At 40.5% G+C, this 117114-nt stretch overlaps 6 protein-coding genes across 11 annotated transcripts; 4 read left to right on the forward strand and 2 right to left on the reverse strand.

Annotated features, from left to right (window-relative positions):
• Positions 1 to 6994: 6994 nt before the first annotated feature.
• prdm1c (PR domain containing 1c, with ZNF domain) lies at positions 6995 to 15892 on the forward strand. Of its 2 annotated transcripts, XM_067482125.1 has the most exons (8): positions 6996 to 7180; positions 7454 to 7531; positions 8593 to 8847; positions 10206 to 10325; positions 11356 to 11608; positions 13179 to 14164; positions 14258 to 14386; positions 14604 to 15892. In XM_067482125.1, exons 3-8 carry the CDS (start codon positions 8617 to 8619, stop codon positions 15156 to 15158), a joined length of 2274 nt encoding a protein of 757 aa, XP_067338226.1. In that variant the 5' UTR covers positions 6996 to 7180; positions 7454 to 7531; positions 8593 to 8616; the 3' UTR covers positions 15159 to 15892. The 2 variants fall into 2 exon arrangements, with proteins under 2 accessions (XP_067338225.1, XP_067338226.1); XM_067482124.1 differs by lacking the exon at positions 7454 to 7531 and having other exon boundaries at positions 6995 to 7180; positions 14604 to 15891.
• Positions 15893 to 17083: 1191 nt separating this feature from the next.
• xkr5a (XK related 5a) lies at positions 17084 to 22674 on the forward strand. Its single transcript, XM_067482896.1, has 7 exons — positions 17084 to 17386; positions 18249 to 18432; positions 18670 to 18854; positions 18967 to 19179; positions 19542 to 19711; positions 19921 to 20032; positions 20492 to 22674. The coding sequence occupies exons 1-7, from the start codon at positions 17089 to 17091 to the stop codon at positions 21436 to 21438; spliced, it is 2109 nt and encodes a 702-aa protein (XP_067338997.1). The 5' UTR covers positions 17084 to 17088; the 3' UTR covers positions 21439 to 22674.
• A 200-nt stretch (positions 22675 to 22874) lies between these two features.
• Positions 22875 to 30030, forward strand: tram2 (translocation associated membrane protein 2). 2 transcript variants are annotated; one of them, XM_067482727.1, is made up of 11 exons: positions 22875 to 23085; positions 24957 to 25020; positions 25252 to 25361; positions 26687 to 26803; positions 26958 to 27016; positions 27515 to 27599; positions 27751 to 27821; positions 28002 to 28106; positions 28391 to 28534; positions 28833 to 29056; positions 29263 to 30030. In XM_067482727.1, exons 1-10 carry the CDS (start codon positions 22966 to 22968, stop codon positions 29023 to 29025), a joined length of 1068 nt encoding a protein of 355 aa, XP_067338828.1. In that variant the 5' UTR covers positions 22875 to 22965; the 3' UTR covers positions 29026 to 29056; positions 29263 to 30030. The 2 variants fall into 2 exon arrangements, with proteins under 2 accessions (XP_067338828.1, XP_067338827.1); XM_067482726.1 differs by having other exon boundaries at positions 22878 to 23085; positions 28833 to 28990.
• Positions 30031 to 30571: 541 nt separating this feature from the next.
• On the reverse strand, positions 30572 to 33793 carry efhc1 (EF-hand domain (C-terminal) containing 1). Its single transcript, XM_067482725.1, has 10 exons — positions 33595 to 33793; positions 33203 to 33424; positions 32804 to 33091; positions 32575 to 32724; positions 32259 to 32445; positions 31867 to 32093; positions 31619 to 31759; positions 31222 to 31435; positions 30855 to 30995; positions 30572 to 30727 (listed from the first exon to the last, which is right to left on the reverse strand). Exons 1-10 carry the CDS (start codon positions 33658 to 33660, stop codon positions 30699 to 30701), a joined length of 1665 nt encoding a protein of 554 aa, XP_067338826.1. The 5' UTR covers positions 33661 to 33793; the 3' UTR covers positions 30572 to 30698.
• A 1040-nt stretch (positions 33794 to 34833) lies between these two features.
• Positions 34834 to 96925, reverse strand: LOC137102588 (protein eva-1 homolog A). Of its 4 annotated transcripts, XM_067482242.1 has the most exons (8): positions 96624 to 96925; positions 80463 to 80686; positions 78551 to 78674; positions 76931 to 77083; positions 68039 to 68182; positions 40037 to 40171; positions 37613 to 37786; positions 34834 to 36431 (listed from the first exon to the last, which is right to left on the reverse strand). In XM_067482242.1, the coding sequence occupies exons 1-8, from the start codon at positions 96730 to 96732 to the stop codon at positions 36052 to 36054; spliced, it is 1443 nt and encodes a 480-aa protein (XP_067338343.1). In that variant the 5' UTR covers positions 96733 to 96925; the 3' UTR covers positions 34834 to 36051. The 4 variants fall into 4 exon arrangements, with proteins under 4 accessions (XP_067338343.1, XP_067338347.1, XP_067338346.1 ...); XM_067482246.1 differs by lacking the exons at positions 68039 to 68182; positions 76931 to 77083; positions 78551 to 78674; positions 80463 to 80686; positions 96624 to 96925 and adding an exon at positions 58673 to 58878; XM_067482245.1 differs by lacking the exons at positions 68039 to 68182; positions 76931 to 77083; positions 78551 to 78674; positions 80463 to 80686; positions 96624 to 96925 and adding an exon at positions 58576 to 58713.
• A 984-nt stretch (positions 96926 to 97909) lies between these two features.
• mrpl19 (mitochondrial ribosomal protein L19) lies at positions 97910 to 101636 on the forward strand. Its single transcript, XM_067482879.1, has 6 exons — positions 97910 to 98021; positions 98227 to 98347; positions 98428 to 98546; positions 99608 to 99742; positions 100496 to 100677; positions 101118 to 101636. Exons 1-6 carry the CDS (start codon positions 97943 to 97945, stop codon positions 101337 to 101339), a joined length of 858 nt encoding a protein of 285 aa, XP_067338980.1. The 5' UTR covers positions 97910 to 97942; the 3' UTR covers positions 101340 to 101636.
• Positions 101637 to 117114: the final 15478 nt, after the last annotated feature.

The raw sequence follows: 117114 nt of genomic DNA on the forward strand, positions 1-117114 counted from the left end.
GGTTGTGGATTCAACATTGTATATTTACACTGAAAATAAACCACTGGCACAAGCATTGTCAGTGAAAAGAAAGGCTGATGTCATAGTATGAAAATAGATCTGTATCTTTCTGTGGAAGTGATTTGTGTCTGGCACTGTGTTTTTGTCCTTGTCAAACTTGTCAGTGCACTCTTTCTCACTATGCTCAAACCGCAAGTCTCTTCAGAGAATGATAGTCACATTTCCAGACAGAGACACTCTCATCACACACACTGGCGTTTATCTTCATTAGTTAGGTAAGAGCAACAAAGGAGAGATCTAATGGCACTTTGACTTAAGTTGCACAAGTCGTTTGTAATCATTGAGGTAAAGTCCGCACTGACCAGAGAAACGGGCTGAAAAACACGAGTTTCCCCTTGTCATTACACAAACACACACCACCAATGTGTGTTCATCATCTACACATCTCCACTCTCCTCTCATGTCCTTTTCTCTGTCTTGTCTTTGAACCACACCTGCTTTGTTTGTCAGAACAGACGACGAAGAGGGGGAGGAAGCAAGAGGGAAAATGGACATATTGCTTGTGTGCAGACGGATATCACCCTTTTAAAAGCAAAACAAATATGTGTGTGTGTGTATGCCCTGTAATTTTGCTGTTGACATGTGCACTTACAGTGGGGTTCTGGAACCCTGGTAATGACTGGGGCAGGTAAGACTGGAGACAGGTGGAGGACTGTGCTGTCTGACTTGTCCCGAAAGAGAAAGAGTGTGTGCATGAGTGTATAGATGTCAGACACACAGGCTGAGATGTGCAGACAGACATGGTGGCACCTGATGATGTCAGCAATGTTGTGACCAAGCGGCAGTAAAGTTCCCCTTTTATAATGGACACCATTCCTGAGCAGTCAACTCAAACCACTTAAACGCACTGTATTGTACAACTTTTGGGTGCTTGCTCAATCAGAAACTACATTGCACCATGCAGTTCACAAAGGCAACAAGTTTGGTAAAAATGCTGGTATATTTAAGAGAGTTTAGAGTAAAATGCTACAAAATCAGGCCAACATTGAGCGTTTGAGCAGCATTGCTGTATTCATCTAACAAACTAATTTCAATACATTCCTCTAAAGCAACATTATGTTACATTTTTGTATATTATTTTAGTACAGCCTCCCATGACACAGGCTCACAGAACAGTACTGGCTGCAGTGCAGAAATGTTTGCTTTCAAAGCTTTTGGAGCAAGGCTCGGCCCTCATCATGGGCCAGAGACACTCTAAACCTGTGCATCATATGCCATCATGAAATCATGATACCTTGTTGCATGTATCTGCGAGATGCCACGGGCTTTGGCACAGGGTTACGCAATCCACCCAGAGTTTCATGCTCTGGGTGGATTGATTTAAAGTCTCATGCAACAGCTACAGTAGCTTGATTCCCATAAGTTGGAGATTGTTGCTTTAAATATTCTTACTAGACACTTACTGTTAAATTAATTAAACAAATAGGCTGGAAGCAGGACAGCTATCCTGGCTCTGTCCTAAATATATAAGCACCTGTAAATCCTGCTAATTAAAATGTGTCTTGTTTGTTCTCAAACCACTTTAGTAAAGCTACACTAAATATAACCTATTAATTTTAACTTACAAGCAGCTTTAGGGCTGCTTGTAAGTGGGTTTTTAAAAACCTTTGAACTGAGTCAGGCTAGCTATTTTCCCTGTTATCAGTTTAACTTTTTTCTAAGCCACAGCTTTTCATCTATAGAAGAAATCTTTTCATCTCACACTGGGGAAAGAAACAGAGTTAAACTCACAGGTTAAATATGAGGTTTAGACTCTGTGTAAGAGATGCTGATAGTCTTTTTATCAATGAAAACTCTTGTGTCTTCTTGAACGGTCATGATTGATGGTGTGCCACTGCATTCATGAACAGGTTTCACTTGATTTCTTTGTTTGATAAAGACTTTTCAAAGGAAAAAAAAATATTTTTTGTTCACCTGGCTCTGTGAATAATTAAACATTTACCAGGGTAAGATCCATGTCAGTATCAGGTATTGCAGTGTAAGGGAGTGATGAGGGTCAAACAAGCAACACATGTATATGCATGGATGAACGCATGTATATGTGTATTCATGTACTCACACAAAGGTTTGCGAATGCACAAATATGCATATACATGTGCATATTGCATCAGCTCATACAGGGGTGACAGTTGAGCTTCCTGTATGTCTTTATTTGGGATATCAGGAAGGAAGCTGTATCTATGTGTATTTGTGTGTGTGTGTGTGTGTGTGTGTGTGTGTGTGCTTGTGTGTGTGTTTGTGGGTGTGTGTGTGTGGGGGTGTGTGTGTGTGTGTGTGTGTGTGTATAAGACAGAGAGAGAGAAAGAGAGTGAGAGAGTGAGAGAGAGTCTGAACCCCATGCCAAAGTATGACTGCATGGATCAGGTTCACCTCCACTTGTTGAGCAGCATCCAGATATATGGCAGGTATTTGAACAATAAGACCAACACTGGCTGACTGCTCAGTAGAGACATATAAACATGGAAGGACAGCCAGATACACAGTTTAAAAAACAAACATATTAATTATGTTATCATGGAGCTATTACGTGTCATATCATCATGTTCAAACATACAATGATGTCACTTTTTTTTTTTACCTAGATAAAGCTTTATGCTCTACAGGGCAATTAAAACTGAGCTTGTGTGTTTCCTGAGTGTGCATCCTTCCCGGATGACGTGTCTCACTGTTGGTCATTATTAGCAGTCTGCCTTAGTAATCAAAAGGAAGACAAAACAATGTGAGGAGCCTTTAATACAGTCAGGTGTGGCTCCTGGGGTCTGACACTTCCTGTGCTGCACAGATACACAATACCTTTAGTCAGTCAACCATGTTTTCAGTAGGAAAGTATTCATTTTTTTCTCAAGACATCACCTTTTAATTCTGCATCAAACACTTATTAAAATAAAAGCCTAACAAAGGTAAACAGAGACCATTTCTTCTCTGCAGTAGCTTATTTGTTTGATGAAGGCTGTTTTAAAGGAAAATCAGACCGTTAGAAAACTTCACACCAGTATTAATAACCTGTTGACAATGGCTGTTAAACAGGTCTGATAGAATTGAAAGTAAGTGTCGGAAAAAGGAAATACTTCACTCAAGACCAAATACCCAGATAGGATGTTTTTTTTTTTTTTCCAATATGTTGAAATCAAGGTTCAGCCACAGTGCGTTGAGTTCTCAGGGCAGGATGGTGGTTCACAACCACAATCAGCGACCTTGTGTCCACTGTGCAACAATGTGTGCATGTCTGTAAACTCTATTAGCAAGTTCCATGCAACAAAGCTGTGTGAAGATGCATTTTGAGAGCAACAGTACTGAATTGCAGCAACAGCATAAACATTTTTTTTATATGGTAAAATCAGATGTATTTATTATCGTTCAAAAGGGAATCTGGAATTAGTACAATGGACAACATTGGTTGGTGATCCAGTGTTTAGACTTTATGCATCAAACCTCTTCTTTTAGAATACTGTGCTGTCACATTGATTCAATAATTAGGAGAATACGGCATAAAACATCAAACCGTCAAACCACCCTTCTGTCTGGATTTTATATGAAAAGAAAGAGACACCAGAAGGGGTTCTAATTGACCAGTGGGTAAAAAATAAAAAAATATACAGAATATTCAAAGCAAACAAAACTGATCACATACTACAGAGCACCTGGGTGTCCAGTTAACCTAGATCGAAATCTGAAATGACACATGACAAAGGTTTCAGACTAAAATGTGCTTCAGTTACACGAGTTTCAATTATGCTCACCGTAAGAGTACAGTCAAACTAACTCCAGAACAGAACGTGAGTTCAGCCTTTGCAAACCACTTATCATCTCAAGTCACATCATCATCGTGTGTTATTTAATTTTAGTTTTACCCTGAAGTTGTAGTGTTGATAAATTTTATTATGTAAAGTATAGAACTAATATTTAAGGCCACTATGAATTAATGTGTTGGCACTAATCAAGCATTCTATTGTGTCTGTCTTTTAAATGCAAATCTATTTATGAAACAAATCCCGTCTGTGTAGGCAAAGATCTAACTTGAATATAAAAAACAGGTGTTGTTTTTGTCCACGTGTATAGAAGGACACATGTATCCTTGTGTTGTCATCAGTGTTGGACATTATCTATCAATCGGAGGTTATAGACCTCTACATTATGGGTCAGCTGAGTACAGTGATGTTGTTGTCCACTGTTTTCTCCTTATCTCTGTGGGTGGTTTTGTCAGAATTTGAAAAGACATCTGTTGTGATGTGCAGTAGCATTCCTTTTAGTCCCGAAACCACGATAATAAGCCTTGGCCTGTCAACAGGAGACCGCCTACCCGTCGAGGGAAGATGGTGGGTGGTGGAAGCAGTCATATGGTGACATTTATTCACAGTCACACCTGAAATATGAAAGAAGTGGGGAAAAAAGATACAAAAAGACAAGTTATGTCACTTTTTCTGTTAGTATTTCTCTGCCATGTCATAGCACAGAATTAACCACAAGTGGGGGTAATGCATAGTAAAGGAAATTGCTTGAGGTAACATGAAATGGACGGGGAAGCTGTCAGAGGCAACAGACTAAGAAAAACACAGCATGGTGGGGAAAAAGTGAGTGTGACATGGGTGGGAGTTTGGGGCTGTGAGAGTAAGTTAGTTGTGATAAAATGCTAAATATTTGTCCTTGAATTGGCCATAAAACTTAAGGAAAAAAAAGACAGAGGTGGAGGCTGCATCACACATTTCATTTGTAATGGGTTTATAAAATGGGCCCAGTCTCAGCCATCTATGCCACAGACCATTGTCCTTATCCTCAGAGATGACAAGGAAGGACCTTTATTCCTGTTACAAGAAATGACCCTAGGCAGGTACCTGTGCCATTTACAGAGGCCAAAAGGTCTAGATGGTCTAGCCTACATGTCTAGAAGCAGCGCTGGGTTTCTAGCTATAGTCATTTAGGGTGAAAACTGTGAGCTAACGTTAGCTATTATTAGAAGGACGTTGTGTAATTCCACTTAGTTCACTTCTTGTTCTAGAATGTGTGTTCAAAGAGAATTAAAGAAAGTGCAATTGCAAACAAATTTCATTTGCTAAGAGCACATGACATAATGTGGAAACATGCTGACTTGAAGTTTTTTATGAATCTTCATCGTGATCTCACACAGACAAGAGTGAAAAGGAGACACACTGGAGTCAAATAAGACAAAAAAAAATGAACATCTGAAAAGTTTTGAGTTCAGTCAGGAGTTAAGATGAATACAAAGACATGGGCAAAATTAGTAATACACGATTCACGTATCTGTTGTCAGTTAGAATACAGCTAAGTGTGATACCTGGGCTATCACAAGTGGTCCAGGATCAAATTTGTGCACGAGTCAAAGCAAAATCACATCTCACTATTTAAAGCAATACTCATGTCCATGATTAATAGAAGTAAAAATGTTGTCTTGCTTCAGTGTGCTTAGGCAGATCATGTACATGATTATGCATGACAGCTCTTTTCTCACTTCCCTTACACTCAACAATGCTACTTAAAAAAAAAAAATGAGGTCAAAATGTATCAGCGTGACTGCCATGTCAGTCCCAGTGCTCAAGCTTGGTGTGTGACACCTCCTTACACTGCGTTTTTGCATTCATTCAGATGTCTCCAAAATCCTGCTGTCAAATCGCTCTAAGACGTTATGTCAAATATCACGTACAACTACCCAACACCCAATTAGACCCACAGTTGTTGATCCCCAGCCTCAAAACCCAAAGCTGATTACAATTTCAACCTACGGATATCTACACCACTCATCCAAAAAGTACATGTTGTCATTACTCATTAGATGAATTACTTTCACAGTGCTTGTGAGTAATAGATGTAGTGAAGAGAGGGTTCAAATAGAGAGGATGGGGAGGGGGTGGAAGAGAAGGGAGCTGAAAAGAATGTGATGAATGAGATGACTAAAGGCAAAGAGACACCACAAAACATTGAGAGAGAGAAGTGGATTTTAAATTACATGGTGGCTCATGTTAGCAGTCATAATTACTAGCTTGGTCAGGTGTGGTGAGTGGGACAGGAAGCATGAAAAAGACAAAACAACCGAGAAACAAGGAGAATCTGCGTGTCACATGGTACTGCACCTCCGAAGCTCGCAGACATCGAAGTTCACCACGGCGTGTCGCGTGTCGAGTACATGGATGGGGAGAAAGTTCAAACAATTCTGAAGCTTACCGGCACCCTGCCAAGTGAAAAGTTTCCTCTAGAGGCTAGAACAAGCGGAAAGCAGACCGAGCTCAAATGAGCTGATCTCTCCCCATTGAGCAGTAATACAGAAGGAAAGCAGGGCACGAGTCTGCTGAAAGGGAAAACACAGAATAAAAACCTCCCTGCATGCACCAGAAAACTCACTGTTTACAACAGTATTGTATCATTTGCACATAGTTTATATTGATTGGCAAATATACTGCAGCACTGTGGATATGTTCAATAACACCTTAATGTAAAGACAAATTACATTAGGTGATAACTTTTCTTAGTCAACTTTCTTGATGTCATGTGAAGGTAATCAGGATAATGCTGTATGCAACATTTGATTATGCAATCAAACAAGTTCTTCTGTGACATATTTAAGTTGAATAGAACTGACATCTTTACAAATTTAACTTCACACTGATCTCATCTCCTCTGTCTTGTGTCCTGGACTTCCGAACACTCACGCATGCCTTCTTCTCACCTCAGAAAATGTCAGAAAATGAAGATATATTTGTCTAGTCCGGACATAGCTGCATGACAGCCAGTGCACCCCCTGGAGAAAGCTTCACGCCCCAGGGCAAGCGAGCAATATACACACACAAACAATCTCCAAGGAGGAGTCATGGGGGAAAGGGGGGGGGGGCGGGGGAGGGAGCATGGGAGGAAAAGGGAGTGTATCTGTCGGCCTCTTTCTATCAAACACACACACCTTCCCTCCTCCCCTGTGTGAACTAAGAGAAACAGTCACACACTCGAGAGTTCAGTTGCGCAGTCAGTCACACGCAGGTACACAGGATACTGAGGTTGAGTGAGACGCAGAGAGAAAGGGCAAGACAACAGCCACTGGTTGCAGAACGCACTCGAGCTTTCACTGAGGGCACAGACAGCCTGCCCTATGTGTGGCTCCTCTCAAGACTTCACAGTAAGTGTGCATCATCCTTCTCAAATTGTCTTCATGATACTACTTATTCCAGATCATTTACCAGTTAAATTTGATTTTATTTCTTTTTATTGATTTATTTATGCGTTGCTTTATTGCTACACTACACTGTTGCTATACTACACCGCCCCGGAAAACGCACTGTCAAACGAGTGCTTTCTAGAGTCAACCTGTTACATGTTGTCCTGCGAGATACAGCTGTGTGCCTTGACTCATGTCTTGATTTTCAGAACATATTTTCTGCTGTGTCACTAGGTTTGATGGTTTCGGTGTGAGCTGTCACACTTGTGACAGTCATTCCGCATCAGCTGTGGTGACACACTTCAGAGAAAAGTAGAGTGAAATGTCCATTAATCTCATTTCTTATTTCTTTTATTTGCATTTCTATATTTCTTCCTGAGAAATTCCCATGTTTGTTATTGCAGCATCCGTAAGGGCATGTTAGATTATTGTGCAATTTCTGAAGGATTTCTTATTAATAACAGAACTCTAAAAAACACGGAGGCAATTATAGTTTTTCTGTTAGAATATGTCTATAACATTTATTTGTACATAATTGTGCAGGATTTGGCGATTTCATATGTCACAATCATCCCCTCACTTTACAGCTGAGTTTAACCTCTCTTTAGATGAGGACACATGTCACACGAGAGGTTACCAAATATTACCAGTTACAGAACTTATCTATCACTATCTCAGAGGCAAACCAATAGGCCTTCAAAGGAAGTTCTGAAAAGGCATATCTTGGCATTGTCAAGACTGTAATGTTCTATTCTTTCACTTTGCACTATTACACACTATTACAGTTTCATCCTATCAGTCAGGGTGCTCTGGATTGTGAGTACTGAGTAACCTTACAACAGTCTGAGCAAGAGGAAGGGAAAGACAGTGACGAGCAGACAGAAGGAAAGAGAACGACATTTGGCAGAGGGCCAAGTCCGAGTCAGTGCAAAGGAAATCTGGTTGATTCACTGGTAGCACTGGTTTCCTTGTGAAAGTGGTCCTGCTCTTGGGCTGACGTGCACAGGAACCTCCCTTACAGCCCAGGAGCTGTGATTTGGAGAGTTACAGGATGTATGGGATATTGAGGGAAATGGGGCAGCAAGCACAAAGGTTCCACTTTGAAGTTTGTTTGTCCGGTAGTAAGAGTTGATGGAACAGTTACATTCTCTGCCACTTTTCTTCCTCCTTAACATCCCTAACTTGCTGCTGCCTGCTCTGTGTCACACATCACTGAAAACTAACTTACCTCCATTCAAAACTCGGGCTTCCCTTGATAATTCAGCTGTTGTTTGTATCATCTGTCTTTTTCTTTACACGCACCAAAGTTGCAAAGGAAAATATGAGATATCCAAAGTCATCTACTATGCTTAATGTCTCTGTGTTTTCGGCAGGCCTCCTCTCAGTGCTCCACAGCCATGTTAACTTCAGAAAGGTCACCACAAAGCACGGGGCTCACCACAGCAGCGATGCCAGAGACCCGGGATATAGACATGACATCATGGAGCGAGGCAGACTTTGAGAAGAAGTGCACTTATATTGTAAAAGATCAACCTCTGGATGAAGAGTCCAAAAACCATGTGAGGACACGAGCTGAGAGATCTTTACCTAGAAACCTGGCACTGAAACGCTGTCACAACTCAGGAGAGGTATGCAGCAAATTTGTCACTGTTCTTTATTAATGGCATTATATATATATATATATATATATATATATATACATATATATATATATATATATATACACAAAGCCATATATATATATATATACACACACACACACACACACACACACATATATATATATATATATATATATATATATATATGCACATACACACAAACAATTTAATTGCTTATTTTATTATATGTAATTGTTTTTTTTTTTAAATTATATGTAAGTGCCATCTCTTTGCGTCACTCTAACATCCTTTCGTCCTCTCATCCATTTCTGGGCAGGAAGTACTTAACATATTGTTGTCTAATTTCAGCCTTTTCCTCTTTGCTATGTAGACCTATGAGCTATGGCAAAGACAGACACAATAGCCAAACATCTCAGCACTCAGTAAGAGGTCTCTATGTTTAGTATCCACCTTAGATTCCCAACCCTTTGTCCCAGCACACAATTAAACTGTAATGCAAATAGGAGACACAGGAACTCATTTTTTTGGAAACTTGACTTATTTTGAACTCGATTTAAAAAGAGCTAGTAACCACAGATAGCTGGTTTGTGTATTGGAAAATGAACTTAGTCTAGACTTATAATTAGTAGAAATACAAATAGTTTATCGCTCCTGCGATATTGAGGTGCAGTCCCTGTAAATGAATGATGGTAGTCAGGTGAGATCAGAGGAAATAGCACAGGCGTCTGCGGTAAAATACCTGTGCTACCACTCTGACCTTCTAATAAGGTCTGTCTGGAGTGTGGTTGACAGCAAAGAACACGATACGTTAAAGTAATCTGTGGCACAAGGGCACCTCAAATAGAGCCATCACACAAAGCCAATAAAAGCAGGGGTAAATCTAGTTGGATAAACTCGAGATAAACTATATGGTTATGCATTGTACGTAGTGGTTGATCCAGCTACATACACTGTCAGCGTTGCTTCAAGATGAAAGAGAGAATACATTACAATTGCTTTAGGGGGATTTGAACACAGAGCTCAAGGTGCAGTTGACTGGTTGGGGTGTGTCCTTGACACCTTATCCTCTCTTCCCCACCCTGGAGGCTTGAGAGAGTGGGGTGAGTTTCACACCTGGAGTTAGCAGAACAAGAGTAGTGGTAAAATTTTAATATGACAGAGAAACTAAAGATAACTCTGGTGATTGGATTATGAAACATTTAGCATGAGAAGGAAGGAACATGTTCTGTCACACAATAGCAATATTCAGTTTTTTTATTAGGAGGCTAGACTGCTCTTTTTTTGTGGAGAAAGTTGATACAAATTTTCCAGTTTGTGCCTTGAGAATCTGCCACACAGTTTGTGAATCTGTCCTTGTTGAACAGGTGCTCGGTGTGACCAGTAAGGAGCTGATTCCTAAGGGAACACGTTTTGGACCTCTGGTGGGGGAAAGCTACACTAATGAAACGCTACTGAAGGACGCTAACAGGAAGTACTTCTGGAGGGTAAGTGAGAAGCACTCCTCTAGAATAATGTGCTTGGATGTGGAATTCATGTGTTCGCCTTTCATTACTTTTCACATCCTGTATCTCCACCTAGAGATGCTACTGTGGCTATGGTATGGCACGGGTTAGCAGTTGTGGTGAATCTCATACATCCTGTGAAAGTATGATTCTGTCTGTCAATGCTATGGTATCTTTAAATGCCCCTAAAGTGCCTGCACTGTAAAAAAGGTTTAATGAAAAAATTATTTGCCAGCTCTGTGCATGGCTGTCACACATGCACAGCTGTTTGGTTTCAGTGACGCAGCGCTTCTCCTCTCTCTCCGCTTCTCTCAGCAGTGGTATCGCTGCCAGTAAACACACCATACACATGTCCGCGCTTCTCCAGACTCATTAACTCTCACACTGACTAAGCAAGGAAGTGGGTTTGAGCCTGAGAAATGTTATGTTACAAATCAGAAGCATACGGACACCTTCCACTACACACATTTGCCTGTGTAATTCAACAGTTTGAAGTCAGCAACCTTTAAATCATGCAAGCCCAACCAAACCTTGCAACAGCCACAAGACAGACAATTTGTTAATAAGAAAACCATGACTCAAATGGCAGTGCATCCTCAAAGAGCAGCATGCACTAAGAGCAGCTATGTAGACCACAAAGGAGGGTTAAGTCTTTAACTGAGCTGAATTTCTATTGATTTTTGTAACGTCAGCAACCATTCAGTGACAATACAAAACAATAGGTAACAGTAGTAGTAGGCGAAATACTATACCCAATATAACAATCCAGTCATAAAGTGAAATTCTTTTTCAGTGTTGCTTTCGTATCTCTAGACAAGTTTTGCGCTACAAGGAGTGGCAGCACCTAACTGAGCTAAACCATATTAACCGTATTAGGGTTATTAACCGTGTTTACCATAAGGGCTTCAGGAAACCTGTGACATCACAGTTTCACATTCAAAGCATGTCACAGTGTCACTTTCTCATCACCAATTGACATATTTCTTGTCCTGTTGTCTCGCTTGCGCTGTAGGTCTTCTCGAAGGGACACTTACATCACATCCTGGATGGCCTGAATGAGGAGCGGAGCAACTGGATGCGTTACGTCAACCCAGCCTGGGCTGTGGAGAAGCAGAACCTGGTTGCATGCCAGAGTGGTTTGGACATCTACTTCTACACCCTCAAACCACTTCAGCCAGGCCAGGAGCTTCTGGTGTGGTACTGCCCTGAATTTGCACAGCGCTGTAACTACCCTCCACTGGGCCAATTGGCTATTGACAGTATTGGTAAGTATAGCAGATTCAAGATTCAAGATTCAAACAACTTTATGGATCCCATAGGGAAATTGTGTTACCTTGTTACAGCTGCTTACTTATTGATCAATAAGTAAGAAACAAAACCCAGCTAGAGGAGTAAACATAAATGAAATACAAACAATACTAATTGTCCATTGGGACCATTCAGTCCCCCTCCTTCTTACAGAAGGGAGATGAGTTGAACAGCTTAATTGTCACTGGGTAAAAAGATCACCTGTGGCGTTCTGTGGAGCACTTGACTGTGATCAGTCTCTGGCTAAAAGTGCCCCTGTCAGCTAAGTAACAGTAATATGAGTAATAAGTATATGCTAATAGAAACCAACCCTGAGCCCAAGCTTTGAGACATATCTAGTGGGTGCCGCCATAGTGGAGCAAGGCTCTCGATCAAAACACTGGCAGACTGACACACTCTTTGTCTGGGTGTTTAAAAAGTTACTCAGTCACACCCACAGAGCTTTTGTTAAAGCGGGACACAAAGGAAGACAGCATAGTCCTGAAAGCAGAGAGGGCCTGTCTCCAGGTGTAGCCATAGTACTTCAGTAAGATGAGACCAATTGATGAGACTTTAGGTTGTTCTTTCCCTTTTAAAACTCTACATAGAAACACAGCTGAAAGCTCCTTCACACAAAAAAATATGACTTTCATTCACAATCACAAAGAGGGCACATGCCAGCAGTGCATGCAGAGACCTACATGCTCATTTACATGGACACATTTGGCTGAGGCATTGACAGAATTCTGTCACGACTCCATTTATTTATTTAAGGAGGAAGAGAGGTAGGAAGCACTCCAGTACCCACTTGAACTTCCTGACAAGTCAACCCACTGACAGATTGATATCTTGGCTGTTTGTTTGCTGAGAGCTGGCCTCTCAAGAGAGGGTGGAAGGGTTACACAGGAGAGCACATAGGAGATAAGAGGTGCTCTGTTTTTGTGGGGGTTGATGTTAATTGTGGCAGAAAGTAGGTGAAAAAAAAAAAAGTCTGCATTTTGTCTTCCTCGCCTTGTCAGCTCATGTCCTTTGTCTGTTCTGAAGTACACAGTATCTGCTCGTGACTTCCTGGGAATAGGGTGAAAGAACTTATGAAATGTATGAAATATAAAAGGGGAAATTACATTGTGTGGTGTGACTGGTTTATTTTCCACCTTAGTAAGCATATTTTGAGATTACTTAAACGAGTGGAATCTGAACGTCATCAGTCATTTTTAGATAGAAATTAATTTCCTACCCCGCATATCATGTCCTGCTCATGATAGAAATACATTTACACCTGACCAGCCTCTAATGCAAATGACATACTGCACCCACAGACTCCTGTCCTCCATGCTATCTGTATCCTTATCTGACACCTATTGTTTTACTGCTGGTGTCCACTTTCATAAAGTGCTGGGGCAAGACTGGGAGTCAGGCACATATGCCTGCAGAAAACACAAATGGTTACTTCTAAACCTTAAGGGGTTTGGACAATAGGATGTACCTTTGAAAGTGTAGATGGACCTGTTTTTGATGTCATTTCTCTATTGTTTATTTGTCTAACAGAACAAAGTCAAGCTCAGGTGAAGACAACAGTAAAACGGGGACACAGCGTGTCAGAAATCCTACGAGACGAGCCTTCTAAATCAACCTGTTCCAGACATCCAGAAAGTTCTTTGTCTCAGACCAGTCTCTCAGCGGTTTTACCCTTGTGTCCTCATGTTGTCTATCCAATCCAACCTCAGTCAGAACCTATTTCTAGCCATATATATGCACCTCTGCCATCTCTGCCATCCTGTGGCCCCCCAGCTGCCAAAAGACCAGCTCTAAGTAGGCCTGTCCCCTCTAGTATAGCAAAACATTACCAAGAGCTCTCTGTGGCTGATCGACTTCATCCTGCTCTGAAGCACGCTCCCTATCTTCTTCCTCACTTCTCACTTGGCCTTAATAGCATTCTACCTCATTCACACCCTTTCTACAGTGATCGACTGAAACCTCATCTAACACTCTCATCTCATTTTCTGCCTTTTAATGGCTATGCGCACCTCCTCCGTCCTCTAGCCAATGAACACAAAGAGTTGACACTTGCACTATCCAATTCCAAACGAGACCTCATTCTTTCACCGACCAGCGAGCACAATGACAACACAAACCTCAAATCCAAAAAGACAAACTACCTCAGAAGCCCCTCAGATGACCTCAGAGATTTCACAAGCTCTCCCCCCAGCAATGTCCAGGCAGACCTCACTATACCCAACACATCCAGTGTCTCATCTATAGTCACCCCACACTGTGGAACACCGCCCTCTCTTTTACATAGAGGATGCTCACCGCCAGTGGGCATGGCTGTCTCCTCTAACTGCCTTCCTTCTAAACCTATTTCAGCCACTCAGAACAATTCAGAGAATGCAATGGACCTCAGGAAAACCAAACAAGAAGGCCAGATAATTGGCTACAAGATGCTGTCTTATCCTCTCACTAGGCAGAATGGAAAGATCCGTTACGAGTGCAACATCTGTGGAAAGGTCTTTGGGCAACTGTCGAACCTCAAGGTTAGTTCGTCTTCAATCTAGCAATAAAAAACAAATAACTAGGTACGATAGTTATAGAATAAAGAATTCTAATCTCTGTCGTGCTGTTCTCAGGTTCATCTGAGGATACACAGTGGAGAGCGTCCGTTTCGGTGTCAGACCTGCAACAAGAACTTCACTCAGCTGGCCCACCTGCAGAAACACTACCTGGTTCACACAGGAGAGAAGCCACACGAATGCAAGGCAAGCACAGAAACAGTTTGACATTGTGGGAAATATGCTTTGTTTCTGGGTGATGGATAAGAGGTTTTGTCCCACATGTGCACGGTTAATATGCAGCCAAGAGTTTCGTAAATATAAAGGCTGAAATTCATTGTATCTTTAAGGGCAAGAAAATGTGTTTACAACAACCTCTAAATCTTATTAATAAACTGACTCCAAAGACATTGTTTTGTCACAGGTGTGCCACAAACGATTCAGCAGCACTAGTAATTTGAAAACCCACCAGCGGCTACACTCAGGAGAGAGGCCCTACCAGTGCAAGCTCTGCCCAGCCCGCTTTACTCAGTTTGTTCACCTCAAGCTCCACAAACGTCTCCACACTGGAGAAAGATCTCACCAGTGTCCCCACTGCCCCTGTGCCTATTTCCACTACTGCAGTCTTCAGGTGCACCTCCAGGGCTTCTGCCCTTCCTCACCCTCAGCTTCCCATAGATACTCACCAGAGGAGCTCCACCAAGTCAACTCTGAGATTGAGAGTTTTGACATGAGCGAGGCCGCAGAGCAGCTCGAGGCAATGGCTGCAGAGGCTGACATCGACAAGGGGAATGTTATTGACCTAATACAGAAGCTGGGGACTCATACTTTAGGTCAACACAGTGGCACAAGACGGGAGGCTGAGCTGGACATCTACAAACCAGAAAAGAAATGTTCTGGTGTTAAATTACATCATGACAGCCTGCCTCTGAATTCAACCAGCATCAAACTGGAGTCAGACTGCATATCACAGCCCTAAGACAGCCTCACAAATCCAGCCATGTAATCCTTACAGGTCAACTCAACAGCTGTCGGTTACTGCCCTATTTGAAGAAAAGCGCTATGTTGATCATGGATTGCCCAGCAAATATACTGTAAAGAGACCAGCGTGTGCTGTAGACGTATGAGAATGACCAAGACTCTACCAGCATGGCCTGGGACAAGTAACTTGATTGATTTAATCTATCCATGCTTTGTTAATTTATTTGTTCTACTAATATTAATCTAAAGTGTATTAAAAAACACACACATGACATTTTCCACTTTTTTAATTGTTTTGTATCCCTAAAACACCTTAATGGCACAGCAAAAAACCTGATTATGCATCAAAAAAATTTGCCTTTATGTGTGTTTTTGCTGTGTGAAACAGAATGTTCCTTTTTGCGTATGTGTGTGTATTTAAGTCTCTCCATTAAAGTCACAATTACTGTACAACTGCGTGAGTAAGTAAGTGTTAAAGCGATATCAAAGAAAAAAAAACTTACTTGTGTGTGGCACAGATGTGTGGCTTCGTCTTAGTGTACGGTGTTGATGTGGGGAATCGATAACATAGATAAACATCCTGTTATGAGTTTTGGGATACTCACTACCAGTATATGTCAACCCTTCACCTTGAAAAAAAAAAAAACCCAACACAAATGGAAACATTGCTTTTGCTCTCAATAGGATCACACTAACTTTTCCAACACACTTCCATATTTTGGTTTTAGTTTGAATCAGCTGACTGATAGTATAGTTATATTAGATGGCTGTATAATATACACTGTCTATTCCAAAGACAATATTTCTCTCCGCTGTGAATGAATAAAACTGACATTTATCAACAATATGAATATTAGAATTAAATACTGTACAGGCACAAAAATATTGCAATGCATTGTGACAGAAGGTGTGAGTCGGTGTGAGCCCGTAAATTACATCTTATTGTCAACAATAAGATGTAATTTTATTGTCAATATCAACACTGCTCAGCTGATCAGATTCCGAAGAATCAGGTGAATTAAATCTTTATCTTCAGAAGCAACACATTCATATTTTAACCAGCGTTCTTCCCTGTTATAAACTGTATCTCCACAAAGTTTGTCCACAAACGATATGTCCTTATTTTTACAAGTCACTTTGCGATTATGAGATAAAATAAAATCCAAATGTCCTCAAGGAAGTACCTTATTAGCAGCATCCTTGTTACTAATGGTATAGGTTGTTAAATTTGTTGCCACATCAAACTAAGTTATGTTGGATTGAGCCTGTAGACGACTTAGTCAGAGATCAACACCCTCATGGCATTATATGAGCATTTCTGTCTGTCTGTTTTGGCCTTGAGATAGACTGCCGACCTGTCCAGCATTTATGCGACTCTGGATAGGATAAGAGAAGTTAAGATAATGGATGAGATGTATCGGCACCATTACGTTTTTTTACTCTGTTAAGTGTAGTGTGCTTTTGATACCACTGGGTGGCGCCAAACTATTTTTAACACATGAGGACAACGGGTCTAAGTTAGTCAAAATAAAGTGTAAGGTAAAGCAAACTCAAAACATAATGTCTTCTTATGAGGACGCAGGGACAAAGGAGGTACAAAGTGTATCTGGTAGGCTTTAAAAGGTTTTAAAGTCTATGTATTCAGGAGGAAAGGTATAAAACAGGCTAAAAACACGTATCCTTACAGGGTGTCTGACAGCTGCTCTAGGGAAAAGCAGATCCCACCAGATATAAAAAATTATATTTTTACTGTGTTAACAGAAATTCTAAATAATTCCTAATAAAAGCCAAACGCACGGGCAGACTGATCCTCACCACTAAATGGTAGGAAATTAAAAAGCTGATGTAGAAGAATCAGTCAATAGTTATGACGTATGTTGTTTAATAAAAAGGCATTTATGATTTCGGTGGAAAGGATGAAGTGTCAGATGGAAACATTTACAGTAACAACAGACGCCCCTTTAAAACCGCGCACTGACGTCACATATTTTGTCGGGGTGCAGGCAGCGGGAGAAGAAGGGAGCGGATGTACCAGGGTTAAGGATGCCCAGAATAATGTCAGCGGTTTATTCTCGCTGCTGCCTGTCCCAACCATGATTAACGCTGCTGGGGCAGTCGCCCGCAGGATGCCGTCGGCGGCCCGGCGGAGCGGGTGCTGGATCGCGTGGTGCCAGGCGGTGCTGCTCGGCGCGTCGGCGCTGGTTATTGTGGCCGAACGGAGCGCTCGTAAGTGGGGATAGAATTCCCAGCAGTATCGGGCGGCTGGTTGGCTGGTGTACACAATGTAACTGAAACCACTGATAAAAGCAGTGAAGATGTTGAAGAAATGCATGTGTGGGGGCTATTTTCGTTGGCTACATTAAATGAAAATGTTGTTGCTCAGCCATGACGCCTTGTGCTGGAGCTTTTTCAGCAGCAGCCGTAGGTCAGGTTAGAGAAAATTCATATGGAGATGCTGTAGCGCAGCCAACACTACTGAATGTGCAGTTTCTTTCAATGCTATATAAATACCATTGTATTGTTTTTCCAGCTGGGTTTGCCAAACGGGGCCCGGGGCTTTCCAGGGGTCATTCAGCAGGATCACACAATGCCCAGAGATTCTTCTCGCACAGAGGCCCACAACATATGATTTAATATTGTATTATTATGACTGATATTGGTATTATTACTAATGGTTTCCTAACAAATGTACATCTGGAGTCTGTGCTGAAAACCCCATGGAGTACACAGTAGGATGATTCCCTGACTAAGCAAATCAATGGTGCAAGGGCAGGACAGAGGAGAGACAAGGCAGATGGGTACAAAATATGACTTTGTCTTCAGCTGATATACCATTACCAGCAGATAAAAATACATGCGGCTTCACAGGTTCCACAAAGGAGTCAGACCCTAACAGAGGAAATTGGCAGATTGTTAAACTGTTGTCAATTCAGTAATGCACTTTCTGTCAGTATGTTGTAAAATTGCAAAAGACGTCTTAAGTAACTAGGCAAATAATTGACTGTGTAAAATTGTGTCATTCTGTTCTTTTCTTTAAGGTGTTCATATTATATCATTCTGTGTTTCTGCATGAATCTGTTGTGTGAAGTGATCTACTGTATAGGCTTTTACCTTTGGAATGAGGAGACACAGTGGGCAGGTCTCACTCTAGGCCTCTTTCTACCGGGGACAGCAGTTCAGCTGCTAAGTGCAAAATGGTTCTATGATGATGGTGATGAAAGGCGATGCTACCTCTCTGTCATACACATTCTTCATTTGGGCATCTTCAAAAGGTGAGATCTTTCTAGTGCCTGATAAAATAAATACAACATACAACGTTTGCTTATTTAGAAAATGTCTTGAGGTTCTGAACCAGTAAACTAACCATTAACAACTGTGACATACATGTCCATCAAAGCAAATAGTAAAAAAATCTACCTGCATTATTTCACTGGGACCATAAAGGAGGTCCGAGCGTATCACTGCTTTGGTGTCTCTCTAACTCACTTTCCGGTTCCCTCCTCTGGCAGGTTATGGGACTGCATGAGGACTGCGTTGCACATGCAGGCTTCAGTGGCAGAGCTCGGAGCCGCTGTCATGCAGCAGGCAGATGCTGCTGCACTTTGGCTGCTGGAAGCCCTTGTCCTCACACTGCCTCAGAGTCTGTTGCAGGCATATGTTGTGGTGTCTACTGATGTGGGCATCATGTCCCCAGGTATCCTAAACCTGCATAATGTTTTTGACGTTGTTGTCTTGTTGTAGACAGTCTCTGAATGGAACATAAGTAACTTTTTTTTGGTATTTTCTCTTTCTTTTCCTACCTTAAGTGGCCTATTGCTGTGGTCTGTGTGTGTTGTCTATTTCCTGGGCATTGGTTCTGTACAGTAGAGCCTGCTGTCTGATCCGACCGGGCCACCTGGCCATGCCTCCGGCAGCCCTTCTGTGCCAGCTGGTGTGGAGGGCAGGCATGCTTGGTGCCAGGGTGACTTGCCTCATGTTCTTTGCCAGGGTCTTTAACTGGTGGGTGTGTGGAGTAGCAGGTGAGCAAGCTCAATGGGGGCTATTGTGTGGTGACACTTAAAAAGCAACTTTTGTGGATTTTTAACTTGCTTCCTTTGGTTCTAGGGTGCAGTTATCGGATAGGAACTCATCACAATATACTAATGACAAATGCAAATAGAGATTGTTATGTTGATCACCACTTACATTAATAAGTAATGAAAAACATGTGATATTCATTCATTCACATTTAAGTTAATGAGTGTTGTAATTCTCCTCAGAGTAATGCAGCATTTCCTCTTGATCCACTTTTTCACTTGCTCCTCTGAACCAGAGTGATACACTGTATATAGATCCTCCATTGCGTTTGCCCTTCCTGGTCTATTTTTGCGTTGCCCTCCAGGTTTTCACTGGCTCACGGCCTCCTTCTGGTTGGTGTCACAGCAACCAGACATCTGCACTGGGCCCTGGTGTTGGCGTACTTTTAATGGTATAATGGGGCTCGTCCATGTCTTCCTCTTCCTTAGCGTCAAAGATGGACCCTCACGCTTCCGCATGGCCAGCTTTTATGCAGTAAGATGTGACTTTTTTAATTGTTGCTCCTTGTCATTTTTTGTTTTTAATATCTTCTTTTGTACAGCACTGACTTGTGGCGGAAGGCAAACACACACAAACACGAATAATCATAGAGTTTACATCGTCGTCTTCTATGCGTCTTCAGAATACATTGACGTAATGCTATGTGCAGGTGAATGAGGGTGCCACCTCCTCTCTTCCCTCAGTTCATGCTCGTAGAGAATGCCACTCTGCTGTTGGCTGCCTCTGACTTCCTTAGTGAAGCATCATGGGACAGCATGACCCTTCCCACCACTGTGCTGTGTAGCTTTCTTCTTGGTGAGTCACTCTCTCTTTATCTCAACTCCTTTTCTTTTGAAAAACCCTAATGGTGACTCAAGTGGGTTAAAGGTAATTCTAATTCAACTACCCAGCTAAGTGTATTTTCAGATTACAAATAGAAGTTGCAGTTTAAGTGCCAGTTGTTAAATAATAGCAATAGTACAATTGTAATTAGTGAAGGAGATCAAATATAACATCCAATATATTCACTTCCTTTGTTTGAGGCTCCACTGCTTCAAACCTTTTTCACAGCCAACAGAAAAACTCCACAAAGCTTTATAAGGCTTTGTCCACCCATAATTAGTTTGACCATCATGCACACAACACCACAGTTTAATGGAGGTGAAGCCAGGATGGACGCCCTGCTGCAGCCCTACATGTGATTTGGACCATACACTGTATCTGCCCTTTTGTTTGTGACAGGAATAAACTATCCCCTGTCTTTGTGCTTCCCAGGTGCTACCTCTCTGGTCCTGTACTACAGGTTTCTTCATCCCAAGTCAACTGAGATCTCCTACGGTACAAACCACAGCCACGTGGGCAGCACATGTATAGAACAGGGTGAGTCATCCTTCTCTCTTGGGGACAAAAGCCTGCCAGCTCCCTCCATTCAAAACCATGGCAGCTTCTCCCTCTCAGGAGTGGCTGGTTCTCTGCTGGAGCACCCAGGAATGTGTGGGGGCCAACCTAACAGCTCCTGCCCTTGCTACCACCACCACTGGCTCTTGATCCGACTGGCCCTTAAAACAGGAGACCTGGGAAAGATCAACAGGGCCTATGGAGCTGGTGGAGCTGCAGCCATACTCGATATGGAGGAGTACATCCAGGAGCTTAAGAGTAACGAGGGTATCACTATCACAGCAGGAGGCAGCTGTGAGGGCGTCTCCACCTCTGAGTCTCAGGGGAAAGGCCTGGCACCACTCTCCGACTGCAAAGACGAGTTCCAGAGCGTGAGCGAACCCACATCGACTGAGCAACCCGGAGAAGAGGATGACAGTCTGGACATGGAGAGCCCGCTGGAGTCACCCACATCAGATTTTAAACGGAGCTCACCAGAGGGCAAGTCTGTGTTTGGAGACAGTCCTGAGCCATATTTCTGCCCCACAGAGTCAAGTTCAACCCTGTATTTCAGTGCCGATCCTCATTCTCCCAGCAGCGCCAGTAACCCCCGTTTGGATCGGGACGTTGGGGGACTGGAACAGGGAGTTCGCCTCAGTTCCGTCCCTAGTGATCCAGCACTTCACAGAGATGTTCGTGGACTCATGGGCCGGGTCGGGCCACGTTGCACTTCCACTCCTAAATTGGACTCTGCACTGTTGGACTCTCCCTCCAGTGTTCCTCATCTCACAGGACCAAGAAGGCAACTCATAATGTCCCAAAGAGCTGAAGATGATAACTTCTAGATTTCTCACAGCAAAATCAGGGAAAGCGTAACAGAAACTTATCTAACATTTAAAGAGCACACCGTGTTTGAGGAAAGCTGCTTTTTATCCCCGCGGTGCAGTAAGATGAGACCGCTGCAGGAAAATGTCACCTCTGTATGGCTTTATTTATTACACTGTGGGGAAGAGTATGTGAATCTTTTTTGGGTCAGTGCTAAGTTTGCCTATATTCTTCTCATTTTATAAACTACTTTCTAAAAACAAAGTGTTGCCCAAATGCTGAATACACATTCAGCAGTGTTTTCAACAAACATCAGGGAAACAATTAAAGAGCTAATTGGCCACAAAGGTGGAGCTCAGACACACCTTCTACCTGACAAGAACAAGCTTTGTTTTTTTGTTTTATTTTGGCAGCAATTAACAATCCCTCAATAGTTAAACTGTGCAACAAAGTGAACACTGTTCTACCAGACTGGAATGACCTATTAAGGAATTAGCCATATGTTTTATAAATAAACATAACTACAAACATGCAGCTGCTTTATGAGCTCAGACAGCTGATGATATCTTTATTACACCCTAAAACTGCTATTATTCATGTTAATAATTGCCAGCAGTTATAAGGATAAAAAAAAAACATATTTACATTGTAGAGCTAAAGGGGGCATCAGTGTCTGTCCTTTAATATTTACCATTTCAGCATAGGTCAGAGCTTTGTTGGCTTCTTAAAAGCACAAGTATCTCCTGTATCATAAATATATTGCTGTGATTGTTTTATTCCCATAAAGAAAAAACCTACTCCCCGTCCCCTCTTTGTATAATCATGCCAACTGGCAATGCTTTGAGCATGGTTAACCTGGAAAACTGTGTTTGATGTTTTACCTTTATTTACATGTTGACCATGTATTTGCTGACATATTTTGGGGATTTATCTATATTTGGAGGGAAGAAAATAATCTCAGGCACTTACTTCAAAAAGCTTTCAAATGTCTGTTGTGTAACAAAATGTAAAAAGATGCTTATGAGGTACTTGTAGTGACTTTTTTTTAACGTACTAATTTCTGTTAATAAGGGACAAAAGTGTTTTTGCCCATTACTGTTCTGTAAAAGGGATGGAATCCACAAAACAAAGCAGTGAAATTATGCTGAGTTTTTTGTCACTACGAGGTGACTGACTATAAGACATTTTGAACTGTGAAATTCAAGGCCACTGGTGGCTTTAAATAAGCAATAAATATCATTTGGGTGATATGTTAATGGTTTGTCGTATTTATGGTACCAAAGTAAGTCGTTGTAAGAACTGTGTTGTTTTCTCAGACTATTTTTGGATATTTAAAACATCCACTGCTCTGTGATTACTCGTGCTGAAATGAAAGTTTGACCTGCTAAACTGCACATACAGTGTAAATGGCCTCAAAGGAGGTATTTATGGCACTCGCCCTTTAAGACGACGCGCATGCGCACACCAGCTAGAAAGTTAACTCCTGAACTTCGTAGTCTGGAAAATTCAGATTTATAAAATAACAGGACAAACACCATTGAGGTAACATGGCATTTCGGCGAAGAAACAAGAGTTACCCTTTCTTCAGCCAGGAATTCTTAATTCAAAACCATGCAGACATCGTCTTCAGTTTGGTGATTTTCATTTTGATTGGCTTGATGTTTGAGGTGAGATGAACTCTCTTTTCTTCCCTCGTCTCACTCAGCTGTTTTAAGATGAGAAGCCTCCTGCACGCTCCGAGATGTACATTTAGGAAATTTAATCTTATTGGGTCGAAAGGTGGTTTGCTTTGGGTAAAGCTTTGCTTGTCGGACTGCAGCTGAGCCTTTGGGTTACCACTGGAATCAGTTCCGTGGATGCGGTGGCTGTTTCTGCACTTTTTACAAGTTTTGAGAACAGTAACTATGAACTCGGATTTAAACGGAAATCCAACATTTACAGCGGGTAGAAAATGCAACTTTCACTTTTACGCTCAACTTTTTTCGGCGTCTCGGTCTTTACATTTAAATATTGTTTTTTAACAAGGTTATTAACATTGGAAAACACTTTCAAAACACATTTTGTCATGGATTCTGAAAAACGTATCTAACGTCACAAATGTTTCCCAATATTCACCTGTTTTACCCTTTTGTTTTCCTCCAGTTTCCAGCAAAGGGACTCTGCTGCAACATTTAAATTGCAAGCTCGTCAATTATCCACAGAAAACCCAATAAATGCAGGAAACTAATATTTAAAATAAGAGCACCAATAGTGTATCGAATAATTTCTAGTACACGTCAGTCATTGAATATTTTATTTCGAAAAGGTAAGCGGAAGCGGCATGACGCGTCGTTGCTAGCCTGATGCTAATGGTCAACTGCCACGTCTCAATCTTTGAGCTTCTGTTGCTGGCTGCTGTGGGCTCAGCGACTGTAAAAACCATCTTGATCTGAAGGGATTTCCCCACTGACCTCCAGCGACTGAACTAAATAGGTGTTCGGCCCGTTAAAACTTTAATCATGCGTGAACCCATGCAGGTTCCCAGGCCGCCGCTCGGGCATTTAGTTTCACTCCGGATCCCTTGTTAGTGATCACACAGCTGGTCGTGTAAAAAAAACGAAAAACAAAACAACAAAAAAAAAAAGAGTAGGGGATTTCCTTCATCATTCAGCCTTTGGAAGAAATAACTTTGCTGCAAGCTGGTCTTTAATTTGACAGAAAAGTGCTGACTATTCACCTGCAGCTATTGGTGCACAAGGAATGACTGGTGACTTGTTGAACTGTGATGCACAAACGCGAGCCTATGACTATGCACCAAATTAAACCTTTTCCCCTTAGAATTGACTGGGGCACAATTTTTATGGACACACAAGGTTTTAAAATTATGTTTGTGATGTTGAAATCATTAGTGGATCAGCACTCAATCATTGTTGACTATTCTTAATTTCACAGTAACTATTAGTAATTATTCAAGATTTCCTCTTCTTAATATTAGAAGAAGTTGTTTGTTATAGTGTTGCCTTTAGGTCTTTTGCAAACAAAGCAGTTAATCACCTGAAGCTCTAGATATTCGTAAGTGGCAGTATTGCAATTGTTGAACATCACTGCTAACAAAACAGAAATGTTACACTCTGAGAAGTGAACTTGTCTCATTAGTTTAAATACTCACAGTTCAGAGAGTGTGCAACCTGTGGCCACTACTAGGCGTTACTTTGCTTTAATGTGGTCACAAGGCAAAACATCTGGGAAACGCTAGTCTGGTGCATGTTTTTGTAGGGATGCTTAAGATAAAGGCCAACACAAGGCCAATACAAGCCTTGTCATGCCAGACAGATTTCTCAGCAGCATTCCTTCAGGAATTCAGCTCCGAGCAGCTAATTACAATACCAGACTGGAGGGAATGAATGACAAAACCGTAAACAAATTTATAAATTCTGAAAAGCTTTGTTTCTTACCCTCTATCCTAGTAGAGGTACCTGTCACATAAGCACATAGACATATTTGTTATTTGAACTGTTTACCAAATATGTTGCTTATTACCATCTCTGCTAATTTCCAGGCAACAGCCAAGACGGCCATAGTGTTCATTCAGCCTCAGTACAATGTAACCACTCTAACAGCAGGTATGAGGTGCAGTTTAAGAATATTTGTTGTTCTCATTTCAACTGTACTAATTTTTGACTGACATTTTACATTTTCACTTCTGCTGTTGCTGTTCCTGCATATTGTTTTGCTCCGATTGTATTGTGATAAGAAAAACAGTTCTCCAAGTCCAATAACACACCTCTGACAGCAAACGTGTATGTGTTTGTGCGTGCGTGCGTGTGTGTTTGACCTCTCCTGTGTGTGCTTAGAGGGAGAGGTGACATTCTACCATTATGGATGGAAGGACTGCGCCACCATTCTCTTCTATTTCTTCATCGCCATCATCCTCCATGCAGTAGTGCAGGAGTATCTTTTGGATGTAAGTACTTTATCAGTTGGGCACAATCCATCAGTAGGCCTGGGAGGTGTCACAGAGAGGTGCTAAACCACTGCAGTTACTACATATTGTAGTCACCTGGCAATTTATAGCTGTTTGCCAGGTACATACTTGTATTCCTTTGACAGATACTAATTTCCAATAATTTCTTTAAACATTCCAGAAAAGCATGTAAATATACATTTGATTTCTTTCCTCTTCACCAATTTCTAATTTCTGCCATTCACCTTGGACCTGGTGTGCACTGACTGAAAGACTCTACGTTATACAGAATTTAGTTTAAAATCCATAAATACATGTTTACCATAAGCACTTTGTTGTACTCATGTTCAGTACCAATGGACACGGTTCTTTAAAAGAAATCTAGTGGAAATCATTAGAAGGCTATTTAGAAATCACAGATTCAGAAAGCAAAGTGTTACCAAAACCAGTGGATGCTTATTTCTTGATTTTTTTTCTTTATTTTAGTATTTTTATTTGTATCTTTATGAGTTCAGCGTTGCCAAAACGGATCATTTTGTCCGCATGTTGATTTGGCACAGTTTGGCACACTTCGAGGTGGTCGGGAAGAGCGGGGCCGCAACCTCCTACCGTATGGTCGGTAGGCGGCCACGCTGCCAACTGAGCCACTGCCGCCACTATTCTTTCTTTTTGTATGATAAAATAATAATTATAGGGCAACTGGCTAAAGTGATTATTAGCTTCATCATATTTCGTACAACCTGTGTTGGCAGTGATGAAACTGAAAAACACTGGTCTGTTGCTGTTCTCACAGTGCTATTAATATATTCAAGAATGTGAAGGCAGTGTATCCTGAAACCAGGAAATGAGATGTTTCCTTTCAAGGTGTTTGCATACAAATGCCCCCTGTTACTCTTAAAAAGGACATTTTTAAAAAGAATGCCTCATCAGGAACATAAGTGATATGATTGTGTGTTGCCTAAATCAGACAGAACAGTTGCTTTAGTTTTGTGTGGCTAGAGTTGTGAAGACAGTAGGAGAGTAGCATTTGATATATCTGAAAGTATGATCCCCTGTGTCACTGTTTAGAAATAGGCCAGTGAGGAGGAATGAGGTTTTATTTAGCTTCATCACCATGGTTTCCAGAGGGTTTGAAAAAAAATTACCTTTTCAAAGGAGGGTTTTCGGTAGCAGCTATAAATAGTATCTGGTGTCTTTTCTTGTCCTAGTTATTTGTATAACGATGACACTTCCTTGTGCATGACAATGACAAGAGTCGACATGCCAGACATTATTTCACTGAATCCAGCTGCATTCACATGATCTGTTGTATTATCACATTACAGAAAGTGAACCGGCGTCTCCACCTCTCCAAGAGCAAGAACACCAAGTTTAATGAGTCGGGCCAATTGTGTGTGTTTCACTTGGTTTCTAGTGTGTGGAGTCTTTATATCCTCATTACAGTAAGTCAGACTTTACTGTAATAACCCCCATTGTATTCATGACAACTACACAGATATGTAAATTGGACATAGATGCATGTCGTGTAATAATTTAATCTTGGCCCATGCACAATTTCAAAGCATTTTTAAGTGGACATTTTCTTTTTCCACACAGGAAGGATATCTCCTGCATCCCAGCAGCCTGTGGGAGAACTATCCCCATGTACATCTCAGGTATGTCTTAATGTCGTCACGTGTCAGGAAGCAGTGAAATATCGCTAGTTTTGGATTTTAAAAACACAATAAGTTAATGGATTGATGATCACTGATCATCAGCTTATTATATTTCTTTGCATTTCCTAAAAAGTCTCCTACACATAACTCGCACAGAACCAAAACCTTAACATTCTCACTGACCAGCTGTCTTAACATGCATTGTAGAGTTTTGAGCTATTATGTATTGTTCTCTTTTGAGAGTCGTCTGATTTTAGAAATATTCCTTCAGGTGGGTAAATATAGTATATAGTAATATAAAAATACATATTTTTAATATTTTTGCAGGATTACTTGGTTGCATCTACATTTACCCAGGTTTTGTAAATATATACTTTTGTGTAGTCATGGGAAACTATGAGTAACTAGGAGTATATCACTGTGGCAGTGCTGTACAGTAAATTGCACTTCTTTCCCTTTCTCTTACTTTGCTTCTGTCTGTGTGTATCTCTGATCCAGGTTTCAGGTGAAGTTTTTCTACCTCACTCAGCTGGCCTACTGGCTGCATGCCTTGCCAGAACTCTACTTCCAGAAAGTACGCAAGGTCAGTAAGGAGGAGTTTAAGACTGTGACTAGATAAGCTTGTGTATGTTCTGCATGTACAGTATGTGTTTTAGGCAGGCTGAGAAAGGACTAAAGGCTCCAGTATTTTGAAACTACAGTACCTTTGCAAATAAAAGCTGTTTGTTTTTCAGGAGGAGATTTCTCGGCAGCTGCAGTACATCTGCCTGTATCTACTGCACATCTCTGCAGCCTATTTGTTGAAGTAAGTATCCAGTGAAAAGAAGAAATTGCAGTATTTATTAAAACCTGATGACCTTAAAATGTATTTCTTGTGTCCCTCTGGCTATTGTGTTTTTTTACTGCAGTTTTATTTAAAAAGTGAAATGTAATTAGAAGTCTATGGTATCATCACCTGATCGCCTCTTGTCTCTTTCATCACCAGTTTAAGTCGTGTGGGTTTGGTACTACTCTTCCTTCAGTATGTGTCAGAGCTGGGCTTCCACATTGCCAGACTATTCTACTTCACTGATGAGAACCATCAGAAAATGTGTGTAACCTCACAGGGTCCAGTGTTTTTATTTATGTTTTTTTTTTTTTTTACTGGTGTGACTTTTGACAACAACCTTATAATATTTTATGTGACCTTACAGGCTGAACTATCAAATTTTAATTACAAACACTGAAGTCCTAGTTGTTCTGGCACTCACATTGTTTGATTTGAGTATTTGTTTTTTGTTTGTTTGTTTTCCCTCATTTCCATGTCATTTTACTATTTTACTTATTTGGTTTGATCAGCCGTTTCATTGACCATACTTGTGTCTCGTGCATCAGGTTTGACCTGTGGGCTGTCAGCTTTGTGTTTACACGGATGGCTACTCTAACTCTAATGTTCCTGGCTGTTGGGTTCGGTTTGGCTCGTGCGGAGAACCAGGGGCTGGACTTAGAGATGGGCAACTTCAACACTATACTGATAAGGTAAGGCCTTAAGTGGACAGAATGCAGTGACCATAAAAAAATGACCTATGTCCAACATTTATGGATAGCGATTCATTTAGTGGCTTTCATTTAGTTTACAACTTCTGTAACAAAAATCTAACTGCTAAAACGGTGATCTAAATTTGAACCTTGTTGCCTAAAACAAATTAAAAAAAACCTAAAGAAATAATCTTTTGACCTTTTTACATTTTTATTTATTATATATTTAACAGACAGCTTCAAGTCCATTTTCCACAACATCTGCTTGCAATAATCTTCTTGCCTTGTTCCACTTCAGGATGACTGTTTTACTTTTGGTGTGTTTGACCCAATCCTGGCTACTTTGGAAGTTTATCCATTTCCAGCTGAGACGCTGGAGGGAGTTCAGACATGAACAGGCTGTTCGGAAGAAGTCTGCCACAAAACAACCCCTACGGCCACTTAAGAGAGACTCGCGTGAGTATAAACACCTAGAGAAACGTGATTCGTAATGGATTGACGTCATCTCATAACAAATCACAAGTGAGGAGTCACACATTAACAGTTTTACAATAACACTTTTACAATACAACAGTTTGCAGAAATGTGGTTGGTCATGATTCCTGGCTTGAAGCTTTTCTCTTTCCCATCATTCTCTGTAGATGTTTATTTTATTTTTCACATTGAATGTCTAATATGTGCTCCATTAGTAGACATGCTGACATCTCCTTTCTGCCTCCGCACACTAGTTGGTCACTATGAAAATGGCATCCTTAAACCTGAGAATGGAGCCTCTCCTCGGACCAAAAAGCTCAAATCCCCATAAAAGAAACACTCTTGACTGACCTGAACAGTGGCCTCAACCAAGGCTGAGGTTTCTTATCAGCATAATGGTGAAGGTGGCAGCCACTGGCCACCAAGCTTCTGGTTGAGCATGTCCTGAGATGTTACAGGAATTCAATCGCTACAGACTTTTAGGCTTGAATGCTGGAAAATGAAATCCAAGGAAATCCCTCGAGCCCAACAGACATTTACTCTTCTCATCATATCAGTATTTTTTTATACATCCACACAGCCTGCTATCCCACCCTAAGGAGCACCATTGTATGCAAAATGATTGAAATTTAAAATGAACACAATACGCGGCATGCTGTGTGTCGCTTTCGGATGTGTTCATGCATATCCTCATACATACGTACTGTATTGGTTTTATTGTTGTGTGATGTTGCAGCTGTTCACAGCTCTTCCTATTGAGCCGGCTTTGCTTGTTTGTTACAGATGATAAGAGCTTACTGTATGCTGGCCTTAACAATATCCCTTTACCACAGGGATTTCGGTCAAGCAATAGCGTGGTCCCAATGATTTACATCTGTCTGAACTCCTACGTTGCTGACTTGTCACTCAACAGGTGTGCATCAAGTGTGTATGTTTGGATATTACCGCATGCCATTCCATGTTTTTTTTTTCCTTTTAATTGTTTTGTTAATTACTTTAATAAATAATGCAATTTTCTGAAATAGGGTGGACTTTTCTATTATAAAAAAATATTGATATTAATTGTGTTTTTTTTTTTTATAAGACCTCAAAAGTTGCAACATGTTCCAGTTAAAGAGCAAAAAGTGTTTGTGGTTTTTTTTTGTTTTTTTTTTGCAGGGGTGTGATTTCACACATTGATAAACTGTAAATAGACATACATGCATGAAGAATAACATAAAATTTAGCTTTATAAAATGCTAAAGATTGCATTTAAGGATGGTTTAGCATTTCTGAACGGTTTAGTGCCAAGTTGACTCAACCAAGTAAGGCACAGTTTCATGGAGCTCCCATTTGCATTTAGCTTTATATTAATAAGTGTGATGTCTTTGGTTTGGACTTCTGTGTGCTTAATGTGTTTGAGGTAAGAAAATGTACTTGCTTTCTTTTCTGTCTATAAATTTATTATATATATTATATTTATTAAGTAGCCAATCGAATGTTTAGGATACCCCTTAATTCGTTATATACTTACCATAAAAGGGATATTTTAAGGTTACCCAGGAAAAAAGATTCCACCAAAAATATTGTCATTTTTTTATTTATTTTTTTTATTGTTTCAAAAACATTCTGCAAAGTGTTTGATTATAACTCTTGCGGTCAGATTTATCAAGAAAAGACTAACACTTGAAGCCATCCGGCTGCAGTGACATCATGAAGATGGCTCTGCTGCTGCAACACCTGAAAGAAATATGGGCATGAATTGTTGTATGTGTATTTACTTTGAAGTGACACCTACTGGAAGAAAGCTATTACTGACAATGTGAGAGATGAGGTTGTTCTGGTTGTATTTAATTCTTTTGGTCACCTGGTTGGTTATTTTCCGTGGCCGCACCCAGCTTCTGACGCATCAAATCCAGCATCTGAGAAGGAATCTTGCTTGAGATGGACTCCAGGTATGTAAGCACATACTGATCAGCATCGGTCAAAACAAAACGGTGACTGAAAACTAAAAACAATTCAAAGATGAGGGAAAGTTACAATAAAGTGAGCTGAAAATTAAAGTAGGTCCCATAAATGTTGTAAGTATCCAGAAAGATGCACATCTTTCTGTATAATGTAGCTTTAATTTCTGTTTTTGCATAGACAAAAGATGCCAGTCTCTGTTTAAACGCTGTAAATCAAACCATACCAAAACATTAATCAGTGTTAAAGACTGTTAGAAAGTATATTACCTTCCACAGTGCCTCCAATAACAAAGTCTGCAGGTGAATAGAACTCAGGATTTTCCGCTGTGGAGTTTGGTTTTGGGATTTGCGTCTTTTCCAAAAACTTGCCACCAATGATGCCAGAGTTCCGAGTGGGCTTTTCATAAATACTGATCATGTCATTAGACAGGAAGTAGGACAGTATGAAACGACGGGCTTTGTCTTCGGGATTTGGCGATTCCTGTCAGTAAGCATGGACGTAAGTCATCTGTTTTGTTGTCAGTGGTTTTAAATGTAAAATGGACAGTAGGTTTTGACAATTTTTTTTTGACCCTTGCACATTAGTGACTTGTAACTGCATTAATCTCTAAACTAATCTTTAGTTCAAGAAGCACCACAAGTACATTATCAAATATTTTCTCACCAGTATGGCACTGTAGCGTAGCACTTTGTGGTCATTCTCCAACATCTTTAGCACATTCTTTTTGGGAGGCTGAGGAATCAGAGACAAACAGTTCTGGAGAGTGTCTTCAAGGGAACCAAAACCATTGTAGGGAGGAATCTCCTGTAACCATATATCAGTATGAGAGCAATGGATGAGAAATCATTTTCATGCAATGTTAGTTTTGTAAAAGAAGAGAAACACTCAGATGAAATACAATTGTTTCTCACTTTCTTCCTGTCCCGACGTGTTTCCACCTTCTTTGATACCTCAATTGGTTTAATCTCAATGTCTGGGTGGTTCCTCTTGTAATACTCTTTAGTGAAGCCATCGCAGTCATACAGCAGAAAGTGACGACCCAGCAGTGTTACTGTATGACCCACCTGGAAATCTTTGGGAGAATAGTATTCATCCACTTCATTTTCGGAGACCTCCAGCACACAGCTGGGGAAGGTCACTGTAAAGAAAAAAAGGATATGCTATCATTGTCTAAAAGTATTTATCATTAGTATCTCGACATCTTTAGTTTTAAACTATTGTCTCGTTTATAAAATCCTCTGCCGTATAGGACCATGAGGAAATTAAATTATAAAAATAAAAGTGATGTTAGATTACGTCTCACCTGGTTTGAATTTCTTGGGGATCTTCTGTCTACGCATCAGGACAGGGAAGGGATCGCGGCCGCTGTTGGGTTTGTTGACCTCTCTGACCTCTACTGTGTCATTCACCAGGTAATATTGGATGGTAACAGGATAGGTGTCCCCGTACAGAGCGTCACTGTCATCCCACAGGGCAAAGAAACGAAGCACCTGACCAAGAAGAGGTTAAAAGCTTGCGACTAGTGTCAGGGCAGGTTATGGACGCCTGTGTGACATTGTTAGTTTTACTGGATTGTAATAGTTAAACTGCAAGTTTGGAATGGAGGGAATTTCCTTCACCTTGTTGTCCATGGTGAGAAACTGGTGTATGTAATCAAATTCAGAGGGTGTTGTACAGGAAGGCCCATGGGTTTCACGATGTTTGCTGTAAGGATCTTCGGGCATTGGCTCAGGGTGCTTCACAACTATGCCCTCACTTTCCAAGAATTCCTGCATTCAGTCAACGGGAACATCTGACGGTTACGATTTATTTTTGTCAGATATATATTCATACAGGTAAGTGTCGTACCTTTGTAAAAGCATCACACTGAGTGATGTGGTACTTGACCCCATACACTTCTAGGTCCATGCCAAGGTTTAGGTCTTTCCACTGGTAATGTTCTCCAAATTCATTCTTTGGTAGGCGCTGCCGCTGGATCCGTTTCCCCTGTGGCATCCCAGAGTTATTTACCACTGGCTCAATGACGCACATACTGTCATCCTCAAGGTAGTAGTAAATGAGTACAGGGCGAATACGATGCACCTCCTCAGGAGAATATAGGATGTCCTCCTCAAAGTATGCATAGAAGCGCAGCACCTGAAAGACAAGAGGTGGCAAAGAACAAAAAAAGTATTTATTGACACACACAGAAAAAAAATCATCAAATATCACCAAATACTAGTTCTACACTTCAAGGCGGTTCTGCACCTTCTTGTCAAGGGCCACGTGTGCTGGGATGAATTCTTCAGCTAGGCTCTGGTCATAGGGGTCATAATTGATGTATGGTGTCTGAAAGTCCACCTCACTGAGCTCCTGCTGGATCAGCTGCTCGGACAGAAGAGGATCATGTCCAATGCCAACAGTGGGGCGAATGGGCACAGCATACCCATTCTTGTATTCCAATGTCTGGGGGAGATTGAAGGCTGCCTTCTGAAGACATCAGTGAAGAGGTTATTATTAATAAAAGGTAAATCACAATAAATATATACATTCAAGTCATGTACATCCTAATTGCAGTTAGGACTAAAAGTATATCGTATAGTATTATAATGTGAATCTATGGTCTATGGTCTATGATAACTCTGATGTTAAGTACTTACTTTTACATCCCGAAAAGTATATCCTGGTAGGAATGGTAATCCGTGGTTGCTCCAGTTCAGAGACATTTCTAGTTTTTAATAAGGATTTATGTCGATTACTTCAACCCTACAAAATGGTCAAAACCGTTACTTTCGTAATTTGTGGACTTAACCGGGTCCTGTTTGTGTAGAAGCTACGGGACAGCTCCACCGTGTTAAGTTTATGGTATCCATGGAAACGGCAAGCCGGCAGCTACAAAAAATTAACTAAACAAACCAACCAACAATACTGAAAATGTTTATAAAACAAATTTAATTTAAAATAACAATAATCAAACTATTGCCGGAGATAAGTAATACATTACAACGTAAACAAATTAATAACCTGTAGTCTCTGATGTTCTTATTCTTCTCGGCTTATGTTTTGTATGGAGTTGCTTATACGGGCCACAGACATTTTACGTAATTACACATAAAAAAATCTTTACCGTAACTTTACCGTAACAGAGTATTTTATGCCCTTAAACCGAACAATCTACAGAGTACAAAGTTTGCCACAAGGGGGCGAGCAACGCCAATAAATCTCAATGAGAATTGTCCTGTGGCCCACAGAGTTTCATAACAAAGTTAATCATTTCCAAATATAAACATTGTGTATTTGTGTATTTGTATTTTATTTTTTATATTTGTAGTACATAAACTGTTATTACATTATACAGTGCTGCAACACATTGCAACTGTTGTGCATGACTGAATGGCATACTATAGGCTACAAGCACTATGTGCATCTGTATTAAGAATTAAAATGCAAACTGGTACTCTGGACATAAATGTGGAAACTTTTCAACAAAACAACGGCAAATGGTATTTTTAAACAAGGTTTATTCCAAGCACATGATTCATATTTTGGTCCCATTTCACCAGCTATTGGCACATTTATGAAAAACTATATAGAGTGACAGTTTTTATATAGATGACCTAAATAAGTCCCATGTACTTTTCAATTAAACTCCTAATCAGCAACTCCTAATAACAAGCCCTTTATAAAAAGCATAATTATTTCTATGCTGGAATCCAGGGCAGTGCAGAAGTGAACTGAACTGACAATAGCTTATATTACCAAACAAGCAACATGATAAGAAAAGATGTTCACTGCGAGTATCTTTTGCAGTGCTGGTTCCTTCTTCAGGTGGCCATGAGCAGTGATCACCACAATCATTCTTTTAGGAATGGTATCTTTGAAATAAGGCCCAAGATCTGAAATTTGTACAATTTTCTATAAGAGACAACCAAAAAAAAAAAAAAAAAACAGATAAAACAAAATAAAATCACATTTGTAGCTAATTCATTGGTACAAAATTGTTGTAATTTTATTACATCAATTTACATCTGGTGAGATAGCAAGTGCAATGTTTGACAGAGACATTCTGGATTTACTTGAGTAAAACAAAAGGGAATACACATGTGATGAGATCAATTTAGGATTTCCAATTAATACATCATTTGGCGAGTTATCGAATGATAAACCAGCTGCACTCTTGCCAACAGTGACCTAATAGCTAGAAAGGCACTGCACTGTGAATGAAACATACTGTATCAAAAATAAGGTTAAATCAATAAAACCTCTTTGAGGCTTTTAATACGATATTTTTAACTCTTTACTTTAAATGCCGACAAAGCTGTTGAAATGGGCTGATCCCCTTTTTAGGAAGCAAATACATCAACCAAACATAGAAACACTAGGATTGCATCCCTGAGGTGCCAGACAACCTTCGCCAAGTATAAAAATATCTCATAATAAACCATACTTGAGAAAAAAAATACACAACATCAATAAACTATTAAATATTATAAAATATATTTCATAAGGGTTGAGATGAATTCCCCAAATATCTTTTGGTTTTATAAAAGGCAGCATGGTCATTCACTGTGGAAAGATTGTCTTAATTACTCTCATCGATATTTTTTTTCTTTCTTGCTGCCCCTCTATAAAGTCCACATTTGAATACTGGAGGGTACTGAGCGTAAAGCTCCAAGTGTCAGTCTTCTGCAGCTGCCCCTTGTTCTATATAAAACAGACCCATCTGAGGCCTTGGTCCTTCAGTCACCGTTTAGACTCAGCAGGGCTACGTGTGTCTAAGGCAGCAAACCCATAAATCTCCACTTCAAAAAGGCCTGCTGAGGTCACGGGCAAGGCGGCACAGCCTTTCACCTTTCCCCTCCAAAAGAAAGAGGCGAGTTTACCAAGCAGCGGGGGAGCTTATTCTCATATTGAAGGGGGTATAGCTTATGATACCCAGAGGAATATGCAAACCAACAAGAAGGGAATCTGCAAAACCTTCCACTGTCAGTCCACAGTTGTCGTTGCATGCTCACTTATAAAGCCCAAGGGCCTTGTTTCTTGCCCCTTCCACACCACGTGCATCCAAATTCTGTTTAAGACAACTCAGCTTACAATAAGAAGCCCCTCAGGAGTGCTCAATAATATCGATTGAGGCTCCTTGTCCCGGGTATGTCGGGTTGGCCATTCATCCAGATCTCTCGGATGATTCGCTCCCTTTCCTCGAGCCTCTGTGCTCTTTCAAGCTCTTCTGCTGACGTGAACACGTTCATGTTAAGTGTGCGTTCAAAGCGTCGGTGTCTCCGTGCCGACAGGTCTGACGTGGTGTCCCAGTCCGAGTCTGAGTCACTGGAATCAGAGGACGAGTCAGCAGGACGTGCTCGTTTCTTGGCAGGAGGCCGCTGGCGAGGCTGGCAGTCAGTGCGACAGGAGATCTGAACCACCAGGGCTAAGAGTGTGAGGAAGAGGCCCAAGCACACGCCACAAACGAAGAAGAGCGCTGCCCTCTCTGGGTGGTCTGTTATGGGGGAAAATGTTCAGTTGATTTCTTACAGACACCATGTCAAACATTTAATCTTTCTGACTTATGTTGGGTCTCTTTTTTATTGTCCCGCTGACCTGTTAACCTGCTCTTTTATAAAATATTTCACTTGACAGCTCACTGGCTTTAATGAACATTGGCTGTGGACTTGCTGCTCATATGACTTACTTCCCTGCTTCCCATCTGGTCACAATGTGTCACAGATTCTGGCAACAATGTTACGTGCATCTCTACATGAGCACCTCTCCCAACTCATGACCTCCCTCGTGAATTCATCTACACAGATTCAGGCTCAAGCTTGCTACTATGTCATCTTCGGGATGGTAATATTCAAAGTAGATCAAGCACCCTTGTAATTAGTACAGCACATTTCTGTTTATTTGCACTGAGGTTTCACATTAAAAGGCGCAAATAAAAAAGGGTAAAAAATGCTGTTAGCAGATTCAATATAGGTATTTCAGTTTAGGTCCAAGTCCGACTTAAAGGTCATAATGTACCTTAAGTAATGTTCTTTAAAATGACCTATACTACAAATATAAATAGGACATAAAATGTTACAGCAGCTAATAAATGTTAGAAATCTTGTTAAAAAGTCCAAAGTTGGGCAAGCTGTGTAATTCACTTAGCTGCTGTACAGTGTGTGGCATGTGTTTATTTGACTTATTTGACTTATTTGCTGTGAATTTCCTGTGCATAATCTGAGTATCTAAGTCGCGGAGTGGGAGGTAAAGAAGCAGGAAATCCAAACATCCAAAGTCTCCCAGCCTCTGTTTTAGCAGCTGGCTGGAGCAGGTGACTGACAATATGTGTGTGTATGTGTGTGTATGTTATCTCAGTATAACATCTGCATTCCTGTGGCCCACAGCTAACCACCTTTCAGTTTCAAGCAACAGGAAAAGGGGAATTTTACCCAATTGATAGCGTAACACCGAAGTACACACCAGATAAATCTACTGTATGCACCCTACACTGGCCACAAGGTAATTCTGCTGCTCTTTAATATTAAGACGTAGCCCTTATTGATGAAGTAGCCTATCTGCATTCCTAATGTAAAATGTCATCTTCTTCCAAACAAAATCGAAGGCCAAGTTTAGGTCTAACTTATTTGCCAGGCTACTGATATGATGTAGCATCAGGTTTTATGAACGCTGCCCTACCTGATATGTAGGTGTAGGCTGCCAGTGCATTGCTGATGAAGGCCATGTTGGAGCCAGAGGTGGAGTTGATGATGGGATTCATGCCTCTGGGTGGCAGTGGACTTTCTTCCTCTTCTCTCCCAGTTTCTAAAGACTTCTCCTCGTCAGGGTTTGTCTCCCTAACCTTCTTCTTATCTGTGAAAGACAACAAAGACAACAAAGTTCAGCAACAACACAAACCAGACTACACACTGTGAGTGGGTACAGTCAATCATTGGGGATTTGAATTCCTTTATTAAGTCACAAGCAGGCAATGTGTTTTAAATAATGTGTACAGTACTGGTTGGGTCACTAACAGTAAAGCAGTGTTCAATTGTCTTGGAGACATTGTGACTACAGACCACTGATTCATCGACAGTGGTCTGAATCACACATCCAGATCTGCTTCTGTAAAAAAAAAAAAATGTATCACGCATAACAACACACACATGTTCACAGCGAATTGCCTGATTCAGAAGATAACATAACATCCGCTTCTGTCAAACTCATTCTGACTCAGGACATTAAGTAACACAAAACCACATGGGAATTTACACATTGGCATCTCCAAAGCTCCCACCGAATCTCAGAAAACAATCTATTTATAGATGGGAATGACTGTTCCCTTCGCAGGATTTTCATCACAGCGTGACTTCAGCTTACATGCTGCCTTGTGTTGTGTATGAACGACAAGCAGTTCAAATGGGAGAAAACCGGAGCAAGTATTGGTTTCATAAATTAGATTCATACGAAATGTTCATTTTCTGAATACATATACTGTGGTATACTGTAACTGCTCCTGCTTTAGCTCAATGACTAAATAATACCTCCAAACAACCCTTAAGAAAAGACAAGAGTACCCAAATAATCTTTTCGTCAGCATAGGTAAGCCTGCATTGGTAAACTGTCACACATGCCAGCAACCTCTAATTGCAGAGTTCATAAGATGTGTCAGGCCCTCATCATCTGTTAAATGCAGTTTAGACTGGAATTACTCACTGAGGATGTAAATGTTTCAACCTGAACCCGCTGCTTGTGGCGGACACATCAGCTAAATTCCAACCCATAAACCACAAAGCCTCAGTTCTAACACATAAAAATAGACAGTCAATACACTTTTTATAAACACTGTGCCACAGAGCAAAAGCATGCAGATGCTGTTTTAATAACATACTAACACAATTCATTCCATAAAATCAATATAATCCAATTATTTTATTTTTAATAATAAAATATCCTGTTACAATTTAACAGTGATACTCACAGTATATGTTGTGTTTCAGCAACAATGGTGTGTTAAGAATGGACACATAAGGTAACTGGGTGTTGACAAAAACAGAATTTAAAGATAATTAAAAGTAATAGACAACTTAAACCAAATTTAATCTCTGAACTTCTACAAAACAGCCTTGTCCTGCCAAGTTTCATTTTGAACTGTATACCCAAAGTGAAAAGATATTTTCAATGATATGGACAACTAGAAATTTCCATTTGATACAACAACCATCCTTAAAAGCCAGAACATATTGGGCTTGAAACATAGCTCAGTTTAGTTGTTGTAAAAAAATAAAAATAAAATAAAAATAAATCAATAGAGTTAGAGTTTGATTTATCCTCTTAACTGAATTATTCCTTTTTCCAATATACATCCCTCTGGTCTTTATATTGATTTATCTTTGTTAACAACAAATAAAACCAAGAGTAATCATTTAGAAGAATTTGCTGCATATGTAAATGAACCTTTCTCCATGCGTTAAAAGCCCCATCACAACATCAGTGAGGGGAACCGGTTTATCAAGATGAGCTGTAGGTAAAAATGCTCGAAGTCAAGGTGCAAGGAAGTGAAGCCACTGATGCGTTCAGGAACTGTCAGCACTACAGTGCACTTCTCCTGTCCGCTCCCTCTCTTAACTCTTCTTTCATTCCACTATCCCCTTAATCAGTACAGTGCCGGTAGCTGAGCAGAGTAATTAGTGTGCTGGACACAGGCCACCATCCCTCATGAATAAAGCTTTGTTGAGGTTCCCTTCCTTGTTGGCATTGCCTTTTTTTATTCTTTCATTTTATTGTTTTTGCTCTGTCTGTCAGCTTCTTGCTATGTGAGTTCGACATTATAACATACTGATTTAAAGTGTGGTCACATGTACCAAAAGTAAAATCACTGGTTCTTGGAAAGCACTATATTTTTAAGGCCAGTAATCATAAATGGTCCAAACCAGTGGTTCTGCTAGAATATATAGTGGAAACAAATGAGTTAGTGTGACTTCATACATACACATATATGTCCTCACTTGAGACTTGAATTGCTGTTCCTATTAATGCCTGGACATGGGACTGTTTAGTGCTAAGTGGTCCCTGTGTGAAGCTGAGTGTGTGAGAGTGCATATGTTCATGAGTTCTGCTCACCTGGAACGGTGTCAGGTCTTCTGACTGAGCTCCCTTCCGGAGGGCTGTCTCCCACTATGTTGGGGTCATGAGTGCTGGGTGGTGAGGAGTACACTGGTGGTCTGGGGTCCTGATCCTGAATCAACTTCTTTGGAACTTCAAAGACATGAATGGGTGGGCGGGTGGGTTGCAAAGGAGGAAAGTGGTTGGATGATGAAATCATGGAAAATACAAAAGGGAAATTTATAAAGTTTATTCAGTTTTTGTTTAGTACTTGCAACATTTTTTTTTTGCCAAAGACACAAGCTATAAAACACAAAAACTGCCATTCCCATTATTATCAGCTTTTAAGTTATGACCACATTAGGAAACAGTTTAAGTCATTCAAGTGCATGAAATAATCAGCTTAGAAATATTCAAACAATAGTGAGTAAACTTGGCTAAAATGTTTGAGTGAGACTTCACTCAAAAATGACTTTAATGTTTAATGTGTTTTGAACTTTTTGCTGATGGTGTTGCTGTTAATCAGCTAATCAAATTATCAATGAATCATTTGAGCTCTACCATGAAATACACTTTAGTCATTATGAGAGTGCACACGATAAGGTGACAGCCAACATTTAACCCACTGAATTACGTCAGTTTTATCTGACTCCAATGTTTTTTCCGAATAGTTTTTCTTTTTATTTAATTCCCACTGAGCATCTCACTGCTTAAATTTTTAAAGGATTGGTTTCTACTCTGCTTTCAACTGCAGGGAATTTTTTTTTAAGTAGCTTTGCTGATTAAGATTATATGTTCTAATTTACCAACACTTTATTTAAGCAAAAGTGAAAATGAAAATACTCAAAAAAACCAAAAAAAAAAATAGTGAGTAGTACACAGCATTATGGTGGTGATTCACATACTCCTCATGACCTTGCACTTTGATTCCCGAAAGTTAAACTGCCCCCACCTCATCCTCCATTTTCACAGTGTCCTGTGAGTCAGTGAGTCTGCAATCTTTCCCCCAGACACAAACCCACAATGCAGTGGGCTATACATTCCTGCCCGCTCACATGTGGTTTTGGAAGCCAGGGCCATGCTCCGGTCACTTTGTTTGTCTGCCCTCTCAGATCAGCGCTGATTTATAGCTCAACAGATGACTGTCTGTCGAGCTCTCTGTCCGCCATTCTTGCTTTTCCTTACTCTTGAGAAACAAATAAGCAAAGAAGAATAATCTGCTGCCTGGTTTTGCTGACATCAGTAGCACTAATAGTGAAACGGTCACAAGTGACTTAGGGTAAAAATGGACCATTTGTTTAAATGCTGGTAAATAAACATGCTGGTCAAATTTCCAGAGACAGACTTTGGCTGTTTTCCAAGAGCCAATCAAAGTGCAGGAAGGAGCGAAACAAACCTCACATAGCACCCTCTCCAATGGATGCTGCTTAGACCCTGGAAATATTGCAAGATTTTTCCAATTGCAGGCAATAATAAAAAGATTGAGGAGGAACATTTAACTACTGACATTTACAAGTTTGTGGTAGAGATTGACACAAAGCACTGGTGGAGGGATTTGGCCAAGCCGTCTATGTTGCAGTTTCATGGTGAGCTTAATACTACGCCACCATGTTACTACAAACAGGATACTTACACACACAAGAAATGTAGCTAGAAGCATATCTGGTTTCTACAGTAATGTGAACCAGTAAATTATGAACTGGAATTTAGTTAACACAGGTTTATCTTTAAAATGTTAATGTTAATGTTAAAATGAGCAATAATTAATTTTCAATTATTCCGTGAATTCTTGGTGCAAAATTGGTATCAGCACTGTCATGGAGCTGGAAAAAACTGACATTGAGGTTGTTGGTATTTGATGTTCTCTCACAATTTTGTACAATACCAGCCATAGTCATTTATTCATACCCCTGCGTAGCTACAGCAGTACAGCTGCATCTATACTATCCAAATACTACGCATTACTAACTTGTTGACAGTTGAATTGTGTAATTTATATCTTACTATATTTGTTACAATTTTCTTTAACTGCTGAATTGACTGTTTAAATAACTTGAGGACAAAGCCTTAAACCATGCTCCATACTGTATATTATCTTATGCTCCCTGAAATCCGAAAGTTATATGAACCAATAATGTTCTGATGACATTTCTGGATGCTAATGTACAGCCAGTCAACATTGTCTTCAAAGGGTTCTGCTGAATCAAGCACACACAAACACACGACTGATGCCAGACTACTGCTATAGAGTAGTAAATGATTTCTGATCATTAGTCTTGCATTTAAATACCTTACTTTAATTACATAATCTCGTGTGGCAAAACCACTCAAATATGTCATATAAACAGGTAAAAAAAATCCAAATCTGAAGGGCACAAAACTCAATAAACACAGCCCACATATGTAGGAGTAAAAAAGGCAGTGAAATGAAGAGATGGGATTTGATCTGGCAGCTCCCCCTGTCCTTCCTCATCAGTCAGACACACTAATCACGGGTCTTAAAACTCCCCCACTGCCATGCTGCCACCACCCCTATGCCACGCCCTGATTATAGCCTTCTGATTGGTCCTAATGGGCAGCACATGTGGCCCAGGGTCAAAGCTGAGAGACGGAATGATGTGAAACACACACACACACAATATTTACATAGCTATGGAACATACAGTTTATCTGATATATGTTTAAAAATGTAAATGTGAATGCACCCTCACTGAATGCATTCACCAGATGCATTTGTATACATTAAACACACATGGACACATTACCTCGCATATGTGCATAAACACACGTTAACACCAGAACATCCTTCCATCCAAACAGCCATTTCTCAAGTTTTTCTATGGGCTTTTTGGGGGAATAGCCTGTACAGTATAGTAAACTGCCTGCTGCTTGTCTAAAAATAATTGTCAAAAAGTTAAAACTTCTTGAAGCTAACGGCCACAAACCACATTTAAGGAGCCAAGCAGTAAAAATTGAACCATTAAAAGAGGAGAAAGAGGAGTGCAAGGGAGAGAAACCGAGCACATAAATCACACTCTACAGCCTGCATTATAATGACATGCTCACATAAACGCATAAACGTAGAGCAAATGAGTCCTCGCATTGCTTAATATAACTCCACTAGTGGGACCCTTGCCAGCGCCGTACCTCTCAGAGCCCTGGTTCGCCACAGGGAGTGAAGATATGAGGCGGGAAAGAGAGCTCATAACAATAGCCTGTGTTTACACTGGCAGAACCCAGCTTTGTTTTCACTGGGCTCTAAAAGCCAGAATGTGTGTGCATGTCTGTATGTGCCTGTGTTTGTCGGCCATGTGCTGACCCATGCAGAACGCAGTCAGGACAAAGCTCGGTAAGCCAGAGGGGATAAAATGAAATATTAAACCAGGCTAAATCTGAGGTGAGATCAGGCCTGGGCCAATAATTTTAGCATACATTAGCTTTTATGAGTACAGGGGGGTGGGCTCTTAGGGACTAAATATTTGGTGTATTGTTTTTATGGCACTTTTTAATGCCTAGCCTCAAGATTTTGGCCCCCAAACAGGACAGTTTTAGCTACAGTATGACTTCCCCCCCTTAATTTGGAAACCCTGTCTATATTATACTTTATTCTGGGTGAAGCAGAAGTAAAGAATTTGGTGCCAATTGACCCAGGTCTGGTTGATGTGTACTGTATAATCATAAAATTGCAAAGTAAGGCACAGAGTGTGCGTAGGAAAGTGTGTGTACAACATACAGAATAGACAGGAAATAGGACATATTTGCAGCTAGATAACTTGATTCGAATCAGATTATATTTGCAAACACTGTAAATCATAAACAAGCCATGTGTTTTATAACATACATGCTTAGATCACAAAATGCATAAAACTTTGATTTTTTTTTTACATTATTTTTGAAAGCAATAGTGATTTGGAAAAGTGCCTTGACATAATGTTGGGCTCTTTCTCCGGCTGCCCACGCCCACGCCCACACACACACACACACACACACACACACACACACACACACACACACAGAGACAGGCATGCAGACATTTGCAAACTTGCTCTCAAGAGCCCATTTCCCTCCCACATGAAGACACACAACCATTTTTCACTTAGGTAATCGCATTCCTACAGAACAACACGCAAGGTGAATAGGGCAGACGCTGAAGGTGTTGAGCTCACATTCCTCTTCTCACCCCCATCATAACAGTATCCAGCTGACAGCACCTTAATAAACCTGAGTGCGTAGCTTTGTGCGTGTGTTTGTGCACTTTTCCAAGCCTTGGATGCATAACATAATCTATATTCAATGTATAAGACAAAATTGTGCATTGTTTACATACGCATGGCAACGTATAAGGGTCTGACTATGTGTATGAGAGTGGTGAGTAGAGGGATGCAAGCGGAGGCATCAGCATCATGTTTATATTCCCTCAGATGAATATGTCCCCTCTACCTTACACTGTGGAAAATGATGGTTTTGTGTTTCTACATGTGAGAACTAAATACACATGCATGTCGGAGTGCATGATTCACATACTAATTCAAGTCTTGTGTAGATAAAGTAGATTAGGTTTGGGTCTGGTAATGTGAACTCTACCAAGGGACTGGTGGTTTGAGTTGAGGTCTTTCCCTGGTCCTACTCCATTTTTAAGTTCATGTGTGTCGTGTATTAGCTTTAGTTCTCAATGTGTGTCTACAATAAGAAAGACACACATGCTAGTGGTTATGAAAGTGCAAATACATATTAACAGTAGCTATATTTTTGACAATTTCCCAGTTTTTAATCCCCCAAAAGCCACTGACTCATACGCACTCACTCAATTATGCACATGGAACATAGGACCTAAAAAACCCAAAAAGCAATTTGGGTTTGCTTATTTCTCTAAATCGGATCACATACAAAACAAATTGATGTTACTGTCACAGAGAAACTTAGGGGGGAATTTAAGAGCATAAAGACATCAAAATGAGAAACTCCCAAATTAGCAAGTTGTCTTTTTAAATCTACAGATAAACAAGGACATTGAGTTGGGCAGGCTACCAGTTGGTGATATGCACCACTCCAGAACAACTGCCATGAAATTGTCCTTCAGCAAGGTTATTAATCCAAAAGCTCTTCTGGAGCTAATCTGAGGCCACTGGTGGAAAACTGGCACTGCTAGGATGTTCTGCAGTGAATATCTGTACCTTAGTGGAATTATGGGAAGGCAGAAAACCTTTACTAAATGTTATGAGAATCAAGCCTCAAATGCTGGAGATCCAGGAAAGATTCAGTTTTGTCTCTTGGCTCACATGCCTGTACAGTTAATCAAATCTGTGGTCTCAATTTATCCAGTCAGCGTGGATTGTGTAGACTAGTAAAGCCCTTACTTTGCAGAAGTGTATATTAAGAATGTCTGTGTGCTGGAGAAGCTTGTATTCGTGCAGTATTTTGGTTAAAACACAGGTATACAGTGTGACACCCTTGCAAACCAAGATGTAACTGGATGGTGACACATTGTAAAAGCATCCCAAGCTGTGGTAGTGAGGGTTTGGAGTACATTCCTGGATGGGGAGAGTGGAACAGTTCAAGCCCACATCTTGGCTCACTGAGCCCACTGAGCCCCCTGCCCTACATTCTGCTGCAAAGCATAGCTTTCTTTCCCCATTTACTCTAATAGATAACACACATTCCCCCTGCTGTGAGAAGGCCACAAATGCAAATGTATGCTCACACATAAATACGCACACATGCCACGGCATGGGCTCCGAACTAATCACTCTCACTTCACCACAACCATCAGTTAAGTTCTAAAATCCCAGCTGTTTTGGTTATTTAAACATTCCTCGTATGCCACTCATGTGCACGCACATGCAGTTGCTGTCGTTAACATAAATGCAGAGACAGAAATAGATGCTCTGTTGACAGCGTGGGGTCATAACGTTTAGTGGGAAAATCACTCTGCTGTGGAGCTCTCCCTCAGGCCCCACACAGGCATATCTACAGGGTACTATCTTCCATACTGAATATCCACATCTTTCAAACACAGGAGCTACTGGTAGTAACATTGCACAAGTAGACTGTCTCTCTAAATGGATCTAAGGACCAAGGAATTTGCTTGCAGGAAAGTTCTATTGTTGGTTGAAGTTGTTCCTATGATTCTTTTAAATTTAGTGTAACCTGGGAACATGCAGACTACAAATTCCTAACTGAAAGCACTAATGGATGTGGGAGAGGGTGTTCACTGTCGAAGTCAGCAAAGTCTCATCATTATCAGATGTACCAGTGGGTCAACAAGGATGTGACCCTCGCTGATTCATCAAACCAAGCCGCCCACCTAAACTCACTAATTCATATCAGGTTTATGAGGTAATGAGATGAGAAGTTTTGATTGGGTCAGAGACCTGCTGAGCTTTTCAAATGACGGAGACTGTCATTTGTTTAAGAGCACACACATTCAGTAGGTATTTTCCAACAGACGTCAAGGCTGACCTGAACAATGGTGCTATCTTTAACTGAAGGCAACAACTGTGCGCACAGTTAATAAAATCAGCACTTGGCAATGCTCAAGTCTTTTGGGACCTACGCTATGAATAGCGGTCTGCTAAAAGATAAAGTACAATTAACTAAAATTAACCCAGTATGTTCTCAACAATGCCTCTCAATATACAAATGGGTAAGTCTGCTTTTGTGCAGCACAAAATTCATCTCTATTATAGTGGGACAGTCCTACTGAGCTTGAGATGAATGTGAAATGAATAGGTGTCCAAATTTTCCCATTCTTTCCCAATCTTTAACGTGGTTGGATACATCAAAAGGCTTGTGATTCATTTTCAGTCAGTAGTCACGGGAAGACAGAGCATAATTCCATTATGTGTGAGTTATAAAGTTTTTATGCTATTTCTACACATCGTCAGAGGTCGATATCCAGTCGTGTTTGAGTAGAGATGTTTGTACCAAAGATTAAAGGTTTAGTTTGACTTTACTACTCATTGAGCGATTTAAATACACAGAATGCAAATCAGGATTCAGAGCAATAAAGTCTCTGGTTCGCTCCATCTGACAACGAGAAAGTTTTTTGCAGTTCAGCAAGGTGAGAATGAGCCTTTTTGAAACAACAACAGAAGAGCTAATTGAGAGGAGTGAGGTCAAGGATTGAATTATTGAGGCATCATTCAGCCTTTACTGCACTTCCTTGGTGGATTCATTGTCTAATTCAGTAGCTTCAGATTCACTGAACCGTTTAGTTTCAATATACTCTAAATTAAAAGTTTGACTTAAGATCTAATAAACAGTGTGAGTTTAGAAAGTGTGAACAAAGTGTGTAAGGACAGACACTAGTGTATGACCTTAGAGTCACATAAAGCGTTTAAGACCCTCCCCATAACACACATCGGCGTTTTAGTAAACACCAGAAATGACTACATTAAATTACAAGTCAGTGCCTTTTTTAGCCCATAACAAAATCACACAGCCGAGCTAATTACAGCATCTGTGTGTCATTATGCTCTCTATGATTTGATCCGGGGCATCACACAACACTGCTTTCTGCTTTACCATTTTGGCAAAACACTACCACCTGTCTCATATGGAACTTGTCTGTCATAGGTGCTTCTGTGTCCTGTCATTGAGCCGCATTGCAAAAACCTTTTTTATATTCTTGGCTTGAACTTGTTCATACAAGTGTTTAATGTCAGGTTTGCCAAAGCTTCTTATCTGCACAAAAAATTTGTTCCGACTGATTATTACCTCTTCAGGAGGAGTTGCATGGAATCCAACGGATATGACCAGCACAGTCCAGAATAAGTAATACTTTATTTATGTCACAGGAAGAAACTCCATAATGCCTTGAGCATCGTTAAACTGCAGTGTGGGAGTCGATGTGTTCACAAGCGTATAAGGAAGGGAGGCATGTTATTTCTTTATGTGTTGACATACGGCCTTATTAGAGGTCAGACTTGGACAGAGATAATGACGGTGAGGTGTGGGTCAGCCTGAGTCTGTCATCATTCTTATCACCACAAATACACACAGCACTCACATGCATATTACCATCCACCTTTTGTTTAGTCTTCTACTTCAACACTGAACTTGGTCTGTGTATTATTTGATTTGTATTTATTTTTTTTACGATTGCTGACTCTTGTACTCAACCTTGTTGAGACTCTCACTAACACAAATGCTTTTTGAAGAAACCTGTTTAATTTAACACAAGAAGCTGAACTTTAAATCAGGCTTGTCAGATGCTGTCTACAGAAGTTACAGAAACTCGTTTAACACAAAATTATACTTTAACTGGTTTTGACGATGCTCAGTACTAAGGACATACACACATTAGTGTGTAGCCAAAAAAGTAATAAAATTTGATACTCAGCTGGACTGAACCTGTCCCATTGTAACAGATGTTTTACAATACTCCACTATGGACTATTATTAGAACCAACTCTGAAAATAGACTTTGGTAGGTCCCATGCTACACTGAGAGCTGTTTTTGATCAAGAAAGAAGAGGAAGGGAGGACAGATGAAGGAGGAAAAGAGAGAGGAACCACTATAAACATTTCCTTTCATTTCTCCCCTTTCAGCTTGGGTATCTATGCATATAGCATCACTGAATGCATATATTGTTCTTTAGGGGGTGTTTTTTTTTTTTTTTGCACACACGCACACACACACAGAGCTACACTTACCGCACACACTCCACATAAATAGCCTTAGTTTTATGGGGCCATAGCTGATTATATCATTGTAGTTTGGGAAACTTTCCATATGAACTCAAAGCTTTAGCATTTCCAACCTCCTGCCGAGGCTTTCAGTGCACGGCTGGTTATCAGTCTGTCTTGCCATGTGTCTTTCCTGTTACATCCAGTCTGTGTCCTGTCGTTTTCTTCTGCCCCTGTCAACTCAGTCATGGTCTTAAAACAGCGTGAACCACCACCGATGCAGATGCATGTCCTCGGGGTTAAGAGTCGGCAGAGAAAGAGCACGAGAGAAACCGACAGAGAGAGGAGTGGCAGACACTGAGGCTGCCAGAGACACTTTTACAACAGTCTTTAAAATAAACACCTGCTGCCGTGGCTGAAGTGCCTGGTGTACATCAGCGATCCTGCAGTCTGTAACTGTATGACTGCGATTAGATAATGAAACTGAGCTAACAGGGTTACAAACTACCTCTCAAGCCCACGTGTCTTAATGAGATATACTGTATGGTATGAGCCCTTGGCAATACACAACTCAAAACTGCAGCAAGGGACCATTGCACATAATGTTGATTTACAGCGACACAATCTTTGAATGCAAAACTACCGTACAGTTTTATATACTTATTTTTATTTATTCATTTGTCCTTTTGGCTTATCCCATAAGTTCAGGATCCCCACAGCGGATCGTTAATCCGCATGTGGATTTGGCTGTTGAGGGTTCAGTGTCTTGCCCAGGGACAGTTCGACATGTGGTCAGGAAGAGCGGGCGCCTCCGACCCTATGGTCAGTGGGTGGCCACTCCATCAACACTTTATAATACTTGTACAAAAGTATAATTCATCTTAAATATTAAATGTAATTATTCACATTAAATGTTTCTCTCAGTATTCTGAAAAAGAAAATGCGCTTTGACGTTGATAGGTCAAACATAAATATAGCACAATACAGCAAATACAAATCACACATGGAAAAGTGAAAGAATCAGAACTAGCAGACAGAAATCTATATATGTTTATAAGTGCTAATTAATCAATTGAAAAGTGTTGATATTGGATTTTTATTATCTCTTTACTTCTGGCCAAATCTACAGTCACAATTTCCCCATTTTCCACCTTTATACTGAGCTGAAGTAACATGCCTTGGCTTAGACTACACAATTTTCCTATAAACACGCTTGTGTTTACCAAAATATACCAGCTGATTCATTTATTGGAATTAACCCATATAAAGAATAATAATTTCTTTATAGACATGATACTTTTACCTTAACATTTTCAGCATTTTTAAATGAAATGTATAGTAACCAACTATGATATGGTTCAAACAGGGTCGAGAACAGGAAAAAGAGATTAAGAATAAGGTCTGGCCTTTGGACAATTGCCAGACAAACATTTCATTAATTCAAACAAAGAGAAAAGTAGCTTTGGGTCTTTTAAAACTCTTTAAAAACAGTTTATGCTTTTATCTTTCAATAAATCACACGTGGTTATTGCAACCTTTGCTCTGTTGTTTCACTGTCTGTAGCTAATTTTGTTTTATTATTTTAAAATTAGTGTTACATGTAATAATTTATGATCAAGTCATCTTACGGGGAGTTCCATGCTAACAAAGCTGCATGGTTCAATAGCTTTTGTTGCAAGAGCTAAATTTCAATGTATCCTCCTCTAAAAAACACAGAACCCGGCAGTGACAACAACAGAACCATGATGGGTGTTTGCTTCTGTAAGCAAGTCACAAATATCTTGGTAAGCATATAACAAGCATCCCAAAATCTGACTGGTTTGGCTATGACTATAGCCAGACCTACAGAGGGCTGAACCCACAGTGGTCTCACTAAACAAACACAACTTGGAGGTCTGGCTTCACTATAGCTGACGGACGTCATTATGCACGTCGATTAAAAAACAAACACACTGCCAGAGAGGGACATCCAGCTTTTCAGTGTGGGCCTAGTGGTGGAAAATCCCCATCGGAGCGGATTAGACAGGGACAGGAAAGTGAAGAATAAAGGGAAGTGGAGTGCTGTCATTTCTTCAAATTTGGTGCAGCATGTTTTAGTATCGTGTGTCAAACATGCCATCTGACATGTGGCCTGCTACTGTGTGTTAAAAATTAATGGTTTACTTTGAATTCAACAGATTTTACTTGTGTTTTTGATTTGTTACAAAAAGCAGGTTAAATATAGTAATAGAATGTGGATTATTCTGACTCATCCAGCCAACTGTGTTACTGTTATTACTGGAGAAAAGTCGAGGATCCAAACTGAGACTGTCCCCTTATACAAGAACTAACTTTAGTTAGTCTGAGAGAAGAGTCGCTATTCCTGTGCTAAATCTAAAAACTATTAAATTGAGGTGATTTCAAATTTGCACTTTCTTCTGTGCATTGACTGGACAGATATGCTGTAACTTTCGTTTGAAACCAAACAAATAAAGCATTAGTTGTCACTTTTCCACATAATATCAGTATTTTAAAACAATATATGAACAGTGAGGTCACTTCAGGTGAAGTGTGTTGATTAGACACGCACCAGTATAAATATGTGTTGAAGGATGTAGCAAGCTCACCACTCAATTTGGGTTAAATAGTTCAACAGCTTCACAATAACATTTCCCAAAGTAAAATTGGAGCACTCAAGGAACAAGGCCAACAACCAACACAGAATGGCTTTGGTCCCTCGGGCAGCACTGCATTAAATACAGACATAATTCTGATGTGGAAATCATTGCATTGGCCTAAGAAGGCCTCTAAAAACCTTTGTCAGCAAGCAGAGTTTGTCACTGCATCAATAACCTAACATGCAAAGAAACAACCATATATAAACAAGGTCCAGACATGTACTACCTTCTCTGAGCCTAAGTTCATTTTAAATAGACTGAAGCAAATTGGAAAAATATCCTGTGGTTTGATGAGTCAATATTTGAAATTCTTTTTGGAAATCATGGAAGCTGTGTTAACCAGATTGTAGTATCATAAACCTCTAATAGTACACACATACACCTCAAAAGCAGTAAAAACCAAGTGGACGCTGGTGTCATGTTGCAGACAGGAAACAGATGGCCTGCTGGGGGAAAGAAAAGCAGAAAAAAGAATGCCAAAAAAGGCCAGAGAGAATGCTTTCCTCCTTCTTTTTTCTCTCTCCATTGCTGCTTTCATCATCCCTTCCTCCTCAGTTGGAAAGAAAAGGAAGAGCAAGGCTGTGGTGGTGTTTGGAGGGTAGATCAGTGGGCTCTGGCTCCAGATCAGAGTGATGGAGTTCTCTGGGAGATTTTTAAATAACAGCCCGCGTGGCTCTGCTGTACTGGGTTAGGCTGGGACTCAGAGCCTGTAGGCTATTTAAGACAGACCGTAGAACACATGCCAATGGGTGAGAATATATTTACGCCTTCTGAGAAAAATATAGCTATCAAGTGCAATGGTTAATATTAGCTCATGTTATGCAGGTGGTAAAGAGGGTTCGAGATTTTAATAAACCAGAAATCTCTATTAATTCAGACATCCTGATATGATCCTCATTAAAGAAAATGTAGAGGAAAGTGTTATGCATCACTTATTATAATAAACTGATACATGGAGGTGATGAGGCATTTTCAACAGATGACCTGTGAAGTTTGCTTCCTTGAAAACAACCTCCTGACCTTTTCCTGGTACACAGATTGACCCTTCAACTGTGGATAAGTGATAACCTTTGACCCTGAAAACAGGACTTAGAGATCAATATTGTCTTAAGCAGCACTGGCTGTTTGAGGCTGTGATCCATCACGTTCATTTGAAGTCTGTTCTCAGCTTCTGTGTTTCCAAATCTTCAGTCCTAGATCGTTATCATGGAGAGGCTCTCATGCCAAGACAAAGTCAGATCTTCTGGTGTGGAGACAGTATCTCAAGGATCTAAAAGATTTTAGGTTTAACCGATTTCTGGTGTCAAACTTCTGGAAGCAAAATCTGAGACCTGCTGATCAACTTTTAATACATACTAATACAATTTGAATACACTTTCTTACTGTAGGCCATATGTTTTATTAGTTACAAATAATTTTTAGGGGATGAGTGTTTTCACATTTTTTAACAACATTTTAACATCTTTTAACGTTTAAGTTTAGGCAGAACAGATAGGATCTTTTTTTTTTTTTTATCAGACACTTACACAGAAGAATATAAAATATTATTATAGCAAGTTTTACAGAGTTTTCTTCCAGTTTTTCTAAGAGATTCTTTTAAAAAAAATCGATCAACGCCATCTCTACGTGCTCTACTCTACTGAAGCTGCTCGGTCATTCCTCAGGCTTTGATGCAGTATCCATCTTGTGTTTATTTTGAGCATGTTTCTCTCCTACTTTATCTCTCATTTTGTTTGCCATGTTTTTTTTTCTCCTAATACAAAATGGAAATATTTAATCATATTTGGTAATAGTAGCAGTCCGTCTCAGGTGTAGGCAATCCAAATCTCAAGCAATTTAGTGATTAAGATCACTGCTATGATATCTAGTTATCATAGAAAAACCACACTTCTGTAGTGCACCACTGAGCTCCTTTTCACATGTGCAGTGTGTCTTGGAGGTTCAATACCAAGCGCAGGAGCTGCCCGTGTAAGAAGCTGCTGCCTTAGTAAATCAGATGGTGAATATATACAGTCGAGAACTCAATGAAAACCACAGTTTTCATGTGACTTTCTTAGTCCATCTGGTTCTCTGTTCTTGTTTCCAACATCAATAGCTAGTTCTTGTATGTAAATATTGCCTCCCCACTTTAAAGTTGAGACAGCAAAAGGGCTAAATTCAAAGCTCTGTGTCTTATTAGATATTACTTGCACAAATTTACATCAGAGCAGATGTTCTTTAACTGGCACACATCTGAAAACCTGCTGAACATCTGCAGCTAGACATTTAATGCTTCATTCTAAAACCCAATGCTGTAAAACCCGCAGACATCAATAAGCATGTCTGCTAATTTCTTAAACCTGAACTACAGCTGTGATAAAACAACTAAGGGAACCCAACCCAAAACACATGTTTATTGTACATTAAAAACGTACTAAATTCTAAACGTAAAGCATATGTTTATAGGGAGAATCCTTCTTTCCTTATCTCTACTTTGAGTCTTTGCAAAATATTCAACCTTTATTGGAAGACTCAATGGATTGTTGAGGACTGTGCGGGCTCTTTGATCGTCTGCAGACTTCTAATAAAAAAAAAAAAACATCCCAGTCAAAACATAAAAGTGTTTATTTAAAAGCAATGCACTGTATCTCCTCCTCCCATGGATCTTTGTTTCTCTTTTTATTTATCTCATTTTAAGCACTTTGTAAAAGCTACTGTGAGTTGATGACATGTTAGCCAAAGCTTACCAACAGCAGTTCAAACATTAAAATTAAATTTTAATGAATAACTTCTTAAAAATACATGTTATAAATGTCTCCCCCAAACATCCCTTTTATCACATCATTCAACAAAATCTTCCTCCAAATTAAGTTTGGAGGCAAAAGGGTAGAATTCAAAGCTTGGTGTACAGCACATGTTACTGGGCCTAGAGCAATTCTTGGCTCTCACAACAAATTGACTTTAATGAGGGTGAGAGAAGGGGGAGTAGAGAGGAAGAAGTAGGGAGGGCTGTAAAAACACACCACATACTACTCTATGCCAGTCGCCATGAAAAGAACAGCGGCATTGCTGCTTTCACTTCACAACATTTCTAACAGTAACATACACAGGCATGCTACACACTAACACACTCACTGAATGAAAACAATATACACTACATCTTTATAGGGGTAAAATAATTTTAAGCACATTATTATGTACAAAATGTGCTTGGGTAGTTGCTGAATTGGGAGAGTTGTAAATTGCAATATCAAACATCATCCAACTTTTGCTCCAAGGAGGTAAAAACGATTACTGGCAGATAAGAGATGACCTACATCTGGTATACACAAAGCTAGACGGACAGGAAAGTAAGTAAACATACACACCTTTGGCAAAAGAGATGCATGAACACACATAGTTGGTTTGCACCTTAACACTGAACTTTTTCTGTTTTCCTCTTGGTGCACTGCTATGGTTTAATTAACTGGAAAACTCAGAAGGGTCTTCTGAGGCCAGCACACCCCAAGGACACATACACAGACACACTCACTTTCTCTTAGAGGAGCAGTGTCCCTCACCCTAACCAGGGTGGAGAGGCTTTGGAGAGTAAATTAATTTTCCTGGGTGAGCAGGGTTTGCTAAGGAGCTACTAAAAAGCCTGACATTCTGTTGAATAAAGAAACTCAATAAGTTGTCTGGCAGGCTGTCTTCAGGCCCACGTCCTTCAAATGTGAAAATGAACAGAACATATAGTACATGTACACATCAGCCCACTGCATGGTATCACTGCTCACTACTTCTTTCTCTGCAACACCAAGTGAGACAAACAAAAAACATATGGTGAACTCAAAGCTACATATACTGTGTCTTATACATGTTTGTTCTCTGAAACAGATGAGTGTTTCTAATTTTAAAGGTTTTATTGCTTGATAAATGTCTTCTACTTTGTTCAAAAGTTACTTCTCTTCTATTAGAAAGTATTTTCATGGCAGCACAAAATTGATCAATCCAGTGTCTGTGTGTTGACTCCCCAGATGTTTTTTTTTTGGTTCCTGCCATGGATGTAACCCAATTATTTTTTTCGCTCATCCCAACTTGCTGACTTAATGGTGAAAATCTGCCAGGATCTGGGGGACTTACACCCACATTCTCACTGGGAGATAACTGACTTCCCACAACTATAAGATTCCTCTAATCCCTCAATAAAAGAGAAACAAAAAGGGGGGAAATATTAAAACATTAATCCATTTCAAAGAAATGGACCAAGAGGAATGGAAGTTAAATAATTGAAGATGAACTATAAAGAAGAGGGATCTGGCTTTCGGAAGGTGAGCTGGCTTACGGAGAACTGTAGTGTATAATTAGTTATGGTTCCTGATGGATATGATAGAGTTGGTTTAAAGATATAGGATAAGATAATAAAAGGACTAGATAATCTCTAGTTTCTCTTTAAATTGTCAGGTGTGCAAGCCATCGTGGTAGCAACAAATTAAAGTAGTGTAAAGGTAAACATGGTTAGCACTTCTGAATCTGGTCATTTGAGCTCCAAACTTTATCTCAGTGAGGGACGCCAAATGATGCCCTTCCAAAATCTCAGGGGAGGGAACCCCAAATTAAGGGTGAGCCACTGGTTCCTGGTACCACAACAACACTCTTGCACATCGAGGCATCAAGACACAAGCCTCTTCACTAGTGCTCTGGGATCAACCTTTTGGATCCCCCACTCTACTCGTCTGACCCAGCCTCTTGTGAATCATGATGCTTCCCCAAAAACTAAGGCCAACATGCCTAATTAATGCTACAAGATGACATATTCAAAGCAGTAAATGAAGGCCTTGCCAATGTAAAAAGAAAGATTAACAGGAATAAAGAAGGGGGATTAGAGTGGGATATATGGGCGACAGAGGAACCCTAGCATCGCTTGCAAACAGCTGCATGTTACTGTTGAAAATTGCCAGGAAGTATTGTTGGGGGGACACATCTGCTTTGGCTATTAGGGGACCCCCTCATCCTCCCAGTACCTTTCAAAATGACTTTTATTTAAAGTATTTCTTTAAAGAACAACTCATCCTTGAGGGAAAGAGGGAAGGATAGGCAGAATAGTTCGGAAGGAAAAAAGAACACCCCTCTAAGAGAGCTGAAGCCATTAGGAATGCATGCTGAGCCGAGGACGGGGAGGAAAGGGATACAAATCAAATCCAGGGTAGAGGAAAAAAAAGAAGGCATTGGAAAGGAAAGAGGGCTTTGCTTTTCTGTGAGAGAACCAGGCCAAAGCTTACTGGAGTGCCAGGTTCCATTCTGACTAGACAAAGTAAATAAAACCACTTGATGAAACGGAAGTGAACGGATGGTGGAAAGAGCGCCCTGAGCACAGGTTATGAAGCCATACGAAGCCAACATGATGAAGAAAGGGAGAACAAGAAGGTCTGGATTTCTGCTTGATCTGTTTTCACAACTGAGCAGTCAACCTTATCTGATGGTCTGACAGATTTATGCAGATTATCACAGCATTGTCAAACATAGAGGGGGAAAGGTGTGCAAAAGAGACAAAAGACAGGCGCCCAATCATTTTGTTGCATGTTAACCATTTCTACTGTGATATACAATAAATCTCTCTCTACATCTTCAGAGGGGATCCAGAATGCTAATCTGAAGGAATTTTTAAAAAAGCCAGCAGATCAAAATGCGCGCCAAAGCAGGCCGGGCTCATTCCTGTTCCTGTGCTGTCAGACTCTGGCCTGCCCTCTCTTCTCGTAACCCAAACCACACACTAATTCATAAATTACAAACAAAGAGTCCCTTGTGGTTTGGGAGAGACAGGGCTGCCACTGCAAACTGGTGCTACAGGGGAACGGCTAGGCGTCAATTAGTGGGAAACCTGGCTGAGATAGGTGTGGATGCATGCACACAAAAAACAGACTCGCACATTTAAAGTTTTACAAACAGGGAGGCAGGAGCACAGGCCTATTGTATACACATATTCACAACAGACACACACACACACACACACACCCCATTTGGAGACCATCTAAACAATTTTGTCATTTAAAAAAAAAAAACAGGGCATGACTGCACTATTGTTTGGAGCAGCTCTCTGTGCTTCTCTCTCCTCTTTTACGAGGGGTGACGTGGGTATGGCTGTTGTGTATACACTGTTCGGAGTAAAGCCTTGTCAGTGTAGACCTCAAACCAGGCTTCTTTACAAAACACATGCGATTGATTGCAGGAGAGGCTGCTTCAATAGGATGTGTCAATGAGACACTAAAACTGTTTGGAGTTCAACATCGGATCAAACGAAGACACAGAATTATGAGGTTGGCTTCCCTTGTTCCCAAATGTCAGACTCATATACAGCTAAATAAAATAAAAAAATTGGACACTTCTTTTATTACCTGTATTTTTATCATTATGTTTCATGCTATAACACAGTGAATATACTGAGTCCCACATAACATAATTGAGAATAGATAAAAGCGGCAACAGACATCTAACCAGACCAACCAATCAGCCAAACTTCTAGTCCAGAAGTCTGGAAGATTAAACTGGCCACACAGAAAATAATGGAGAAAAACTGTTTCACTAACACACACTTTTTTCTGTTTAAGCAAAAAAAGGTCAACATACTGCTTTCAGGTGCCCTGTTGGTTTAACTGAATTGTGCACCCTGTGGTTAACAACAGTGGAGTCAATCAGCTGCCAACAGAGGCTGTTCGGATCAATATGACCTGATCATTAGGAAAAAACACTGACCACCCGTAAGAAAACATACCCAAGGAAAGTGTACAACATGAGTTTTACAGTTCAGTGAACTACTGATACTGACAGGGGTGTTGTCAGGTATCGGCTTAGTCTGTGCAGAACAGTATGTGCATACTTTTGTCTGTATCTAAGTGATCTCATACAGTGGCTCCTACGTTTACCTCTTCTGTCCACACGTGAGACCTACAGTTCAGAGCCTAATCCAGTCAGCCAACCTGGAAAATCTCCCTTTGTGCTTCCGAACACTTGTTTCCTCATGTTTCAGACACACACACACACACACACACAAACACACACACACACACTAACTTTCAAATAATTAACAAAGACACCAATCTATTCACTCTGTCACACTGTTAACAGCGGTTACATTCCTACAGGCGATACAAGGTGAGGCATTTAAATTTTACAGCAGGTACAATCTCCTCCTAAACATCCAAAGGTTAAAGCTTTTATGCAGGAAAGCAAATAGGATGGTCCTATTTCACAAACGACATAAAAAAGTCTGACAACTTCATTTCAAGGGGTGTTCAGTGTTCAGGTGGCACTTACACACTTTGCTCAATGGAAAATTCTCCTGGGTCCAGGCAGTAACTTTCTCTTTGAGAGTTGTGTTTGTGTGCGGTTGTCTCTCTTGTCAAACACTCACCCTCCTCCTCTTCCTCCTCCTCCTGTCCGTCCCGCTGGGAGAGTTGGGACCAGCTTTGCCGTAAAAACAAGCGCTCACGTGAATAGTCCACCGTGGGTCCGACCAGAATGAGGGAGCACAGCCCAAAAAAGGAGAAGAAAGAAGGAGGGAGGGAGGGAAAAAGGGATAGCCCCTTTAAGAAGGTATGGTTCTTTATGGTGACTCCCCCTTTTTAAGCCAAATGAAGTATGAAGAGAGCTTCCTTTTCTTTTCTTCTTCTCATCCAGAGAGAATACCTAGTGGAGGCTCTTCTATTGATTCACCTTTTTCTAGTTTTCGCTTCCTTCCTACTCACACAGAAAGAGAAAGTTAAACCAGACTTTAGACAACTGGAATGTAACAGCAGGAGAGAGAGCAAGAGACAGAGTGAGGTGGTGAGGGAGGTAGTGAGAGAGAGAGAGAGAGGGACATGTAATGTCCCTCCACACAGCCCACTGCCATGTGAGTGAGCAGTCAAAGAGAAGTGGAGACTGGAGGAAAGGAGCAGGCAGGGGAGGGGGAGGAGGAGGAGGAGGAAGAGGGGGCTTTGAGCGTACGTACAAGTGTGTGAGACTAAGGGAATGAGAGAGAGACATAGACAGAGAGACATGAAAAAAGTTCATGTGGAACTCCAGGAATGAATCTGAGAATTTCATTCAACTCAGACTGGAAATCTGGGAAAGTTGTGTCAGAAGTTATTGAGTGTTTTGCTCTAAACTGCATGTAAGTTAAAGTATATCATACATTATACTTATGCAGTAGGACTTCATACTGTTATATACACTGCATTTTACTAGAAATTAATTAGTTGGAGTAGTTCATTGCAATACTGGATTTCCTTGATTTATTATTACTTTATTATTACTGAAATAGGGGGCCTCTTACACATTCCTGTCTGATAATGTATGTTTATTGGTCATCAGCTTTCCTGTTTCTTTTACACAAGTAAAGAATAAAGTATAACATGACTGAATCAAAATTTTATATTTATAATGAAATATTGAGTTTTCTTGTAAACAAAGTTAAGTTTACCCCTGGGTAGCAAATGGGCAGGAAGCAGCAGGAGGGGTGTCCTCAAATGCACAGGAAGTTTTTTTTATTGTGCCAAACATACTAAAATACTTGGGATGAGGCAGAAACATTTTGATTGCTATGCAGTGCAGACTTTGTCTTTTTAAAAACCTAAAGAATTAAACAAGTCACATCAATAAACTATTTAACCTGGAGGTAAAATAACAAAAATTCAGATTTCAGTACATAACAAAGCCCCACACTTTTACATTAGTAAACAATATAATGCAGAATATATTTCCTACTGTAAAAACAGGAGGAATAAAGAAGTGATAATGCACGCTTACTTCCACATGGCCTGGAAGCTTTACAGATAACTTTATATATGGTTACTCCTCCCAACCTTAGCATTCATTGCTCCACAATAGTCTGCTCCGCTTTGCCACATAGTTTTGCCCAAAAAGTTCAGAATCATGATAAGTTCAACTTCACAACATCTCCACAAGTGACCTATTTTTTGGGGTAAAAATATATCAGCAATCTTTAACATGGTGGCTCAGTGGTAGAGCACTGGGTGTGGATGCAGCAGGCCGCGGATTCGCCCAGCCACCGAGGGCAACCTTGGTGGCGGTCCCGAGCCTGGAAAGAACGGGAGGGTTGCAGCAGGAAGAGCGTCAACATGAGGATCCAAGAACAAGCTGAAAGCAGTTGATCTTTTGATCAGCAATGTTTAACAATTTCTCGAAACATAACAGTCAGTATGTTGTGTCTGTCTGACACAATGAACCAGCTCATCCAGGTTGCAGACGAATGGATATTGCCCGTGGATAGGTTTAATTCATTTTTGGTTATAGAATCAGAATGTGGATAGTTGAAAAGATCATTTAGAAAAGGCCTGAAACTAGGCCTTAACTGTGAATCTCTCCCCCTTAATCCAAACTCAGACTCCAGATACACATGCACACACCCACACACAAAATAAATTCTCCCCTTTCTCCCAGTACCCCTTCCCCGTCCACCACGGAAGGAAAACTGAAACCAGCCACAGACTGGAAAGCATTATTGCCCCTCACTCACCCCCCAACACACTCTACAAACCGATGAAAATAAGAACGATAAGGTTGGATCACAAAAAGAGAGTAGTTTTCTGCTGTTTTCTGCTGGTAGTGTGAACAGTTTACGAGTTTGTGAAGCCGACAAAGTTGGCAGCGAGTTCTCATACAGAGATCTGCTTATTTTGCAGTTTCCAGCCCAACAAAGAAGCAGTTGCTCATTTGGGAAAACAGGCCAAGCAAAAACCACAGAGGACGGGGGAGATGTTTGTGTGTACAGTGTTTAGGCATTCAGTTTGTCCATCTACTGTATAATCCATCTGGGCTTGTTTTAATGTTAGTATGCCTATTTGTGACTGTATACATGTGTTTGTGTGCAAACATATCACAGTAGGAATGAACTACAATACAGTACATGCTTTTATTATCTGACATTTCTGAAGCAAACAAACAGCCTAAAGCCAAAAACAGAACATTGCTCTACTCTGGAAAGTGCTTTCTATGTTGGGTTACTAAAGTGGTCCGGGGGACATAATTGGCTCTGAGCAACGACAGCAGAGCCCTCAAACCGAATATGATAGAGGCCTCTCTTTCTGCAGAGAGGAAGAACAGACATCGATTCTACAGTGTCATGCGACTGTCCACATAATGATGGAGAACTGAGGATTTCTGCATGTTAGATTATACTGCAGAATTCATACCAAAAATTAACTAAAGAAAACAATATCAATATTATCTGTGAATCGCATTGGTGACAATGTGTAAAGTATTTCAAAATGGAAACATCAAAGCAAAGTACATGTACATACAATCTGTATGTAAGTCGAGTACATGTTGATGGTGTCTATGGATGTAACCACTTAAAACCACCACACAGAAACAATGTCGGTATTCAGGTGAGGATGCATTCAAAGGTTATAATTGAATTAATCATTCCCAGTGAGCACTAAGCTGGCCCGGATCCTATCAAGCTTATCCAGTCACCTGTGTTATCTGTCTGTATCTGCACAGGCCCCTGTTGTTGCTTCCGCACCATGTTTACTAAGCACTCTGTATTGTAGACAGAGGAATCAAAGCATCTGGCTGAGACACACTAGTTTCTGCTTTGCCATTTGTTTTATTTGTTTTCATTTTTTAAAGGTTTGAAACCATGTTCTGAGAACACACTTTGACTTGTATTAGTCATGATATACAAAGGGTAAAAAAAATAAACCAATGGGAAACAGCTTCTAAATGTTTTACTTAGAAGACAGACATTTAAAGACACATTTTGCTTTGAACAATGCAACGTCAGTAGCAGAAATTAAACATTTTGGCAAGAACATTTTTGCTATAGAATTAATGAAAGATGAAATTGTATAATGGGGATGGTTTCCTGAGAATTAAGGAAGCAGCTACCAGTTTGGTTTTCAATTGCTTAAAAGCACTTTGACAAATTCAGTCTACATAACCAATTACTCCCAATGTCTAAATACATATTTTCTGTCAGTCACCGAAGTGCATCGTTCAAATAACAGGTTCAACCTTTAGGATGATCATTGTGTGCTTGGTGGGAAAAAATGGACGGAGTGGAGCCAGAAGGACAATGGCAGGGAAAGGTTTACAGGTTGATGGGACTACAGAGATGAATCAGGATGAAGAAGACAGACTAAGAGGAGGAAGCAACTCTGCAAATTCGTCAAAAGTGTGTGGTTGGGGGAAAAAGGGGAAAGGGCCGCGGGGGAAGTCAGAGAATCTGCAAAAGCTCAAAAGTGCAAGGGAACATAACACCTCATTTGTTTCAAATCAAATTTCTCTAAGATTTGTTCTAATCTGATTAAGGTTGTAACAGGATTTCCATAAGGACCAGAGATCACATCCTGGGTATACTAGTCTTGTAATGTAAGACCAAACCACAAGCTCTACACTGTAGCTCAGTGCGTATGTGTTTGTAGGCGAGAAAATATACAATTAAAATGTGTTTATGTGCAGTTTATGATGCTTGCGTGCACAAAACAGCCAGCAGACAGCTGATGATGTAAGTCGATCATCAGCTGACTGCATGCTGGCAATGCACAACCCCATAACTCCTGGCATCAGCAAGTCACCAGGCCAACAGTGGGCTGCCGCCAAAATCTTGCTTCATGTTCCTTGTCCTGTTTCAGTTAAAGCCTAAAGTGGCTTTACTAACAGACACTACAGTTTAGAGGAGACTCTTTAATCTAAAGCAAAATACTCGGGGTTGGACAAGACACCACAGACATGGCATCGTCCCAGTCACACTGAATGCCTTTTATGGGTACTGAACCAACCAGCAGCAGTGCTCCTGACAGTGTGAGATGAGGCTGCTTATTCATATATTCTGTAGAGCTGGGGTTTTTTACAAGGCCAGGGAGCATTGAAGGTGGGGGTTTAGGAGGGCACTTCATTCCTTTCTACTTATCTCTCCGCTTCGAGTCACTTTGGTTCATGTCTGGTTCAAATAGTTTTTTAAAAACACCTCTTCTAGAGAAGGAGAAATGAGAGTCAGTATCCTCTGATGTTTCCACTAAAGTATTTGAAAGTTAAACTAGTCCTATGATTGTTCCTCTATTTCATATAACTGCATTTAGCCTGTTGTAGTCAACCACACCCACTTCTGCAGTGCATCCATTTGTAAACTTTTAAAGTTCAACTTATTTAAAGTTTAAGGCTTCATCACACAAAATGATATTTAAATCATAGTTGAATAGTTGGTTATCTGTCAATCAATAGTTTTGCCTCCTTTATTCCATCCTTTATTTTTATCTCCGCTCCAGTAAAAGTATTTTCTAAAAGTAAGTAAGTATTAGTGATTGTAAATGCTCATAAACATTTATTTAGCTATGAAATTGTTCTGTGCTAAATTATATGTATTATGGAATAAACATTTATTTTATAAACTTAATATGTAAAAACTTATGTATTTACATATTACAGTATCTGTCACATCTTTTTGTCTTTGTATTTTTTTAACACTAAAAATAAAAACACAAGAAACACTGAAACATTCATAATTTAAATGACAAACTGAAGAGCAGATGTTTATGAATATGACAGGTAATTGCAGCAAACCTTTAAATCTATTAACCAGACCTAACATGTGGCAGAGATTAAAGTTTTCAGCTCCTCAACTGAAAAATACAGTGGGGAACTAGTGTCTTTGGTTATCGTCATATCGTACCATATGTTGCATTCTTTTTCCAACAGCGTTTATAATTTATTACTGTTAGTGTTTGTTTGCTTCACTGTACACAGTAATTCTTGAGAATCCTCCAGGCCTGTAACTATAGGATGAACTGTATGAGGGGTAAAAATGGGGCCCAGCAGCAGCTACTGGCTGCTGTGCAGCAGCTCCACACCGAGTGGGCCAAAATAAACATCTTCCCCACAGTCTCCTCTGCTGACATGACGTGAGTGTGTGCTGGGCAGCTGGCAAAGTCCGTGACTCGCAGCGGTCAAATGTGTACCTCAAGCATCTTTGTGCTATTTATGCGTATGTGTACAGCACAGTGTGTCTGCCTAACCAACTGGGACAATTCAAACCCTCAAGCTTCTGAATTACATCTTTATCTTCCTCTGTTTTCCCTTGTTACATCTAAATCAGCACCCCCACACAGCCATGTGTAGGCAGCCACAGACTCCAGTACCCGTGTCTATTAAAAACACCAATGGCACAGTCCGGTGACAACCCCACTGTCAGTCCCCGCAGTTTGGTTTCTAAGTGAGGACTTCACTGAAATGAACCGAACCAGCAGATTTTATCCCTGAATGGACGCCCACATTTTACTGCTATAGAAAAATGAAGGCGTCGTCAGCAATTTAGAAAAACATAAAAAAGAATATTTAACTTGAGGGCATGGACATTTTTTGTGTGTGGACAATGAAGGAATGAAATCAGTCCTCCGATAGCTTTATACTACTATCATAATATTTGTGCTCATTTGTGATTTTAGTTTTAGTCCATTTTCTGTGACTTTCAACAACCAGAAGAATGCAAGGATTTATTAATCAAAAAAAAAGAAGCCGTCTTGGCTTTCAGATATGTCATGTCTGGGACCATGACTGCTGTGGCTGTTTTTTCCTCTTTATAATTATGTTTTCTAAACATTTCTCCTGAAAAACTGCTTTACTAATTGATTTTGTGGTGTCTACATACTGTCCAATTATTTGTGACCAAAGAAAAAATGAAACGCCAAACGTAGCAAACCCAATACATTTTCCTAAATGTATTCTGCTCACAAACATTATGAGATATCATCAAAACTTCACCAAGTCCAAAAAGACTTTTACATAATAACAAATATAAAATATTAATGGACACATTCAACTTTCATTAGGGTTTTTTTTAGGGATCCTGTTTCCATTTTGAGCTTTAAACACCAGGGCTGGAAAAGCCTGAGCTGCCTGCTCCCCTGAGGCCCCTCATGCTCCAACCCCAGATCCTATGTGAGCCAGTGCCCCAATTAATCAGTTTCCTCAGCAATTAGACCAGTTCATATGCTTTCATACCCCCAAAGGTGTTTGCTGGTTCAAAAGAGGCTGTGTGGCTTGTTAAGCGTAACCCATAACACCACAGTGATCAATCTTAAGCAAATGTCTAAAAGGGGAGTTTAAGTATAGAGGCCAACTCATCTTGATATAAAGTGCGAAGCCTTAAAACCTCTCAGGGCACGAAATGCGCTGTGTCTAACTGACACAGGAAGGAAGATGAGAAGAAAGTCAAACCAATCTTTGATGTGATCAGCATGGACATCAACAGTATATATCATACTTTGTCACATTTTAGTTTGGATTTATTAGTGTCCTCCACTGTACAGAAATACACACATGTATTCGCAAGCTGTATAAACAGGACTCTCCCTACAATAACTGTACCAACTCATGACCATAAAGACACAAATAAAAATCAGTCTGCACTTATGCAAAAATAGCCCAAACTATGCTTAGATTAATCAAATAAAAAATTGAAACATGATTAAAAGAGGCAGAGTTTTTCGGTTTCAGAAGGCTCAAGGCAAACCCTGACAAAGTAACACAAACTTCACAAGGGTTCATATCAGAGCTTTGCTTTTTGAAGAAAGTGTCCCAAACCAGGCTCATCCATCAGCCTAAAACAGTTGCAGTGAGGCAAAACACTTCAAAGTATAGACTTGGAATAATTTGCACAAATAGAACTCATTGCTATGAATGCTTTCTAATACTTTATCTTGTGTGTAATGTAAAATATTTACCACAATTAATCTGCAATCAGTCTCCCACACAAGTCTTTGACAAACAAACTGTGGAACTTCCTCCTTGGGGGAGTGAATATAAATGAAGCCTTGACAGTGGCGGATGTGCCGAGACTGTGTGCAACCTGCTGGGAGGCTGATGGCAGGTTCCAGACCATTAGCTGCAGTGTTATTACTAAGTAGCGAGCCCCCCCCAGGGCTGTGTAAGGAAGGAGCTGGAGCTTGGAGGGTTGATGGCTTTATAAATCAAAGGCAAGGCCAGGCTGATAGCAGGTCTATTTTATGAATCAAACATGTACCCATGTCTGTGTGTGTACTCGCGCACACATACAAACATTTAAATTGCGGCTTCCTAGTTTATTTTACTCTTGGCAGGCTGTAAAAGCCACAAAATAGCACACAGCTCATCACGGGACAGATTTAAAGAAGGGCAAAGAAACACACACACAGGCTTTGAAGCAAAATAAAATCCTAATTTCATAACTGTTCTTACTCTAAAACACTTTTTGGCTTGAACAAAACTCTGCATTCACGCAGTCTGGAAGATGAGTCAAGGTACCTGGACATCTTTCTTGTCAGTTCGAAGTCCAGTTGAAATGACCTTCCAGATAACCTCTCCCAGAAGACTGTGAATCTTCACTGCCACGCTGCATTGATACAATCGAATAGATGACACCGCTCACATACAATACAGACACCCGCCATCTCTTCACCAGCACAAATGGTGTCAACACACAGTCAAATACCAGCGAAAGACAATTCCTTAAAATTACAGTTTTGCTGGTATTTGGAACAACCAGTGACTTCATTTTTACAGACTATCAGCTTAAACCCACCCCCCATCTATGGAACATCCTTCTCCCCTCTGACCCTGCCCCTCCCTCAGAAACACTCACTGACCCTACTCAGCACCGAGAGCTGTTAGGAGAGCACATTGTGTTATCAGTGAGCAGATAAGGAAGGTCTGACACTGATTCCAGACAAACAACTACATAAAAATGGCTGAACAGTTTGTGTATTCTTGCCTGCACTCGTTGGTTGTTGCTGAGATAAAGGATGATGTGATTCTTGGAGAACTATCTGACAATCACACAGCATTTAGAGACAAGGGAAACAGGGTGGCCAATCTTCAAAACCATAAAGTCTGATCAGATGCTGATTCATCTCCTGTGTGAAATCAAGTGTGGAAAAGAGCTGGACAGACAATGCCTTCATTTCCAGAATTTACAGTCTTAAGAGGCACATAAGAGTGAAATTCTAGCTCACTGTGGACACATAAATCTCATAAAATCCAATCCTTAAAATCTGAACTCAAAAATCAGACTGAAATGCCAAGCGTAACAGTGACTAGTCTGGATCTTGATCTCCATGCTTGTGAAGGATCTGAACGGCTCCAGTCATCATGGCCATGGTGCTGATTGATCAATCCCTGGTGCTGGAACCTGGTCTGGTGTGTGTGTGTGTGTTTGTTTGTGTGTGTGTGGATGTGCGTGCGAGTCTGTGTATTTGAGTGTGTCTCCAAATGTGTAGTTAATAAATTACAGCCTTGACAGTTCAGGATTAGGCCAGGGGTGGGGAACAGATAAAAAGGAAGCCCATCATTCTCCATCATTCTCTCGTTACATCAAAACACAATGAAAAAGTTGTTTTTTCCTAAACTGCACTTTTAGGGTGAAAATTAGGTATTGAACCTCTAACTATATTTGCATTATGTTCCAAACCCCATCTTAACTAAAAAATGACTTTAGCGGTCAAAGAATAAACTCTGGATTCCTTAACAAATCACCTCTAAATTCATTATAAAACCCTTTCCGTTCAGTCCTGTGACATTATTTCAGGGTTTCATAGTCATAATTGTCCACTAGTACAAAGGTATGAGTAAGGCTCTTTGCACGTTAATACTTTAAAAATACAAGTAATTCCACTCTATGTTATTTTTGAGTTAGTAATTCTGAAACATGGGCACAAATCTGAAGACACGGTGATCACTAAGTGAGCACTGCCCCCTGCTGGTAAGAAGCTACTCTGTTTGGTAAACGATTGTTGGAACTCACCACAGGTGTAGATGACACTGAGGTACTTCCTGGTGCCCGAGTAACACGGGTCTCCAAAGTCCCTGGAGGACGCCCGAACCAGACAGCTCTTCTTGCCCTGACAGCGAGCAGTCAGAACCTGCAGAGCCACAGATGACTGGCAGTCTGACCGGGGACAGAGGAAAGGAAATGAGACGAGAACTGAGCAAAGTTATAGTTACTAAATTCAATATTTAAATAATTCAAAAGATGTACTGTTAGAGCTTCTAAATCTTTTAGATAACACTGACATTTAACAGTAAATTCTGCATACTTGGGAAGTAATTCAATATAAAAATCAATTAGTGAGTTCAAATTAGTTATTTATTTTAAGCACAAATAACAAAAAATACACAGTTCCTCAAACATACTTCTGTCTTCTACGCAAAAAAAATTGTCAGGCATGACAAAGACGTTGAAAATGTCAGCTGAGGCTCCTTAACTGTATTGTGAGAAGTAGAGATGGTCATTTTTTTTCTGACACAATATTTTATTAATAAAAGAAACTAATAACTGCAGCTATATGATGAAAATATTTGTAAATAGGTACACTTTAAGTTAGTTTGCCAGGAAAACCATCTGTTTCTAAAGTAACTTGAAAATAAATTAATATTTATAATATGTATAATATTTCTATTCCTTTGGTTTAAATTCATATCTGTTTCTTCCCAGTCAAGATTCTTCTTACAAAGAAATCCTTTGGTAAATTAACAACTGCCTGTAAACCAACTGTGAAACTACTGCGTCATTTTCTGGTTCTTTTTTAAAATATTGAATAAATGAGTTACAATGTGTACACTGTCCAACAATCCACATTGTCTCTATTCTCTAAGCGATTCATACCAAGTTAAATAGTTCTTTCAGACAGACATGAAATTGTGAATCAATTACAGGAAGCTGCCAAATCAACATTAATCACACTTTAACATATCAGTATAAAATAGTAAACAAAGATGAAATGCTGTTTCCGTACATTAGTGTCTTGCCACCTGTCAAGGTATTGATGTTAGGTACAAGAAGTCGGCACCGAAGCTTAAATAAACAAATATGCGTGAAGATCCATTTTCTAAGCCATAAAGGCTTTCTCAGCTTCTATGGTAGACCCACAGTAGACCCACACAGAGAACCCTTACTTGGGCCTCACAGTGTCTACAGGGATACCTGATCCAATGTGTGTGTGTGTGTGTGTGTGTGTGTGTGTGTGTGTATGGAGAGAAGACAGACTAATGGATGGGGCTCTCACAAATCACCACGAACCACCTTCTCCAGAGACTCCTCTTTAGCTCTTATCCTCTGGGGAGAGTGGACATATAAATGAGATAGGATGCCCGGCTCTGCCTGCACACTTTATAATACACTTTGTTGTAACACTGACTGATTATTCTCCCAATTTAACCAATTTAATGTTAAGTTAGAAAATTGTGTTAAAAGTTCCAAAGCCCAATAACATGCCTGCAAATTGCTTGTTCCTTGCAACCTATAGTCCCAAATCTAATTACAGCATATTCACTTCACCATAATATAAGAAAAAGAAAGATACAAAATGTTACCATTAGGAAGCTGAAAGTAGCTAATGTGTGGGATTTTTGCATATAAATTCCAACATTATTGAATTTGTTGTTGATAACATTTTTGACTAATTAAAGTAATTAACACATTTTTTGAAAAATGTGATAAGAGAAAGGGAGTGTTCTGAAACTAACATCCCTTAGCCAAAGGACACAGGATTGAGCTGCTTGTTCATTATATAGAGCAAATCAAATGTTCAAAAACTATTTTTAAATGTTTACTAAATATATGCAAAGTGTGTGTGTTTTAACATTTATAAAATCACAAATCTTTAAAAAGTGAAAACATGGAAATCCACTCAGTTTTCTGTGTTCATTACAGATAGGCAAGTGCTAAAGTAGTAAAGTCTGAAGAATCTCCTGCTGAAGGGGGGTTGTAGTAGAAACAGGGTTCCACATGGGTGCTTCCCAGACCTCTCCCACCTCTAAAAACAACACAAGGAGATGAACCTTCGAAAGTGTCCACCATCTGTCCTGGTGGCCTCTGTGACAGACTGAGAATTCAGAAAAGGTAGAAGACGTTGTTTAAGACTTGGTTCACACACCAACAGGATGACAACAAATTATAGCTCAGGTCAAAGAGTAAATGTCTCAGTCAGAGGTGAAAAGGGGTAATCCATTGGTCATGCACAATGTCAACATTGGGAATTCTCTGAATGATCCATATCTGTGCAGTCCCCCCTCTTAATGAAGAGAGAACACACCTTCTTCCATGTTGATATGTGTAAGAAAAACAGGTTAAGCTACTGTAAATCTCCTAAGTCTGGATCAAAGCCTTCGTTGCAATAAGCTTCTTAACAATGTGAGCCTGAATCTGTGTCTATCCAGTTGGACACGGTTTGAGGGGGCAACCGGACACCCCCCAGCTGGAGCTGACACACTGGAATTCCCGACCAGGACGTAGAGAGGTGGAAGCCTGTGGGAACCAGAGGGTGTAACTGGATAACTAGTAAGACACCTCAAAGGTTGGACAGTTCCCGGTGTCATTTAAAACACATGTGGATTAACTGATAGTGGCTGCTTTGTCTTTAATAATTATAATTACAATGAGCCACAAATAATTCAAAAATCTGATGTGGACCTTTTTTTGCAGCCTAAATTGACAGGTTTTGTGACAGCTTTTCAAAAAATTTGCGATGCAGGTCGTGGTATGTTGTTTTATGATGTTTTAAATTGCAAGGTGATGCAGAATTCACCAGGGATTAGTTGAACTAATTGCAGCCAGCGCAACATAGCAAAGTGCAAGGTACTACTGCTGCACTTGGTAATACATTTTATTTCCGTGAATCAGATAATTAAATAATTCTGCTTGAAAGAAATTACCAAAAGTATTAATTATGAAAAGAGTTGCAGATTTCAGCTCCATAAGATGCTGCTGGCACCATAATGGGCTTTTAGGCAGGACCAAACTATCGGGCTCTTATAAATAATCTCATTTAGTTTACAAAATTTCAAAGAGCTGTTATTACAAGAACTTAATTTTCTTCATTTCCATACTGATGTATGTCCCTTCTTGCTTGTTATGAAAATGAAATTGCCTTGAAACCACAGCAGCTATTGGTGAAACAGCTATAATAGATTAACGGATGTCTGTGTGTATTTGTATGCATTTATATATTTTTTCTATATGTCGATGCTGCAGTACAATGACCTCCTTGGCTCCCTGATGTACTTTAATTTGCTCAGCCTCTCGCTTTTCCTCCCCAGAGGGCTTGTTTGAGCTGCTGTGCAACGCTGAAAACGTTCCTCTCTGACAAGCTACTCTACTGAGAGACAGGCCCCCCATTCGCTGCAGCTTTGATTCCCTGGCGGAGTCATTAGTTGAGCGGTGGGCCCTTCACCCAGGAGGAAAGAGCGAGGCCTGGAGACAAGAGGATGGTGACACACATATTTATTCTTTGCCCACTGGCTTTCTCAGCTCATATATGCACACACACTCTATCACATACACACAGCATTTATGTGTTGCTTAAAAAAGCATTTATCAGGGTCTGACAGGAAAGCACAGACCCTTTCTCATGCACACATGCACACTCAAGTGGGGGGGTTGAATAGGCATGAATAACCCCTGTTACCTCTAACCTTTACCCTCAGCCACCTTCAAGCCTGTGCATCAACTCCTCCATCCACCACACACCCAACAAGGGCAGGCCTGTGGTTCAGAAGAGAAGGTCTACAGTCAAGAGAAGCAGTGAGTGGGGAAAGGGAGGAGTTTCCTTGACAAGCACACACACTTATTTTCACTCATGACTGATCACAGCAGGAAACATAAAGGACTCACACACAGAGGGCCACAAATCAGAAAACATAAGAGAAGTGCAGTGTGTTTTCTTAAAATGACTCACAGTTTACGGTCCACACATAGTGCTAATGTCAGTGTCAGTGTGTTTGCTTGACTGTATAAGGTACATTTGAAGTGTGTGTTGATATGATGCCCAGTACCAGCAGAACATCTATGTGACTCAGCACCTTTTGGCACACTAGTCATCCGTAGCAGAGCTGACATTTTGTTTACCATAACCAGCATCAGTCTGAAATTGTGTCTTCATGTTGAACTTAGCATCTTTCACACTTGATCATTTTAACATAATGTCATAAATCTGAAAACATATCCTGGCAATATCACGACTGACTCGACCCAGAGCTCTCAGATCCATGTTGGAGTGAGCGTATTGCTGTATATGCTGGTAAAAATATTGACTGTCTAACCAAATTCACAACGTAGGACAGCTCTTGTGTGTTTGTCCCCAACGACACATCACACCACCTGAGCACGTACACATCCCGCTACACAAGCTCACTTGCACATACAGAATATCCATAACAACCTTTTCCAGCAAATTCCTGCAGCACTGCTTCATAACAATCTTCCAGGTTTTTCCACCCACGCACACCTTTCCCGGAATTTCCAACACAATAGACAGACAAACTTGTCTAAAGCACTCATCTCGTCTTCTACTCTGACTCATACATAATACGTAACATTCGATAGCGAGGCTCGAGTCATTGTTGTGGGATTAAAAGTCTTTGTATTACAGAGAAGTGACTTTCAGATGACGTGATACAGTGAAAGGGCCTGCACACGCCAAGTGCTTTCTGTGAATGCAATTAATACATTTGAGCCTGCTCTTCTACGCACGTTTACTGTAAATGGTCTATTCTCTTTAGCAGAATTAGCTCTTACTGTTACACTGGTGATTCATTTATTACATAGTATATTTTAGGCTATTTCCAGTTTTACGTATTAAGCATAACTTACAGAAACAACACGCATGCTCAGACAAATGTATGCACAAATGTTCATACATACGCAGTTTCTCTGGCTGTGTTTGAAAGATGATAGCAGGTTGTTCCTCATGCCAGAGGCAGCCAAATAATAAAGCTTACGCATGAGTGTTATCACTGGCAACATGTTACTTCATTTATTCAGACACCACACCTGAATTCCAATCACTTGTATAACCTTTTGACCCAAACCCTGCATGAACGTGTTATCATTGAAAACACTTGCACGGTGTAATGTTCTTGTTAGCCAGAAAACAAACAGTCGGGTTGTTATATCAGCGACATTCAAACAAAAACAATTCACTGACTGACATTTGTTGACTACTGCACAACATCCATGACTCAGAACACGTTTAAACACACACAAACTGTATATTTCATCTGCAAAGTCCAAACCAGCATTGCCATCTTGCTACTTATCTTCTTTGCATGAATCAAAGTCCATGAGAAATGCAGATAGAATTACAGTGAAACAACTTGCTCACTAACAACTGGAACAAAAGTCAGAAAGCCAAGTGTTAAATCTGAACTGCAGCTGTGCGTGTTCTACTTTTGAATCATCTGGTGAACCAACTCGCTCGCTCCAGTTTAAAATTTTACCACGAGCCTAGGACCCTGTATGACAAGCACTGGGGGGCTATTAAGATGTCAAGAGCTGTGTGTGATGGTAATGGGGCAGATGAGAGAGGAGGGCTAAAGCAGGCCCCTTTTGCTTTGAGGATTCTTCATCTCCGCCAAGACCTGTCCAACCCCTCCCACTATATCCCGAAACCACCAGCACCACCACCTCCAAAATATGGGATCAAAGAGGTCTTACTTTTGTTCGCACATTCCTCTATATGCACTTGTTTTCCTCTGTTTCACTCCTCCTAGGCCTTTAGCATTCAATAAGCAACCAGATGGCTGCTCTCCAGAGCCCTATAAGTTTCAAACCATCTAAGATTTGTACCTCAGAAAGGCACCTCTAGAAGCTGTTTGGCTCTTCAAAAATGTGGCTAGCTAGAGTTCGCACAATGACAAATGTACCACTAGGTACAGGTGCAGGTGGTCAGAGTAAACTACAGTCGTGATGTAGATGAGACAAACACAGAACATGGTGTTGATTCTTTGTAGGAAAATTGTGTATGACCAAATCCCTGCTACTATATCCTATGATGTCTCTCTATCCAACACTATGCCTAGTTCACCTGGGCAGGTGCAGCCAGCTGTGTGAGTTCAGGTGTTGATCTGACACCTCAGACAGTGATGAGCTTGCCAGGGCAATGTGGTTTAGGTGATTACTATAACCTACCTTGTTGGCACATTCAAACTCTCATTTAGGGATGGTTAAAATCTAAATAGGTACAAAACAAACTTGCACATAATGCGACTGCCAAGCCCAAGATTATTCAGACACAGAGAACCACAATTATACACACGCATGCACGCAAAGCACCACCCCATTTTGGGCAGGAGGGCAAAAAGGGGGGAAAGCATTTAAAAATAATTAATGGTGTGTATCTGACCTGCCACTCAAGACACCCTCACTTCCTGCTTCTGGTGACATGGGAGCCACATCAAAGACTGAGCTGACAGGGGAAATCCCACAAGGGCACCGTTAGACTGTCTGGAACAGCCTGAGTGGGTGTTTGTGGGTGGTTGTATGGTATGCACGCATATGTCTATGTGAAAGACAGAAAGAAAAGCAGGCAGCATAATGGGGAAACAACAAGGCGTTTGTATATCAGAGTGTACAGTTGATGTAGACACACACAAAGGTAACATGTGATTTGAGAGTAAACACCAGGTCTTTTCTGCTCTAATCTGGTCTTTGCACTGCTGTAACATTAGAGTCCATTTTCCATCAAAGCTTAGAGAACTCAGCTACTGTACTTAATCCTGAGTCTGAAACCAGATATTAGGCCAACCCTGTCTCAGCCACTACACCCACTTGCACTTACAGAGGACAGGCTGAGGTTGCTTTAGAGTAACCATCAAGGTTCATACTGTATAGCGTACAATAACACATATGCTTACACCCTTAGACAATGCCCTTCTTTATATATGTCTCTAATTACCCAGTGATTGACGCCTGTGTCAGCCTATCGACCCCATCTTGTCACTTCTGACAGAAAAAAGGCACCACACAAAAATACACACTTCAGGGCATGTGTTTAGTTCATTGTTTGAATTGTGAATCATGACAAATGACATTTAGCTTCGTCCACAGTTTTATTCAAGCTCATTCTAGCACACCCTAACACACACACACACACACACACACACGCACACACGATTCCATTACACCTGCTATGGCTACTTCTTTACTGTACAAATGCAAACCTGTGTCTCTTTTCTTATACTACATATGTTAAAGAAACAAAAGCAGCATAGCTTGAAACAAAACAAATGCTAAGCAAAGAGGCCACAACCAGCAGCTATAGTTATAGTAATACTTTTAATTGATCCAAGCTTAGTGTCAATAAATATTCCCCGAAGAGTAGTGAGGGTACATCTCGATATTCTGTGCACTCACACATGCAGATATACACACATAAATACTTGTACGGAACTCAATACTGTCCCTTTTTTATGGGCCAAACTGTACTTTGGATGACAGAGACATCTGATCTACATTCCATTCTGTGTGTGTGTGTGTGTGTGTGTGTGTGTGTGTGTGTGTGTGTGTGTGTGTGTGATGACCTGACCCTGAGAGCTGGTTTTATATATCTCAGCATTTCAGAACAAGATAAACACCTACTAAATGAAAATGTTTTTATCTTTTGAACATTGAATTATTATTCAATAAATGTGTTTGACTCTGGCAGATCAGTATTTGCTCCAGAACCTCTGAGGCAAAGTAGAGGAAATTATAAAAAAGCCACAACAAAATCTTAAGACAATATCTCCTGAGTCACAGGAAAGAAGAATTCATGAAGGAGAGATTCAGCAGGAGTTATGGCATTGGTAGCCTTTGTAGTTCTCTTTGTGGTTCAGAGGTGTTCGACTCCAGGCATGTAAATAATTCATCTGTGAAAATGTTTCATCTTCCACATCTGATGGAAACATGATGGTGCCTGGTATGTTTTGTTCAGACAGATGCCTTAGCCAAAAGAACAAATCTAAACCCAGGCTGACCTGGGAAGTTCCACTCTTCAGTTCATTCATATGTACAATATAGGAACATTAGCAGTACAAGAAAACTCACTTAAATGTCAACCCCAACTCATCTGTAACTTGTGTCGTCTTGTAAGAATTTTCAGGTCTTTGCTGACCCATACTGACCCCAAAAACCGATGCTACCTTTCAAGCAAATTGTTATAATCTCAAACTCTAATGTGATGTATTAAAACTTTTGTCTACCTTTTCCACAGGATGATCAACAGAACAGCACTGACATCTTGTACCATAATGATTTTTTGGGACTAGGAATGGGTCAGGATGCATTAGTTGTTTGAAAAAATTTGTGTGTAAAACTTTTTCTAGGTTATTAATAAATTAAAAGTTAAATAATATCATATCTTACTAAATACATGTAAATAAGTGTAAAACTATTTCCATAAAATATCTGTTTCTCATGATTACCTTATTTTGAAATGACAAAAAGAGTAATAAGAGATTTTTATTTTCCATCATCCATCATTCCAACATAATATTGACTCTGCTCCTTCATAAAAAAACTAAAGTTAATTTTTTGTTTTAATAATTTTAATATTAGGGATGCAAACTTTTGCACTGATATTTAATTTTTTTTACTTTACCATTTTTACACACTTTTTGACCATTTTTATTATTTGTGATGATGAAGGAACATTTCTACTAGATGAAGGTGTATTCTTTTTATGTTAGGTTTAGGCTTGTATCCACTTATATCATAAGTCATAGTCAGCTGTAGTATCACAAGTTTTAATATATTTACTAAAAGTTTTATACACATATATTCACAACTTGCAGTTTAAATATGTAAATTTAACACATAAAGAGATGGGTCCACAGTCAGACATCTCGCTATTTTCACAGTGACATCAACAAGATGCCTCACCTACTGACAGGGCCCTTCTGTGGAGCAGGGGACACTCCAGGGTGCCCTGCTGAGTTCGTCCAAACATGGCAGAGTAAACAGCGATCTGCATACCCTGTTTACAGCTCAGTCTCATCCTCTCCTCCTCACACACCACTTTGCTCTTATACTCATCTGGATGGAAAGAGAAGACACCATTGTAACAAATAACAAAACTGGCAGAAAACCCAACCTAAAATAAATGCTGTTACTAATAATAATAACAGATAGAGAATTTTATAATATTTCATTTAAGGATAAAATATTAGCATTTTTCTTAAAACGCCAGAAGATATATTACATTATCTTGATATTACTATCTGCTGGTCTATTTACTTCACATGTTCTAATCTAAAACGTTTAGATTTAATATGATTTTTCTTTTCAATTTAGATTATCTTTCATGTAGCAGAGACCACGGACAATTGGCTTCGTTCAGTGTAAATAGGGAGAAACAGAGGTAGAGTTGCTCAGTGGACGTGTAGAGCCATGCAAAGGCATTCCTCACACACATCCAACCACAGTGACCTGTGACAGCCAAAGGAGCTCCATTGGACAGCAAAAAAATCAAAAATAAATACAACAGCAGCCATTTTTACATCCATGTGGGGAGTAGAACAGGCATGCAAAAAGCAGAGAGAGCAGAGAAAAGGGTCAGGGCTGGTTTGTTACTGTATTCTATTTGGTGACAGATCCACTCACTCTCCCTCCCTCTCATTCCCCTTCACTTCCTCTAGCTTCCATCCACCTCTCCTTTCAGAGGCAGTGACACCTGCCCGTTGCACCTCACTAACACCCTATGTGGCCTTTCTCTCTTCCCCTGAGGAGTCATTGGTTAAGTGACAGTGAACAAAGAGCTGTTGATTGGCCCCAGGGTCCAGCAGAGAAGAAAAAGTGGGGAGAGCAGGGGGATCCCATGGATTAATGCCCACTTCTGGTCACTCTAGTGTGAACTGCTGCACAGCTCATTGCAGCTCGGCTCTGCTCAGCACTGGTTCGTGAATGGAGACTACAATCTGGGTGGGATTAGTCCACTGTTGAGGCTCCCCACTGGAGTGATACTCCTAACTTCCTGGCTCATGGAGAGAGCTAAGGGATAAAAGGAAAGGCATGCAAAGGGTGTTTTGTACTTGGTTTAAATGAAGCATAGACAGTAGTAGCAGGAAGCACTGACAGAATCTATGTCACTGAATACCATTACGGATTGGGAGGAAAGTTATATGACTGGAGAAATCAGTCAAATGAGAAATTAACTGAAACTCACTTACTGATTAAAAAAAAAACTGTACTGCAGACAAAATTTGTTTCTCTCCTAAAGACCTACAATACAGACTTAAATTAGTGTATATGGAAATGGGGAGTTGAAATGGTCATTGGTTGAAAGCAAGTTGCTGTATGATACAACACAAAATAATCTGAACTGGACACTTAGGATTGATCACCTGCACACTTAAGCTAGAACCTGTGAACATTTGGCTATTGATGTTGAGCCTAACCCATTGTGTATTTCTGACTGATGTGAAGCTGTGTGAGAAAAGAGGAAAAATGTTCTAAGCACAGGGACGGTGGCACTGTCATGGAACAAGGTGATGAGGGACTTACTAGGTCTGCATTTGTACCAGACAATGAGGTATTTACTGCTGCCTGGACACTGGTCTGCCCCAAACACACGGCTGTTGACAAGGACTTGACAGCTCCTTCTGTCTTGGCACTCGTCCAGCATTTTCTAAAGAAGGAAAGAATGACACGGAGCAGCAGAAGACCAAAGAGGGGGTTAGAGGGAGAACAATAATCCAACGATGGTGAAACCAGCAGCAGGCAAACTTAAAACCACTTCAAACGGGCTGTGTATAGCCATGGGAATATGGGGGAGAGGAGCAGGTAAGAGAGAAAAGAAGAAAATGAGAAGGAAAACTGTGGAAAGCGCCAATACAGTCCTTTCCTGACATTCTTCTGGTTCTTTAGTTTCATCTGTAACCAACGTAAACACAATTCAACACAGAACACTGAAGGAATCACAGTTAAGATTATTATTTACTATAAATCATGTATATCATAAACTAAGCTTTAGATTAATTAGGATTAGTGAGAATATTTGCATGTTTGTTTAAATTTGTAGTATTAGCCTCAATAGCAGTATGGCTCTAAAGGTGGTCTCATCAAAGTATTTCAACTATAGATTCAGTTGCCATCATATCTTACAGATATTCAGATACAGATGTTCATAATGCCCTGCAACTGAGTTTGGTAGCCAAATCATTATGCTGACAAGTTTGTGGTCTGTGGTTTTGGCTGCAACCACCACTTCATCTAAACAGCTATTGGACAGATGTTAGTGATGAATTGATGCCTTGCGAATTATAATCGTTTTGGTGATGCCCTCTGTTTTTATGCAATGCCAACAGCATCTTAAAGCCTAAACAAGCTATATTTAATAATCAAGTTAGCTGTAGTGTAAGATTCAAATCAATATCTGTACAAGATAAGTTATGGAGCATATGTCTATAGAAAAAACATTGGACACTGTAGCTTTACTTTAATTTATGTACTAAATACCCGCATCACATAAGCCTTAGTAGTACTTTGTGTTTAGTGCTACAAAGCAAAAGTTGATGAACATGGCAAACATTAAACCCACCTAATGTCGGCAAACTGGCATCGTCACTGTGAGAAAGATAACAGGCTGATGTTAAAATTTAGCTCCAAACACCATTGTCCCAAAGCTGAGCAGGGCCTCTGGCGTTTACAAACCAAGAAAAATGCCACTGCCTTTCTAAAAATTGTAATTATGTTTTCATTTTTCAATTATAAGTACAATAAGAACAATTAGTAACAAAGTCCTTATATTAGCTGTATTGATCCATGATAAAAATAATCATTAGTGGCAGCCTGTAAGGGACTCGAATAAGCATTTTGATACAAACACAACAAGGGTTGTGAACAGGTGGTACAATAAGCTTCTTCAGGGTTGTACTAATGTGGGTGGCACAGCAGTCAGTCATTCTCTCACTTCAGCACAATGCAGCCTCTGTGTCTGTGCATTCATGGCTGTCCTGTCCATTATGGAAACGGAGGGTGCTCAATGCTAGAAGGCAGGGTGACTAAGAATAAACCAAACAACTGAATGAATGTTCAACAGGATGTGTTTGTATTGGTGCTGCAAAGTGGGGCTCCAAGCCCAGCCGCATCCCAATTTAGGAGAGGATGCTGAGGCAAATACCCCATGAAATCGCTTTGTGTCATGGGAACATGCAGGCCTGCTTCCTCTTTAGAGAGTGTAATTTGCCGGAAAACCTCCCCACAAAGCATTATATAATCAGTGGTCCTCTGAAATTTAACCCCAGGACACTTTGACAATTTTGCAGGAAACTTTCTCTCACGAGAATTTTTGCCCAAGAGAATGGGTAAGTGAAGAGTGTACTAATAAAGGGAGGAACAAAATGAGATGTAAGTCTGGGATAGATGGGAAAAAGTAAGGATGAGCTTAAATTGTGCTGAGACTTAGGAAAACTACCTGTAATGCAGTGGACACAGAACAATATTGGTCATTCTCTGGGGTCTTGTAAGCACTTAGGAGGGCCTGCTGAGTCTGAGGGCACTGGTGGGGGCCAGTGGGACCTCTTCTTCCGTAGAAAGCTGATTGGATGGTGATGGTGGTGCGGGGTGGGCAACGAACTGACAGGAAGTCTCCGTCACAGGCCTGCTCTGTGTAGTTCCTCAACACTGTGGACAGGTAACCTGTATAACAGCATAATGACAAAGTAGCTGTTACCTTAGACACAAAACATCCTTATATTGAGTTACACATAATGCATAGTTTGTGTGTGCTGAACTGGAACCCATAAAGAGGTTAAAGGAATAGGTTGGGACTTTTTAAGCTGCTTTTAATACAATATTGAGGTTCTAGTACATGATACATATCAGATTTTATCTGGAATGTGGCTATACTATAAGAACTGGGGGGCAGGATGCAGTTTTCTTCCCTTTTCATTTGTGCATTTAACTTCATGCATGTATTTTTCGCCATACAACGCTGTAATAACACCAGCTTCAAAATTCCCAAACTACTACCACTACTGCAATGTTTGTTAACGAAATTAAAGTTCTACTGCTACCACAGTGTTCCCAGATCAGGGAAAAACCACCACTTCATCTCTTGCTTCAGAACTTGATCATGTGCAGAGAGGATGGGTAGTTTGCTAATCTCTCCTTCATAATTCTTTTTATTCAATATTTTTCCATAAGCATTTGGTGGTGGCTGCATAGCGGCAAGCCCTAACAGATAACTGCTTAAATCTAAAAGATGCCTCCAGGTCTAAAATACCATAAAAACAAGCTTTAGCTTCTGAGCGTCAGCCCTCCAGTTATGCACACAGAACAGGCTTGTGTATTGATATTCAAAAATGCCAGTACAGATGATTTTAAAAATCTCACATAATTATGCAGCATACTTGATGTAGTGGACTTTTTTTTTGACACATTTGCACGCAACATTTTTGGTCACTGATAGCTGCAGGAATTCCTCCTAGCAGTGTTATGCCGTGCCACTACACATATACACCAAAGAACAATTTTAATTGTGTGTGAGCCTTGTGGTTCGATAGTTCAATAGTTCGATAGTGTGCACTTTCATTTAAGCTTGGAGGCTGCGTCAAATAAAATTAAAGCTCTTATTTCTTTAAAACACCAAAGGCTCTCAGCTCACACTACCTTCCATTTAGAGACTTTGAGTGCTGCCAGTCGGCCTGTCAGTCACTGAGGAGAGCTGAACCCATCACAAAGCCACCATTAACATTCCAGCCTACGAGAAGGAAAACACAGATAAAGGACTGAGCTGATCCCTCGCCACTGTCCTATAATGTTTTTGCAGACTTATCTCGCTTAGTGAATGTATGCATTGAAAAATGTATGGCGAGGCTGGCTAAAAGAGCATCTAGCTTTAGTTGTAGATTCTCTCATGTCTCAACTTTTCCAAAACCTTTCCAGTCAAAACCTAAAGTAATTAAGATCACTTTCCATCAAAGATATGAAGTCTGTTATTTGTCAAAAAAAACAAAACGCAATACTGGGGCAGTTTTTATGGTAAAATACAATTTGAACAAAAGACTAAAAATAACTTCCAAAACAGGCTCAAGTGCTCTGCAAACACATTTACACAGAGTCAACACCACCTCATGCTCACACACACACACACACTCACAAAGTCGACACACTGTAATTCAATTATCTTTTTTTTAATTTGGTTAGTGTTTTGTCAGGAAGAGGAAATCACATTGAAACAGACTCCTCTGACACACACATTAGCAGCCGTGCACACATTTGGATACACACAAAACGCACACATTGTCCCCTTATCACCATGGCCACAGTTAAAAAGAGGGAAGGGAAACAAGAGACATTCTCAGGCTTTGAAAGGTCAGCCTCTCTCTAAATAAAGATGCTTATTAAACCACCATTTCTCACAGTAACAAGTATCCACCTGTGGCTGGGTTGCAAAAATGGAGAACAGGTGCACCTACGACCCTTTCCCTTAAGTTTATTTAGTTTATTAGTTTATTTGCATGTCTCCTACCAAATTATATTATGTATATAAAACTAGTGGAGTTTTGATCCCTTTAATAATTGTGTGAGCTTAACTGGTTTCTCTGCCTCCACATTAATCCTGCGCTCACACACAGGTCCGCTGTGTCTGCCACATTCCACACAGGGTGAGAGGGAACTTGGCATTCCCCTCTCAAGTGAGACCACACACACACACACACACACACACACACACACACACACAAACATATGTATGTATAATATCAACACAAACAACGTGGTAGGAACAGGCCTTGCAGCTTGGCTCTGAGAGCCGGGGTGTGTAGCGCTGGTGTAACAGTATCACATTATTAGGGCCGTTTCCTGGCAAAGTGCCAGCGCTATGAGAGACCACGAGTTCCTCCAGTTGACTGAGCCTTGCGCACGACAGTTGTAACCATGGAAATAGCCAAGGTTACGAAGAGGGTGACACGACCAAAGATACAGGACTGAATTAGCACAATCCACTTGGAGGAGGAGTTTCTTCAGAGAGGGATCCTTAAGTAACACAGTTTAAACACCACAAACACACCGATACGCCTTGCTCCACCCTACAAAGTGGGACTTTAGGTAAAAGGCAAACAGATTGTCTCACACAAGCCCTCAGGTGCTTTCAAAAGATTCCATTTCTCTTTTTTGCCATCCCATGCTCCTCCCACTCTCTCTGTGTCTCTCGCTCTCACATCTTCACTATTGTTCCCTTCATGCTACCTGTTGACTGAAGCCTCCTTTCAAAGCCAACAAATCAGGTGGGGTTAAGACACCTGTGTAAACTGCCCAGCCAATGACAGGTGTCAGTCAGAGCTAAAAGGCTGAACAATGCTGGAGGAACACCCAGGCATCTCTCCTCCCTCGTCTATGTTCCTTTTCATGTGGGGCCAGACTCCCTTCTTAACAAGCTCTCTGCCCTTTCCCTTTACAAAAGCACAGCAGTATTATGTCTACAGGTTTGTGTATTCACTCATTAAAAGACAGGAGGTTGCGGTCAATGATGCTGTTCACATACAAACAGGTTGCTCCTGTTGTGAACAGGATTTAAAGGAGTGCAAGGTCCATGTAATCTCTGCAGCATGGGGATTCGTCATAAACACAGATGCAGACAAATGCACCTGTCTTTTGTATCTATCATCCAACAGAGAGGGGTCATATGATGTGACTCAACCAGTCTACCTTTCAGTTGCAATCACAATCTTTCAGCTGGCTGTAAAGCTAGAAATCATGCAGAAACCCTTGTGAATGCTAGCTCCACATTTGTGGTCATATGATGACCCTAAAGTCTGACCTCGTCATGGAGGGGGTCAGGAATGATGGAGATTAGTGATGGGCCACTGTGTTGTGTCAACATGACACAGAAAGAGCCCCGCAGGAGGATTTTCACCCAAAGAATCACTGATTAGTCACATGCCAATGCAAGTTTATAGCAGAGTGTGGGCAAATCTGCTTAGAGGTATTCATTTATTACATCTAAATACAGAAGAAAGACATATATAGGCTTATATGGTGCTTTTCACCAGCTGGAACATTTACTGCAATCTTGACCATGTCTCCTTTGAGACTGGAGTGTGATTGAAACTAATTTTGCCTCTGGTCCGCTAAGCTGAGGTGTTCAGTGTCTGCTAAGAATGAGTACGACAGGTATTTCTGACATGAACTGAGGGCAGGTGGGAGGAGGAGAAAGGAGAGAGGAGAGAGGTGGTTCAGGTTGTGATATGTCTGTTATTCATGCTCAGGGCTTTCCCCTGCTTTTGAAAGATGCTGCCTCCTCCTATTGGTTGGGCCTTGAGAATGAACAGTGCATTTCAGCATGAAGTGTTACCAAAATGTTGTAATATTGCAGGCTTTATCCTGCTACTTTCTTTTATGGTGCATGTAAATAATGTTTATAAATGCTTGTAAAAAAAAATGCATAACATTGCAGATTACTAGAAGATTTAAAGATTAGAAAAGGTTAATGCTAGGAAAGTACATATTTACACTGGAGTTTAGAGAAAATCAACAGGAAACATTGTATAAAGTATTTAAAAAGATCATATCTGTATAAAATATACTAGGTATATCCTGATACAACTTTTTCCCAAACTGAGTACAAGTACTTACATTTGAGTGATACCAGTATCGAGTACTGATGCAACTATTTTGCTGCTAGTAGGAGTTGTTGAACAGTAAAACTACACTGCAGTTAAGCAAATCCTGTGAGAACAGAAATTCTTACTTGTTCTTCTGCCAAACAAATATGGTGGGACCGGTGCTTAATCAACAGGATAGGTAAACAAAACAAACAAACAAAAAAAAACACAAAGCACAGATTTGAGGTGAGGTCCTGGATGGAGAAGCATGGACAACATGTAGAGTCTAAACAGGAATATGAAGATAAAAAAAACAATGAACTTCTGGTAACTTTCTAGTTACTATATATACCCTTGTTTTTGCCAATGTCGGTTTCACATCCGCCTACAAGTACGCAGGTGTCTACAAGTATAGTACAAAGGCACAGTGGAGCCGATGGGCAATGCATCGGGACATCCCTAAAATATCTGCAACAACACCTACAAATGCAATTTTTACAGGCAAGAAGTAACCAAGGCATTCTTGAAAGCTGCAAAATCAAAGGCTGTATCATGTTTCATCTTGGTATATTAGGTATTTAGGCATTTACAGCCTTGTGCCTTTATTGGTGTTATTTTAAGCAAATTATAGCCACCAAACCATCAAATGTTCAAAGATTTAGGGCTGCAGCCCTGTTACTGGAGATGGAATTCCCTTTAAGTGGTGACTACTTGGAAAAGCGGAGATTCCATTCAAAGAAACAGGCCTCGCTCTGGCAGCTTTCTAAAGATGGTGGCAATGAACAGGCCAAGAAGAAAAACAATAGGAAGCAAAGAAGATGACCAGTGATGGAGAAGGGAAGTGGTAGATAAAGACATATGCTCAATCAAAAAAGACACTTGCTAAATAATAAACTGAAGATTAAAAATCTGCAGAGTTACTGGGTATTTTAAGAGAGCGAAAGTAAAAAAGTGGCAGTGTGCTGGTCATGAGAAAAAGAGCTGTATGGAAGCCACTGTTTACAGGATGTGGCAGCAGAGATGCAAAGGCCAGAATGGGTGGCTTTAGGTCCTGTAGTAATTACCTTTCCCCACAAACCGCAGAGGCACTGCAAGGGCCTGGAAGCCACCGAGACATTTAGATAAAACAACCTCCGATTCTAAATCACATGTAGTTGAAACTGCATTCACCCATTCAGACCTGAGTTTTAGCTGAACTTATCATATGTGAGCCGAGAGAGACAGGTTTATGAGCTGTGCTGACATGAGATGAGACCTCAAATATGTGCAGAAAGAAAAAGAGCAAACGTTCACATAGAAGCCACAAGGGACACTGCTAAACAATAGACATAATGTCAAAATTAAAGCTATGAGCAACTGATGCTGTAAATGTGCCAGGTACAGTCTAAAAGTTTGGTTCTAAAAAAATTAAAAATTACATTCCTAAAATACACTGCATACCTCTACGTACAATACATTAGTGCTGCTACTTATAGTACCACTTTGGATTAGCCTACTTTTTTGCTAATCCCACTTTGGGACAGAAAAGGAGCTCTTAAATATTTTGCTGAAGCCTAAGCAGTTAAATTTGACATAAGTCAGAGCGGGATTACCTTTAAAACTAGTCAAGCACTGCAAATGGGCAGCTCAATGAAAATTCTTTCAAATAAGTGTTCAGTGAGACCATGCAAGATTTGGTGGATGAATCTCAATTAACATTCACCAGCTTGCCATTAGAATACAGAACTTGCATATATTTGATGCAATCATTCTGTATTTCACTCTGTTGGCTCATATTAACAAAGCAACATTGACAGCAGTAATGGGTGTCACACGATGGTTGTTAAACTGTGAGAGGTACAGATGGAACATTAAAATCCTATTTGAAAGAAAGAAAGCTCCATTTTTTTGTGGGAGATAAACCCAGTGTGTGTGTCACACTTTGCTGTGAGAGTGATTAAACAATAGCTAATGAAAACAAAACAAGAGAGGAAGGAGAAACATGGCATGAGGCAAAGTAAACCGAGAATAGAGGGAAGCTGAGCATACTAAGTACGCTATTCATGTCTTGATGTCTTTTAACAGATTTCTTTGATACAGTAGGGAGGCAACTTGTCATTTTGTTATTTTAAAACCACGTTAATACACGTGGGTTATCAGAGTGCATTTAGCATCTCAATGCTGCATCTCTCAGCCTTTTAATCTGTCAACAGAGGCAGCCAGATATAAAAAAACCAAACTAATTCACATGTTTAGATTTGGCTCATTGATGCACTAAAATGATGTTTGGATTCCATAGACAGAAGATAAGTGCACGCAACATGTTCATGCCAGTTTCTTTAATATACACACACACAAAGTCTGCTTGTCCAGTTCTTTTCTGTTCCCTGACATGTTTTATCTTTCTTACACATACAAACACATGCAGGCTCACATACACTCATACATCAACCCACAGAGGCCTGCAGAAGCACACCCTGGTGTGCTGGTGATTTTGATGGTGAGTGTTTGTGGCGTCACTTCATATTCTCCCATAGCTGCTCAGAGTTGAAAGTTGGCCAGTGCTAAGGCAGCAGCACATGATTCTTTTGCAGCTTGTGGCCTGTATTTAGTGTTGTTTATGCGTACTTACTCATTAGTAATTTACTCAGTAATTTGTTCCCAAACTGTAAAGTGTATACTATGTGGGAAGAGATTTGTGGAGATTTGGACACGAAACCAACCCTTTCACCGGAAAATAGGATGAACATTTTGGAGTCCCCGGACTAAATTCAGACCAATTTTTTTTTTATTTTTTTATTTTTCTGTATTAGCTGTTCATGGAAACTATGGCATGATTTGAGTAAGAATGAGGTTGTGGTTAAAGGAAAATAAAATACTGTTAAGCTACAGTTAAGGTTGGCCAGGAAAAGCAACACTATGTTAAGGTTAAGGAAAAGAAGGCTAATGTTAAATGTAAGCCTGTGATGTAACACCAATTTTGGTTTCCTGCATGAAGGTTAGTGGCCATACAACACGACTAATCAACACACCAACAAATGCAACCTTGCTTTGATCCTCACTAAATCTACTTTTTGTTTTAAGAGTGGTCATACATGACAAGTTGCAGAATGTTCATTCGAACATTCAAAATGGATATAACTCCCGGGGATAAGCGGCTGCAATGGGAATAGTAGGAAACTCTAGCCCAATGTTAAAGAATATGTTAGTCATACACAGGGTAAAAGTGTAGATGAAAATGTAACGTGGTGGTTTCTTTACTTGTTTCCATGAAAATGTGTTGTTTTGTTGTGCCAAAAGAACATTATTAAATTATATGAAATGGAAGGATGTCAGATGCTACAGTAAGTCAGACACGTGTCAGGGAGGATGACGAATGCCCCTGCTCTGCAGAAAACCACTAACACAACAGCTGCTTTGGCTTGTTCACAACTAACGATCTATTATTAACTTCTAGATTAAATTAAACCGAAGGAGAATGTTGGGATAACAATCAAACGTCATGCTAGAAATCTGTGGTTAATATTTCACTCTAATCAGGATTTGCCAACACCCTCAGACAAAGAGAATATGGCCAACTGTGAGTCTGTTGTCAAAGTTCATCTTGAGGGAGTGGCTGAGTATAAAACATCTGCCAGACTTGGAGCTGGCCTCACAGTTGGACAGTGGCTTCTAAGCATCCCCTCCCCGCCATCACCATCCCCACGGGACTCCCCAAAATCTACATACTGGTCCCACCCAAACCCTCCCATGACCTCTGTTAGCACGTGTCTCTCTTTATGACCCCTGTGGGTCAGAGGGGACTGAGCAAGTGGACACTTTTACTCAGAATCTCAGAGTGTGGGTGTTGTGTGTTTCTTATATTTGGTGGGATGGGATGTGCGGGTGAAAGGTGAAAGTGAGGAGCAGAGCGTGTCCAGACACCCACAAACCACACATGGAGAAAGTGTGTGATACAGAGAAAGACACAGGGGAAAAAATGGAAAGAGCTAAAAGAACAGATCTGTCATTTTAATGTTCACTTTTATGGCCTGGGAGATTTGGGTGGCAGCCAGACAGCCAGACCTCTAACTACAGGCCTGAGGACCCCAAGCAGATGCATCTGTGCGAGAGCTTTATTGTCAGTAAGTAAAGAACAGATGTATGGTTCTTTAGCCATCCTTACCACAGTGAACTGAAATTAAGTGATTACAGCCTAAGGCTCAAAGAAGTGAGGCTGTGACAAAGACACGATTCAGGGAATGACTGCCTTTGACTCATTTTGTTTCACTGGTCTGCAGTTCTGACAGTCACGTCAATTGACTATCTACAAAATAAAACTGAGAAAGGAGGGGTAACAATTGGTGGTCAGAAACAAAAGTAGACCACGTCAAACTGTGATTTCATGAGTTTACTAGATTCTGGAAAAAGAATTTCACAATTAACAAGAAACTAGTTGTTATATGATAATTTTGAAGCTACTGATGATGACGACCACAGTGATGCCATAGGGTCAATGACAAATGGTGACATTTTACATGCATAAAATATTGGACTTACCTAAACCGTGCAAGGGTTTACAATGGATGTGATCAATACACCATCGTGTATATCAGTTTACTAAAAAAAGAAATACTTGATGTTGCATTGCAAGACAAGCCTATAAGCCTTGGATTGATACCCAACACTTTCCCCAGAGAGAAGAGAACATGTCAAGTGTAAGCAGAATCAGAGCCGAAGGGTTTGCCTATCCATTCAGACCAGGATCCAAGGTATCCAAGGTTGAAGCATGTCGCCACACTGTGAGGAAACATGAGGTATCTAAAGTGGGACTGGGTGGGCCAGAAATGCAGAGCTTTTGGGGATTTAACAAAGCTTTTCTGGAGGGCTGACCTGTAAGAACAAGAATAGAACAACTCCGGACGAGCTGAGGGAGTCACAGGCCTGCTTCAGGATGGCCGGTGGGACTGAACAAAGAGATTTCCTTCCATTTACAACAAATCCAGGCAGTTCTGAAGGAATGGCCAGCACAAAATGTAAAGCTTACACAGCTCTAGTGAATTATGGGCAGTTTTGTTTGCTAATAAGTGACTTAGACCTCCCTGAGAAGAAGATATTACAAGCAGCAAAATTATATTAGCGGCTTCAAATGTTTTGGTCCTATCAATATTACTCACAAATTATTATTTTCATTTTAAAAGAATTTTGTTGACATTAACAAATTGTTAACATAAATCATAGCATCTTTCTCGAATGAATTGGCTATGAAAGTTGACACATACATTTATGAAACTATATGAAAATAAGCATAGGATTTTGGTTTGAAAAACACACACACACACACACACACACACAAATAATTTCACTCCCATAATTTCTTGCTTCCTCCCCCCTTACCTGAGGCAGCCAGAGGGGCTAGTAAGAAACAGATTAGCAGTGCTTTGGGGAGCGGGCTGCTGTAGCGTGCTGTAATGCAGACTGTCAGTCCGACACAGTTGGGGGGCTACACAATGCCTCCTTGTTCAGACAGGCCCTTCTGTGCCCCACCTCTCTACCTCTCCATCTCTCTTTTTTTTTATCCCGCTAAGGGTTTAACGAAACCGTAAAAACTATCTGACACTGACGAAAGCATGAGGTGAAGAGGGAGAAGAGGATCGACAGATGGAGAAAGAATTAAAAGGAAGTCAGATCAAGGTAGACATGTCGACTCTCAAACAAAACATAAATCTGCTCCCAGGAAGAGAAAGACAGAAAAAAGGGAGACAGGCGGGAGGAAGAGGAGGAGGGGCATCAAAGCATGGCTGACATTCTCCAAGATGCAGGGGCAGAAAAAGGTGTGTGTGAGTGTGTGAGTGTGTGTGTGTGTGTCTGTGTCTGTCACAGAGTTTGCTGAGAGCATAATTCAACAGCCGGCACATAAGTGAGGTGGACATGAGAAGTTAATTGCTGGTGCACACACCCACCAGTCTCTTTCTCAACACTTGTTTCTGTTTATCTACAGCTCAGTTTCATCCCTAAACTGAATGGTGCAAGCCTCCGTACTTGCAGCAGCAGGCATCACTACTTATCTGATTCTCCATGAGCATTCTGCTCACAAAGCCAGCACAACCTACTCTGGGAAAAAAACTAAACAAAAAACTTTAGTCTCTATTGAAAACATGACAAATGAGACTGGATTCTTAATTAATTACCCAACTGTTGCCTAAACAGAAACATCAGAGATGAGAGAATAAGTTATAAACTGCAGCTGCACGAAGCAACACTGTGTTGTCACTTAAGACTCTTCTTCACACTTTTCTTTGTGTTGTCTTTGGGGCTTCGTACACCTCCCTCACGCAAGAGAGGGCAAGTGCAAACACACACCTGCAACGTCTACATATACATTGTTGCAGTTCAGTGGTTCAGGAATTAGATCCATCTCTCCCCAATAACAGTTATTAGTATAGAACCATCCAGCTCAACGTCTGATTGCGTGATTTGGGTGGTTAGGGGGATTGAAGTAAGCCCATCCAAAATAACGATTATCATATTAAGAGCTGTCTATTTGAGCAGTTTTCTGCTGATTATAACCTTGATCATGACATCCAGTCCATCTCAGCTGGTAGTTATGTTGGTAATTTGAATTGCAGTCTGGATTTAATTTAGGAGTTTCGCCCTAAAATCAGGTGTGAGACAGACACAGTTTGAAAAAGTGACACCTAATCTCATCCAAATTATAATGTTTTTTTTTAAACAGCCAGACTGATAGCACACATTTAAAGAATAGTATTTTGCTGTGACACTAAAGCTGGTTTTGGTTAATTATTTAAATTAAATTATGCCCTTTTTTTGCCTGTATGTTCAGAAGGGGACTGTGAGCAAAAAGCTGTTAACGCAGTTTAAGGCTGTCATCATGCATTCTCCATGTTAAATAAAATCACTTGGCAAAATCAAAGAACTCATTAAGAAATTCTAATTAGACAGTAACTACAGCCACTTTGGTACCTGGTTGTTTTGTCTGTGCTATACGCCGATATACGGCACTCACAATCAGCAAACCATTTGAAGCAGGCAAATCCAACAGATGCATTCATCTGCACCAACCCTAAACAATCAACTACAGCGTGTTGACACTAAATAGCAAAGGTTTTGTGAAAACACAAATAAAAAAAATCTATTTCTGCATCAGACTTGAAAGTAATGCAAAACTCCTACTGAGACGTCATAGCATCAGCTCCTCTGAGCTGTTAGGGCCAGGAACTGCTAAACATTTTACCTGACAGATATCTTTCTGTTTTTGGTGAGGTACCATGACATTACTGACATACCGAGATTTAATTTAGTGTACCATTGCCCCAACAGCAGCCAAACCTAATCTAAGCTAATAAGCATTACCTCAGTCAGGATGTGTGATCTACCCACACATTCTTTTGGCAACGAGACAAAAACTGATTGGTGAACCCTAAAACAGTTAATGTGCCAAGACCTGACAAAGTTGACAGAAAATCCACCTTCAACACATTTTAACATTAATCATGTAATGTCAATCTGTTTTCAGTGCTTTTTCTTTTGGCATTTTTCTTTAATGGACTGGGCAGCAGAAAAGAAAATGTATTTATTTTAAAAGCGCAAAGCAATTTACTTTTTAAATCAGGTTTCCTAAAAGCCGTGACTGTAAACCTTCCCTGTTTACTGCTGTGTGATGTGGGGTAATTTAATTTCCTTGCGCTGCTTTTACAATGAGCAGAGCGGAAGAGTTGTTTCCTGTTGTAAACACTCATCTCTCATCACCAACACTACACTGTTGTTTCCCCGACATGATGGCAAGCTCTGCTTTATGTGTGTGCTTGTTTGTGTACTTATTCCAGCCCGGGGGAAGGAGTTACACAGTATGTCGTGTTTTTCATCACTATCATGTTGTGCCAGACTTCCACCTTAAATTATACACACACACAAACACACAAAATCTACACACTGTGTCATAAACAAAGGGACACATACGTCTAAATATACAGTGCATCTCTTTTGTTTGAAACTTGCCTTTGCTTTTTAAATTGCAGTTGCACGAGAAATCTGTTGAGAGAGTTTAAATCTTCAGTTATTGGCTGTTTCTTAGCGAAACTATATGAAGGCAGAGCTGAATGGAACTTATTTGGATTTGGAAAGTATTTGGATTTGATTAGGCACATTTTGAAAAACATTAATATTTTATAAAATGCTTTCAAATCACAATCATATCCCTCTGCTGCATGTGTGCTCTCAGAATTTACATGGATTTAAACGGTGATTTTAGAGGGGTTTAAACCTTAACTGTTGTAAGCTCCCTCCTTGACACCCAGCAGGTCTTAATGTTTTGATACCATCAAGCAATGAATCAAAATACTTGACAATTAACTCCTTGGGGAAACTCATTCAGAAAAAAAACCCTCTTTGAAAGGAAGCACTCCCTCTCTATTCAGATTGAGAGAAAAAAAAAAAAGCAGCTTTATGTCAGGCACTCGCTGTCCGCCTAGCCGCCTGCCTGCACCGCAGTAGACAAAACAAGTGGGAGGCAGGATTTGTTTAGACAGAGCTCACCTGGCACACACACAGACACAGAAACAGTGATCAGGCAAGCCCTAGGGAGGAGTAGAGGGAGCAAGGAGGCGGGGACGAGAAGCATTGGAGGTGGCGGTGGAAAGAGGCAGGGAAGCTGATGAGTGTATGAGTGGGGGAAGGGGCTGACAGAGGACAGCATGGGGTTCAGTGTGCTACCCTTATGCAGGGCCACTCAAAAATCTGAACGGATTAAGATTAGAGGGGCCTCGAGTATTTCTCCGTTATAGGTGAAGGGGTGTGTGTGAGTGTGTGGGAGGCAGAGTAATGGTTACGGGAAGCCTAATCCAGGACAGGTACATATAGCAAAGGTGGATTTGTGTGTCGGCTGGTGTGTGGGGCAGCTTAAAGCACTCGCTCATACATAAGCAGTCAGCTCATCTATCAATTAGAAGAAAAAAGACATCCACACTCTTTTTTACATTCAAAATCTGACAAACATTTCTACAATGATTTGTGTCATGAATTTGTTCAGTTACAAACACATCAGATTTTTTTTAAATACACAGAGGATATATATTCATCAATATTTAAAAACCCCAAATATTCTGCTGTAATTTCAGACTAGGAAAACTATCAAATCCTCTCATTTTGCAAACTAAAGATTAATAGTTTGACACTTTGGTTGACAACAAACTCAACTAAAGCTAAAATGATTATTGAATTAATTGGTGAATTGAGAGAAAATAAATCCACAACTTCACTTAATCATCTCTGCTTCATCCTGTCAAGTTCCAGTTTGTCCAATGTCAAGCATTTTAGCAAATTCTGATTAAAAGTGTCTTTTCCACTTTCTATCTTTTTTGTTTTAAAGATGTTTAACTGAAAATCGCTGTTTAATACTATAAATATTCCATTACAGATTAGCACTCATTGGCTAAAGTTAACTACCATAAGTACCATAACTGTGTACATGTAAATATATAATTCATGACCTCATGAGATGCTGTTGCCTTTGTTTCTTCCTCTGCCAACTGCAGTCAACATGTGTGATGAGGTTCCAAAGTGGAGAACAAAGCACAAGATGGATGATAACTCCCCCTAAACACACCCACAGTTACTATGGGTCGACCTCAGTCGACACGGTGACCCCTTTAACAGCCTCACATCTCATTGACTGGGGTATAAGAGGATTTTGCACGGAAGGTTTTATGACAGAGAAAAGTTGCATCACTGAAGATTTTTGGCAGAATTGTAACATTATCTGTTAACAACTTGTTAAAAATGGAGCTGTTCTAAATTGTTATTTGCATTTACGACAAACGTGTTGTCAATCGGTGATAAGGTGAGCGCAAATATTTTATTGCTGTTTTCTTATTGAAGTTTTCCCAGCATCCACTGCTTCCCGTATGTGTTGATTTAAATAACATGTTAATCATGTCAGCTAACAGCATCCAGGAGAAGACACACAAGGGGTAATAACAGCCAATGATGCTCAAATATAGTATCACTACCTTAGTTTTATAGATACACCTGCTAGAGGGCCCTAAAAAAGTATCATCTCAGGTGTGTGTTGTACACTTGGAATATGTGATATGGTAATATATGGTAATTTGCAATACAAATTAATGATAATTGGCTAACTTGCTATTTCTGTTATCCTGGGGACATTTAAGTGCTGCACAGTTCTCTCCACACCTCTAATTAGCCATTCTGGCAGCTGTCTAATAGAAGATGATAACAGGGGGGGAAATGGAATTAAATTACCTACCAACAAAGTTTGTTTCCATATCAGCAGAGCACTCAAGGCTGCTGATGAAATGTGAAACTTCCACTGCTCCAGCAGCTGACAAATGATGCCAATGTAAAACGGGACTACAATTAAACTAGAATATTAATTTACTATAAACTTTTCATTAGAGATCAAAATGTGGCTTTACTCAGTTTAATCACCACATCAGCCAAGGATCATCGATGAGACACTGTCCACCATCACTAATATAACTATGACCGAACCAGGCCTGACTGACAGATGTTACATCTAAAACCACCGCTTCTGTCACCCTGCAGCCTGACAGGAACTGTCAATCAATTAGCTTCTCCAGTCTCCAGGGAGACTCCAGGTGGTCAACAATGTGAAGACTTAAGGACTTCTTTGTCCATGAGACATTCTAACACAGTCCATTCTTATTTTGGGCTTGGGCAGTATCACTCTCAAAGCATCTTGCATCGAACAAAATTGCCCAATCAAGGCCTACAGCACAAAACTGCTCTTATGTCCATTTATTTTTGTAAGAGGTCTTCACTAAAAACTAAAGTTTCAGATTCGGCCAAGTTGCACCAAACCTGTGTGACACAATATTTGCATAATAATGAATAAATCTGTAATGGGCTGGTCTTATTTTTTCTGTCTTGCTTAATTAACCCTCATTTAGGTTCTATATAAAGCAAAAACCGACAACCACTTTAACACATGCAAGGTTTCTGAAATTAAAACTCTTTTTAACAACCAGCACTACACCCTGATCTTTAGCAGCTCATTAGGCAGCAACATGCACACATGCACATATAATCATACACAGAGGGCATGTTACATACATCTGCTATTTACCACCTTTCCCCACAGTGTTGCTGTGCTCGTTTCCAACCATTAGACCCATTAGAGGCCAATTAACACCAACAAAACGCTTCCTTCCTGTTTTATGGCACTGTCAAAACCTGCAGGACTGCCTTGAGCTCAACGCAGCTAAAGAGCCTATAATGCACCACAGAATAACTCATTAGTTTGGTAATATGCTGCCTTTTCTCAGCAGACATAAAAGCCTGCACATTCTGTCACTCTAGCTTGCACATAAACGTCAGGTACCAGGCTGTAAACACGTGTATTGACTTTACATTTCCAACAGATATGAACATAATAAAAAGACTACGGTGTTGCTTTACTCTGCGAGTTGTAAAATTGCATGAAACAACAGCACTTGGTCTAGACAATAGTTTCCATCGAGTAAGACATTAACCACATTATCTCTGTTATCTTAACTGCATCAGTGGCGTATGTGTCGCAGATCAATGCTGCACTGATAAAGCAGCCTTTAATCCTGATAGCCAGGTGGCGTTTGGCAAAGAAAGAACCTGTTGTTTGACTTACGGGGTCAAAAAGCTGTGCCAGAATTGTCCAGCTGACCAAAACGTGCACAGTGCGCTTCTTGAGCGCATGTTTAAGTTGTTTTGTGCTTTATGAAGCAAACATTTGGCTTTGCATGCTGCAGCACGCCAGAGACATGGCTCGTCCTGGGATGAGAAGTGGATGCGACTCAAGTCTGAAATCACTGCTCATGTGCGGAGTCGTGCGCAAAACAACTTCGTACACTTATTGAGATCATAATATGATGCATACAGTAGACGACAGGGAAACTTCTTAAGTGTTAAATTGATTGGACGTGAATGGAAACGGCATGCGCATTGTAAAACAGGTGCTGATCGCCGTTTTAAGAGCGCAGAAAAGACGTTTACCATACACCTGTCAAAATCACAAACAAAATATAAATATTGCCAACCTGAAAAGTCCGAAGGGCCCTTGGGGAGGTCGCAGAGGACGGTCAGACGCGTTATTCCCAACAGGAGCGCATAAATGACGGCTGAGAGAGTCCCATCTGTGAAGGACATCCTTGAAGCCTCAAAGTTTTAAAGTTGCTCCGTAGCATTAGAAAGTCCAGCAGCAGCATCGAGGTTTCAGGTTCGGTTTCGCATGCAGGAGATGTGCGGTCCCATCATGTCTATACTATACATCTTCCTCATCCTCCCAACGCGCTGCTGTGACAGCGGGATCGAGCTTCCTCTGGGGCTGGGGCTGGGGCCGGAGTGCGTGCGTGCGCGCGCGCGCGTGTAGCGCAGAGGAGGCAGCCCACCTGGAGCACCGACGCTCCCATGCATGGTCTCAAAGAGCCACAGTTCATGTCAGACACAGAATATGTGACTGAGCTGTGTTTACATGTAGAGTTATCTTTGACCTCTAGGAAAGGGTTGTTGTAGCAGCTGGTTTAAATGAGACGTTGCCTATTGTCAACGATTTTAATTTGATTTTACTTTATAACCTTTCTTTTCCACTGTAGACGACATCTTATACGCCAGTAACACTGCCCCTTTTCTTCCACATTTTTAAAATACAGTACATAATATGAAATAAGTGCAAAAAAACAAAACAAAACAAACCTCATCCATTGTCATTTCTGTTATACTATACTATACCAATACTACATACAATTACTTCAACCCAAACCAGTGAAAGCACAAAAATGTTACTTATAACTCAGAGTATAAGTAATCTAAGAATAGGCTATAAGCACATTGTTGGGGACTACTGTCCCCAGGCAGCATTTTATTTTCAACTAATACTTTCAATTAAAATGATGTGTCCGACTTAATAAAGTGTAGCCTAATGGCATAGTATTGATTATGTACTCAGCAGTCTTTTTCAACCACTGCTAAATTATTAGTGTAAGAAAAAGGAAACAAATTACGAAATGACTGGCACCAACCTTCAGTGCAGACGAACATGTACTCCAGACTCTTGCATTTCATAACAGGCAGCAGGAGTTATGCCTGATGCCAGTTAATAAAGTGGCTGTATATGATTGTGAACTATGAAAGATGCCTCTCAGCAACAAGAAAAGAAAACAGCTGCTACAAAAGGCGGCTTGCTAAATGTCCAGGTCCTAGTTGACATTTGTCAGGTTGAGATTTTCTAATGGATGGAACAGTTGCGCCATCTTGTGCACGATTATGGCGCACTACAGTTTCAGGACAAATCGCGTTTCAAAACGTTCGTCCCGCCAGGCTTCCGTACTGGTTCACATGTGACAACAGAAGGTCAGACATGGCAGCCTGCAGGAGAGGGCTCGATACGTTTCTGTTTCCCGTGAGGTTGTTACGAACCCCTAATTTCCAAAATGAACGTAAGTAATAGGAGCAACCTCTCTTTTCTCCTTTGTACATAACAATTTGGAAAAATAATAAAATATACTAGTAACGTACTTCAACGATAGTGAGCTAACCTAGCTAACTCAAAGCTAGCAATTTTTAACCTAAGTTAATATTGACCGACCAATGCTGAACATGGAGATGGAACTGATGACTGCCTTATTTTCTTTTTACCTACAGGGTTTTTGTCCACGTCCCTTTATCGTCTAGCTTCTGGTAATGGCAGTGAACCACCCAAATTCACCCCTCCACCTAAACCTGTCGTCATAGATAAAACTCAGACTTCGGCATCTCTTAGAAAGTATGATCTTTCCTATTAGCACATGGTAACCAGGAGATTCCGTAAAGTAACGCGTTTTCACATTTGTCTCCCCCTCTCAGGTTTTTGAGCCCAGAGTTTATACCTCCCAGGCAGAGATCAGACCCTTTTAAGTTTTTAATTGAAAGGAAAGACATGATCCGAAGAAGGAAAGTGCTCAACATCCCTGAATTCTACGTTGGTAAGAAGCATATTCAGGCAATGTGATGGTTGTCATTTCTATTTTCATGAATATTAGACCCTATGATTGAGACCAAAGCCAGCAGACTAAAAGGTGACTGCAGTTTGCAGTCCAGGCTCCTTCACTGTGAACTCCCTGAAAGGTATTCATCCTCTTGAAAGTTTAATCTACTATTCACCTCTTGATTTTATTGTTTTACAACAATTGAATCGCAGCTTTATAGGTTTTATTAAAAGACACACTTTTCATCAGAAAGTACCTTTACTTTAAAGTGTAAGTTAATTGAATGTATTAAGCCAAAAGTAAGTGCTTACACAAGTTTCCGCCATTTTTAAAGTGACTCACTTAAAAAAAAAAAAATCACTGGTGCAGTCACTTGGTTAAAACTCATATATTTAGTTAAATTTGTAGTCTGGCCAAAGCCTACACCATGATTACAGAAGAACACATGCAGCTCTGTAAGAAGATTACTGAAAAGCATACATTAGGAGTCAAATACAAGAACAAGTCAAGAGTTATCACTTGGACCAGAGTTAAAGCCGTTAGAAAGAGATGAGACCAGGACTGACCTGTTTGGCCATCAGGAACTAGACTGGCCTTGATCAGTGCCAATCCTTTGATATGTGCCCAGATCGACGCCTATACTCTTACTTTGTATTGAATCAGAACATCTCCAGTGTAAACCGAACACGGCACATCTTGCCCAATGCAACACCCCCACTGTGAAGCATGGAAGAAAACCTGGTGCAGTCTGTAAGAGAGCTGCTTGGCAGATTTGTTTTTCAGCAAGAGAGTGACCCAGAGCGTACAGCACAAATGGTTGAACAACCATGTTAATATTGTGGAGACAAAGCCCAGACCTCAGTTCAATTGAGAATTAGTTGTCAGACTTATAAAAGAAATCCCAGATGCTATAGTGTTTATCATATTTTTTACAGAACAATTTTATCTTAATGTTCATATTTACAAACAACAAGAAATTGTGTTTTTATAAATACTGCAATTACAATTATTATAGGTATTAATTTAAATCATGCAAATTCTTTTTATTTTTTCTCAAGGGAGTATCCTAGCCGTTACCATGGCTGACCCTAATGCCAGCGGGAAAACAAACCGTTTTGTTGGCATCTGTATTCAGAGGGGTGGAAAGGGGCTGGGAGCCACATTTATCCTGAGGAACATCATTGAAAATCAAGGTAAAGTTTTAGTTTCTGTTTAAGTACTGGTTTAACAAAGGTCTCCGTCATGGCAGGAAGGAATATGTGTAAATGTTAAGTAACTTAGTTTTATTTTATTTTATGTCACGCAATTTCTTTGCCATGTTTATGCATAACCAGGTTTTTAGATCGGCTTTCTCCAACAGTGCACGTGCGTAACGAAAGGCTGCAGATGGGAAGAAGTAGCTGAGTTTAAGTCTGATGGAACGGGAGATCAATAATAGAGCGATGCCACGTCCGCCTAAAATCTGACAGAAAATTTCCATTGAAGTAACGTTATCTTAAGTTAAAGTGTCTCGTAGAAGTCTATAAATAAATGGATTTTTTTATATTAAATAGTTTGTGCTGTGGATCAACTGTGTGTCTCTCTCTTCTCGCTTTTCCTTTCTCTCCCCCTGCGCTTGTCACTCAGCAGCACATGAACACAGCCGAAAGAACAAATAAGGCAGGCAACAGCATTTTCTGTCATTATACATTTAAAATCCATGCATCAGGCTTCCAAAAATAAGACAGAGGTGGAGGAGAAATCAGATTACTCTTCTGCTGCATTTATACAGCGAGTTTTTAGTTACAAGGTTTCTAAAGACCATTTAATAACCATTTAATTATCATTCCCTGATTACCCAAAAAAGCTGATTTCTCAGAGAAACCTGGTTACCCAGCTAAATGTAAACGCAGTCATTCAGATGAAACACCTGTTTCCATTATGTCTTTTCTCTTTGCGTTGCTCAGGTGTGGAGATCTGTTACGAGCTGTACAGTCCTCGGATCCAGAAAATTGAGGTGCTGAAGCTGGAAAAGAGGCTGGATGACAACCTGACGTACCTGAGAGATGCTCTGCCTGAATACAGCACTGTGGACCCAGACATGAAGCCAGTTCCCTTCTCCCCTACTGGAGAGGTGCCTGTAAACACGGTGAGAGGGCTTCACTTAAAGGGCGACTTCACCAATTTTGAACTTATTTTCTAGGGTTTTAGTTTAGGGTGTAAATGTACTTTCATGCTTTTGAACTTTCCTCTGACTTCACTTTATTAAAATATTTCTCTGCTTCTAGCTGAAAAACTCCTCCAGATGACATCACATGGAATGTTTCAACTTTAGGAATGATGTCATCTGGTGGCATTTTTCAGCTAGAAGTCAGAGCTAAGTTTAGTGGCATTTATGTACGTGCGCTACCCAAACTAGAACCAAAAGAAGCAAGTTCAAAATTATTATGGCATATTTTAAGGGTATTTCTGTGAATCCTATAACAAATCATCCCTTGTACTGTAGTTCAAACAAAGTCAAGATACATGTAGCAAAACTGGAGCACATTTAAATGTTACATGATTGTGGCATTTCTGTCCATTTCCCAGATCAAAGTAAAAATGCGCCCGAAACCATGGTCTAAACGCTGGGAACGACCCAAGTTTAACATCCAGGGCATCCGCATTGACCTTTACCTGAGCCCAGAGAAGATGGAGCACGCTCAGAAATGGGCACAGCCTTGGCTTGAGTATGACATGCTGAAGGAGTATGACACCACCAAACTAGAGGAGGAGATCCACAGTGAGGTCCAGAAGGAGATGAGCAAGTAAAGGAACAGCCTTTTAAATTGCAAATTTTCTTCAACGCAGGCTATTCCAGAGCTGACAAAGACTCAAATATGAGGTTCGTACAGATATGGACCTATCTGCAGGAATGTGATCATTTTTTAAGTTCTAAAAACTTACCAAACTACACCAGTGTATGTAAGGAAAAATACATTTAGAAACTGGTTAATGTCTTATGTATAAGACTACTGTACAGTATGAGTTCTTTCATTGGCCTTAGATGTGACATTTACCACTGAAGACATTGTGGTTTCTACAATAAAAACTACTGAACAAACTTTGGATTAGCATTATTATATGTTGTCTTTTTTTTTTTTTTCTTCTTCAAATTTGAACTTTCAAAGTTTCGGGTTTGTTTTGTTTTTTGTTTTACTAAAATCATAACACTAGGTGGCACTGTCTCTGTTTTGTCCCTTAACAGCAGCATAAATGAGCCGCAGTGTCAAAAAAGGTGCTTAGAGGAGAACTCTAACTATACTAAAAAAAAAGTGTCCTTTTTCCAAAGACCAGTTTAACCAAATGTTCAGGCTTTTTTTTTTTTTTTTTTTTTTTATCAGTACACGTAAATTTAAGGGGTTTGTCAGTAAATCTGCTTTTCTTGGAATATGTCCCACTTCCCTGCACTTTGAGTAAAAAAAAAAAAAAAGAAGAAGGGGGAAAAAAACAGCTTATATCCAGTGAACATACACCAAGGACACCCAGTACTGTTTTACTGTTGTGGATGGAAAATTGTGGTGTTCAGATGGTATGTTAGAGCGTCAGTTGGGTAGTATAAAAACACTTGGACTCCTTATGTTATGTCTGCTCTCTGTGAGTGTGTGTGTGTATGTATAAACTTGCTGAGTGAGTCCCTACACTCTAATTTCTCCATATTACAGGATGAGCTGCAGAGAAAATGGTCTCTAATACAGGAGTAGCAGATGTTTACTGAGCTCATTATGGACCACACAGATTCCCTGTGTAGAGATGCAGCCGACTGAAGAGAGTGATTATTCGTGTTATGTTAAGGCTCATAAAGTGGAAGAAAGCTCCTAACGTCAATGCACAGCAATGCAAAGGTTACTGGGTGGAGTCAATGATTATCTGATTATTTTTGCTAAATCTTCTGCACCTGTTGGATGACAATGTCTAAGTCTCAGCCTCACTTCAGTCCTATATACAGTGTGGTTAGTCTCAGTGTTGCTAATTTACTTTCTGCCCAATCAGGCGGCAGCAAAGAAAACCATCTCCATCTGCTTCTGTGTACAGTAGACTGAGAGCCTGTCCTGCTCATTGTCATTATGCTACCCACTGAACCAAGTGGCCCTTTCACCTTTCATTTTTCACTCTCAGTATTTCTGTTTGGGGCTGACTGATGTTCACATGTGGAGGCGGCGACAGAAATGTTTATACTACAGCACATTGCCGAGTCTTTAGAAGCATTCCACAGCAGCACCACTGAACTGGTAAACCAGTTTAAACCACAAAGTTATTCAGTCTGAGTTAACTGCTTCAAGGAAACTTCCTGCCTCTGTAGGGAGAGTGTGTGAGTGTGTGTGTGGCTAATATTTATGGTTGTGATCTTAAATGCATGTGCCTCCTGTGCCCCCAGGTTGACTTCACTGTACCTGAACTTTAGCTGCTTGGCCAAGAAAGCATATAAAAAAACCAGCCCTCTCTTTGTCTCTGTCTGTCTGTCTCGCTCTCTCTCTCTCACACACACACACACAAAGCAACTTGAAGACAGGCTATCATATCAGCCTTCACAGCCAGACACCTCAAACAGTGCCAACTGTTAACGTCTGGGACGGCCTGTCTGTCCATCCTAATGTGAAACTATATATGCTCCATTCATAGTTGCCGTGGAATCGGGGTGGGGCATGCAGGTTTTGAGGAGCCCATAATACCACCCCCCGTCATCGACGACAAACTGTAAAACAAGGTGTTCTGATGATAGCTACAGTGCCACATTACTCTAGGTCAATACAGGAATGTAGGGAGGGACACACTCCTCTAATCTGTCTTCCTCCCCTTTTCTGCTGCTCCCATGACCTTCGTCTCATTCCCTCTCCAAGGAGGGATAGTGCCGGCTTTGAAGAGGAGCCACATTGATGAATTGAAGGGGATGTGACACAGTGTGTGCAGCAACTCCCACAGATTGAGATTTTGGTGTAATGTCTTCCACTGGGCCAATATATTAAAAGGCAGCTTTGACTCTTTCTTCCTCCAGGACTCTTGATCTCTAACATCTCTGTCACCGTGTGTTTTCTTGCTCTCTCCTGTCTGCAGGTCTGGGAAAATTTGTTTCACTGTCTCTTTCAGGGAGTGTGAACTGTGTTTGAGCTGTCTGTGTGTATGACAAGTGCAACGGGATACTAGGCCACCCATAGGTCCCAGGTAAATTACACCCTGTCATTGTGTGTGTACATGTGTGTTTGTGTACATGCTACTCAGGGCCACCCGTAGTTCTCGGTAAATTACACACTTGAGTTTCGCCATATGTTTCCAGTGAAATTACACTACCGTCTGCTCCTCTCCGACTGTCCCATGGGGCTGACAGGGGCTCCTGCTGCCATCACTCTCTCTTTGTTACACACTCACACAGACGTCCTGACAGTGCGACAGCTGTTAGGAAACATTACATCGCAAGCAGCTGATGCCTGAGTTTGGACAGACACACATCACTGCCTATTTAATAATGTGATCCTGTGTGGACTGGGTTTTGGCAGCGCTAACCGAGTCAAGGGTTCCTTTCCAGTTGGGGCCAAGCATCCTAAAAATGTACAGATAAAAGTATTTATTAGCTGCAGTACGTTCCAGTTTATGTCAACTGAGCTGACTGTGGATGACTCTATAGGACATGCAGCAAAAGAGACATTTTAGCTGCAAGCTCACACCTTTCTGATATCAGATAATATCTGAAACATTCCAGCCAGAAACAACAATTTGACATTGACACTCACTTCACCCTACGATCGAACAGAAGTAGACATACTACAAGTTTTCATTTTGTCAGCAATTCCCATGAAAAGGCAAAAACAAACAATGACTTGGTCCTACTGACAACTATTGTCTGTGTGCTGTGGGGTTCTACAGTAGATAAAGCTTATTCTTCTGCATCATATAGAACTCCAATGACATCAAAGACAACGCAATGAAACGACATTAGTGGGTCATGTTGTTGTACCGGCTAACATGTTTTATTGATTATAAAAACAAGGGTCCCTACTGCTAGGATGTTTTACTAAAGCACCAAATATGTATTAATCCACATCTGAAAATAGTTCTCAAATAATGAACCAAATTGTTTGTTCAGAAATAGGTAATGGACAGTATTGTTAGTTCATTTGGAGTAGTCCACAATAGCAATAATATGTGATATAATATGAGATACCAGTTTTAGGGTGTAAGGATGGTGGTGTCTTTGGCAGCACAGCATGAGGGCTGGATGGTTGCTATTCTGTTTATGGTCACAATTACGATCACGACTGAAGAGAGGTTAACGGCTTGGGCCTGAGGACCTCAGTCATACGATCACAGATACACTGTGACCAGACCATAGATGAAGCAAATTCTCACATCTTTTGTTTGAAGGTAATCCAGCCAGATGTTAGATACGCACAGAGACTATTTAGGTAAGTGATACGATTTATGGATTTAAAAAAACAACTAAAATCTAAGTTGGAGAGGTTTTCCAATCACCCAGGTGTGGTTATCTGGAAGCTGAGTCATGTCAACTGGATAAAGAAATTCAGGTAATGTGATTCAATTTCTAGAAAGTATAAACTATGAAGTATAATAAGCTATAAAAAACTGCCAGAGCAAATCTAATTTCAATTATTCTATACTCATATCAGCAAAGAGATGAAGAGAACAAGAAGCATCAGTGTGTTTCAGAGATATTCCCTCACAAACGGATTATGCATTTACAATCATGCCTAATATTTTTGCCAAGCAGCTAACATCGTTCCTGCACATACTTTACAGGTCGCAGCTGTGTGTGTGTGTGTGTGTGTGTGTATGTTGCTTTTTTAAGCTTAAGTGTTAACTTCTGTCATATTGTGAGTATTTCCATCTTTCAGGATGTCTCTGTCCACATGCTGTCTGAGATAAGAACACCCAAGGCCACATTGATGCATTCTTCTTTCCTTGATGGGTTTTTCTTCCCACGTGGTCATAATGACCCTGTGTAGTACATTAAAAAAACAGCCATGTGCTCTGAAAGTATATTTCTGCTTTGATGTGAGGAAAAATATAGTGGTCAACATATGAGCAGTTCTACTCTCTTGCCTCTAAGGGGCGCCCTCATCTATGTCTCCCTACTTACTCTGTATATAGCTCCCATATCCCTGCACAGCTGGTCTTCTTCTCTCCTGAGCTGTAATTGCAGATCTGTCCTGGGAAATAGAGGGAGGAAATCCCAGAGCTTTCGGCCTGCAACAATGAAACAAAAAAAAAAAAAAAAGAAGAGGTGAGGAAAAGAGGAAGAAAGCATTTCAGCTGAGATGAAAGCAGGAGAGAGGCTTAGGAGTAAAAGGGAGGTGGAGGTAGAGAGGCAGAGATGAAGGCGAAAGCAGAGGAGGAGGGACGGAGCTGGTGATGGTAGTAAACGCTTGAGTTTATTAACCTCATTTTGCAGTGAGGCTGAGAATGAGGGGAAGGGGAGGAGTGTTCATACTGCAAACGTTGGGCTGGAGTTTACTAATGAGGGCTGCAAATGCGCCAAACACGCACGCACACACACACACACACACACACACTTGCCTTAGCTCATTCCCCCTCTCATAACAGATTCACCTTGATCTAATGCCAAGTATGCATTCAGAACACACATTCACAGGACTGGGTACTGCTAGCTTCATCTTTCGTGCCTCCTCTCATTTTGTTTCACTTATATCAAAGAGCAGCTGAGAGGCACATTTACCTAAATTGCTACTGAAATACATAGAAGGAGAGGGCAAAGTAGACTTAATGCACAGTTATTTGCTTTCCAGCCAAACCCCATCACTTTAAACGATCTGACTGTCTGAACCTTCTGAATTCTTCCCAGGGTGAATTACACACAACGTTTACATTTATGGGAAATTCAGAGTGACACCCCTTGTCTTTTGACTGTGGGAGGGAATGAGAACGTTTAGAAGAAATCCAGGTGAACTCTACACCACAAGGCCTGGGGTCACAAAGGTTAACAAACAACCAAGTGAATCATACAGCGTCTTGTGTGGTAACATGCCTAAACTCCTATCTTTAGATTGGATTTGACTTAAAATGCCCTTTAGGAATGTTTGACTATGTAACAATAATGTGTGTTGAATCTGTCTTTGAAATGTCTTTTTTATAAAACAAACAATTAGTGGTGTGACTGTTCCCTTTTCCTCTTAATGTTATGCTGTTACCCATTACAGTATCTGACACATAGTTAGATATTTAGTTATTTACCAAAATTGTTTTTATAGTTAATATTATTATGCCCTCTTTCCTCTAAATTCCCCTATTCCTACTCCTTTGTTGCCCGTGTTTTTCCCTTTGTACTTACATTTAATAACAGTTGGGAGCATTAAGTGTTTTACTGGTGCATGGTTCACATAAGAAATCACAGTGGAAAACCACAAGCCGAAAGTGTCTTTCATTATTATTAGAAAATACGCGAGTCGATGACCATGAAACTTTACTGGACCCAAGATCTCTGTACTAATAACACATAAAACAATTATTGTTTGGCCTCATGACTTTTTTTTTGTTTTTTATTTAAATTGCAGATGAAAAAAATGTTTAAACACAACAGTTGTTTCAAGTTGTCCAATCCGTTTCAAACAAGAGCTAAGAAACATTCACATTGTCCTAATAGCCATTCACCCATTATACAGTATATGCTAACCACTATTGACCTGAAATGGACAAAGAATGCACACTTGAGACGCTTGCTGAAGACAAATGAGTGGAGGTGCACTCTGAACTATTGACAAATGGTGTGAAACACACAAATACTTAGAATTCACAGTTGAGATGGATGACGCGGTGAAGATGCTCCCTAAACAGAAGTGTTGGTGACAAATGATCAGGCACCTCAGAGGATGCACTGACCCCCTGCTATGGTTCTCAGAGGGTGGGTTATTTTGTGATATGACAAAGGTGAAGTGACCATTTCTTCACCTTTTTCCTTTTGCTGATTGGTAGACCCGTGGATAAACTCCTTTCCCATACACTAGAAACACACTTCACCAGGTGGAAAAGTCAGTTCAGTTTTATTTTTATGTCCCAAAATCCCAAATTTGTCTTAAATTACTTCACCACATACATGTTTTATGCTTAGACCCTCCATCACAGAAAAAAAGAAGTAAAACATAATGAGAAACGTTGCTGTGATAGAGATAGAGATAAAAAAGACTGACTCCACCTTAAAGAACATGTTGCAAAAACCACCACTGAGAAAAATTAATTAATTTTTCAAAAAGATTCACATAAAGTAAAACCAAAAATCCTATTGATAGACAGTTTAAACAAACTCATGAAAATAATGGTCTTTTTGTCTTCTCTGCTTACACTAAAACAGTTTAAAACAACAGCTAATCTTCAATTTAACCATTTAGAGAAGCAAATACATGGTCAAATACTGTAATGCAATTTCAATTTACAACTCTGTTACTGCAGACACTCTTGGATCTGATCATGATGCCGTAAAGTTCTTTACATCTGGCTCTTTAACCTGCAAATATTTGACGCAAGCCTGCTAGAAAAAGAAAGCAGCTTAAAGACTCTGGACCTGGACTCTTTGAATCCAGGTTTTAAATTGACGATGGAGAACCTAATCTAACCCATCAGTCCAGCACCCAGAGTCTGATCTTAAAGAGCTGTGACTGGCCATTTAAGTCAGCTCTAAACCATTTGTCGACATGTCTCACACACACACACACACACACACACACACACACACACACACACACACACACACACACACACACACACACACACATTAAACTTTTGACCCCAATGCATCTGTCACTTTTTTACAAAACTTTTTGAGTTCAGTGACTACTGTCAGTGTGGTGGTCGGCTCATTCAGAAGATGTTTGCTTGTCTTTATTATTTGGTTGTTTTGGTCCCTTTCGTGGCCCACCCACCTGAGTCAGCTGATAAGTCATCCTACATTCGGTAAAGCCTCACACATCCTCTGACTGTTTTATCTGAGCTGCCATCTCTAAATTACACTCCATTACCCCGCAATAGCCAACACTGCCAAATTGCTAAGATCTGCTTCACAGCTCATTACCAGCCACTAATATAAGACTCTTGAATTGTTTTATTGGTGACACTGTGTGACCTTCAATGAAACCAACCAGCATTAAATGTGGGCACCGAATTATCACACATTCTGAGAGGAGCTCACTTGTCGATATCATATGTTGTTTTAGCATGTGGGTGTGGAGTAGCAGGTTTCTGTGGTTTTACTACAGCTTAGCCAGCTGATTGCCCTGATAGTGATGCAGTATCCATTACTCGATGCTCTATCCAGCCACCATTACGAATTACCTGGAGGTCAAGACCTCTGAGCCATTCCTAGCATCTCTCCCCAGCCAACTGCTGGTCAGTACCACTCAATACCCCAGGTCCAGTTTCCCCATCGGTATCAACCCCCAACCCTCCTCTTCCTAGCGCAGTCCCCATAGTAGTGTCTGAATGGGAGGGGTAGTTGGCGCCTAACCAGCAGCAGATATGGCTCCGCAGAGAACACAGGCCCTCATTAACTTCAATGGATTTCCTAATGCGACAGCTACCATATTTCATTCACTGTGCACCGAGACCCCAGTGGACCTGACGGGGGCCAACTGATACTTCCACTCTCTTCCACTGTGGAGAGTGGTTGTGGAGGAGGCATGCGGGAAAGGGGAGCACTGAGAGCGAGAGGTGCGAGAGTGAGAGGGAAGAGGTAGGGAGTAAGAGATGTCGGAAAACCAGAGCAGAAGACATGACCCCTCTTACTGAGAGGAAATCAATTAATTCAAGCTTTTTATGGTGCGGTGTCTGCAATGATAGGCCGCAGGCGAGCCAGCAACGTGAAGCAGACGTCAGAGTTAAGAGCAAAAGCCTCAATTAATACTGTATCTTATATATAAAAAGGGGAGGGGGAAAAGGATGGAGGGGGGGAGAGAAAGAGATGTGTTTGGGTGTGGCAGACAGAAGATAAAGAGAGAAGAGAGATAAAAAGAGAGAAACGTGGACACTAAGGTAGACGGATGTGTAGGGAGAGAAGGGAGTGAGGGAATTTATGGTTCCCTGTCTTATTGTTCCTGTACACGTGAGAGTGCACAGCTGGGGGAAAAGAGGGAAATGGGGTACAGATGTACTGTATCAAACACACAGGCCTGAACTTCAATAGATACATTACGATGCGCTCCCCTGCTGTACTCCCTTTCCAAACATCAAAACCTCCCTCTACCTTTCTTACCCTTCTAGCTACTGCCCCCCTCCCCCTAACACATACTTACCTGATAGCCCCTTTCTTGTACTAAGATCTGCAGCTTGCACTGTGGCTGCATTCATTTCACTTTACTCACTTTATTCTCCTTCCTTTATAAGCACAGCAGGGATCGGGCTTTGCCAGCAAGCTCTGGCCTCCTTTGAACTGTGACTAGCTTGTTTTAAAACCTACCTAACACATATACACATACACATGTTAGCTATGTCCAGCCTTAATGGCACGGGTATATTATCATGCCCCAGACGACAATACATCACAGCTGTTCACACTTGCCCCCACATTTCCTTCCACTTCCCTTTAAAACACACACACACACACACACACACACACACACACACACACACACACACACACACACACACACACACACACACACACACGTATACAAATCATCATGTGGATGTATGGAAGAAGGGGAAGCACTGGAGGGTGAGAAAGGTTTGTGCCCCTGATGCTCCATAATTTGCCCCGTTTCAGTACTGTGAGGGGGGTATTAGTGAAGGCACCTGAAGTGGAGCTGGCCATGACCCTTTTCGTCTCCTCCTCCTCCACCTCCTCCACTTTCCTAACTAGAGAGAGAGAGAGAGATAAGTTCCCCAAGGAGCAGAGAGCTGAGACGCTGCATAATTCCCGGTGCTTTCCCGGTGCCTATAGACGAAGGGGCCCCTCTGGATTTGTCAGTTGTGGCTGCAGCTGTCTCCGGGCAAAATGGACCACAGTGGACCTGACACTTGATCTCCCTTCCCTTTCTTGTCCTTTTATCTCTCTCTCTCACTTCTTGTCTTGCCCAATCTTTCCATTTGCGGTCTCACACTTTCCTCATTGATCTCTGAGTATATCCCCACTAAGCAAATAAAATTTCGAAAGTCCCCATTTCTTTTTATTTTATATTTTTAATTGGGCTATTTCATTTACACTAACGCTGTTTATTCCCCACCCTAAAACAGCCATGTCTCGTGTTTCAGTGTCGGCGCAGCATGGTTGATGGTTTTACATTTTATGAGCTACAATTGTTGTCCAACAACTAAAACATCCAAATATGTGAATGAATCATGAGTTTGGCCGAATGAAAACACAGTTAGGTAATCAGTGAGATGAGAGAGACAGAAGGTTTAACCCAGCAAAACCACAGGACACAGGTCAGCCCCACTTTTCAGCAGATGCTGCCTTCACAAATTTGTTTTTTGCCAACCAACAAACGGATTGTAATAAAAACAATGTTCAATTCATCAGGTATTTGAGTCAGAACAAAACAACACACAGATGCTACACACACATATGTTGGAATTAGCCAGCTGATGGTAATCATACAGTAGTCTCTGATTTTCAGCTTGTTCTGGCTTAGAATCTACTGCCTAGTTCATGTATCCAATTATTTTTTTCCACACATCTCTCGGGGTTTACAGCTTAGGAAGAAACACTCTTTATCTGATTGGAGAAAACGTGTCGATGTGGTAAAACAAGGATAATGCTGGTCTGCCCAGTTTCCTCCTATCAACACTGTCCTCACACTGTCATCATTGTGTCACTATCATCATCATCCATCACTGTCTCATCACCTACATCAATGATCACAGATGTTTTTAATTTATTTACAAGAGTTTTGCCTGTGATATTTGTCCAAAGACTATGTCACTGTCTTAACTGATTATTCACTGCCCATAATACCAAAAGACAACAGAATGTTTTAGTGCTCAAGGCCTTCACATTGACTTTCACTCACAACTACATGTGTGACAAAAAGTATTCAGATGATTGGAAAATGGTAGTAACTCAATTTACTAAAGTTTCTGCACTTAAATCTGGAATTTGGTATTTATGGGTACTATACTCTTTATTATATATGTACATAAATGTTTAATAAGGCAAAAAGAAAACGGTTAATACTGGATGTATCTGGATGACATTTGCTGTCACCATATTTTAATTAAACTTTTAATAAGATGACAGATTAATTTCTTGCAACTACAATAACAATAACTATTTGCATTTTAATTTTAGGGTAAAGCAAAAACAGTTCTGGGTTAATATCAAGCCAAGGTTTGTAAAATATTGTTTAATATGGAAAATGACATAAAGTACCCAATCATTGACTTCCATCATTTAGCACCATCTTTCTTGGATATTAATTACCTTTTGTAGCAGCCTAAATCTTTATCTATGCAGTGTAGTGAGTTCCAGGTTTTCACATCAATACTCTTTATTGCCTTGAGTGAGGTTTAATTGACATATCAGTGACTGTACCTGAGAAAAGCACCTCAGTGGTCGTTCCATGTTAAGTAATTGGTCTACTTGGTCTTTATAACACATCTGGCTCCCAGAGCTGCCAAGTCAGGCCCGCAGTCTCTATAAAGTGAAACACCATCCATAAAATCTCCATTAGAGCAGGGCTGCCTGGAGGTCGCCGCGAGGAGAATCAGGGGGTCATTGCTCCACTGTAATGCCTTCACACATGAGGTTAGAGGTGAGTGCTGTTGACATTCCTCCTGTGACTGTCTGATATCAATGTGATTGATCTGTCGGAGAGAGGCTCTGCGAGGTACACTCCCCACGCAGCTCCTGAACTTAAACATTTACGTTTGGTCCTGTGTCTTTCAATCCTTCTGCCTTACTTTGCTCTTCTCTATCTGTGCATCACACAGGGATTGACCTTGGAGGAACTGTACCAGAAAGTGTTTATCTGGCTTTCCTCTTAGCTAAACCAGATAAAAGAAGAGAATAGTGATTGATCGCCCACTCTTTGCCCGAGTCTTCGTAGGTTTTCTGTTAACAGTTCCATGTGAGCCACAGTAGAGGGCTGTGAGTTATTGCTTTGACAAATTCCACACCCTCTGAGTGCAGTTGGCCTTGGAAGAGAGAAAACGACATCTAACTGGACACAAGTATATGAATGATACACATCTTTTTCCTTTGATAAAGTGAGGTTCTTAAATATTGGAACAATGATAAGTTTTTGGACATTTGACCTCTGTGCACCACCACACTGAATTTGAAATGTAACACTCAAGATGTGTGCAAATATTTGGTGGCCCATAAATAATGGAACAAATGGCTGACAAGCAGTTGCAGTTGCATTCCCTTGTTTCTTCATGACTAATCAAGCAGATAAAAGGCCTGGAGGTGGTTCTAAGTGTCCTCACTTCCAAAGAGGTGTCTATGCATCATTAGACTGCAATAACAAAATAAAACCACCCAGATGTTCATTCAAGTATTAAAGGCTGTTATTTTTCATAATTACGTTAATGTATCCATTACTTATGAGCCACCAAAAAAAAAAGAGATATTCCCACTATGTATTTTTGCTTTCTACCCAATCAGGACACATATGCTCTTAGTGACAAAATGCAGCATGTTTAAGAAACTCTAATTATTTCTAAACTTAGCCGTTGGCAAAACCTTCCAATATCTTGGGGCAAGACTTTGTTTGACTGATGTATCTTTACTGGGAGCGACACTTCACTCAGCACCAAGGTGGGCCGCCACTGGATTCATGTGAAAACACACATGAAGAGGGTAAAATGTTTCCTTTTTATAAAATGACAATGCAATTATGAGACACTTATGATTTACCGTAAGGAGACAATTGAACAAAGCACACCGAGCTTTCCCGTAGGTCGGTTCGTCATTAGAGACCACTCACAGTCCTGCTTATCTCTCCCAATCAAATACACCAGCCCCATAATACACCAGGATGGACTAAATCACATGTAATTGGAGGTTGTTTTTTTTAAACTACTTTCAGGCTCAGCTTTGTGAAGATAACTCTTCCCGCTGCTGCGGTCTCTGGTGTCTCTGAGTAAACAAATAAACAAACAAATCTGGAAACAGACAGTTAGCGGCTGGGCGGGCTGTTCAGGGTTCAGTCGCCAGGGCAACAGGATCCCGGCCTGTTTGTTTTCCCCTAGGGAGATGAGGCCAGTAAGATCGAGGTGGGAGGGTTGTTTATTACTATAATTTGTCTGAGTGGCTCTGGAGAGATTTTAGGACTCTTTGAAGCAGGGCTGGATGAAGCCTGAAGTGTGGCCTGCTGTGCTGGGCTTTGGGACCAATTTCCAATATGCCTACACACTCACCTTCACCCAATGTATGACCTTTCAGTAATCTGCTGTCCCAATGCTGTATCCTGAACCACATAATCCTGGATCGTCCAAGAACGTTTCTAGTATCATTAATTCTTAATCTTAATATCTTAATTCTTCTGCTGCCATATGTGAAATTATAGTGTTACACACAAAACAGAGTTAGAAAAGTGCATTGATGTGATTATACAATAAGTCATAATCAAACAAATCCCTTATCTTCTAACCACCATATTTGGTCAAAAATGTAATTACCACAAAAGGAATTTAGAGTTTTTTTTCCTGTTGCTCCCTACATTGTCCACCCATGGCCAGGGTTGGCCCCATGGGTGTGTGTGTGTTTTAAATTGCACCATTCTCACAAAGACTATACTGTCACCCTTCTACTCTGTTGAAGCCGGGGGCTAAATTCTGGGTCAGGCCTGCTGACATCCACATCGCACCATAACACAGCTTCCTCATCCTGACGTTCAGACGATGTCTCACTCTGGCCTAAAATCAATCTAGAGTGCATCTCCTTTTTAAAATTTTATTAAAGAGTGATCATTATTATAAAGCAGCAGAATAATGATGTGTATTTCCAAACTGAGACAGTGACAATGCGAAATTTATGCATTTGCCACAGAAGTGGTAACTTCAGTAAATATTTAAATCTTCTGGGTATGCACTTGATTTAGCAATTAAAATGCCTTTCTGCACAGCAAACAGTTACAAACAGTTCCAGAAGTGTAATTAACACAAGCATGAAACTTATTTAATCACTAAAGTGCATTTAAAATAAAGCCCTGCAAGTACACGTATATCTTTTTTTAAAGACAGAGACATGAATTTCAGTGTTCTTGTGAACTAATTAATTCCACGTTTCAACTGGTTCTAGTTAGCCTAACTTCCGATAAGACAGTAGTGGAATGGTTTTCTTTTTAAATTCAAAAAGGAGAGGAAACTGAAGAAGCTGTTGGTGTCTCTCTGTCCATACATTCCATTGCTTAATAATAGAGGAGGTGACTACTAAAGATTCATGAGTTCTATAAATTTACACCGTGAAACTTTGGAAACTGGAAAATCTATTCATTCAAAGCTGCCGTGACCGTGCGTGTGTGCGCGTGCCTTCATATTTTAGGGTGTCCGTGTGCATATTGTATTGCCACATAGGAAGTCCTCTCACACAGCCCTCAGCCATCATGTGCATGTCTGTCTGTCTACTGTGTCCTCAGGGAGTCCAGCTTAGAGGGGGTGGTAGTCAGTCCCGGAGCAGGTTTAATTGGTGTCAAGCAGGCCTGTGTGAAAAGCCATCAGAGACTAGGGATGCTCAGTGAGACAGGAAACCTTTTTATTAGGGGACTTCCTCCAACTGCATGACTCTCTGTGTCCCTCTCTGTCCTATTGTCTCTCCCCATAACCTCCCTCTTCAAATCTCTCATCACCGCTTAGTTTCCATCTGCTCTCTTCCTCTCCCACTTACTCTCCATTGGCTTTAAACATTTGCTATTTGTCACTCGCAATCCCACCGTTTATGCTCTCTCTCTCTCTCTCTGAGTGTATTGTTTTTATGCCTGGTGTCTGTCCTTGAGTGAGTGAGGCAGTTTGTCTCTGGGGGAATCCGGTGACCACAGAGGCACAACAAGCCAGCCTGTCTAATGGGAGCACTTCCTGACAGCCAGTGGACGAAGACATACCTCATACACACACAATCTAACACACCTTAAGACTGATGCCTATGTACGCAGGGGATTTTTTTCAATTAAATTCACTGTTCATAATCTTTATACTTATTATCAATTAATAATCTCCTTTATATGAATAACTAGTTAAAAAGGAACACCCTCACAAATTATGTGTCTTGTCTTGTTTGTAATGCAATGTCTTTTAGGAGAACATGACAGTTGAAATGAATGACGCAATGATTAACTTGATTATAATAAAAATAAAAGATATATATATATATATATATATATATATATATATATATATATATATATATATATTCACACATATATACATATACATACACACACACACACACACAACCATACATAAAGATAATGGAGCAGCTGCATTTCTCAAGAGCTGGCTGCTGAGTTTTGTCAGCAAATTGAACTATAACCGTAACTGTAACTGTAATTACTCTTGCACAAGAGCAACCAGACGAAAAAAAAACAAGCATATCTGCATTGTAGACACCTTCTTTTCCTACTCATGTACTTATTCTCACTGGCAGTCATTCAGGCAAACACACACAGAGACACACCTGCCCTTCAGGTAACTGAAGAAATTGGATTAGACCCCAACTTCCGTGCGTTCTATTGGTCTAGGAAAATATTTATTCCACAACAAGGAGTTTTTCCACTTCAGTGGCTTTTAAATTTGAATCCCGAGCATTGTTTGTAAGGCTGGTTTATTTCTGAATAACTTTATCTAAGGTATGCCTTTTAAAAGAGGAACTGTGCCAAATGTGTTATAGGGAAGCCTCACAAGCATGTTTCCAGCATAGCTAAGCCAGAGCCAAGAGTGCACAACCAGAATGGGAGAACATACCATTCTCTGCCAGTATGAGTACGTCACAGTATACTTGTGAGGTGAAAAAAACATTTTTGTAACAGGAACCAGGAAGCGAGGACAAGCAGGGGCTCATCCTGACAGCTTAGCTGTAACGGTGGACGCCTAACTGACATTGTTACGAAAGCCTGTTCAAAGTTCGTTTTTTTTTTCTTGTTTCATGACAAGACAAGCTCACACACTCTTCCAGCGAAACTATCTGGCCGATCTATGTACCTGCAGGACAGGAGATGTCTTTAAAAACAATCCAGCAGGTTCTGGCCCTGTTTCCGTAACAACTGCAGTAAATGCCAGTGAAAAAAGAAACCATCCACCATTTGTCTTATAACCAGACATGCTGCAATCAGACCTCCAATCAGTCTCTCTCTTCCCCTCTTTTTTAGTCTTTGTTCCCTTTCTCTGCTTTCTTTTACTAACTTCTTTTCTTTTCTTTCAACCTCTTGTCCTACTCTCCACCTCTCTTTTACTTTCTCTGAACTCCCCCCCTCCTCCCCCTTTTCTCTTTCTCTCTCTTTCTTTTCATTTATTTCTGAATGCCACCCTTTTCTCTAAAACCCCCCCACTTCTTCTCCACCCCTCTCTTGTTCGATCCCTGACTCAACTTTCACATTCCTGGAGCATTCCTGCAGGATTAGCCTTTAGCATTCTCAGGCTATGGAGAGGCCAC

This window comes from Channa argus, chromosome 17, assembly GCF_033026475.1.
Source record: "Channa argus isolate prfri chromosome 17, Channa argus male v1.0, whole genome shotgun sequence".
In the NCBI taxonomy this organism is placed as follows: domain Eukaryota; kingdom Metazoa; phylum Chordata; class Actinopteri; order Anabantiformes; family Channidae; genus Channa; species Channa argus.

What these genes read in the sequence shown, in the direction of transcription:
- prdm1c (XM_067482124.1), top strand. Translation starts at nt 7,154, where the DNA reads ATGTGTGGCTCCTCTCAAGACTTCACA. An exon ending in GCTGTCACAACTCAGGAGAG is followed by an intron (nt 8,848 to 10,205) that starts GTATGCAGCAAA and finishes CTTGTTGAACAG; the next exon opens with GTGCTCGGTGTGACCAGTAA. An exon ending in AGAAGCCACACGAATGCAAG is followed by an intron (nt 14,387 to 14,603) that starts GCAAGCACAGAA and finishes GTTTTGTCACAG; the next exon opens with GTGTGCCACAAACGATTCAG.
- xkr5a (XM_067482896.1), top strand. Translation starts at nt 17,089, where the DNA reads ATGGAAACATTTACAGTAACAACAGACGCCCCTTTAAAACCGCGCACT. An exon ending in TGTGGGCATCATGTCCCCAG is followed by an intron (nt 18,855 to 18,966) that starts GTATCCTAAACC and finishes TCCTACCTTAAG; the next exon opens with TGGCCTATTGCTGTGGTCTG. An exon ending in GTGGGTGTGTGGAGTAGCAG is followed by an intron (nt 19,180 to 19,541) that starts GTGAGCAAGCTC and finishes GTTGCCCTCCAG; the next exon opens with GTTTTCACTGGCTCACGGCC.
- tram2 (XM_067482726.1), top strand. Translation starts at nt 22,966, where the DNA reads ATGGCATTTCGGCGAAGAAACAAGAGTTACCCTTTCTTCAGCCAGGAA. An exon ending in GATGAGAACCATCAGAAAAT is followed by an intron (nt 28,107 to 28,390) that starts GTGTGTAACCTC and finishes CTCGTGCATCAG; the next exon opens with GTTTGACCTGTGGGCTGTCA. An exon ending in TTCAACACTATACTGATAAG is followed by an intron (nt 28,535 to 28,832) that starts GTAAGGCCTTAA and finishes GTTCCACTTCAG; the next exon opens with GATGACTGTTTTACTTTTGG.
- efhc1 (XM_067482725.1), bottom strand. Translation starts at nt 33,660, where the DNA reads ATGTCTCTGAACTGGAGCAACCACGGATTACCATTCCTACCAGGATAT. An exon ending in CCCCAAGAAATTCAAACCAG is followed by an intron (nt 32,094 to 32,258) that starts GTGAGACGTAAT and finishes TTTTCTTTACAG; the next exon opens with TGACCTTCCCCAGCTGTGTG. An exon ending in CACGTCGGGACAGGAAGAAA is followed by an intron (nt 31,760 to 31,866) that starts GTGAGAAACAAT and finishes ATATGGTTACAG; the next exon opens with GAGATTCCTCCCTACAATGG.
- LOC137102588 (XM_067482242.1), bottom strand. Translation starts at nt 96,732, where the DNA reads ATGTCCTTCACAGATGGGACTCTCTCAGCCGTCATTTATGCGCTCCTG. An exon ending in GGGCCCTTCGGACTTTTCAG is followed by an intron (nt 80,687 to 96,623) that starts GTTGGCAATATT and finishes GCTGTTATACAG; the next exon opens with GTTACCTGTCCACAGTGTTG. An exon ending in CTGTGTCCACTGCATTACAG is followed by an intron (nt 78,675 to 80,462) that starts GTAGTTTTCCTA and finishes TTCCTTCTTTAG; the next exon opens with AAAATGCTGGACGAGTGCCA.
- mrpl19 (XM_067482879.1), top strand. Translation starts at nt 97,943, where the DNA reads ATGGCAGCCTGCAGGAGAGGGCTCGATACGTTTCTGTTTCCCGTGAGG. An exon ending in CCCTAATTTCCAAAATGAAC is followed by an intron (nt 98,022 to 98,226) that starts GTAAGTAATAGG and finishes TTTTACCTACAG; the next exon opens with GGTTTTTGTCCACGTCCCTT. An exon ending in GAACATCATTGAAAATCAAG is followed by an intron (nt 99,743 to 100,495) that starts GTAAAGTTTTAG and finishes TGCGTTGCTCAG; the next exon opens with GTGTGGAGATCTGTTACGAG.